Genomic DNA, 144,179 nt, shown 5'->3' with positions numbered 1-144,179 from the left:
ACTCCAGCTGGAATTGGGGGACACCGGGATTTCCTTGAAATCTCAAGCTGGTCCCGTTGAGTCCGGGACGATTGGGAGGTATGTCTGTCTGTTCAGCCATGGATAGCCCTGATCATACACTGCCAGGGATTGGCCCAATTTTGAACAGTTTGTAACCATCCTTGCTCAACAGAAGTTGACTGTTTGATCAACTTCTGTCAACAGGCCGTTTTGGAATGTTTTTCTCAATCAGCGTCTGCAGCCAATCAGCTACAACCACTGATCAGTGTATTCTGAAAGCTGCAGGTGCCACTGTCAGAATACAATGTTTCGGTGGAAAATGAATTCCTCCATCCATCTTGATTGTGTGGATGGAGAAATCTGTTAGATTTTTTTTGTTCAGACCTCTGGCTGATTGGAAAAAACAACAATATATGGCCAGCTTTAAACATTGAGGTTGTTTTTTTAAGGCTCTTTTTTAAAATGTCAAAAAGGGAGAGGTATACTGTAGTTTACTTGGATGAACTGAGCAGGCTTAAGATTGCACTGCACTTCCAATATCAGTGCAGCCAGCCACAGGGTGCCTGATTGCTAGCCACCATAGCACAGTGTCACTATACCAGTGCAGTCAGCCAGGCCCATAATTGCCTTCACACCAGTACAGTGTTGCTAGACCAGTGCAGCCAACAACAGTGTCCTTGATTGCCACCACACCAGCACATTGTCATCAGACTAGAGCAGCCATCCACAGTGTTCCTTATCACCACCACACCAGTACAGTGTTACCATACCAGTGCAGCCAGCAACAGTCCTCCTGATCGCTGCCACACCAGACCAGTTCAGCCAGCAACAATGTTTCTAATCATCACTGCACTATGGTCAGTGTCACCAGACCCATGTAAACTGGCAACAGTGTACTTGATGACTAGCCACACCAGTCCCAGTGCCACCAGACCAATGTAAGCCAACAACAGTGTTCCTGATCACTGCAACCTCAGTGCCAGTGTCACCAGACCTGTGTAAACCAGCAACAGTGTTCTTCATGACTAGGTACCAGACCAAAGTAAGCGAGCAATAGTATTCCTGATCACTGCCACACTAGTGTCGCCTCTGTCTTCCACCTATACTGATCTTGGTCTGTTTATTGAGCCCGTTTCTGCCTGCTGTAGGGACCAATCCTTTGCCTGTTTGTTGACCACATCTCTGCCTGCTACCTGAACTGACCCATCTGCACATCCCGCTGATTAGGTTCCTGCAAGACTGCAGTTTCAGCCATCCACAACTGCACTCCTGGAACCACAGGGACACTTTTATTTACCCTTTGTTCATCATCTTCATCTTCATCATCAGCTACACTAAGCTATATTTCTGATTACTTATACAGTGGTGAGCATTACAGCACACAAGATACAGTGCCCGGTACATAATCAGTCCAATCATTGCAAAAGTCTCACAAATGTGGTATCCCCATACTCAAGAGAAGTAGCAGAATGTGTTTTGGGGTGAAATTCTAAGTATGTCCAGTGTGTTAGATATATCTTATTACTTTACAGTTTCATGTAAAGAAAAAAAAATGTAATTTTATTTCCACATTTTCCAGAAAACTGTGGCAAAAATGACACCTTCAAAAACACATTGTACCTCCTACAAATGCCTTGGGAAGTCTACTTTTCAAAATGTAGTTATTTTGTGGGTGTTTCTACTGTCCTGGCATCCCAGGCCCTACCGCAAGGTAGTCTTGAAATTAGATGCCTAATTCAAACCCTTAAAAGCCTAAAGGTGCTCCTTGGATTTTGAACCCCTCTATGCAGATAGGCTGCAAAAAAGTCTCACATATGTGGTGTCCCCATATTTGGGAGGAGTACCAGAATGTGTTTTGGTGTTTATTCGTAAGTATGCCCATGATGTGTGCTAGAAATATCCTAATAATTTACAACTTTGTGTAAAAAAAAAAAGTGAATTTTTTTTAAGAATCAGATGCCTAATTTTATATCCATTGAAAGCCTGAAGATGCTCCTTGGATTTTGGGCCCCTCTATGCCACTAGGCTGCAAAAAAAAAGTCTCATATAAGTGGTATCCCTATGCTCAGGATAAATAGAAGAGTGTTTTGGGGTGTAATTCTAAGTATGCCCATGCTGTGTGGGAAAAATATCTTATTAATTGACAGATATGTGTAAAAAAATACATTTTCATTTACTTTCTTCCTTTTCTGAAAAACTGTGGCAAAACAAAATGTAATGTTCAAAAGATTCACTATGCCTATAATTAAATACATTGGAAAGTCTACTTTGAACAATGTGTTAATTTTTCTCCTGTTCTGGTACTTCAGGGCCTTAGGAAATGTGATAGGAAATCAAATGCCTTCTTTATGTCCCTTGGAAGCCTGAAGGTGCCCCTTGGAATTTAGGCCCCTCTATGTATCTATGCAGCAAAAAAGTCTCATATGGTATCTCCATACTCGGAACGAATAGATTAATTTGTTTTGGAGTGTAAATATAGCTATGCTGTTAGTGAGGAATTGAAAAAATAAACATCTTTCTTTACTTTCTTCATTTTCTAAAAAATGTTGCATGCTTCTTACTAAACATCTTGGAGTGTTTTCTTTCCAAGAATGGGTCATTTTGGGATTGTTTGTACTGTCCTTGCATTTTCGGGCCAGTCAGAACGTTTCAAATATACATACCATAGTTTGAAGACTCTATAACTTACATTTAACCTACATTTATGAAGGGAGCTTATTTATTTGCAAAGTTTTTAAAAAATAAAAAAACAGTGACAATTAAATAACACCAAATGAGAGCTATATCTGTCTCAAAAGAATGATATAAAACTAATTTAAGTACAGTGTTGTACGGTCGAGTAATTGACAGTCAATGTGATAGACCCAACTGGGACAGGGGCTTTTGGAAGGGACTAGGGGCTAGCCTTCAACCCACTGAGATTATGGATGAAGAAGGACAGGAAATGGCAGCTGAATTTCAGTGGAGACTGCAGGAAGCTCTGGCCTAGTTTAATGGCTCTTTCTCGGGAGAAGGTGAGCTGGACTGGAAGGGTGCGATTAAAAAAAGACTGTGGAATGAGACCCTCAAGGAGGTTTAGGTTGTCCAGGGAGAATTACTTTCAACCACAGAGCAGCATTTTTGTGATCAGCTTGCATTGCGAATACCAGTCCTAGGTGAACATCCTTGGGAGGAATGGCTGATGGAGCAGGAGAGGCTGGTCCAGATGGAAATGGTGCTGGACAATGGGTATGGGCGCTGCATTGGTATGCTATCAAAGTTTGTCCTTGACTGAAGAACAGCGATCCCATAGGAGGCTAGCCCCTAGTCCCCTCTAAAAGCCCCTGTCTTGGTTTGGTTGGTCACAGTGCTGAAAACTAAAAATGGCTTGGACAGAAAGCAGGTATAACATGCTGGTTAATATATTATACACTAAAGAAAAAATAAAAAAGTGAGCGCTCTCCAGTCAGCAGCCAATGCACTCAAGACAATCTCAGCAAAACCTTCCAAAATATACAAAAATAAAAAGTGAGGCGCTATTAAATTGTGTATCTAGAAAGTCACATATATTTCTCAAATGATCTAAGAGACACACTGTGATATGTAGCACAAAGAGAGGTTATGGCTGATACATCAGGTGATATTATATGTCCAGACAAGTTGTCGCAGGATCCTGCGTAGGGATCAAATGATAAGAATGCGCACTCACCAGACACGTTATAGGTATGCGCATTTGATTTATATCCACTGGAAATCCCTCATCTGTTGGGGAAGGTAAGCATTCGTCTGGGAGCAGATGGTCCTGATGTTCCCTCTTAGTGGTGTATAATAAGCAGCTTCCAGGTCCAGAGATCCCCTTAAGGCTGGATAGACTTTTCCTCTGGATATAGAACTCCCTCCGGTGGTAATGGTGGGTAATAGGATACCCTGGAAGTTATTAGCTCCAATAGGAGCCAAAAAAGTGCCTCATAGTGTAGTATGGTAAAACCAAAAATTATAAAAATGATGCAAGTAAAACAGGGTAGAAACACTAAAAGCAATAAAATGAAATGCAAGGTGTTACTGACCCTAAAATATGGTGGCCGCCGGGCCTCCTCGTAGCTCCAGGCGGCTAAGACGTCACGCTCTGTTGGCTCCTCCTAAGGCCTTTCGTGCCAATGCACATCATCAGAGGGGAGGCCAACAGCAGCATGACAGACCTCTATCCCCTATATAGCCTTATGTGGCGGTCGCACGTGTGCATACCGGCGCGGCCATTTTTATAAATTATACACTGTACAGTGTATCCAGCAGTTATTCAAAGCAGCTTACAATTCCATTGTGCATAATTTTTCTCTTTCTAATGTTAGTACTGTTTTAGTAGCTGAAGTTAAAAACTTAAGTTTACCGTAGGAGAAACATAAAATGTTCAGTCTGTTTTGTTTCATCTCACTATCAGTACAATACATTCCTTTTATATATACCGTGTTTTATATACAGATAACATCAAGCACCCCAGCTTTATTTACAGTGTGGAAAGTTCAAACTTCAGATGAATCTGCTATGCTTATTTTCTGGCACTTTTTGTTTACAAGTTGAAATCAGTATTGTTTGTTAGAAAATTATTTGTAATCCCCAAACTTTATATATATTTTTTTTAGCAAACACCCTAGAGAATGAATTGACAATTTTTGCAATTTTTTATGTCACAAGTTGTTTGCACAGAGGTTTTTCAAATTCAATTTCTAAAAATAAATACATTTTAATACATTAAAACAAAACAAAACACAATATATACCCAATTTTTTGTAAACTATGAAAGATGATGTTATGGAAAGTAAATAGAAACCTACCAGTTTAACGCACCCCCATCCCAAGGAGGGATAGGGGTGCTTTAAACTTTTTTAAAACATTTTTTATTTTTACTGTCCCTTTATTATTTTTTACATCACTTTTATTCATATTACAAGTAATGTAATTATCCCTTGTAATAGAAATCAGGATGACAGGTCAAAAAGACCCCAAATCTTTCCTTTACCTTTAAAAGCAAAAGAGAAAAAAATGTTTAAAAAAAAAAAAAATTGTTTACATCCGCCACATCTGTCATGACGTTGCTTCAGTCCTCCAAGGCCATAGAGGTGAACAAAAACAATAAATTCTCCCATCACTTCTGTGACCAGCCGGCCTCACCATCTGATCGTTTCAGCGCCAGTTAAAACCGTAAGACCGAAAAACATCGGCGGGAGGCAGGGGGCGCTAATGAAAGCTATCCAGTGGCTAATGCTTTCATGAGCAAGCCAGCCGCTAGCTGAAAAAAATACAGGGGTTATGGCTGAAGATATCAGCCATACATTTACATATTGTGGTCGAAAAGTGCTTAAGCACACATCAATGAAGTCAATAGGCTTGACAGCAAGTTGCCATATTTTCCATACATACTGGGTCTCAGAAGGAGTGTCTTTTGCATAAAGCAACATTTGTGACAGAAATCTATTGCTGACCTTCTGAAAATGCTAATTCCCTAGCTAAAGAGTTCTCATTTCATCCTGAGGTTCCTGATCTGTATGTTTGTTCCCATTAAGTAACTCAGAGTACTGAAGGTAGAGACTGCCAGGAAGCTGGAATTTTTAAAGAAAGGCAAGTAATGTCATCTTACACAATTTTTCCAGTACAGGTTTCCTTGAATGACCCATTTGGAGTCATTCTCTTACAATCTCCATGTGTGCAGCAGAAAGTTGCACCCACAGCTCCATTCCTAGACACAGCAGATACCTATTTAAAATAACTGCAACCAGAGTGAATGTATACTTATATTGTAACCGTAATGTGGATTAACTGCCAGTTTGATCATTCATATACAGTACACATACAACAGGGAAACACATAGCAATACATATTTACTAGAACCTGGAAAGTGGCAACAAATAGCCCAGGGCCAGTGGATCACAACATCTTTAGTTTAAGCCAGTGAGACTGCGATAGCTGCTGGCCACCTTGTGTCATCATAAAGACAAAATCCTGCATAAATTAAGAAACAGCTGAGGACTGCCAGAGATGCCCAGTCAGGCACATAGAATTGATCTTATTATTACTTAAAGCTTCAACTACAACTGAAATGTACTTTTTACATTTCTGGGCAGCACAGTGGATAAATGGTTAGCACCAGGGGCGGACTGACAACTCATGGGGCCCCCGGGCAATAGGGGATCATGGGGCCCCTGTGTCCTTGCCCAAACTCAAAAAAGCCTATGAAAAAGGTACCAGGGGCATCTCATGGGGCCCCCTACTGACCCGGGCCCTCGGGCAGTGACCGAGTTTCAAAATGGTCAGCCCGCCCCTGGTTAGCACTTCCGCCTGGCAGTACTAGGGTCATTGGTTCGAATCCCAACCACGGCACCACCTGCCTGGAGTTTGCATGTTCTCCCTGTGCCTGCGTGGGTTTCCTCCGGGTACGCCGGTTTCCTCCTATACTTCAAAGACTTGCTGGTAGGTTAATTGGATCCTGTCTAAATTGGCCCTAATATGTGTATGTATGAATGTGAGTTAGGGACCTTAGATTGTACGCCCTTTGAGGGTTAGGGACTGATGTGAATGTACAATATATATGTAAAGCACTGCGTAAATTGACGGCACTATATAAGTACCTGAAATAAATAAATAAATATTTGATGTTATGCATTCTGCCACATTACATTCTGCAAGTACAATCCTCAATGAGCTGTGGAGTGCTGAATTTAGAGCTACCAAAATAATCACATAAACCTCAGAAACACAACAATGTAAGTTCAGTCTAATTAATTATTGAATCAGCAATTTAGACATTTTCTTATTTTCCTGAATATTTCCATGGTGACCAACCTAATATGGAGAGAAATAAACATTTCAGGAATTGTATAATTTGCCACAGATTTGACAAATGGTGTAGCACATATATTCAGGAAATTCATATTTTGTAATTTGCCATTTTGCCTGATCTGCAAATGTAAGAGTAGTTAGCAGAGATACTGTATATGGTGACTGTATCGAATGGTTAAAGGGGCACAATTCATCACCACAGTAGACTTTTAGTGGGTTGCTGTAATTGGTGTCTGTGGCAGCTCATTGAAGGAGGCTAAGGTTGTCACCAAAGACCATGAATTATCACTAAGATGATTGAACTGCTCTGGAGACTTCATGGCTGTAAGCTGGAGTTTGCTTCAGTACCTCAATGAGACAAGTGGGCATAAAAAGGCCCACACACCTCTTCATTCCACTCCCTGCACATCTCCTGCACCTCTGCAAGATTCTCTTGCTGCATCAGTGGCCTTTAGTGACAGAGAGCGGAGGTTCTTTTCACCCCATCAGTTGTTCATCTTTCAGGATGGGTGTAGCATTTTGGCACGATTTTAAAGGCAAATTTGTCTTTATTCCATTTTCAACAGTTTAACAGTACATGGCATGGAGGAAAAATGAAAACAGGTACAAGTGCACATACATAAGAAAAGCCATCGCACAAATGTGACAATGATTCATGTGAATAGGTGAACATAGTTCCATATAAAAAAAAAAAGAAAAATGTAAGGATCAATAACATAATGGCATGTATTAAGAAGATATGAATAAATATTGTGTCGAGGAGGGCATCCACGACGAGATGTAGGAGACAAAATGAGCTATTTCCGCATAAACTAGAATATGAATCAGAATCCAAACGAAAACAAAACAAAACAAGAACCAAACAAAACAAAACAAAAAAAAGGGGAGGAAGAAAATAGAAGGAGAAGAGAAAAAAGGAGAAGTCAGTTGGAGAGATAATGAAAGGTAAGAAGAGAGGGTGATTGGGAGACGGGGACGGCAAAAAGCAGGACTGAGGCTGTCCTCTTCCAGGACCCCTCGGGGCGACCCCACCAGCCACATCCGATGTGAGCCACAGGGCCAAACCGGTGGACCCCCCGGAAAAAATGGAATCGGGGGAGCAAGCACAAATCAGTCAGGGCCCTCACGAAGAGGAGGAGAAATGGAGCCAGACCGACCACAGTAACTTGTGTTTATCATAGGTATCATTGGAATACGCCAGCATTTTCTCCATACGCATGATATCATTGTGTACAGACACCCACAGTGGAAGAGATGGGGGGGGTGGTTGTTTTCCAGAAAAGGGGTATCAATTGATGAGCCGCAGAAAGAAGAAAGCGCAATAGGCTTTTCTTTTGCTTTGTCAATGAGCCCGGTAATATAGAGAGTAGAGAAATCTCTGGCGCAGGGGCCAAGGACTCACCATAGACCCTGTGAAACACCGCAAAAACCTGTCGCCAGAATGGTTGTATTTGGTCACAATCCCACCAAATATGGAGCTTCGTACCAACAGCTTTAGTAAAAAGCCAGCAGAGATTGGATGTAGAGGTAAAATTGTGTGCAGGGAAAGGGGGTTCCTATACCAGCGAGAAAAAAGCTTAAAGTTTTTTTCCTGGGTGAAGTGTAACGACGTGGACAGGGGCGGACTGACCATTTGGAAACTCAGGCGCTGCCCGAGGGCCCGGGGTCAGTAGGGGGCCCCATGAGATGCCCCTGGTACTTTTTTCATAGGCTTTTTTGAGTTTGGGCAAGGACACAGGGGCCCCATGATCCCCTATTGCCCGGGGGCCCCATGAGTTGTCACTCCGCCCCTGGACATGGACCAGTCCACCGCCAAAATGTCTTTACCTAGGTCTCGATTCCATGCCTTGGTATAGGGAGGGAGCTCAGAATGAAGTGCATTGTGTAACACTTTATAGAGGGAAGCTCAGCGGGTCAGGAGGGAACACAACCGCTCAAACTCAGAGAGTGGGCATTGAGTGAAGGAGGAAGAATATAAATATTTGCAAAATGAAGAAAGATGTAAAGTGGTTAACCAATCCTTAGATCTACCCTGAAGAAGTGGGAGACCCGACTGGGGGCAAATAAATTCTCGAGCCAGGAGGCACGTGTAAAGGGACGGATAGCAGAAGAGCCAAACCCTGGAGAGAGAGCAGGGTTGTCAAATAGGGGTGATAAAGGAGAGGGGTCAGAGGATAAGAGAGCAATGACACCCCATTTATACCACAGCTGGAGTACAACCACAGTCAATAGGGACAGACTGTAAAAACGCTGATTGTCTTGGCTGTAACCCCATGGTAAAGCCCGGAGGTCGATCTAGGATAGATCTTGTTCTATCATACAAGAGGCTTTACGGAAGGGTCTGGGAAACCAATCAAGCATCCGAGCTAGTAGAGTGGCTCTATAATACAACTCAAAGTCTGGCAAACCCACTCCGCCTCCGAGCTTCGGGTAAGTGAGTAACATATATTTTAATCTGGAAAATCCTCAGTGCCAAATAAATCAAATCAAAAGGGAGCGTAGAGAGAGAAAGAAGTTCTTAGGCACGGTAATCGGTATAGTTTGAAAAACGTACAGAAACTTAGGTAAAGTATTCTTCTTGAGGGTGTTGATGTGGCCGTACCAGGGCAGGGCCGAGGCGCCCCATAAAGCCAGGTCTGTGCGAATACGGGAAAGCAGGGGTAAATAATTAAGGGAGTATAGAGCATTAAGGTCAGCAGAAATCATGACCCCTAAATACGTAATAGCCTTTGGTCGCCATTGAAAAGAGAAGTTAGAATGGAGATTCGCCAATATGTGGTCAGGTAAGGAAATATTCAGGGTCTCTGTTTTAGAGATATTAAGCTTGAAGTTACTGTAGAGACCAAATCTGTAGAATTCATGGAAAAGACTAGGAGTGAGGTAAGTGGCTGTTGGACGTAAACCAAAAGGTCATCTGCGTACAGGGATAGTTTATGGTGTGGGGAGGGAGTGCGGACGCCAAAATGTTTGAGTCGTTAGCTCGAATAGCTCTCACAAGATATTCCATTACTAAAACAAAAAGAAGGGGCAAGAGGGGACAACCCTGTCTAGTTCCATTCGATATGGGAAAGGGTGGAGAAACTGTACCATTCACCAGGACAGACGCCGAAGGACGAGAATAAAGGGACATAATCCGAGCTAGGAAACGCGGACCCACACCTATCTGTTCTAGGGTGAGATGAAGAAAACGCCAATCTACGTGATCGAATGCCTTCTCAGCATCAAATGAAAGGAGGCAAGCCCTTAAATCGTGCTGCTTAATATAAGAAATAAGGTGCATTGTTTTAGAAGTGTTAGCCCTTGCTTCACGACCGGGAACAAAAACAACCTGATCATGGTGGATCAAGGTTGGTAAAAAAGAAGAGAGGCAGTTTGCTAGAAGTTTAACAAAAAGCTTAACGTCCAGATTAAGAAGAGGCATCAGGCGATAGCTACTGCAGAGAGAAGGGTCTTTACCCGGCTTAGGGATAACCAAAATATTGGCTGATAAAAAAGCCGAAGAAGGTACATTCAGGTCGTCAATAAGATTAAAACCCAGGTCTAAAAGTGGGGCTAGTTGGGCAGCAAATGTTTTATAAAATCGTGGGGTAAACCCGTGCGGGCCCAAGCATTTACCAGATTTCAGGACCTTAATTGCCCCTAGAACTTCTGTGATCGAGAAGGGCTCCTCCAAATCTAGAACATCTTGGACCTCCAAAACAGGCAACTCTGTCTCCACAATATAGTGGGATATAGTTCTTAAGAGAGGAAACGAGAGGGGCAGCGGGGTTAGTCGCAAATAAATTATAACATTGAGAATAATAACGCTCAAACGCAGAAGAGATTCCTTTGTTGTGGTGGAGTTTAGTGTTGTCAGGCACCTTGATATGTTGGATCGGTCGACGGGACGGTCGAGGGTGGAGTGCACGCGCCAGATGTTGGCCACATTTATTAGCTAAGGAGTAATGAGTGGTGCGCGCTTTGTCTCAGGCAACAAGGGAGGAGGAATCTAAAAGTTGGAGCAAGTCTCTACGAGTGTTAGATAAGGTCACTGCGAGAACCGGATCTAGTGTGCGTTTATGGGAGAATTCTAAGCGCGCAATGAGTGAAAAAAGGTCGACGCATCTCTGTTGTACGAGCCTTTTTGAGGCGAGAGCCGTGTTTGATAAGAACACCTCGAAGGACACATTTAAGGGTCTCCCACTGAGTTAAAGGGCTGGTAGTGTCCAATGCGTGATCAGAAACAAAGTCTTGGATGGTCTTCTTAACCTCCGCGACACATAAGAGAATTTTGAGCCACGAGAAGTGACATAAAGGCGAAGGTCTGTCTTGAAGTGTAAGATGGATTGGGGCGTAGTCCAACCATAAGAAATGACCGAGAGAGGATGAAATCGGATAATCTAGAAAAGACTATGAAACAAAGAAATAGTCTATACGACTATAGGATGCATGAGCTGCGGAGTAAATACTATAGTCTCGCTCCGAAGGGTGTTGGATACGCCAGACGTCCACTAAGTGTAAGTCGTGCAAACATGATTTGACTTGCGATAAGAACGAGGAGGAGGAAGAAGATTTACCTGGAGAGGTGTCTAGATCCGGAGAAAGAGCTATGTTGAAATCTCCTCCGACAATAAAACAGGGACCCCCAAAAGCGGACAATTTGGAAAGGACCGCTGTGAGAAATGTAGCCTGATCTTGATTGGGAGCATAAACGTTCGCCACTGTAAAGACGAAATTATGATATTTCAATTTAAGGAAAAGATAGCGACCAGCTGGATCAACTAGTGAGTCCAAGACCTCCGGGCCAAACGTATGATGAAAAGCCACCGATACACCTCTAGATCGCTCCTGCGGATTATTACTATGATACCATTGCATATAATAGTGGTTGTGTAGGGCTGGGATACCATCGGAGCGACAATGAGTCTCCTGGAGGAGCAAGATCTGCGATTTAAGTATAGCATCTGGCTCTGCTTCTCTGGGGTGTTAAAGCCCCTGCAATTAATAGAGGAAAATTTGATCAGGGTCATAATTATCTGAGGTAGAGGAAAGAGGGGGAGAGTGTATCACCAATGGAGCTCCGCCAAACCAACCCTGACCCCCGAGGAGAGAGAGAGAGAAAAAAAAAGGTAAGAAAGGCAGAATTAGCGAAAAGGGGGAAAAAGCTGAGGAGGAAAGAGCAGAAAAAAGGAAAATGAGCAGAAAAAACTAATAGACAGATGAACTGTCTAGATAACATACAGTGTGGTACTACGTATTACACTGAAGGCCTAGCGGGGGAACGTCAGAGGTGCATGTGTCTGATCCCGAACCAGGTCCCCTGCAGGCAAATAACAACCTAGAAGAAGGCCACCCTCGGTGAGGATGACCTCCTCCCATGAAACATGTTGAGTAAACCTTCGAACAGGCATGAGAACACAAAAAAAAGGGAAGAACCCCTAGCCCCCTCCCCCTGACAATAAACATAAGCATAACACAGTAACAACTGGGTATGAATAAATAAAAAAAAAAAATAATAATAAGGGGGCCCAGGACCTCCGAGACTATGGCCGAAGGCGTCTCCGTCCACCGCAGCAAACGTCGGTGGCAGAACCCAAGGGCCAGCCCCAAGTCACAGCCCCGGAGCCCAACAAACAACTGGCTTAAGTGTAAGGCACAGGTCCAAAAAGAGCAACCAACAGGTTATATCAAAAACTTGAGGAGAAAGGAGGGGAGAAACCTCCCAGTTGACTCGGAGATCTGGGATCTGCTGGAAGGAGGATCTGGAACGTTTCTTCTTCCTGCGATCAGACCACTGCCAGGACAAGGAAAATGGGAGGCCAGGGTCGGGATCCGGAAGGGCCAATCCGGGAGGGACACTTAAGGCAACTCGAACACACTGAGAAATGTGGACAGGTCCCCAGGAGTACGAAATTGTGCTGATTTTCTATTCTGAGAGGCGTGTAGTTGAAACGGGAACCGCCACTGGTAGCGAATATGTCTCTCCTGTAACATCTGAGTGAGAGGGCGTAGGGCCCTGCGCATGGCTAGTGTCTGGCGGGACAGGTCAGGGAGGAGCATCACCGGCACTTCATTGAAGAGGATGGTATCCTGCATGCTAGCCGCACGCATAATGGCGTCCTTGACCTTGAAGTAGTGGACCCTACAAAGGGTATCACAGACGAAAGATGGATTAGGGTTTCTAGGGCCCATTGTGCGATGTACACGGTCCAGCTCAATAGGGGCGTCTTTGGCCTGTTGTAGTAATTGGTTAAATATGGCGGTAACCGCTGCAGCCAAATCTTTAGATTCGATGGTTTCAGGTATGCCCCAAATCCGTATGTTATTACGGCGGTTCCTGTTCTCAATGTCATCCTGCTGGTACATGAGCTGTTGTATTAAGACTGTGTGGGAGTTAAGGGTCTCTTCATGGGATTGTAAGGCGTTACACAGGCCGTCAGTGGTATTTTCAATCTTTTCCATACGTACGCAAATGTCTTGTTTAAGATCAGAAATTTCCTGCTTGTATGTGCTTTCAATACGCTTCACACACTGTTTAAAATCCGCCTTTGTAGGAAGGGATTTGAGATAGGAGTGCAGGGACCACATGTGGGACTGTAGATCCCAGCCATCCTCAGAGCAGAGAGATGCTGGGGAAGGGCTGCAAGGTGTCTGTGTAGCCTGTGGGAATCTCGTTCATCCATTCATGCGCGTCACTAATTAGATGACGAGGCATTTGGCTACCTTAAGAGAGTCATAGTTACTCCCGCCGTTTACCCGCGCTTCATTGAATTTCTTCACTTTGACATTCAGAGCACTGGGCAGAAATCACATCGCGTCAACACCCGCCGCGGGCCTTCGCGATGCTTTGTTTTAATTAAACAGTCGGATTCCCCTGGTCCGCACCAATTCTAAGTCAGCTGCTAGGCGCCGGCCGAGGCGAGGCGCCGTCCCCCGGCACCCCGGCCTCGCCCGCCGGCGCCCCCGCCCCCTGGGCCGCCCGCGCCCCCCGGCGCCGCGGCTGCCCTCGAGGATATACCCTAATTTGTATTGCAAAATAAAAACTGCATTATCTTTTTCTAATTGATGCTTATTCAAGACCTAGTGTATAGTCCTGATGCTAGTCAATTTCCAAACACATACCTGCAGTCTATATTTTTACTTTTTTGGGAATAATTGGGGATGGGGGATAAGAGGGTTTTTTGTACTATTCTGGCAGTTTTACTTAACCAGAAAGTATGGAAAACAGTTTTTCACTGTAAAAAAAACCAGCAGTATTTAAATACCACCAAAAGAATTATCTATCTGTCTAAAAAATCTAAAATCTATTTTGGTGGGTACAGCCACCACATACTTTGTGAAATGATCTGTCATGACAAGGCAGTACGAGTGTCCTGAGGTAGAGTACCCAATGTGTACATAATCGATCATCAGATTCTCTGCTCACACGGCTCCTGCATTCACCATCCACAAAACATGGCTGCTGTCTCTCTTCTTCAAACAGTGTTCAAACAATGAGAGCTGTTTCCCCATCTCACATGCCACCCCACTAGAGGTTGTCATCCTCGGCAACCCTCCCCATACAAACTCATTCTGGGCATAGTGCTGTAGGGGCACACCAGCATTGGGCCTTGTTGACCTTCGTAGAGTGACAGGCTCAGAAGCACTGGGGACGTCAGGCACATTTAATGGGAGAGGAGTTGCTGACCTCTCAACACTTTCCCTTGGTAGCAAACTTGCTATGGTTGTAGCCTCTGTGGGTACCGAGGCAGGGACAACCCACCATTCCTCCCCCTCCTCTAAGGGGATTTCCTCTGTACTCTGAGCAGGAGGAACCATCCCGTCCACGCACACTGGTTCATCAAAATTACAATGCCTCAACATATTACGGTGCAAGTTTCGTGAGGGCCCCCCAGTCCCTATTGGCTCTACCTCATAGACCGGGATGGCAGGGTCTAGCCTCCTCTTCACCGTGTATGGGACCGCCTCCCACCGCCCATCCAACTTTCCAGACGGCCGCTTGCCTTTACTATCACTCGATCACCCGGGGCATACCCCTCCTTCTGCACCGGTCTTGGATTGGGGTATACCACTTGTATAAGGCGCTCCCCCACAACCTTGTGGGTCGCTCTCAGCCAGCGGCAGTGCTCTTGCACCCATGTGGTAGTATTTCTCGGTGGTGGTTCCATCGGATCGGGCATGTGGAGATCTTCAATCTCCCGTTCGCCTCTCCCAAACATGAGCCCCTTGTTGCCGGGGTCCCCACTCGATGGGACGATTCTTTGGGTCCCCTGCAGTGCCCCTTAATAACTCATTTAACGGGCCCACCAAATGAGCAAACTTGGGTATAAACCTCCTGTAGTAGCCTGCCCTTTAATGGACCTCTACAGCATAGGTCCAGGATGATCTCCTATCTGGCCGTAGCGTGAAGTTCCTCCGTCGAGGAATATCCCCTTCGGACACATAAACTTCGGCCAGCAAGGTATTCCCAGGGACGGTTAACTCACAACGTCTTCAACGTTGAGGCAGCGTACAGGCACACATCCATCCTTCACAATAGCGAGGGCCTGGGCTACCAGTGGATGAGTCTGTGTTTCTTCTTGGTAAGCGGGCTCAATCAGGACCTCCAGTCCATTCAGTTGTCGTCCAGCATCAATATTCGCTCTTGTCGAGGCGGGATCTTCACCGGGGTCCTCCGCAGCACCCTCACATGTCCAATGGGTCAACCGGACATGTCGCCCTTTCGCAGACTACAGCTCCTCACCATGTGCTGTAGAACCTTCTGGGTTGGCCGGTGTTGCCAATACCTCGGCCTTTTTTTGGCATAAAGTTGATGGTCTAGGTCTCTCAGCACGTTCATATCTAGTGTCACGTCCATCCCTCTCCGGGACGAATGATCCATTAGCACGACCCCCTTCTTGCCGACGTCTTGCCCACACAGCCGGACCCGCATCCAGACTATTCCTCGGATGTCCATCTCTCTGTTATTGGCAGCCGTCAGCTTGATGACGCTCCCGTCTTCCGGCTCCATCATATGTCCAAAGTGTCTTTCGAAGAACTCCAGAGGCATAAGGGTGCACTCCGACCCTGTATCAACTAGGCAGCATACCTTCTGGCCTTCCAACTCGGCTTCCATAACGGGGCTGCTGGCATACAGGTCGTGTTCCTCATGCTTAGGGCTTAGCTTCTGGTGTACCGCCGCAGGATGCCCAGCTACTGCGGTGGTCGGATGTTTAACGTCGGCTCGGACTTCATCTGTTCTGGGTACTCTCTGGCCATATGGCCGTACTGTCGACAAGCCCCTTTTGACGTGCCCCCGCAGCTGAGTTATCCTGGGTGGAGTGGTGCGGGGTGCTGGGGTCATTTCCGGAGGCCGGGGAGATTCTGCCTTCATCTGGGACACTTCCAGCCGAAGTTCTCTTAATTCTGTCCGCAAGGCTTGGACCATATCCTTTAAGGATTCCGAGTCTTCAAATGCAGACTGACCTCTTGTAGCATGAGTACTACTCACTATTCTCGCCACCACAGGTATGCACTCTTCCTCTCTCTCCACGGCGGCTAAGTAGATGCTGTAGAATGTAATGTTGGGCGCCGTCTGGGTCATCTCTTGTAATTTGTCCTGTAAGAACTTGTTGGAGAGCCCCACAATGAACTGGTCTCGTAGTAGCCGGTCCACCTCCCGGAAAGCTCCCATGGCCTCATTTAGCGTCTCCTGTAGGGCATTGGAGTACTGCATCAGGGTCTCGCCCTCTTGCTGTGGTCGGTTGAAGAAATGGCTCCACAGCTGCACTACTTTAGCACGCCCCCCTTGGGCTCTCTCCAGCAGGGAGAATATTTTCTCTAGGGTGTCTCTTTCAGATTCAGGCCTTACCATCAATGTCCATCTGACGTCACCCTCTAGAGCCCCCAATGCAACCTCTGCTGCAACTCGGAAGTCAGGTTACACATTCTAACCGCACTTTTCACTCTTTCAGTCCAGTCCTGCAACGTCATATTTTTCCTGTCAAATTTTGGCAGGTGACTCAACAACGCCCCCACGGGAATGTACCCTACTGGTATGGGCAGGGCGGGGGCAAGCTGTATCAGCGGTGTTGGGGCAACTTGGTCTTGCACTGGCGCACCCTAAACTGGGTCCTGGACCGATGCCATTGGAGCCGGGGGAAGATCTCCCGCCGCATTCCCATCCATAACAGTCACTATATCCTGCCGACTACGCCAAGTTGTAAGCTGTGTACCGGGGTGGGCTCCCCAGGATACAGTGAAGTCACGAACAAGGAAAGCAACTCCAACACCAGCTTTTGCCACAACAGAATTTTACTCAGATGTGGCAAATAAACACAACCACAAATTCTGAAAACATACAATAAATTTACATACACCCAGCCTAAAGGCTGAGACCCTTGTGCTGCACAGCACGGCACCTCCTGATGGATGAAGGTAGAAGGTGTAGTCATTTACCTACTGGCGGGCACAAATAAGCTGCCACACCTTACCCGTTATTACCCTAAAAGAGCAGGAATCAGTGAATGGGTTGTATGGTATGGGCTAGCCTGCGGTGAAGCACAATAGCTTACAATTTTACACAAATCTACAGTATTCCCCCTCCCATAACTGGTCCTGTATCACGTGCCTGAGTATTCCTTCTGAGCAAAACGCCAGACTGGCTTGAGTTTGTGGAATTTTATCAGCTCTCCAATGTGAAATGTCACTTTAAGTTATGAAGTCCTTCCAATGATCAGTAATAACACTTGTGGCCTGACACAAACAGAGACCCTAACAAAATAACTATAGGCCTGGTCTCAGTCTCTAGGCGCCAACACTGAAATGAGGTGCGTGCACGATCTTACCGATCCGGGTCTGCTTTTCATCCGCTGGTGACTCTGAACAGAGCAAATGTCTCTCCAACAAGCATGTGGTATCACAATGTATGTTGCTTTGTTCCTCTGCTCTCATCAGCATTCCTGGCAGCAATCTTCCTTTCTCTGAACAGGATCAGGGTCTTGGACACGATCAGCTTCACTTAGCTGCAGCTCTGGTTACTGAGGGATGCTCTCACACCTGGATGCCATCAGATTCTCTGCTCACACGGCTCCTGCATTCACCATCCACAAAACATGGCTGCTGTCTCTCTTCTTCCTGTTCCCTCAACTCAATGTGAAAACCCCACCTCTTCATAAATATAGAAATATCTATGCAGTCTGAGGCTGTGTTAGGAAAACAGTGGCATCCTGTGGCCAAACCACAGAATGTCAGTCCCGAACATTTAATTTACTCCACACAATAATTTACTGCACACAAACAGTGTTCAAACAATGAGAGCTGTTTCCCCATCTCACAATTTCCTGAATTTTTTTTTTTTTAAATTCTGTGTCTCAGAGTGGGAATGCACCTACAATGTGAATTACAGACCCCTCCATGATTTCTAAGTGGGAGAACTTGCAAAATCGCAGGGTGTTCAAATACTTCTGTTCCTCACTGTGTGTGTGTATGTATGTATATATATATATATATATATATATATATATATATATATATACACACACATATATATATATATATATATATAGTTGTGTTCAAAATAATAGCTTTTATTTTCATACACACAAATGCATTGGGACCACTACACATTCTATTCCAAATCAAAACATGAAGAAAAATATATCAAATTTGTGTTGTTCCTCTAAAAAAATTGAAGAAAAGAGAATATTAGACTGTTCAAAAAAAATAGCAGTGTTTGTATTCTTCTTTACAAACTCAAACATTCACTATATAAACTGAAAAATGTTTGAAGATTTTGCTTTCCTTTGAATCACTTAATGAATATTTAGTTGTATAAGCACTGTTTCTGAGAACTGCTGTACATCTGTGTTGCATGGAGTCAACCAACTTCTGGCACCTGTGAACAGGTATTCCAGCCCAGGATGATTGGACTACATTCCACAGTTCTTCTCTATTTCTTGGTTTTGCCTCAGAAACTGCATTTTTGATGTCACCCCACAAGTTTTCTGTTGGATTAAGATCCGGGGATTGGGCTGGCCACTCCATAACGTCAATCTTGTTGGTCTGGAACCAAGATGTTGCACGTTTACTGGTGTGTTTGGGGTCGTTGTGTTGTTGGAACACCCATTTCAAGGGCATTTCCTCTTCAGCATAAGGCAGCATGACCTCTTCAAGTATTCTGATGTATTCAAACTGATCCATGATCCCTGGTATGCGATAAATAGGCCCAACACTGTAGTATGAGAAATATCCCCATATCATGATGCTTACACAACCATGCTTCACTGTCTTCACAGTGTACTGTGGCTTGAATTCAGTGTTTGGGGGTCGTCTGACAAACTGCCTCCGGCCACTAGACCCAAAAAGAACAATCTTACTTTCATCAGTCCACAAAATGTTGCGCCATTTCTCTTTAGGCCAGTCAATGTGCTCTTTGGCAAATTGTAACCTCTTGCTGTTGTAACCTCTTGTAACTGTTGCTGTCAACTCTCAAGATGAGATCCAAAGAGCTGTCACTATCAGTGAAGCAAGCCATTATTAGGCTGAAAAAACAAAACAAACCCATCATAGCAAAAACATTAGGCGTGGCCAAAACAACTGTTTGGAACATTCTTAAAAAGAAGGAACGCACCGGTGAGCTCAGCAACACCAAAAGACCCCGAAGACCACGGAAAACAACTGTGGTGGATGACCGAAGAATTCTTTCCCTGGTGAAGAAAACACCCTTCACAACAGTTGGCCAGATCAAGAACACTCTCCAGGAGTTAGGTGTATGTGTGTCAAAGTCAACAATCAAGAGAAGACTTCACCAGAGTGAATACAGAGGGTTCACCACAAGATGGAAACCATTGGTGAGCCTCAAAAACAGGAAGGCCAGATTAGAATTTGCCAAACGACATCTAAAAAAGCCTTCACAGTTCTGGAACAACATCCTATGGACAGATGAGACAAAGATCAACTTGTACCAGAGAGATGGGAAAAGAAGAGTATGGAGAAGGAAAGGAACTGCTCATGATCCTAAGCATACCACCTCATCAGTGAAGCATGGTGGTGGTAGTGTCATGGCGTGGGCATGTATGGCTGCCAATGGAACTGGTTCTCTTGTATTTATTGATGATGTGACTGCTGACAAAAGCAGCAGGATGAATTCTGAAGTGTTTCGGGCAATATTATCTGCTCATATTCAGCCAAATGCTTCAGAACTCATTGGACGCCGCTTCACAGTGCAGATGGACAATGACCCAAAGCATACTGCAAAAGCAACCAAAGAGTTTTTTAAGGGAAAGAAGTGGAATGTTATGCAATGGCCAAGTCAATCACCTGACCTGAATCCGATTGAGCATGCATTTCACTTGCTGAAGACAAAACTGAAGGGAAAATACCCCAAGAACAAGCAGGAACTGAAGACAATTGCAGTAGAGGCCTGGCAGAGCATCACCAGGGATGAAACCCAGCGTCTGGTGATGTCTATGCGTTCCAGACTTCAGGCTGTAATTGACTGCAAAGGATTTGCAACCAAGTATTAAAAAGTGAAAGTTTGATTTATGATTATTATTCTGTCCCATTACTTTTGGTCACTTAACAAGTGGGAGGCACATATGCAAACTGTTGTAATTCCTACACCGTTCACCTGATTTGGATGTAAATAACCTCAAATTAAAGCTGACAGTCTGCAGTTAAAGCACATATTGTTGGTTTCATTTCAAATCCATTGTGGTGTATAGAGCCAAAAATGTTAGAATTGTGTCCATGTCCCAATATTTATGGACCTGACTGTATACCCCTTCGTTACCAGGCCAATTTTCAGCTTTCAGTGCTGTCGCATTTTGATTGACAATTGCGCGGTCATGCAAGATTGTACCCATATGAAATTTTTATCATTTTTTTCCCCACAAATAGAGCTTTCTTTTGGTGGTATTTAATAGCCGCTGGGCGCTTTACTTTTAGCGCTATAAACAAAAAATTGCAAAAAATTTGAAAAAAAAAAAGTTTCTTTCTTTCTATTATAAAATTTTTCAAACAGGTAATTTTTCTCCTTCACTGATGTGCGTTGATGAGGCAGCACGGAAGGGCACTAATAGGCAGCACTAATGAGGCGGCACTGATAGACAGCACTAATGAGGCGGCGGGGATAGGCAGCACTAATGAGGTGTCACGGATAGGCGGCACTGATAGGTGGCACTGATAGACAGCACTGATAGGCGGCACTGCTAGGCATTGACTGGTGCAACTGCTGGGCACTGACTGGCACAACCACTGGACACTGACTGGTGGCACTGAATGGCAGCACTGCTGGGCACTGGTGGGCACATGTGGGTGGCACTGCTGGGCACAGGTGTGTGGCACTGCTGGGTGGCACAGGTGGGTGGAACTGGTGGGTGGCACTGCTGGGCACCGATCATCAGGGAACTGATCATTAGTGCCCTGATGATCGGTACCGATCCCTGCTCTGACAACTGCAGGTTCTTGGCAGTACTTTTCTCGCTCTCTGACAGTGTGAGGAAAGTGCAGCCGAGAACCGGCACTTGCATTTCCCGGTGATCAGCGTTTCATTGGACACGGCTGATCACGTGGTAAAAGGCCGCTGTGATTGGCCTTTTACCACATCACGTGATCAGCTGTGTCCGTAGGACACAGCAATCATGGAGATTGCCGAATGCGCGCCCCCGGGGGCGCGCAGGAGAGCGCGTTCTGGGGGGACGTCATATGACGCCCTTCCAGAACTGGCCGGCCGCAGTGTAGCCGTCATTCGGCTATCTGTGGTCGGCAAGTGGTTAAGAACACTTTCTTCTTCTTTGGGTTTTTATGTGTGCTTCACGGCGTTGCCACTTAAGGCTAGGTTCAAACCTATGCAGTTTGCGTTTGCTGTGTTTTCAATGCATTTTTTTCAAATTGTTGCTTGGCAGAATGAAATGCAAAACGCATAAAAGATGCACTACATCCTTTTCTGCAGTGTCTCCATTGAAGTCTATAGAGCCAAAAACACAATGTTTTGCATTTTAAAAAGTCCCTGACCCGGGTTCACACTGATACGGTGCAGAATTCACACCGGTTTCTGTGCAATTTGCACACCGCATCATATTCACACCCTGTTCATTCGAACCACTGCGGATGTGTATTTTAAGTTAGCGACACCCCAAAATCAGTTTGCAAAACGCGGTGCGATGTGCAGAATCGGATCGCAAGTGTGTGAACACCCACGTGATCCAATTCTGGTGCATACAAAAAAAGGGTCCTGCACTATTTGGTGCGGGTGTGGTGCGATTAGAGCCATACCAAAATACATGTCTCAAATTGCACCGCACAGAAATGCGGTGCGGTTCCTGTGCGAATCACATGCGATGTACCGCACCGCATGAGTGTGAACCCAAGCTTACCCTTTCCAAAAAACGCACCGGGTCAGAACGCGGCGATGTGAACCTGTCCCATAGGAAATCATGTCACATGGACTGCTGTGCGTTTCTGCAAAACGCAGCGGAAAGTGCATAGGTGTGAACCTAGACTAAGGGCCCGTTCACACCAGATGCAGTGAGATGCGTTTTTTTTTAAGGCATTCCCACTGCATACAGTCCAGACTCCGGGTTATTCAATATATATAATTCACACCGTTACTGTGTACTGAAAAAAAGTACAGCAAGCTGCATTTTCTCACAACGCAAATGTGAAAAAAAGGTAATGTAAATGCAGCACACATATAAGCCCAAAAAGACAGAAGTGATTTAATAAAAAATGCATGCAAACACTTAGGAATAAGGCAGCACAGTGGCTAAATGGTTAGAACTTCCACCTGGCAGTACTAGGATCATTGGGTTGAATCCCAACCACGGCACCACCTGCCTGGAGTTTGCATGTTCTCCCTGTGCCTGTGTGGGTTTCCTCCGGGTACTCCGGTTTCCTCCCAAACTCCAAAGACATGCTGATATGTGAATTGTCTCCTGTCTGAATTGTCCCTAGTATGTGTATGTATGAATGTGAGTTAGGGACCTTATATTGTACGCCCCTTGAGGGTTAGGGACTGATGTGAATGTACAATATATATGTATAGCACTGCGTAAATTGACAGCGCTATATAAGTACCTGAAATAAATAATGTACTGTAATTGCATGTAAATATGCACATTATTGTGCATGCAAAAATAGGCAGTTTCTGGTGTGAATGGCCCCTAAGCGCACACAAAGGCATTGCATTGGTGTAAACTAGGTTCATCGAAATCCATTCATTTGTCTCGCCTATGCGTTTAAGTCTAGATTCGCACCTATGCAGGTTGCGTTTGAGGCATTTCTGCATTGCGTTTTTGACATTTTTTTTTTGTCTTGTTGCTAGGCGGATTTAAAACATAATTATGCTTTTCTTGTTGCTAGGCAGATTTAAAACGCAATATATGCTTTTCTGCATTTCCATTGAAGTCTATAGGACCAAAACACAACTTTTTGCAGTCAAAAAACACACCGGGTGAAAATGCGGATATGTGAATGTGTCCCATACAAAAACATGTTAAATGGACTGCTGTTTCTGCAAAACGTGGTGGAAAACACTTCCGAGCAGGAGCGGACTGACAACTCATGGGGCCCCCGGGCAATAGGGGATCATGGGGCCCTTGCCCAAACTCAAAAAAGCCTATGAAAAAAGTACCAGGGGCATCTCATGGGGCCCCCTACTGACCCCTAGGGCAGTGTCCGAGTTTCCAAATGGTCAGTCCGCCTTTCTTCGGAGCGAACCTAGGAAAAGACACGTCGGACTATATCTGGTACACGGAGAACTCTCCAGTGGAGTCATTGGCCCTGCAGCAGGGATGTGTGAAGGGCGGAGCCAGCGATGAGGAGGCGGGGCAGTCGGGGTTGAGACCCGCCCAGCAGAGGGCGTGTGACAGGAAGTGATTGTCCTCCTCGGTGTGGATGTGTTGAATGGTGACATGTGAGCTGCAGACGGAGGAAGGATCGCTCCACACTGAGGACAGACATGACTGAGAGCTGCTGAGCTCCTAGGTAAGAGATGACGTATGCCGGGCCGGATCTCCTCGGTGATGTGATCGGTGTGTGTAGGCGTCATCTCCGGGGATGTGGTGGAGGAGCGGGCTGGTCACGGGGAGAGGGGGGCGCCCGGAGGTCCGCACAGCTGTGCCGAGCTGTGACCTGATGAGGAGGGTGAAGGTGGGGGGATGGTAGAAGAGGGAGGGGTGCGGGATCCTCCTGTGTCCATTGATGATAAGGCCATGTGCTCCGCACAATAGATCTCATCTCCAGGACAGACACATGTAGCTAACTCCACTGTCCTCACTTGAAGGAGCCATGTGCGCAGGGCACAGCAATGCAGGATGTGTACACTGCTGCTGTGCCCCCTGTGCTCCTTCATCCAGAGTGGGGGCACTCTCATACAGGAGGCGTTACTACTCAGTTCACCAGGGGAAAAATCCTTAGAAAACTAAATCTAATGAATGGTACGCAGCAATAGATGTCATTTTTGGTTTGGGGTGTGATGTCACGTTACCCTGACTTCAAGGCTTCCGGTTTGCAGAAACCGTCCAATTGCCATGGTTTCCTGGATCTAGTTCACATCTGTGTGTTTTGAACCTGTGCATTTTTGGAAAGACTAGACTTTCTTTTTTCTTGCAGCAGATTGCATTTTGCGTGTAATAGACTTCAATGGACCTGCACCAAAAACGCAAGTGTTGCGGTTTTCTGTGTTTTTGCATTTTTTTTTTTTTTTGCTAATCGGAAAGTATGCCTTCAGCTAATAACCAAAACTTCTCTCTCTCCTATCAGCTCTTCCCCCACAGTTACTACCTTTTGTACCACCAGCCCCTCCCTCTTAGATTGTAAGCTCCAAGGAGCAGGGCCCTCCTATCTCTCTTGTATTGAACTGTATTGTTGCTGAATTGTCTCCTGTTATATTGTAAAGCGCTGAGTAAACTGTTGGCGCTAAATAAATCTTGTATAATAAGTATGACCGTTCTGTTCATGTGGTGCGACTTTATACTCTGGTGCTCAAGTAGCATCACAGTAGTGCAGAAACCTTTGTGTCCAAAGTCGCATGTTAGTTCCGCTTTGAAATCACCCCCGGGGTATGGTTACAGCTGGTCTCCACCTTTTTGATATCCTTGACATATCCAGCTTGGCCTAAACCAGGGTTCTCCAAACTGCAGCCTGAGTGCCAGATGTGGCCCCTTGCTAGCCTTTATCCGGCCCTTGTGGCACTATTGCTCCCAATGATATTAGACACTATTCCTTCCACTGACACCAACAATGAGCCACGATTTCTTCTGCTGATACCAGTGATGGGACCCTATGCCACCGACGCCAGTGATGGGACCCTATGCCACCGACGCCAGTGATGGGACCCTATGCCACCGACGCCAGTGGCGGGACCCTCTCCCTCCCGCCGGCGCCAGTGGCGGGACCCTCTCCCTCCCACAATCCAGCCCTCCTAAAGTCTGAAGGACAATAAACTGGCCTATTGTTTGAAAAGTTTGGAGACCCCTGGCCTAAACGAACGATGCCCCTCACTAACCTGTGAGGCCACTGGATGTGTGTTATAAACTATATATATGTGTTCTGGGTTTGAACCAAGACTTCCAGTCTCGTACCCAGAACACAGTAGAGTCTATCACAGCGGTGCTCAGCCATTCAGAGTAAGCAATGTGTTCTATCAGTGAATACAAAGCTTTCTCTGATTGGCTTTCTCTGAGTCAGAGAGGCAGGCTGATGATGTCACAACCTGTGACTTGGCCAATCAGATGAAGCTTTGTATTCATAGCTAGAATACATCACTTACTCTGAATGGCTGAGTGTCACTGATAGACTGTGTTTCGGGTATGAGACTGTAAGTCTGAGCTGGAACCCGGAACACAGTGCGGTGTGCTGTATGTAGCCTCAGCTACAGTTTATACCATACATCCAGCGGCCTCGCAGGTTAGTGAGGCTGGTGCAAGCGAACGATGTCTACTATATCAAGAGGTGGAGATCCGCTTTAACCATAACCCGGGGGTGCTTGCAAAGTGGCCCTAACATGCGACTTTGGACACATAAAGGTTCCTGCATACTATAGTGAGGGATATAGTTCATTTGGGCCAAGTATATCAAAAGGTGGAGATCAACTTTAAGCGCTGGGGTTAGGGTAGAGGGCTACCCTATCCCATAATCCTAACTAACGTGACTTGGGACACACAGTTTTTTGGCACAACTTTGAGGCTATTTGAGTGCCAGAAAGTGTAAAGCCGTATCAAAGTCACACTACATGAACAGAACGGCCATACATTCCTATTGGCAAAAAAAAAAAACACAATAAAAAAACATCTAAACCGCGTCAGAAATTGCCTGAACTGCAGCCTGCATAGATGTTCCAATTAAGGCTAGGTTCACAATGCTCAGGATGAAGGATCCCATCATTCTCACCTGGACATTGGAATGTTTGTCACTTGTTGCTCAAAAAAGTACACAAGTTTTCTTGTGGGCAAATAGACTATAGTGGGAGCACCTGAAAAACCTGTACATGTGCGTTTATCAGACACTCCCATTTAAAAGTCTACGGGGCCACCAACGAACAGTTCTGAACTTGTACTACTAGGCAAATAAAAATTGCTTTCCTATGTTCACATTATGTATTTATTTCAGGTACTTCTATAGCGCCATCAATTTATGCCGCGCTTTACATATATATTGTACATTCACATCAGTCCCTAACCCTCAAGGGGTGTACAATCTAAGGTCCCTAACTCACATTCATACATACACATACTAGGGACAATTTAAACAGGAACCAATTCACCTACCAGCATGTCTTTGGAGTGTGGGAGGAAACTGGAGTACCCGGAGGAAACCCACACAGGCACAGGGAGAACATGCAAACTCCAGGCAGTAGGTGCCGTGGTTGGGATTTGAACCAACGACCCTAGCACTGCCAGTCGGAAATGCTAACCATTTAGCCACTGTGCTGCCCACTTGGGCTACCTTTGCACTGATTTGCTGAAAAAAGCTGTGCTGTATTTTGTTCTAGATGCGTTTGTGCTGCGTTTTTCCCCACTGGTCAAAGCACTTCCCACAGGTGCGTTACGTTTTTGATGTGGTTTCCATTCATTTCAATGAAGGGATGCGTTTTTGGTGCATTTTTTTTTCTGAACAAAGGTGCACCAAAAATGCAGTAAGCAGGATTCTATTCACTGCAATTGAAGCGTGATGGATCAGTGAAGGGCGCCATAGGATTTAAAGGAATGCAGTTTTCTTCCGCTTTTTGGAATCGAAGAATGCAACAAAAGCAGATCGGTCTGAAAGCAGCCTAAGGGCCATTCACACCAGTTGCTGCAGTACAACACAGCGTCTGGTGTGCAGTGCAGTCCAGCAGGATCACCACAGTGCCATTGAACCAATCTCGGCACCTCACACTGTTCACATTTTTTTTTTAACAAACTTTATTGAAATGTCACAAAGAAATCTCATACAATTCAATTCTGGCTCTGTACTGCAAAGCGGTGGATTGCGTCGTCGCTTTTTCTGATAAAACGTACAGCATGCAGTACCTTATCAGCGCACTGTGCCAAAACACCAAGTGTTTCTTTTTGCACATTAATGTAGAGCAGCCTATGGGAACATAGGCAGCCGGCAGTAAATTAGTGTGAACCAAAAGCAAGTGGATACACATTGCATGATGATAATATGCAGCAGTTGGTGCTCTGCAGTTCTATTGATTCTGAATGGCAAGTGCACCTTCTACATGCAGCAGAGCTGTAGTGCAGCACACAATAATGCAGCTGCATGTGTTGTGGTGTGCTGCATTGTTAAAAAAAAAAAAAAAAATGCACGCTCATTGTTTTGTGTGTTCTGGTGAGCTAGGCAGTCCATTCAAGTGAAAAGGCTGCATTACTGAACCCAGAGCAAATATATCTAGACCCTACAGGAGCATGACTGTGACATTGGGTGAAGCCAGTCTACGAGGTGATAGTATTGACAGTGGTACACAGCTGATTAGTTTCTGTTATCTAGCTGATAGTTTTTCTTAGCTTTTCTGTTTCCCAGCACTGTGAGGAAGTTCAGTAATAGGGTCTGTGTAGGCAGGCTTTAGATCTCCCACCAGACTGAGGTCGGCATGTTGCTATTTACTCCAATGATGAATGGCAATTTGATAGCTGCATTTGGCCTCCTTTTCATTGCATTTCTTGGACCCGGGTCCCATGGAGATGTTTGCATTGCAGGCAAGGCAGGTCAGGCATGGTCTTTTGCCCTGTGCTGAGTGCTCCATTCAAATGTAAAGGGCAGAGTCTGACAATGGTGCCTATCTACATGAGATCTTAAAGTGGACCCCCTCCCCAATCACTAAAAATCACATCAGCATGCAGCTTTGAAGACTAATATAAAACTGTTACATTAATTTTGCTAGGACAAAATAATTTTTATTTTTTACTTTTTAAAGCCGAGTTTAGACTGGGCAGTAAAAATAGATGGCTGAGCTGCTGTTTTACTGCCCTCCCAACAGCTGTGGATCCTTTGCGGTGATGTCACCCAAAGGCTTACTATAGCGCATCCATTTTTGGTTTTCCCTCCTCTGTACTGAAGCTGGGATCTGATCATGTGACTAAACTGGATTGCCCACAGAATAGGCAAGTATAGACTTCTTTCCTTTTCCAGGGTAGTTGGGATAGAATGGGGCAGCGAGCAGGCTTAAATATAGTTAGGAACTGACTGACATTAAGATGCAAATGCAACCGAACAGGGATGTGTACATGGTGCAATACTTTGCTTCAGTTATATACCCTGTTCTGTTCAGCATGCAGTACTGCTGCCAATTATGGCTCATTCAAATGGCTGCAGGGCAATGGTGTGGGCTTTATGGTGTTAAAAAAAAAAAGTAGGAGTTAGGGAACATGGTGAAAACCCTCTGAAAAGTAATCCACCACAGAGGAGGTTGTTTCAAGTGTAAACAAGCCCTTAATGTATTGCCAATTCTTGGTTCATTGAGACAACCGTGACATAGTCAGGGGCTCACAGCTGCCCCCTGGAAAGGCTACAACACCATTTCCTCTTTGAATAATCTCACCTCCAAGCTGTGAGACTTGGCAAGATCACGAGGTGTGGCCATGGCTTCAGCAAGTTGAGTGTCAGTTATCCTAATGCCATGCTTAGTGGGTAATTCATAAATGATGATCATGTCAGATCTCATACTGCACATGCATGCAACCTGGCGCTAATGTCACCAGTGAGATGGCAGCAAAGACACGGAAGAAGCTGGCTGCTGATGACGACATTTTTTCGAAGTGTCCTGGAGACACAACAAGGAGTAAAAGGAATTCTCCCAGTGGAACTGGTTTTCCCTCACCTGCGATCCTGTGACAGTGTTGAATAACCCATGACTGCCTGTATTTTATTTATTTTTTTATTTATTTCAGGTACTTCTATAGCGCCGTCAGTTTACCCAGCTTTTTACATATATATATATATATAGTGTACATCAGTCCCCGCCCCCGAGGAGCGTACAATCTAAGGTCCCTCCCTCCCATTCATACATACTAGGGCCACTTTAGACATGAGCCAATTCACCTATAAGCATGTCTTTGGAGTGTGGGAGCAAACCGGAGTACTCGGAAGAAACCCACGCAGGCACAGGGAGAACATACAAACTCCATGCAGGTGGTGCTGTGGTTGGGATTCAAACCGACAACCCCAGGCGGAAGTGCTAACCACTTAGCCACTGTGCTGCCACCACTGTACCACAGGCAACAGTCATTAGGACACATAGAGAGTGTGAATCTCACCAGCGGGGGGAGCACACAGCAATAAAAACCTGACAAGGGTTATAACACTTCCTTGCTCTATCTGAAGCTAAGAACATTTTAGCTTTGCATTCCCCTATGTCTGTGGTCAAATCTGGCTATACTGTATAGGAATAGCCTGCTAAGTTCTTTCCACAGAGTACATTTCTGAGTTTTTACAGTGGAGCATCCCGGAGAAGTGTTAGACCAAATTCTCTTTAGCCCTGTTGAGTTTGAGAGAGGTTGATTTGTTAGGAACCCTGCTAGCTGTCAGTTGAGCGAGAGCTGTCAGCAGACATTTGTTGTACTTTTCTTCTGTAACCTTCAGTTTTTTTGTAGGGGGGGGTTTAGTGCTCCTAATCCTCATACCTACGCAGAGTCAGAGACTTGGCGGTACCGCAGCCATAAGGTCAGCATGATAGCCAGGCAATTGGCATTTTCAGGAGAAGAGGTCAGCAGTGGCACCCTCCATACATCCTACTATGGGTATTCTATAAAGTAGAGAAGTTTATAATATTGGTGAAAATTGAGCAGATCAACTCAACCTGCTATCATCTCTGCCATTTGGCAAGACAATTTAAAAAACGAAGAAACCACGTCGTATACCAGAACTGTCATTTGCATTTCTTCCTGTTATGGGACTTATTTCACAATGTTATGTGTTCTCCCAGGCTGGGAGACTGTGAGGCAAGGCAGTTGGGCACTAAAGCAGGTTTCACAGCAGTGCATTGTGGGTTGGCTACAAAAATGGGTATGCGTTTTAGCTGTGGTCTCTTAGACTTTCTGTTAAGTTGCTCGTTCTTGGCGTGTTTTTTTTTTGAATGTACACCAAAAGCCCTACAGCCTGCATTTTGGTGCATTTTCAGCGATTGCGGCAAAAATGCACATTCCAGTACAAAGCCTATGAGACTGTGGCTAAAACCACAAGTGAAGAGCACAAAAATCGCAGATACACTCATGCTGTGGCCAAACCACAGCATACCCATGTCTGTATGCCGGTCAGATTTTAGTTAACCTCTTAAAAGTGGTTCTAAAGGTTGAAGTTCTTTTTACCTTCATACATCCTATGTAGGTAGGTAAAAACCTTAATTTTCCCCCTATATTCACCTGAGTCTGATCCTGAGCCAGTGATTTGTATGAGAGCAGAAGCTCTCCCGGTTCTCTTGCCTCCTCATTGGCTTAGATACAGCGGAGGGGGCCATCAACTCCTGCTGCTGGCAATCACAGCCAGTGAGGAAGGGGGCGAGGCTAAGGCTTATAGAGACACAGAAGCGGCTTGGGAGCGAGTACACACAAGTGCCCCTAGAGTGCTGGGCCATCAAATATCTGGTGTCTTAGCTGATCATATGCAGCATCATGGGACCTGCAGATCAAACAGGCTAAGATGGCAGCTTTCTTGGCTGTAAAGGAAAGGGGGTTAGGCTCTAATAAAAATGCCGAATTAAGCTAAGTCACGAATAGATGTCTATCATCTTAACTGTAGTGTGAAATTTCTGCGGCAGGATGGGTTGAGGCTCGTAGAAAGAATGTATGACTCTTACTACAGCTTGCATTCTACACCTTGCAACTTTCATGTGGGCTCAAGCATTACTTATGTGCTGACTCAACCAAGTTTTGAAGGACTGATGTGAATGTACAATATATATGTAAAGTGCTGTGTAAATTGATGGTGTTATAAGTACCTGAAATAAATAAATAACATATGCTTGGGTTAGAGCAGTATTGTCACTTTGGCCATTCAGGAGCTCATGAAGGACACTGCAGGAGTCTACACTGGGTAACAAACATGAGACTATTCAGTACAGTACATTCCTTATGAGGACACAGATTGGCATATTGAAATCTCAAAGGATTTCTTGTTACCCCAAGATCAGCAGATTGCATTGCCGTAAATCAAAGCCTATTAAGGCCACATTCTCACCATACGTGCAGAAAAACTGATGGAAACTGATGTGCACATTTCACTTGAAACACGAGTTTACATCAGTTTTCATGTGCGCTTCAATGAGTTTTATACACATTTCAGATTCCTGCGCAGAAAAAATCTGCACGTGATGATAGTGTTGTGGTGTGAACAGGGCACACAGAGAACAATTGATTTTTGTTGTGCCCTTGCAGAAAAACGACCGTCTGCACCCTGGTGTGAACAAGCCTCAGAGCTTGTGTAATTAGTAAAGGCTGTATATGAATATTCTTAAAACCACTGCTTCCCCTTTCCTCCTACTCTGGATAGTGCTGGTAAAATAGATCTGTGTAAACACCTTAATTCAATCTTCTCCCTTTTGGTCATATGATGCCAATGCACTGGCTCCCCTGTCTTGTGGAGCAGCTGCTGCAGGGAAGAGGAGGAAGCACTGGCAATGGATGGGCAGTGGAAGCTGGTGGATGATGTCATGGCTCCCACAATCCGAGCACTCCATAGCAAAGATTCAGAGCTTCTGCATCACATGATTGGGCCAGAGTGGATTGCAGTAAGGGATATAATGTGTTTTTTGCCAGCCCTATAAAGCATAAGTGGGTAAGCAGTGGTTTTAAAGCGGAGTTCCACTCAACCTATCAAAAAATAAATCAGCAGCTACAAAAACTGTAGCTCTTGACTTTTAAAAACAGCCACTCACCTGTCCCTTGGTCCTGCGGTGTGTCCCCCGCAGCTCTTTTCACCAGCCATCCTGTATACTAGGAGGCCTGCATCTTCAGTGCGGGCACCCGGCTGTGACAGCTTGTGGCTTCACAGCCGGGGCCCCACTGTGCAAGCGCAAGTAGCGCTGCGCTTCGTGAATGATCCTGTATTAGGTACACCTTGCTAGTTCCAAGAAAACATCCCCCACACCATTACACCACCAGCCTGAACTGTTGATGCTAGGCAGGATGGATCCATTCTTTCACGTTTCTACCATATTCTGACCCTACCTACTGAATGTCACAGCAACCAGTGTGCTCATTCTTCTCTGACATCACCAAGGCACTTTTGTCCACACAACTGCCGCTCGCTGGATATTTTCTTTTTCTTCCCCATTCTGTTGCTCGATTTGGACTTCAGCAAGTCGTCTTCACTGCGTCTAGATGACTAAATGCATTGAGTTGCTCCCATTTGATTGGCTGATTAGCAATTTGTGTTACCAAGCACTTGAGATGTACCTAATAAAGTGTCCGGTGAGTGTATGTAGCCTTTACTTCACTTTGAGGCTTCTGTTGTATACCAATAGTTACTTTGATTTTAGTCATCCCTTATAGTTTGGGTGATTATAGCATTTGATCGTTCTAGTGGTTGGTTGCAGAGCAGCTGCCATCTTGGTACTAGAGAAGCTGATTCAACATGCTGGATTCATAATGACGCTAATCCTTGCAAATTGGTGCAATGCAAAATAGAACTGTTCTCCATAGCAGGCAGCAAAGGTTGAGCTTTGCCTCAAAGATGGAACTGGGTATCTGGTGGCAAAAAAGGCAGTTGCTACTGTTATCTTAGCTGTAGTTTTATTAAGTCTTAAAGTGTTACTGAATCGGCAAGAGTAAAATCAGGCTGTATATGCAGTAAGGCATGCTTGTTCTACTCGCTGTGGAACCTAAGGGGTTAATCCTCTGCATTGTGTAAAAAGGATGTTTGATCCTATCTTCTCTGATTCTCCCCCAGTCCCAAATCCTTATGCTGATAATAGAGAGCCCTAGGAGAAACTCTGCACATGCTCAGTTTGGTGTGTATTGCTAGAGAGGCTTTTTTTTTTTTTTTTTACACTCATAATTGGCACAGGGCTAATCGGCACTGTCCAGACAGAGGGTCAGGGGGCATGCAGCCTCATAGGGCAGTCAGAGAAGAATGAAAACTTCTACAAGCTTAGCCAGTGCTCATCTGGACCCTGAGAGAAGTCACAAGACTGCTCTATACTGCTGATGAGAAAAGGTATTTAGCAGTTTATATTTACTAAAAGAGTAGCATTTTTGTGTACTGTGGGAGACGAGATATAGTGAATGCAGGGGCCTGAGTTTAGAAACGCTTTAAGTGAATCTGTATGTTGTGTTAACAGTCTTCGTAAAGGGTGGTGATAATGGGTGTTAAGAACTTTCAGGCTGCCTGATGCTGGCTGATGTTTAAATACATTTTTTTATTTTTTATTTTTTTTTTAGCCCTGCAGCTTTAGTCTTACCAGTAGTGAAGTACATTCCATGATCAGGCAGTTCAATTATGTAGAAATCTTCACTCTGGAGATGGTGGTCCTCTTTCCGGCTCTGAACATCCAGTATGCAGGGGGTTAATAGTTTCAGGCATCTGCCACCTCCACCCTCCTCCATTGAGAAATTTTCTTTCCTTGCTTTTACTGTCTTTCTTTGCTTCTGTTGCCTGTAGGGTGGTCTGTGAATAGGGAGAGATCATGTGACTCATCACACACTCCCCTCATTTACACATGGTAGTGAAAGAATGTTTCTCAATGGAGGGAAAGGGGCAAGTCCTTGTCAGGAACATTTTCTATCAAATCCAGCCAGAAGCTATTAACATCCTGCACACCAGATGTTCTGAGCCAGGAAGAGGACTGGCATCTCTGCAGCAAAGATTTCTCCAGGATACAGCTGCCTGCACGATGCTGGACATCCTTCATTAGTGGTAAGTTATAGCGGCAGAGCTAAAAATATTATTTCGCCAAACTGACAGCGGGCTTCAGCCCGCTGTCAGCTGAAAACTGGTCAAAGGTGTGCAGAACAAACTACACTCCTGTGATCCACAGAAGTACAGCCAAAAGAGCTTAGGGGGTACTGCACTTATAGGAGAAGTACAGACAAACAACTGTTCATATCTGTCTCCTGTGACTGTAGTATTCTTATCTTTTCTTGCTGTTGCTTACTACTGCACATCAGCATTGCTTCTTTACTGCCTTATTAACCACTTGGCAACTGCGCTATAGCCGAATGATGGCTACAGCACGGTTGTCAAGTTCTGGGAGGGCATCATATGATGTCCTCCAAGAACGCGCCCTCCTGCGTGCCCCCCAGCGCACCTGATGATCTCCGTGATCAGTAAAAGGCCAATCACAGCGGCCTTTTTACCATGTGATCAGCCGTGTCCAATGACACAGCAGATCACAGTGTAAATACAGTTGCTGGTTATCGGCAGCACTTTCCTCACTCTGTCACAGGAAGGTACTGCCGATAACCAGCATTTGTCAGACAACAGATCAGCATTGATGATCAGTGACACCCATCAGGGCTACCTATCAGTGCCCATCATTGCTGGCTATCAGTGCAGCCTCATCAACACTCATCAGTGAAGGAGAAAAATTACCTGTTTGCAAAGTTTTATAATAGAAACAAAGAAACATTTTTTTTTTTTTTCAAATGTTTTGCTCTTTTTTTGTTTATAGTGCAAAAAATAAAACACCCAGTGGCGATTAAATACCACCAAGAGAAAGCTTTCTTTGTGTGAAAAAAAAAATGGGTACAGTGTTGCATGACCACGCAATTGTCGTTCAAAGTGCGACCTCGTTGAAAGCCGAAAATTGGCCTGAGCACATGGGGTAGAAGTGCCTGTTGGTAAATATACCGTTTTGCTTCTTGAAAAGCCTATTTTACAGTCCTATTCCATGCATTATATCTGGAAGATTGTTGGGGATGCTTCAAGATACTATTTGTTTTGTTTGTTTTAGCATGATTGTAGTGGTGGGTAACTGCAATTCACCTTCTATTTACAGGGAGAAAACGTCTGAGTCAGTCGGGTGGCCAGGAATATGGCTAAGGAGATACGAGGACAGTATGAACCTGTAGCTGAAATTGGTGTTGGTGCCTACGGTACGGTGTACAAAGCAAGAGATCTGCAGAGCGGAAAGTTTGTGGCCTTAAAAAATGTACGAGTGCAGACAAACGAGAATGGACTTCCACTCTCTACTGTCAGAGAGGTAGCGCTGCTGAAACGCCTTGAGCACTTTGACCATCCAAACATTGTAAAGTGAGTAAATGCAGTAGATCCGTTTTTCTATGGAGTATAGACTGTTTTCTGCATCTCTAGGAGTAACATTGTTTGCGCAAGGGTGTGCGTCTCCATCGGCATTTCATGTTGGCTGTAATGATTAAGCTTCGTAAGTAACAAATACAGCATGACATCTATAACATATTAAAGGTCGGCTTCATGCGAGACTGATTTATCACCTTTGAATCATCTTCTTATATTGCACAACCTCAATGGCAAGATGTTTCTGTTAGTATTCCTAGTTCCATAAAAATGCTGTAACTGCAGCCGCCAGTATTGACAATGGTTACTCTGCTCGCCAGTCCCCTTCTGTCCTCTCCATCGTGATGCATTGTGGGATCATAGTAATACGAGTTCTGTGACTGGTGGGGAGGGCAGAAAGGGGCAGGCAAGCAGAGCAGCTTTTCTCAGGAGCTGTGGTTGCAGGGAACTCTCACCGCTGTGGAAGACAGCTGCTCAAGGCAGTATCTGGTGGCTAGGAAGGAGACACTGCAGGGATGATTTTTATCAGAAGCCCAAACCTGCAGGTAATGGAATGCACCACATTACATTTCTGTGTATGGTGCTGTATCCCAAAAATAAACTTAACATTATTCAGGACTGTAATTGAAGACCTGTTCGTTTTTGTAAGTCCCTTCAAATGCTAATGTTATGGATGTGCAAATGCCTCTCCCATCCTTGTGTATTTGATTAAGCCCATGTTTGAGTAAAACAGGTCAGAGGAGGAAGTCAGACTGTGCTCCATGTTTGTCTGAAACAATTAAGTTCTACTTACAAAAGGATTCTTTCCTTTCTTTCTCTTGGATTCACGCATAATTTGAGGTGAGAATAAATACCTGTTGGGCTTCAGCACCAGTTAACCACTTCCCGACCGCCCTATAGCAGATATACTGCTACAGTTTGGCACTGGTGCGCAAAATCACGTGTGTGTATATATACATGATTTTGCATTTCTGGGTAGGGGGCAGGCCACTATTCGTGGCTGTCAGTCACCAGGTCCCGGCCGGTGATTACTCGCTGGCACGCAGCGATTGCCGAGCATCTCCGACAGGGAGGAGAACTGTATGTAAACAATACAGTTCTCCTCCCTGTCAGCTCGTGCTCACTGCTTTGGATGGCTGTGCACAGCACAGCCATCCAAAGCAGTGTGATTACAGTGAAGAAGAGACACAAGTAAAACAGCACATAGTTAACCCTTTGACCGCCCCTGTTAACCCGTTTTTGCCCAGTGCCATTAGTACAGTGTCAGTGCTTTTTGTTTAGCACTGATCACTGTATTGGTGTCACTGGGGATTTCAGTGACACCCAAGTCCGTTCCCCCCCCAGTGTTAGAATTCCTTCCGCAGTCCCGTTATAAGTCGCCAATCGCTGCTATTACTAGTAAAAGAAGAAAAAAAGAAATTCCAGTATCTATACCAACGTTAAAACTTTCACGTAAGCCAATTAATTTACACATATTGGGATTTTTTTTTTAGCAGACATGCAGCAGAATACATTTTGGCCTAAAACATGTCCAGTAAAAAAATTTTTAAAAATAAAATTTCATCATTAATTAAAAGCAAAAAGTCAAAAATATTGTTTTTATCTCAAAACTATTGGTTTTTTTCTTTTCTTTTTTTTTTTTATGGCGCAAAAAATAAACATACAGGTGATCATATACCTTAGAAAGCTCAATTTGTGGGGAAAAAAGGTTGTAAATTTCATTTGGGTGCAATGTTGCATGACCGTGCAATTGTCAGTTAAAGTAACAGCGCCGTAACGCAAAAAATGGCCTGGTCTGGAAGGGGGGTAAATCCTCAGGAGGGCAATTGGCCCAACCAAATAGGACTTCGGAGTGGTGGATAACTTTCTTCAGGGGCATGGTATACCATTGGTTGTCAGTAATGGTATCTGTAGTGTCTTGTAGAACTGGAAATTCACATCACTGGAGTTCAAAAACGAATATAAGAATCCAGTATGCAAATCGGCCTATCTGGATCCACATACATCTGCTTTTATTTTGGGTTTATTCATGCTATTTTTTTTGGGGGGGGGGGGGGAGGCAAAAGAGAGATTGAACTGTAGGAGTAATGTGATGTTTGCAATTTTTTTTACTTTTTATACCTGGTAAAACTTGTTGACCTGGCTTTGACAGAAATGATCACCTCCAACTATACAGGTGAAATATAGCAGAGGCAGTCAGCCTCGATCACGTTACAAGGATGTAACCCGTGTTCTGGGCTGTTCCAGACTACTCTGAAAACACAATAATTTCTCCTATTTTCTTTGGAGTCTCTTAAGTGAATAGATAATTGCACAAACTGAGTTCACATTTTGCATCGCATGTGATATAATGTAATTGTATATTTAAACTGATCACTACCATACATTCAGTAATTCTGTTGAACCCATTTTTTTTTTTTTTTTTTTAAAGTTAAGCCTTTTTTATGAATGTATTTTTAATCCAGAGCATAGTGTACAAAAATATGTGTGCTTTGAAGGGAAAGCTTAATGGTTTTTAGGTGTCCTAGATTTTATGAAATATTACCAAGTTGCTCAAATCACCCCTCCTATAGCCCTATACACTGCTAGCAAGGCTCCTCTATTGGTACAATTGGAAGAGACTTCCTGTGCCCCTGTAAACCTCAAACCTTTACTATGGACAACTCACAATCTATGACCATCTACAGGGAGTCCTTTTTGATATATTTTAAAAGTCTGGGATAGTGTTAAATATTCCAGTAACCTACTTTTTGACCCCCTTCCTTTAATGGTAACTGCACATGGCCTCAGTTATGGCCTCAATACATCTTCTCTCTCCTGGCGATAGTCTATATCCTCTCGTGGTCAACCATCAAGGAGTGATTTAAAGTACAACTAATGGCAAAACTTTTTTTTTTTTTTCTTTTTAAACTTTTAGGGCTCATGTACACTGCAGCTGATAAACTCATGTTTAGGAGCTGTTCTGTGTTTTTGTTTTGTATTTTCTTTTCAGCAGCCCCTGAACTCACCCTAATGGTTTCCTATGTGTCCATGTACACATCTTCGCTTACAGTCAGTTTTTTTTTAATGCAGAAAATTTGCGTTCAGCAGTCGATTTTATTAACGTTTCAAACGTGGCAAATCGCGGTTATAAGCTTTTGCGTTTGAAATTTTTTTTGACGCCTCCAGTTCCCGATGCTGTCCAGGGCCTTTTTTCATTATGAAAAATGCATGCAAAGCGTTTTCAAGGTACTAAAAAAGGACATAACACTGAACACACAGGATATTCCTACCAAGCTTGTCACACATTGTAATGACCAATTCACACCTCAGACCTCTCCCACCCTTGGAAACAAAAGATATGTTAATGACCATTCCCACCTCAAATTCCTTATGAAGACCCCCTGCCAGGTGGCCTTAATGACTCACTCCACCAGACACCTTTCCCACCCTTGGAAATAAAAGAAATGTTAATGAGCAACTCACACCTGAGCTACTGTCAACACATACTGCTGTCTCTGCTTTACTCTCTGTATTTCTCTGAAACAGTCTGAAATAGTTAATAATTTACCACTTTTCAGTGCATTCTGGGCATTTGGGTGGTTCTCCTGTGCTTATCTTTTAAAAAAAGCTTCTAAACGCAAATGCACATAAAAGCGTTATGCAAACGTGGCTAAACAGCTGTTTTTTAACCTACCTTTTCCAGCAGTCAGTTTCCATTCTTCAGAAGTGTCCCGTGTACATGGGGCCTTAGACCGAGTGGAGATGGTTTAGAACCCTGTCAGTTGTTATTGCAGTCTGTGCCCCTGTTAGGGAGATTAACCCTATCTGTCCTATTTACCATTGTCATTGGAAGTGGAAGTGAAGTATAGGAAAATCACAAATGTTGGGTTATCCCCAGAAAAATAATAGCGGGCAAATCTTCCAATGGGTACACTAGTTCTTGTGACTTTTTACGGTCCCCTAGGGATTCCTTTAATTTGCAGGGACTCCTTCTGCACCATCAATGTCAGCACCCTTGAATTGGCAAATAAGATTTTGACCAGATGGTATCTAGTTCCTTCCAGGCTGGCCCACATGTTCCCTGAACACACAGGTTTATGTTTTAGGGAATGCCAAACCTCTGGTGATTTTTACACATGGTGTCCTCCCAAGACCTTCTGCTCTCTAGTTCCCGTGTCACCTCCTCACATGCTCGCCTCCAGAACTTCTCCCAAGCTTCTCCCATCCTATGGAATTCTCTACCCCAATCTGTACGGCTGGCTCCTAATCTATCCACCTTTAGACGATCCCTGAAAACCTTTCTCTTTAAAAAAGTCTATCCTGCTTGTACCTAGTAAACTGCCATTTATTTCCTCCATCAGCTCACCCCCCCCCCCCCCCCCCCATCTATTGTATCACTCAACCCTTCCTCCCAGATTGTACGCTCTAACGAGCAAGGCCCTCTGTTTCCTCTTGTACCAAATTGTATTGTAACTGTTATGTCTACCTTCATTTTGTAAAGCGCTGCGCAAACTGTTGGCACTATATAAATCATGTATAATAATAATAATAATGGTGGACCTGCCCAATGGTTGGCCGTTTTTGGACTAGAGTTTTCACACTTCTGCATACATTATTCGGAGTGGAGTCCAAATATCTAAAGACCCCTGGCTGGCCCTTGTACATTTCAAACCTCCAAACATCACTAAAAATCAGTTTTGTCCTATTTCCTTCTAAGCTGACAATCGTCAAAGTGTGGAAAAAGCAGTTTGCCCTTTTTCTTTGAATCTTTGAAATCCATATTGATGGTTTCTTTGTCAACAATTAACTAGCATCCTTTACCATCAGCTATGATAAGTTCCTCAAAATTTTGAACTCATATCACCATCCAAATTTTTCCATGCAGAGCTGACTGAACTCCCACGCATGTGGGAGAGTAAGTCATCTCCGCCTGGCCAATAACTGTTGCTGGGGAATGATATTCGGAAGCAAGTCACCAGAAGATGTCAGCGGCCGAATATAGTTCCTCTCTAACCGCCTTGTGATGAGCCTATGTGACAGTTGGACACTTCTGGTGTCATTTCCCTTCTCTTTCTCCTTCCTTCTTCTTTCCTTTCTTTTCTCCCACTTACGTCTTTCAGCCGATCACTCAAAATGTGTGCAGATGCCACATTTGGCGGTAATATTGGCTTTTTACATAAACTGTACTGTTACTGTCTCACAAATTACACAACACCATGTATATTGACTTCTGGCCAGTTTATTATCTGTTATTTTTTCATAGGTTTAATTTGAACATAATGAAAGGAAAGTATGAGTTCAACTTTAACCTCCGGAAGATTCACCCTCCTTCCTGACCAGGCCATTTTTTGCTATACGGTGCTGCGTTACTTTAACTGACAATTGCGCAGTCATGCAGCGCTGTACATAAGTAAACTTTTGAGCCTTTTAGTGGCATTTGAGCACCTCTGCGATTTTTGTTTTTTTGTTTTTTTTTTTACATTTTGTGTTTAAAAAAAAAAAAAAAAAGACTGACCATTTTGAAAAAAAATGTTGTTTTCTACTACAGATATCCAGTAAAAAAATAATCAAATTTCTTCATAAATGTAGGCCAAAATGTATTCTGCTGCATATTCCGGCTGAAAGACGGAAGTGGGAGAAAAAGAAAGAAAGAGGGAAGGAGAAAAAGAAGGGAAGGGGCATATATTGGCCCACAGCTGTCGCATACATGGGGGGGCAATCGCAGCACCCTTTCCATGTGATCAGCTCCAGCCAATCACAGATCACTATCCTGAGCTATCAAAACTTAACTCATTCTTGATAGTTTATGAACGAGTTAGGTTCATGACAGCAAGCTTTGCATTGCAGGAGAAATTATCTTTATTTCTCCTGCAAAGCAAAGTGTAGAAAAGAAAAAAAAAAATCCCTGATCACCCCCCTTCCCCAGTAGTACAATGTTACTACGGTAACATTGTACTATTTTAAACAATAATAAATATGTTAAAAGAAAAAAAAATGCCATATTGAGAATTTTTTTTAAGAGGTGTGTGTGTGTGTGTGTGTGTTATTTATTTTTTTTATAACTAGCTGCCAACTGCTTACCCGCATTTTGCAGGCGAGAAGCAGCTCTTGGCAAAGCGACGTAGTCTTGCGTTTACCAAACACATGCAGCAGAATATATTTTAGCCTAAATTTATGACTAACTTTGAGTTTATTGGATATTTTTATAACCAAAAGTGAAAAATATTGTGTGGTTTTTTCCCCAAAGTTTTCAATCTTTTTTTTGTTTATAGTGCAAAAAATAAAAACCGCAGAGGTGATCAAATAGCACCAAAAGAAAGCTCCATTTGTGTGAAAAAAAAAAAAAGGACATTTCGTTTGGATACAGCATTGCATGACCGTGCAATTACCAGTTGAAATATCGCAGTTCCGAACAGCAAAAAATGGCCTGGTTGGGAAGGGGGGTAAATCCTCTGGAGGGCAAGTGGTTAAAAAGCTTGAGGCACCCCATATTAGTCATATTTATTAACAAAATTCTGATGCGTTCACCTTGCACAAATATCAGTGTGCTGTTTAATGCAAAGCAGATGACATTTACACACTTGTATGCTCTTGTGCTCACCGCTGGATGAAGGCTCCTGACTCTGCAGAATGGTCACAGATAAGCCGCAGAGTTTTGCATACTGACTCATACAGCTGTGTAAAGGGCAATTCTACGTATGAGCTAACAAGAGTTTCCATGAAGGCTTCTAATGGGTTATTAAATATAAGAGGGTCACAGGGGAACTGCACAGTTATAACTGACTGACCAAAAGTATGTGTTTTTTCTTTTTTTTTTCTCCCCACATTCACAATTGTGGTTTTGAATGCCAGAGATTCATGTCTTTACAGTCTGATGATTAACTGTCACTTGACTATGCAGTATACAAAAGCCTTGGGAACTGGCTTTATAATGTTCCTGTAATTCATGTATTCTTGAAACATATTTTCTGCACAACACTGGCTTTTTGTGTTGAAGGTTAGGATGATTTCTTATGTGCTACTGTTTACAGCATGGCTTTGTTATAACAATTTGTTATACTGCCATCAATTTTATGTTACACATATTTAGTACATATGAGCACATTCTCCAAACTGGTGTATTTTAGTGCCCACGAGCTCCTGGCACTGCATACAGCAACAGACAAACTGCAAGTAGCAATGCGCCGCTGCTTTGTGCCAGTTAATTGCATATAGCCGCCGGCAACTTTTCATGTCTATGGCTGGTTGCATTGTGCACCAGGAGCATCCTGGGTACCAGACTATACTAGTTTGTTTAGGCTACACTGGAGATTGAACCTGTGTGCATGAGCACTTGATGCTCGACACTGGGATAAATATTGTCTTAGCCACTACCCGCATGGCCATTTGCTGCTGCGGCTGTCAATCACCGGGTCCCGGCCGGTGATTACTCGATGGCACACGGTGATCACATAGTATCACCGATGGTGAAGAGAACTGTGTATAAACAATGCAGATCTTTCCCCTGTCAGCTCCTACAAACTGTTTTGTATGGCTCTGCATAGCAGAGCCATACAAAGCTGCGTTCTTACAGTGGAAAGCACACACGGCCTCATAGTAAAACGCACACAGTTAACCCTTTGATCGCCCCAGATGTTAACCCCTTCCTGCCCAGTGGCATTAGTATAGTGTTAGTGCTTTTGTATTAGCACTGATCACTGCATTCGTGTCAGTCAGACCCCCCCCCCCCCCCCAGTGTCAGAATGCCTGCCGTAGTCCCACTGTAAGTGTCTGATCAACGCCATTCTAGTATTTTAATAAAAAACAAAAAGTTCTAGTGTGTGTGCGTGTGTGTGTGTGTGTGTATATATACCGCTGTTTGTACAGGCTATAACTTTCATGTAAACCAATTATTTGCATGTATGGGGATTTTTTTTTTTTTTCAAAGACATAGCAGAATGCATTTTGCCCTAAATTTATGACGAAATTTGATTTAAAAAATATTTTATTGCACATTTTTAATATAAAAAAGTCAAAAATATTGTTTTTTTTTCCCTCAAAATTGTTTGTCTTTTTTTTTTTGTTTATAGCACAAAAAATAAAAACTGCAGAGGCGATCAAATACCACTGAAAGAGAGCTCTATTTGTGGGGGGGAAAAGGACATAAATTTAATTTGGGTGCAGAGTTGCATGACTGCATAATTGTCAGTTAAAGTAATGCAGCGCCGTAACATAAAAAATGGCCTGGTCTGGAAGGGGGGTAAATTCTCTGGATGGCAAGTGGTTAAAAACCGACAATCATTTTTACTGTTTTTTGTACATGGCATTCAAAAATGACACTGAAGGAAAGAAACTGATTGTGTAGAAACAAGTGATCTGGTCCCTACTGATGTATTCTGTTTGTATTCTCCTCATAGACTGCAGTGTCTTCTACAGCCTGCCATTCTCCTCTACAGGAATATACAACAGCGTGTCGTTGCCCTTGGCATAAATAAGAGTTTGTGAATCTGACAATTTAATAGATGTGAAAGAAGTGATTTAAAAATAATAAAAAGGCACAAATCTGACTAGATTTTTTTTTTTTCCTACACAGCACTTCATGACATTGATGATGGTCGAAATGACTATAGAACAGAATATTATAGAAATATTTTACTTTTTAAATTTGTTGCAAAGCATCAATAGCTTTGAAACTATGGTGCACGTGGTACAGTTTGCCATGCAGGTTATGTACAGTTGTGTTAAAAATAATAGCATGGTGTTTTAAAATAAAATGAGTAAAGCTTCAAATCCTTACAATAGCTTTTATTACCATACACGCAAATGTATTGGGAGCATTGTACAGCCTATTCCAAATCAAAACCTGAAGAAAAATGTTTCAAATTTATCACTTTACAGAAAGAGAAGAAAAAGGATTATTAGGCTGTTCAAAAAAAAATAGCAGTGTGCATTTTTCTTTACAAACTCAAGCATTTACTGTGCAAACAGAAAAATGCTTGAAGAGTTAGCTTTCCTGTGAATCACTGAACTAATATTTAGTTGTAAAAGCACTGTTTTTGAGTACTGCTTCACATTTGTGTTGCATGGAGTTTACCAACTTCTGGCACCTGTGAACAGGTATTCCGGCCCAGAACAATTGCATTACATTCCACCACTCCTCTGCATTTCTTGGTTTTACCTCAGAAACTGCATTTTTGATGTCACCCTACAACTTTTCTATTGGATTAAGATCCGGCCTGTAGGAAAAATGTCCTCTCAGAATACTCATATTTGTTCTCAGATGTGCTTGTACAGAATTGCACATTACTTTAGTTAGCCTTTTTTCCTTTTTTGTTTTGTATTTGCCAAAATGTTGTTGCACCTAACGGCCATCACATGTTTTACATTTTTCTACATGACTTGTATTATTATACCTGACTGAGGTGTGGCACCGGGATTTCCTGTCCTAGGATAACAGTCATGGTGGAATTTGCTGAACTCTGATAATTTTGTTTGTTCCTCACCCAGTCACATACTTTTAAGGCCTTGTAATCCGGTGGTATCAGGAAACCTGAGAACTGGGCTCAATGGTCACCTGTATGCGTTCTAATGGCAGAACTACCTCTACATGATTGGAAAGACCACTGCTGTCCCTCAGGATTGGCATGTTCCTTTCACACATTTCTCTCACCTTCTAAGGCTGGCCATAGAAGATTAGTTTTTTTTTTTTTTTTTTGTATTAGTAAAACATTGTACAGAAAGCGGATGTACGTTACAAGCCGAACAAGCGATCAATCAGTTTGGAAGAATATGGTCAACAGAACAAACATATAGAAGGTGAATCTGTAGTCATGACTTACTTTGTAAAGCCAGCAGATAGAAAAGTAGGAACATAAATGAAACTGCAACCTACACGATATCCAGTGGCATAATTTCTGAGATAAGATAAAGGGAGTTTGGAGTGGAAGGATTGGGAAAGAGGGAGAAGGAAAAGGAGGGGAGGGTGGGTACAAAGGTAATCTCAGATTTTAGGGTAAATATAATCGGGTGGGGGGGGGGGGGGGAGTACAACCATCAGTTAGGCCTTGTAAATGTATCCAGTGGTTTGAAATTTTGCCAAATGTGCGGGACTATTCCTACTTGCATAGGTAAACTTATTGAAGGGAAGAGGCCCATTGACAGCCGCCTTCCGTCCAGACACTGTAGGAGGGATTGACGTGTTCTATCATTTTACATCTAACATAACATGTAGAGAAGACAAATAACTTAGTATGTTTTAGTGGTTTCCACCAGGTCGGTTAGCCTCAATAACAAGATCAAGGGGTCCATTGGTATAGACAGATCACCGACCTTATTAATAGTGTTCAACACCCCTGTCCAAAAGGGCTGCAGCATGACCAAACATATGTTCATAAGTACCATAGTTAAAATCTCAGCATGGACAGGCGGCAGATCACCTTGCCGAATTTTTTTTTTTTTTTTTTTTCTCTTTTTAGCATAGCTAGCAATTATCACTGTGTTCTCCCTGCAGGGATGGCTCCCCATACCCCCGCCACCGGAAGAATACAATGGCTCAGTGGGAGGGAATTCCCCAACAACACTGTTGATGGGGGAATTAAGCAATTTTCTATCCTGCAGTCCATGGTCATACCACAATGATATACCCAACTTGGTAGGATCATAGACATGACACCACAAGCTTCTCTTCCACAATGGGAGCAGATCTGTTTAGACTGGATGTCTTGAGGTAAAGTGGAAAATGTATTTAAACTTTTGCATCTACACCCCTGATTGAAACCAATAGAGGGGTAAGGAGTAAAGTGTTAGCAATAAATAATTGACAGTCAAGATCCTTTCCTGCACAGTTACCAATAGGTGATATGAAGAGGTTCATGGCCGAATTTGATGCCGTATAAATCCAAATCAAATCAATATCTAGTGCTCTTTAAACACTATATATTAGAAACAGAGGTGTTGATGTGGGAAGATTCAATCAGCCAATGTGTCACTCAGGTTGGCATTGGTTTTGACAGGCTGGCTGTATGGCACACGTGATTCCGAGGGGACAGGATATTTAGCCTTACTTTCTGTTCTTATGTTAGTGATCACTAAGACAGTGGGTGGAAATCTCCCCAGCAGGGACCTTGACAGCAACAAAGCAGAAAATAGATGCAGACTTAGTGTAGGACATATTTTGATTACTGCATGTGTCTCTGTGGTATTATATGTCTCTACATATCTTTGTCGGGGTTCTTCTTTTTTTAATTTTTTTTTTTATCTCAAAATACCTGTCCTGGTGGGCATGCTATATGTTTACACTTGCAGTGACTCTTGGGTGCAGGCTGACACTCAAGCCAGGACAGTGAAGCAGCACAAGAGGGGTAACCCTAGGAGAGCAGTCATTGTATTATGTCATTGGTAGAGGGGAGGGGTGCCGCTAACAAGATGTCAATGGAAGCTCATAAATGGTATTTGCATAATGTTTTCACAGGCTCTATTCCTAGCCTTTTGTTTTTAGATGCTGGTTGGAGAGCGAATAATTTTTTTTCTTTCACTGTTTCACCAGTCATTAGCAGATTAGTCTTTGGGCTTTAAGTTGATTCTGTCACTATCCTTCTTGGGCTCCATGCACACTGGGCTTAAAAAAAAAAAACGCCAGTTCCCTTGGCAGAAAAAAATCTGATATAGTGTTTTTGTACACAGTTTAGGAGAATTTTAGCTTTTTTTTTTTTTCTGCCAGAATGCTCCAATCAAAAACGCAAACCAGAAGGGATTTTTTTTTTCCTGCCTCGAAATGTCCTAATAGGCATGGATACCTAGGATAACTTTGAGTTGCTTCTACAGGCAAAGCTCACAACTTCTATAGAAGCAGTGATTCTTTAAGCCAGTGTGCATGGAGCCTTTTAGAGAAAATGGTTAATACTTGCCTCTCCAGCAGACAGTTAAACTGCCTGAAAAAGTTTCAGCATCTGAGCCTAGATTAATAGTTGAGCACCAGCTTCTTCATTTATTGTCTACATGGTTTTGTACATGCATTTTTCAAGTTTTTGTGGTTTAATAATTTTGTTTAAGGCCAATTAAAAGCAAGCTACTAGGCGGAAGAGATGGTTGTTAGATGCGAAAACACAAATAATGCATGTTGACCCAATTATAGTCTATGGGGTCAAAAATGCACTTTCAATCAGGAGTGAATTAGCCCCATTGACTAAAATGGAAAGCTGGTGTGGAGCATTGAAGGTGAAAGGGGCCTGATTCTTCTTGGTGGGCCCCTTCTGCTGCGTTCTGTGCTTCCACCCACCACCGTCTAGACCAGCCTTTCTCAACCAGGGTGCTTTAAGGTTCCTTAAGGTATGCCTTGGCAAAATGTCTAAAAATTGTCCAAAACCTGTATACAAGCCAGTGGGTGGAACAAGCCTGCCTTTTAGTTACACAAAGCCAAAAGTTTTTATTGTGCACCACTACGATGACCTAGCCGCTGGCGTCCTGACAACCAATGACATCAGTTGATAAGGAGGATGTCCGTTGCCTGCACAGCATCCTAGTTTGACCCTCCACTGCCCCTCTCCATCAGTGCTGGGGTCACATTAGCTCAGTGATGGAGAAAAACTGAGGGGGAAGAGAAACATTGGAATACTAGTCAGTACCAATGTGCAGAAGTGTGTTTGCTTTAGAAGCATAAATCACATCTAATGTTGGGTGCCCTACATGTGTGGATGTTGCTGTTAGAATAGCTTTTTTACATTTTAGAATGGGGTTCCCTTTTAAAATTATGGACAGTCTTGAGGCACCTCATTTTAGAATGGGGTGCCTCAAGACTGTCTAAAATTTTGAACAGTCCTGAGGCACCTTTAAAATTATGAAGGGTGCCTTGACTGAAAAAAAGTTGAGTAAACACTGGTCTAGACCTCCCATGTCCAGTATTGATGTAGGGATCTGCAGATGGAACCACAGAGCAGAAGGCAAGTATACAAACACATGATGGTATTGAATGGTGATTATTATTGTGGAAGAAGAGTGTGTTTGTAGCATTTTCCAAAATAATGCATTGTTGTCCCGTGACTGCAATGCCTCTGTTCCAAAAGCTAGGGCAACCAGTGGGCATGTCTTCTTTCTCCTGTTCCTCCTGTCAAAGCACTCTCATGAACGAGGACAATTGTGCATCTTTATTCTTGAGAAAACATTTGAAATCATAGATGGGGCTGGGGTGTGACTGGGCTGGTGGGGCTTGGTTTGGTAGGGCTGTGCTAATGACACCAACAACAGTACCAGGACGTGCCTGTGAGCAGCCACATTTGGCTGCACAGACACATTTGTTGGTGACGTAGAGGAGACCATTTCTATATTAGACTTTTTCTAATCAGACATTTTGGCAATTCCAAAACTGTATAATATAAAAGTGTTATATATTATACGTAGAAATAAAGGGTAGTTTCCTTTTTAATGCAATTCCACTTTAGGCTACGTTCACACTAGCCTTGTGTGCAGGCGGCAGAGAGGCGTTTGGGAAGCGTTTTTACCGCTTCCCAAACGCCTCTGCCAATTCTGCACATTACAGCACATGGTGCTGTTCTAACGGGAGCGTTTGCGTCGCGTCGCGGCAAAACGGACGCCTCTGGACGAGTCAGGAGGCTTTGAAGCCTCCTATTCTCGTCTATGGTGCCGCTCCGCAAACGCCCGGCCGGCGTTTGCGGTGCGGTTGCGACGCGGTTGCGGGGCGTTTGCGGAGCGGTAACACCACTCAAACTGCATTATAGGCGTTTGTGGGGCGTTATTAACGCTCGGCAAACGCCTAGCAACCTCCGCTAAACCGCGCAGCATGCGGCGTTTGCCGAGCGTTTGCCGAGCGTTAATAACGCTCCGCAAACGCCGGACCAACGCTTGCCAAAAGCTATAGGGGCGTTTGGCAAGCGTTGGCAAAACAGCCTAGTGTGAACGAGCCCTAAAAGCCGAACTTTGGGCTAAGCGATTATTGTCTAATACAAGAGACATTTGTATTCTCCTTGAATCCTGGTGTGCTTTGTGTATTTCTTACAGATCTCTGCAGTAATCCAGTGTGAAACTTTGCCTCTGTGCAGGAGCTTCCTGTAATAAAGACCGGTCACTTCCGCTCTCTCTACTTGTGCAGTGTGACAGGTCTTGTTTCCACCCCCTCCTGTAGTTTTCTGCCTGTATCCTGTAGTGGGTGGAGCCTGCTAGGGCCCTCCCACATCTCTGCTCTCTGCACAGGCTATTTGCAGCACAGTGGTATCACTCTGCATAGCTCTTGATTGCATTGCTTTAGCACAATAGACATGTTGAAACTGAAAATCTAACCGGTTGCAACTTTCATGCACCCAAAAAAAAGATTTGGGTCTAGTTCCACTTTAAGTGTTCTTTTCACAAAAAATAGATTTGCTCTTCTAGAATGAAATTGGTGGCACACGGGCCATAGTGAAAAGTGACCTGGCAAGCCAAGTCATGGGGTGGATTTTTATAGGCCACGCTAAAACAAACTGCACATTTTGCCAATAGAAATGGAAGATGCGCCAGTTCTCTTACCCCAGCCTGGGATGCCGTGCACAGCTTCTCTCTAATTCACTTGAGATTCAAATGGTAATGATTGGGTTCACTACAGTGTGTAAATGCAGTCTGTTACTAACCATACCTCTGTAAGGACACGATTGGCACCCAAGCATGAAAGCAGCCTCTTCTGAATGCAATGACTCGACCTTTCTGGAAAGGGAGAATAGAATTGGGAAACTGCCAGCATTTGCAGGCCACAGGAAATTATAGGCTTTGTTCTACTTTTTCCTACAATCCTCATTAAGGGGCACTAGCTGGTTATAGCAGTAAACTGCTACCATATGTGACGTGAAAAGTCAAGATTGGTGCCAGCCTGGTAAGTATTAGCCGTATACTGTTTTTCAAGGCATTTGATCATAGGCTGTGTTACTGCAGTATAGATATAAGAAAAATCTTACAATTTAAATTTTATAAATTGTAGTATGTATATCTGGTTTTGCTGTCTGTATAAAGTTTACCTAGAACTTTGAGCTTGCACCTTTTGGAAAAGAGACGCCAATGTGCAGCTCCCATATTTTGTCAATGTGGCTTTTTATTTTAACCTGTACATTTTCAATATGCCCTGGGGAGTCCAGTGAATACAGGGGCAGTCATTTTCACCGGTTCATCTTCAGAATTGGTGAGGATACTGTCGGCTATAGGGATTACCTACAAAGACATCAGGATGGCCTTACATGAGTGTTAGTTGAGGAATTGGAGTCATTTAGCAAGTTGGTTTTATATACTGAGCAAGTTGACCTGCTCAGTTTGCTTATTTGCTTAAGGTTTATATTTAAATTTTGTTTAAATAAAAAATCTCTCTACTACAAGCAGAGACTGTCCCCTTTCTTTTCTTTCTTTTTTTTTTTTTTTTTTTTTTATCAAGCTGAATTCCAGGCAAACCGATACAATACATCTTTGAATTACATATATTGGAACTGTTTTTCCAAGCAAAGAACTTGGATTTCTCTCCCAGCTTGCTTTAAATGGGAATGCCAGTAAAGCTGGCCATAGATGGAGTTGTTTTGTTTGTTTTTTTTTAGTTTTTTCTTTTGTTTTTCTTTCCTGCAACCAAGATTACACTGCATGTAAAATCCGACAGGCTGGTTTGTACCATAGTTGATCGATCGGTCAGTCAACTTGGCTACATTCAACCTGCCATGGCTTGAATCTCAGCTAGTCCCTGCTGAACCGGCTGAGATTCGAACTGTCTGTGGCCAGCTTTAGACTTTATTGGCAAAGGTTGAAATCAAGAATAATTTCCTTACTTTTAAGCTGCCATTTCCAAAGTGAGCCTGTTTGACATTTTAAACATTTAAGAGTCAAGGTCCTTCCTAAGTCATAGCCTGAGTTACCTGTATTAGCCCTCTAATTCTGGGTTCTGTTTGTTACCGTTCTATAGCCCCAAGTTAAAAATTACAAGGTCAAAGGAAGCACTTAGAGAATATGAAGACCGCTGTTACATACAGTGAAGGAAATAAGTACTTGATCCCCTACTGATTTTGAATGTTTGACCACTCACAAAGAAATGATCTGTTTAAAAATAGAGTGGTAGGTGTATTGTAACACTGAGAGACAGAATAGCAACTAAAAATTCAAAAGAAATGCATGTCTAACAAATTATGCACTGATTTGCATGTTCATGAGGGAAATAAGTATTTGATCCCCTTCAAAAAACATGACTTAGTACTTGGTGGCAAATCCCTTGTTGGCAATCAGAGGTCAGACGTTTCCTGTAGTTGGCCACCAGGTTTGTACACATGTCAGGAGGGATTTTGGCCCACTCCTCTAGGCAGATCCTCTCCAAGTCATTAAGGTTTGGTGGCTGATGTTTCGCAACTCGAACGTTCAGCTCCCTCCATAGAATCGGATTAAGGTCTGGAGACTGGCTAGGCTACTCCAAGACCTTTAATGTGCTTCTTCTTGAGCCACTCCTTTGTTGCCTTGGCCATGTGTTTTGGGTCATTGGGTCGTGGATTGGTGTTCCGGCATGACATTGTCAATGCCCTGGCTGAGGGAAGAAGGTTCTCACCCAAGATTTGATGGTACATTACCCTGTCCATCATCCCTTTGATGTGGTGCAGTTGCCCTGTCCCCTTAGCAGAAAAACACCCCCAAAGAAGAATGTTTCCACCACCATGTTTGACAGTTGGGATGGTGTTCTTGGAGTCATAGCAACATTCCTCCTCCAAACACGGCGAGTTGAGTTGATGCTAAAGAGCTCAATTTTGGTCTCATCTGACCACACTTTCAACCAGTCTTTCAACCTTTCAACCAGTGCTTTCCTGAGCAGAGGGACCTTGCGGGCACTGCAGGATTTCAATCTTTGTTGGCGTAGTGTGTTACCAATTGTTTTCTTGGTGACTGTGGTCCCAGCTACCTGGAGATCATTGACAAGATCCTCATGTGTAGTTCTGGGATGATTCCTCATTGTTCTCATGATCATTGACACTTGCATGGTGCACCAGACCTAGGGAGACTGACAGTTGTTTTGTGTTTCTTCCATTTGCGAATGATTGTACCAATTGTTACCTTCTCACCAAGCTGCTTTGGCGATAGTTTGGTAGCCCAGTCCAGCCTTGTGTAGGTCTACAATCTTGTCCCTAACATCCTTGGACAGCTCTTTGGTTTTTGCCATGGTGGAGAGTTTGGAATCTGATTGTTTGATTGCTCCTGTGGACAGGTGTCTTTTATACAGGTAACAAAATGAGATTAGCAGCACTCCCTTTAAGAAACTTCTAATCTCAGCTTGTTACCTGTATGAAAGACACCTGGTAGCCAGAAATCCTTCTGAATGATAGGGGATCAAATACTTATTTCCCTCATGAACATGCAAATCAGTGCATACTTTTAGACATGCATTTCTTTTCAATTTTGTGTTGCTATTCTGTCTCAGTGTTACAATACACCTACCATTCGATTTTTAGACTGATCATTTCTTTTTGAGTGGGCAAACATTCAAAATCAGCAAGGGATAAAATACTTATTTCCTTCACTGTAGTTACCAGCACTCAAAGTATGTGTATCCACGATTTATTGTGAGAGCATAATCTCATAAAGGTGAGACTGCTAACATTTCAAGGCCTTAGAAGATTCCTTTCCTCAGGGTTACTTGGTGACTGCTGGTGACCTCTTAGGCCTCATGCACACTGCTGCTGCTAAATGTGAGTTTAGGAGCTTTTGGCGTTTTTTTTTTTTTTTTGGCCGTAGCCCCTGAGCTCAACTTAACAAAAGCCTGTGTGTCCATGTACACAGTCTATTACCAGAGTCTAGGGGCAGCTAAACTTCCATCTCCTGATTGCAGAAGGATCGTGTTCAGGAGAGGAACGTTTTGACCAAAAATGCTAAATGTGAAAAAACGTGTGTAAATGAATCTAAACGCTAGCCACGTTTTAATGCTTGGGCGTTTATTCATGTCAATAAAAAATACTCTGGCCAATTAAATGAATAAACGTCCAAGCGGTAAACTTGGTATTGCGCTTACATGCATTTTTTCTCACATTTTTAGCGTTTTTTCTGCTGCCAGGAGAGCTTATTGTCTAGGGGAGCTCAGGTGTACATGAGGCCTTACTTTGGTTATGCATAGTGCCATCTTTTGTGGTCATTACAAGCAACCCCGAATTCAAAAGGTCTACGCATTAGACAGAAAGTGCCGTCCTAATTGATACTTTCAGTTAGGAAGACTGCTGTTCTCCAGGCCCTATAGTGTGCTGCAGGGGTACTGACAATGTAGTGGTTTTTGCCTTTTAGAATTTAAAGCCTACTCTCTATTTTATATTTCAAGCATAGCCTTGAAATTAGATTATTGGTGCTTTGTATTTATTTTGTATAGCAGATTTGTGACCAGTGACATTTAAAAGCGTGATTAATTCTGGCCCTGACACAATCATAGTGTGGCCTTTTATCTTGCTGCCCATCGATGAATGCATGTTGAGAACAGAATCGCCCACAGAATGTTTTGCTAGCAGAGACCTTTCCAAACCCCTAGAATGCATAAACTTTTATTTTCCTTTACTGACTGGTTCAGTATAAAACCTTCACTGCATTGAAACCATCAATATGATGTTCACAGGCTTGCCATATAGGGTAATATTTGGAAAGGTAGTAAGTACAGTACATTAAGGGTTAACGGGGAAAGTGCTGAATTAGGCCTCTGTGTTCCTTTTTGACAGTCTATTATCTTCTGCCATTTGTAGATACTGAGCTGGGGCTGGTGACCTACTGTATATATCATATCTCTTGTATTTGCAAAGCCTGATCTGTCAAAGTATGCGGCAGATTCATAAGAAGAAGCCATATTATGCTCACAGAGGATTTATCTCTGAAAGCAGCCTGTGGTTTCCCTTTATCTAAAGCAAGGAGAATACACTGACAATAATTGAACAATAGTCTAGTGGCCAAATGCTTAAAACCGAGTAGTCCTTGGGGGGAAAAAAAACGCATTCGTTATGTGTCAAAATAAACTGTTCTAAGGGTGGCCATAGATGGATCATTTTATTTTTTCCGATCAGCCAGTGGGCTAATTAAAAAAAAAAAATAAATAAAGATCATTAGGTCAACATCTGTCGAGTGGGAACGATCATAGATGGATTGAAATTTGGCCAGTTTCTGCAGAACCAGTGAAATTTTGATCCATCTCTGGGTAGCTTAAGGTAGGACATTACGTGAATTTTGAAGAAAATACTTGGTTCTCTCATCGACACTGACTAAATCCCTCCCGCAGAGCTATTGTCTTTTCCAGGCAGAAGGACGCAGGTAGCTGTCCCTCCCGGGAGAATACAATGATTACTGCTAGCACCTATAGTCACTGGCAATAATCGCATGCTAAAAATTCAGCATGCGCTGGTTGTACCCAAGTTGATCCAATCAGCTTGCCCGTACATGGATCTAATCGCAGCTGGTCCCTGCCGAACCGTCCGAGAATTTGGTCCATCTATGGTTGGATTAAGACTTCACTTTCTTGATGAAGCGGTCATTTATTTGCATTTAGTGAAACAATTGTATGTCTGTCCTGTAGACACACCCTGCCTGATCCTTCTTTGGGAACAATCAATGGTCCAAAATGTTTATTCAATGATCCCCTTTTAGGAACAATGCTGACAGTTGTTTTTAAAATGAATGTGCAAATTGATATAATGATCCATATTTATGGAACAGTTATTGCAGTTGGATCTTCTGACTTTTATTTGATGTCTATGAGCCCTAAACTTGCTATAGACAGGCAGACAACTGGTGGGGAGAAGTATGCCTAATGTGAAGTAGTCTAGTGGATTCCAATGTACAGTATATCATGGGACTCCCACAACAGGAGGAAGTAGTAGTAGTGCTCTCGGTTATGTCTGTTTTTCTTGGAGCAATGATGGAAGGATTGGTACCAATGTGGAATGAGTTGGAAAATCTGTGAGAAATGACAAATGCGTCTGACATGGAAAGAGCTCATTATCACCATATGAACAGCCTGAGCTCCCCTAAACATCTCACTGGGCTGTCAGATTTTGGGTGAAGTGGGATTTAATGTCACTCTGAGATTGGCTGCCACCACTTCATATGTGCGAGAAGCTGAAATTGTCTGAAATGTGCTTAATCTTGACCTTTAGTACATGTAAAGGAGAAAAAAAACCCTTTAAAACCTTGTATTCTGCACAGTGGTGTCATAAGTCTGGAGGAACTGTGCAGCAAAAACAGATCATTTCCTTAGTGTGTGTTGGCTGCTCCAGGCAATCCCATACCTCTTCCCGAATTTTGTTTGCTACTGAATAAAAACATTTGGCCCTGAGTGCATAGACAATCTTCAGCCACACTCTGCCAGAAACTAAGGAGGAATGCTAACAATAACATTCACAAATATGTAGATATTTCTCACTTGCATTTAATAAATGTGAGATTCTTGACATTGTATTCATATTTTATTCTGTGCATCTAAATTTAGCTGATCATTTAATCATTGCTATCAGCCATTTATGTAAAAGCAGCTGCCAGTAGTGTTGGTTGCTAACAGGATGTCGGCTACAGGCAAGGAAAGTGTTATCCCCTTGGATAAGAACTTTATCGACGGTGAATTCCAGTTTCATGAGGGTGGAAAAACGTGAAAAAATAAGACATGTTTATTTTGAAAAGCCAGATTGTAATTGCTGTAAGAAGGCCTTATGGCATTTGGCAAGTTGGCAGTAAGTAGCAAATGAATGCATTTAAGATGGGGGGAAAATTGTCCAATATTGCTTTTTTTTTTTTTTTTGTACAAAATAAGAGATCTCTAGCCTGTTTTATGCGGCCACAAGATCCTGTTACTTGATGTTGCCCTCTGGTGTCCAAAGCTGGGAAAAATATTTTGTGGATATCATTTTTTTTTTTTTTTGCACAGTACACACCATTTGGTTTCAGTGAGCAATAGTAGTTGAAGTACTAAAGCAGAAATAAGTCTGCAGGTTTAGCATGCTTAATGCTTTTAATGCTCACCAACAGTTTGGTGGGCTTACCCTCTATCTCTCCTCTCTCCCCTCCTCTCCCCTCTCTCCCCTCCTCTCCCCTCTCTCCCCTCCTCCCCCCTCTCTCCCCTCCTCCCCCCTCTCTCCCCTCCTCCCCCCTCCTCTCCCCTCCTCCCCCCCTCCTCTCCCCTCCTCCCCCCTCCTCTCCCCTCTCTCCTCTCCTCTCTCCCCTCCTCTCTCCCCTCTCCTCTCTCCTCTCCTCTCTCCTCTCCTCTCTCCCCTCTTCTCTCTCCTCTCCTCTCTCTCCCCTCTTCTCTCTCCTCTCCTCTCTCTCCCCTCTTCTCTCTCCTCTCCTCTCTCCCCTCTTCTCTCTCCTCTCCTCTCCCCTCTTCTCTCTCTCTCCTCTCCCCTCTTCTCTCTCCTCTCCTCTCCCCTCTTCTCTCTCTCTCCTCTCCCCTCTTCTCTCTCTCTCCTCTCCCCTCTTCTCTCTCTCTCCTCTCCCCTCTTCTCTCTCTCTCCTCTCCCCTCTTCTCTCTCTCTCCTCTCCCCTCTTCTCTCTCTCTCCTCTCCCCTCTTCTCTCTCTCTCCTCTCGAAGTGCGTCCCCTTTTTTTGGGGGAATGGAAATATTGGTGCATTTTCAATGCAACAAACAAAAATGTATTCCAAGTTCTATATGTGTTGTTGCTCTAGCCACCTAAAATCACTTTAGAAGGTATATGTGACCATTTCTATTAATGCCTAATGGCATGCAACAGTGTAATTGGTGAAAAACAATGGGGAGCAGCACTGTAGGAGGAGAGGAAAGGTGGATGTGTATGGACAAATGGTGTTTGTCATTTACATGCAGCAAACTAAATGAATCATTTGTGTAACCCTTTTTTTTTTTTTTTTTTTTTTTTTTTTAAGATTGGCACATAAAATTCTAAATCGTTGTATATTTTCCCATTACACCAATGTTTGTTAATCCCCCCCCCCCGAAAGTGTGTATATATGTAAAAATTGCAGCTGGGTGAGCCAGCATTACCAGGAAAGCTCTGTGTGCGCTCGCAAGCAAGCATATTCCAGTCATTGCTTGTAAACCAACTAATCCAGAAACCAAGATGCAGCAAAACTTTGATTCTTGGAAAATCCCGTAATATTTAGTGACGTATAAAGTAACAAGGTACAATGAAATATATCTGTGAGTGACAGTTTATAGTGTCCCTACACTTTCTCAAGCCCTTTGCTCCAAAGGACGAATGTCTTTGCTCAGATATGCTTCATTGTACATTAGTACTTTTTATATTAATAAATATGTGCTCAGTTTGCAAGAATGTGGTGCTGCATTCCTATTGCTGAAATACATTGTTTTTTATTTTATTAACAAATATTTCCCAGCGATATCTCTTTTGCCTTGATGTATACACTGAACTACATTAAACTTGGTTGTAAATGGGCATTTTTAACAGCAAACTGTTGACATTGCCACCCTCAATGGAATGGCTGACAATTCTATAAACATCTAAAAACTGCCATAGAGTATTTAGTTTTGTGAAATCCTCCATGCACATCAGACTAATAAATGGCAGGAATGCTGAACCCATAGTGGTCCATAAAGAAAGCATAATTTTTTTTTTTTTCTTAATATGGGCTAGTAGCATAAAAAAAGTTTCAACTGTAGAATATTACAGAGAAACTGTAGGTGGGTAATAGAATGAATAGACATAATGCTGGAAACATAAGGTTCTTGGAAACCAGTGTATAAAACACCTACGTTGTGATCAGTTCTTATAATTGTAATATTTCTCTCTCATCATGTCCACAGGCTTATGGATGTTTGTGCCTCCGCCCGGACAGATCGTGAGACTAAGGTGACCCTAGTTTTTGAGCATGTTGATCAGGACCTGAAAACTTACTTAAATAAAGTTCCTCCGCCTGGTTTACCTTTGGAGACTGTTAAGGTAACTGTTTTTTTTTTACTTTTTAACCTTGTTTTAATATAAGGAAATGTTCTAAAAAAATAGAGATTTTAACATTGTTCACATAAAAAGGAATACTAAAGTCTTTGTTATGTATTAAAAAAAAAAAAGTCATACTTGCCTGCTCTGTACAATGATTTTTCACAGAGCAGCCCGGATCCTCCTCTTCTTGGGTCGGAGCTCCTGACCCCTCCCTACTTTCGGGTGCCCCCATAGCAAGCAGCTCTGCGTGTTCATTCTCACACACAGTCGCTGCTTGGCCCTGCCCCTCCCTCTCTTGATTGGTTCATTGGCTGTGATTGAAAGTTGCTGCTGCCTCAGCCAGTTAGGAGTGAGAGTCCCTGGAGGACCGAGTCTCTCATGGACTTTGCCGGATAATAATGAGCTCAGGTAAGTGTTGGGGGGGGGGGGGCTGCTACACAGAGGTTGTTTTTTACCTTCATGCATACAATGCATGAAGGGAAATAACCTTGAGCCTTTACAACCAGAGAGGATTACAGTCATATAGTTTTAACAAAATAACATTTATAAAAAAAAAACCTTGGGGTAATTAGGGAGGATTCAAATTTAGGGGTGTTCAGCTTAGGGTTTTTTTCAGTTGCAGACTTGCACCATTTTAAAATGAATGAAAACATAACTGAGAATATTGTAGTAGTAGTACTTGGCTGGAAATATTGGCTTAGTAAAGTATAAGTAACTACAAGATACGGTACTTTCTAGCTTCTCTTGCAACAACGTAGTTCATTTATGATGGAAAGAGTTGCGCTAAATAAGACCTCCAGGCAAAGCTATCATTTTCTTACTTTTGTGTGTGGTAATGCATGTCAACACTGCACAAAATTACATTTCCTCTTAGAGAGGAATAATTGAAGCACTTGAAGCTACAAAGTTCCATGCTGTTTTGTAATTACTTTTAGGGTCCCTTCACACAGGTAGCATCCATTATGATCAGCAGAGAATCCATGAACAGATCCCCTGTTGGATATGAGTAGAACAGAATAGATGTCACTTTTGTGGAATTCGTATCCGTGAAATTTTCTTGAAAATGGAGCTTAATTGACCTATGTTAGTTCTATGGCAAAGGAATGCAAACATTTTTTTTTTTGTTTTTTTTTAATCCAGACCTAGATGTATTCGGATGTAGACGAATGCACGTCTGTTTACATCTGCCTGCTATAGACAGATATTGTGTTTCTGTGCAGATCTTCCTGAAAAAGTGTGTGTGTGTAACCATGTAGCTGACATTGTTCCTACTCCTTTCCTTCTACACTAGGAGGTCTAGTTATGAAGCTGTGGGTGGCCAAAGTAAAGCAGTATACTTTACAAATATGTTTACTGCTTCAGAATCTTGGAGTGGGTGAAGCCCAATTTGTACAGGGTGGGTGTAACTTGTGTAGGGAGAACCAAGGCCAGCTGAGGTATTTTCAATACTGTTTCTATGCGTATGACACACAAATCCATCTCTCTATCCCTCAGCTCAACCCATTCGTTTCCTTACGTATCACTGATTTACTAACCTACATATCGGACTGGATGTCACCACTTTCTCAAACTCCGTCTATCCAAAACTCCTAGTATTCCCTCCCCCACGTGCCTCTTTCCCTGATTTCTCTGTCAAGATCAATGACACAAACATCAACCGGTCCCCGCATGCTAGGGGTAAACCTGGATTATGAGCTTTCCTTTCAGGCCCTCATGCAATCCCTGTCCAAATCATGCTGCCACAACCACAGCAACATCTCCAGAATACGCCCCTTTTTAACCAATGATACCACAAAGCTCCAAATTCATTCCCAGGTTATCTCTCGCCTCAACTACTGCAACTCCCGTCTCATTGGATTACATAGGCTATCCCCCCTTCAGTTCATCACGAATGCTGATGCCAGACTCATCCACCTTACCAACCATTTAATGTCTGCTTCCCCCCTCTCTGACAATCCCTCCGCTTGTATAAAATTCAAAGTATTAACAACAATCTACAAAGCCATCCACACCTCTTCCCCCAGCTACATCACTAACCTGCTCTCAAAATATCAACCAAACAGGTCTCTTTGGTCCTCCCAAGACCTCCTGCTCTCTAGTTCCCATGTCACCTCCTCCTATGCTCGCCTCCAGGACTTCTCCCAAGATTCTCCTAATCTATCCACCTTTAGACTATCCCTGAAAACCCTTCTCTTTTAAAGAAGCCTATCCTGCTTCTGACTAATACTGTGTTTTCTACTTTTTCCATCAGCTCATCCCCTTCAGCTACTACCTTTTTCTATCACTTGACCCTCCCTCTTAGATTGTAAGCGCTAATGAGCAGGACCCTCTGTTTCCTTTTGTACCAAATTGTATTCTAACTGTAACACCTGCCTTCATTTTGTAAAGCGCTGCACAAACTGATGGCACTATATAAAGGCTGTATAATAATGTGGCCTTCTAGTCATGTGATTGGCCTCTGCACCAAAAGTGTTGTGTGCTCTGAAGTGTTATTCAGAGACCACTCATTGGGACACGGCAGGTTCCACCCCTCCTGCATTTTAATCCCCTAGATTGGGTCCCCCCACCAGCCCTTGGGCCGTGGACTGGTGGTGGCCTGTTGGGGTCGGGCCACGTGGTGGGGGGTTGGTGACAAGCGAGCGAGGCTCAATCTGTATTGGTGGCCGCTCGCATTTCCACCTGGGTTCCCTCTCTTGTCTGGTTGGTGGCAGGGGCCCTGCTGTGGACCTACAATGCAGGGCTATTAGAAACCTATTGAACTCTATTGTCTTCAACTGCCGCACAGCAGGAGGAGAGCGGTGGGTGAATGAGTAAAGCTCTGCCTCTTGTCAATCAACCTCGTCTACTCTCCTCTCCTCCTTGTTTTGACGCCCTGGACGTGATTTAGACTCAGATGGTGGAGTTATGGGGGTATATTGGGAAATGAGTTGGGAGGGTCTGTAAGAATTAAAGGTTAAGAATCCCTGTTTTAGGATTATGAAAATTGGCCTATTATGATTAAAAATGCATCCTATTCCCTTAAATGTCCTGCAAAACACAAGCCTTTTCTGTTTATAGAATACAGTATAGAAAGGCCTTTTCATTGAACTTGAGTTTCCCTATTAAAAAAAGAAGAAAAATTTCTTCTTCAAAAATCATTATAGTAGCTCATGTAAAAAAGGAAATCTGGAATAAGGAATCTGGCAGCATGTTCAATGACTCTTTGTATGTATGTATATGTAGGCCTTGTGTGTATATAGAATGCTACTGTGTGTGTATTTATTGATGTATACATTCCTGCTTGTATTAGGAGTCCTTAGATCTGCTTTGCTTTTATTTAAATGACGATGAAACATTCGATAGATTTGGTGACCTGGAAGTTGCAGAATGTGTTCATTAAACCTATATCTGTCTCTTTCCCCTTGATTGAATTTTCATTAGAACAATGACTGGGACTCATTAGCAGATGAATCCGAGCAGCTGCACATCAGCTGTATGGTGTTTGCTCAGCAGCTGAATTAATATTCTCAAACATTTATTACATTTGGGTCTTTGAAGAAGTAGGAATGGGGTAATTGGAATGTTATATAAATGATAGTATAGCTATGCTAATCATGTTTATCACAGTTCTACAGCACTTGATTTACATAGTCGTGTTGTTAAATTTTTCTTTGTGATGAAAGCAAGGACCTATAAAAAGCTCGATGTGCTTTGAGAGCAATGGATATTTTGTTACATGCTGGGCCTCATTTGGAAGTGTGGCCATAGTGGATGATAATGAGCGCCTCTGGCTGCCGGAGGTACTTGGAAAATCCCTGTGAGATGACCGCTACAAAAATCTTCTTGCAAACTGCCACAATCATTCCTTTGCTATGCAGAGAGGTTGCCATGGCCAAAACATATTTATTTTCTCTAGGTTTTATAATAATCCCTTTTTGGTTTGTTGCTTTTAATAAAAAAAACAAAAATAAGGTGCTGTATAAACCCAGGTGTAATTATTCCTATGCAGTGAAGGAAATGTAAGTAAATATTTATTCCTTGACATGTCATAGCAAATTTTAAAAAAATACATATTTCGAACATCTCTGGAATACTTGCAGCGAGATTAAGTAATAAAACATGGGGAAATGTGCAAGTGCAGAAAAATAACTTTTGATCTGCCTTAAGTGGGGGAAAACATTCATACTCACCTAGGTGGATGCAGGACTAATCCGCTGCTGGCTCTTCAAAAAGAACTGAGCGATCAAAGACCGCTGATCACTTAGTTCTCGCATCCATTCTAAATGGTGACTGCCAGTAACTGGCTCTGTGCTCTGCCCCTATAGCGCTCACTGGAGCACCAGACTGTGGTAGCGATGGGATTGGCTGAATCAATCTCCCAGTGACACACTGAGAGGCTGAGTTAGCTGCCAGTCAGGTATCTGGACAGATCCCCGATGTTATTGTTGGGATTCCTTTAGCCTGCTGTTGGCTGCGTTTGGGTCACAGGAGCGCAAAACAAAGGGCACTCCTGTGACCCACTGAAGAAGTGTGGCCAAAACAGCTTTGTCCATACTGCTCCTTTTAAATATAGTGTGTGCCTATCTTCCTGTTTGGAATAACACACTGGGGATAATTAGAAAAGAGTGGCACAGGCTTTGCCTGCATTACTCTCTAAGCTAAGGAAACTCCACAGATCTTGCGTCTGATTAAGGGCTTGTTCACACTTGACTGTTTTTCCAACTCTTGCCAAGCGCCCCTATAGCGTTTGACAAACGTTGGTCCAGTGTTTGCGGAGCATTTTTAACGCTCCGCAAACGCTGCATGCTCGGTTTAGCGGAGGTTGCTAGGCATTTGCCAAGCGTTAAAAACACCCCACAAAAGCCTATAATGAAGTTTGAATGGTGTTACCGCTCCGCAAACGCCTCGCAACCGCACCACAAACGCCGGCCAGGCGTTTGCGGGGCGGCACCATAGACTTGAATAGGAGGCTTCAACTCCTCCTGACTCGACCAGAGGCGTCCGTTTTACCGCGATGCTAACGCTCCTGTTTGAACAACACTATGTGCTGCAATGTGCAGAATTTTCCCAGGCATTTGGGAAACGGTAAAAACGCTTCCCAAACACCTGTCTGCCGCTTGCTAACAAGGCTAGTGTGTATGTAGCCTAACAGAAGAAGCACAAGCCCCTTTATTATTTAGGAGTGATTTGCTTCACGGTTTTTGCGGTGTCTGTACCAGACATGGCACAGAAAGCACTTTAGCTGGAGCTGCATGCTTCAGGTCAATCTGCCCACAACAACCTCACCCAACTGCATGTGATCTACAGAAAGCTGAAATTCTGTAGGCAGACCCTACCTGGTGTAGATCTTTGGCAGTTTTCTTCACTGAAAGGTGTGGAAACCGCACCAGTTTTTATTCTACGCTAAAATAGACCTGTTTCAAGTTTATCTGTGCCATGCATGCCAGTTTACGTCTGCTTTGTTCATTAGTGCCAGTTTTCTGTGCCATTATTATGGTCTAGGAAGCTTGGGTAATTCCCCCTAGTGTAATTTTCAGCTTTGAACTTTTAAACACTCGGTGTTAGCCCTTCCCACTTTTGCTGATGGATCCCCTAATCCTCCTTGTGCTCGGGCAGACAGCACAGAAGGTTTACTAGACCAAATGGGGGCAAATAAGGGGTTTGTTAGGATTTTTCGTACACTTTAAGCAAGATATAGAAGTTAAAGCCTACGTTGAGTCAAAAAAGGTTTTAAAAAGTCAGCACAAGGGACATTAGTTACAGGCAATGCAATGAGTCCCTTGTGCTGATGACTGCATAATTAGTTGAAATCTTCCATCCTCCAATTTTCCAGTGCCACTGGGGTTATTAAAGCTCAGGGACCTGTCATATGCACTCTTCAAGAGTGTTAACTAGGCTGCCCATTCTTCTTCCTCTTCCATTAATAGAAAGCACACTTTGCTTGGACTTTAAAGCAGAGCGCCACCCAAAAAGGGAAGTTCTGCTTTAAGGACTGCTCCCCATTAAGAATTGGCACCTTTGGGGGGGGAGCGGGTACCTGAATTTGACAGGTACCCGCTCCCACTTTTGGTCCGATCGCCTATTCGACTGGCAGCGGAAGGTGTCCTCCCTCCCTCCCTGTAGTCTCCTGGGACATGTGACCGGTCCCAGAAGACTACAGGACCATTCATGAAGCTCAGGGCTACTTGCGCATGCACAGTGGGTCCCCGGCTGTGAAGCCTCAAGCTATCACAGCCCGGTGCCCACACTGAAGATGCCAGCCTCCTGGTATACAGGACGGTTGGTGAAACGGGCTGCGGGGGACATGCCGAGGGACAGGTAAGTGACTGTTTTTTAAAAGTCAGCAGCTACAGTTTTTGTAGCTGCTTACTTTTATTTTTTGAGACGGTGAGTGGAACTCCGCTTTTAAGTAGTTTTACGCGTGCTGATATTTTTCAAGTCCCGTTTTTTGATTAGACTTAGGCTTTCAATGGGTGTTTGAAACTGAGTATTTCCAATTTTAGCTAGAACAGGGAAGGGTTTGAACTCCTGTGAGGTTTTTATTTTCTTTGTCAGTATTTGAAAGGTTTTACCTTCCTGTTTGTTGACAGTGGTCTTACTGATGAGAACTGAAGGCAGATCTGTCTCTTAGGTTACTTTTCAGTGCTGCAAAATGCATTTTGCCGGGCTTTCTGAGCATTTTTAAAGGACACGTGACTTAAAGACTGCTCCAAAAACGCTTACCAGAGGCATTTTTGAGGCACTTTTCAGGCGTTTTCCATTGATTTCAAAGGTGTGTGTTTTCCAAAGATGCTGCAAGCAGGAGTTTACACCACAAGCACAATGCATAGATATACATTCACATACATAGGGAAGCATTTTTCTTGAGCTTTTCAGGCACTTTTTTTTTTTAATGCAAAAATGCTTCAAAAACTCCTCAGTGTGAAAGCAGCCTAATGTGGACCAGACCGTAAAAACACTTTGGTATGGAGAGTTTAGATCCTCGGTAAAGTTTTACTGTTTCTTGTATCTCTGCTGTGGGGATGGTTGTAACTGGGGAAGGAAGTGAAGGTATTTCTTCCTAAGAAAAGGGACCCAGACAGTGATAAATGTCTGACAGAAGTGTTAACCATTCCAACTCTGTCTAAAGCAAGAAAAAAAAGGAAGTAACAGTAATCATGTGGTCTTTGCTGGAAGTCGGATGCAGTTTTGCCTTCATTATCTTGGTTTTCAGTTTGCTCAGCAATATTGGCATAAGTGTCTGTAGACAAGTGTCCTATACAGACATGGGTATTGGTCTCTGTTTGGCAGTGTACTGTACATGGCAGATGTGCTCTTCCAAAGGGTTTAATAAAATCTTCAGGCGGCATCAGGAACTTTTACTACTTGGGCTGAAGGAGCTCTGCTGGGCTGTAAATACTTAAAGCGGGATGATTTTATGTGATTGGGGAAAAAACAATGACAACTAAACAACAATATAAGTGAAAAACAAAACTGTTGAATCTTGCCAATGGAAAGAGCTGTGCAGAAAAAAAACAAAAAAAACATTTTTCAGTTTTATTGAAAGTGACAATAAAATCACACCTCATTCATCTTTATGCATCGCAGTGCATTTCTCTGTGTACAAATGTAGTATTTTTATAAATCGCAAACCAGTGTACATGTAGGCCACCTAGAAAACAATTCTTGTGCCCTTGCGTTGAAACTATGTTGATCGATGTAGGTTATTCAACTCAACGCACCTGGTGTGAACAAGAAAAAAATATTTAAACTGTGGGCTGGCCGTGGCAGCGTTGATATTCACTGCCTCCTTCGGATTAGTTTAGCAGCTCTGAAAAGTATAAACTTCTATCCTGTTGAAAATGGTAAGAGATGACCTTTGCTGTGTTCAAATGTTCAGCCAACTCCCACAAGCTTGCCTGAAGTACGAGACATTTCTGAAAATTGATATTAGAATAGAGAAGTCCTTATTTAGGGTGCATTAACACTTGAATACATTCGCTTGGCGAGTACATGCGAGAACCCCAGCGAGGGTTCTTGTGATTAGCTTCAACAGGCTTCCCCATTGAAAGCAATGGGAGGCTGCAAGCTTGGTCACAGCCACTCACTTGTAATCGCTCACGCAACAATTGCATGTGGGAACCCCAGTGGGGGTACCTGGGGTTAGCTGTGAGAGGCAGCCCAATTGAAAGCAATGGGAGGCTGCTTGCTCCCATTCTCATGTAAATACTCGTGCAGTGATTACATGCCAGTGATCGGCCCTGGATGCAGGCAGCCTGTATCTATCAATGTGACTGCCTCTCACAGCCAATCACTGGAACCCCCGCTGGAGTTCTCACGGGTAATCATGGAGCGGGTGCATTCACATATGTGAATTCATCCTAATACTCTTCAGTTTGTTTTAGTGTGTGTTATACTGAAGATGCATTTTACTAATGGTACTCTTTTGTTTTGGCAGGATCTAATGAGACAGTTCCTCTCCGGCCTTGAATTCCTTCATTTGAACTGTATTGTGCATCGTGATCTTAAACCAGAAAACATTTTAGTGACCAGCTGTGGACAGGTCAAACTAGCAGATTTTGGCCTTGCACGAATCTACAGCTGTCAGATGGCCCTCACCCCTGTGGTAAGCGTTTATTGTAAATGTTCTGTAACATAGCACTTTGTTTAGCAGGTGAGAACATCCTTGAGAATGCAGCTGCACAGGAAACCTATGCAGCCATAGTTGTCAGCATTGCGGTGCCATATTTCGAGATAATTTAAGGTTGTTATAAATTATATAGAACTTGGAGGACAACCAATTACAATAGATCCATTTCTGACAGCTTTAAAATACCACAGTTTTTATATTCAAATTCCATAAAGGATAAGTGCATCTTTTGTGATATAAAACACATGCCTTTTAATGCCTAAAACCATAAAGTGAACATTTCTATATAGAACAGCATCTGAAAGCATTTGTACATGAGATAAAAGCACAGAGGCAGAGAAGAGGAATCATTAAAAGGTATCTCCAGAGATGCTTTACCTGAGAACATCTCACGTGGATTCTCCAAGCCATTTATGTGCTGCGTTTTAAGCATGCATATCTTAAAATGGTATCAAAGTCAATATTTGAAAAACCGCTGACAGGCAGGGATTTTATAACAGAAGAGACCCTAGTGTTCTTGCAGCCTGGCTGTTCAAGTGGCCAAAGAGACCCCAAAAGGAAGACCGGGTGAAGATGGGAGTGCGGGAACCAATGGGAGCAGTGACAGCGCAGCGCTGGAGGGCCTTGTTTGACAGGTAAGTCTGTCATAATGTGCTAGTATTTATGCAGAGAACAAACCTGTAGGGGGGCTTCTTTTTTTTTGGGGGGGGGGCACTTTAATACCGGCTTAAAGGCTCCTGAGTTGCTTTCTTAGGAGCAAACTTCACCCCAGCAGCCAGGGCTCCTGGAAATTTCCTTACAGACATAAAGTGAGCCTGCCAGATTAAAGTGGTAGTTAAGTCCACTTTTTCTCTTGTCTATAACAAGTCTTACCTGTAGGTAGAGTGAATATCTCCCAATTGTGCACCATTTAGAAGATATTAGCATTTGTAGCGACCGGTGACACCACAAGCGCATGTGCACTGCTTTCTGAATGGACGGCACACTCGTGTGTCTGCATTCCATTCAGAGTGCTGTGCTATGACTGTAACTCCCGTGTGCATGCACAAGAGTGATGTCATCGCAGCCAGACCATTCAAAAAGCAGGAGCATGTGAGCCCGCAAGGAAGAATGGGTGATGATGGAAGTCTGTCGCTGCTGGAGGGATCTGCTTTACAGGTTAATTTGTCATAACGTGCTAGCATGCAGTGTGTACTAGCACATTAAGACAATAACCTGCAAGGGGACTTTATTTTTTTTTTATTATTTTATTTAGCTCTTCAGCTTGCTTCTGGTTTCACTACCTAGTGAATCCATTGACCTGGAACAAGTAGGCAGTCAGTGAAGTATGAAAAATCTGAACATAATACAAAGTGAAACCAGGTTCAGGATCTATCTGTTTACAATCAACTCAGCAGTGGCAGGTGCCATGTTGCTATTTTCTCAAGTTCACATTAACCATTTCCCGTCCGGCCCATGTATATAAATGGCCGGACGGTGGCAGTGCAGGGACGGGTGGCCGTTTATAAACGGCCTCCCCACCCCCTGCTTGTGCGCGCTCACTGGGAGCGCGCAGCACCGCGATCCAGTGCCCGCTGTGTCCTCCGGACACACTGGAACACTGATCGTTGTACGGGACCTCTGTGCGAGGTCCCGATCATGTGATCGCTGATTGGCCAATAAGTGATCACATGAGTAGTGAGCAAGATGTCACTTCTGACATCATTGCTGACTACGTATGAAATCTGTGAATGATCACAGAGGTCACATGGTGCAAGGCTATTCACAACAACCTTGTACCATGTGACAAGCTGTGACCAATCACAGTTCACACAGTATTTCTCAATGGCTGCAAGAATGCAGCCAGAGAGAATGAGAAATTCTTGCCTTTACAGCCTTTATGGGCAAAAAAAAAGCAATCGGTGTTAAAAATAAAAAAAAAAAATCTTCATAACCCCCCACAAGTAGTACAGTGTCACCATGGTGACAATGTACTGCTAGGGTGACGGTATGTAAAAAAAAAACCAAATAATAAATAATTATATAAAAAAAGATAAAAATGTAAAAAAGAAATGTAAAAATTATAATTTTGGTTATAAACTAATTTTTCGTTTTTTTTTTTTATTTTACTAAAAAGATAACTGAATAAATTTTGGCCAAGATTTATAAAGAAAGATTATTTAATGGCAAAATTTTATAAGAAAAACACTTTTTTTAAAAATTTTTTTGGACTTTTTCATTTATATAGGGAAAAAAATAAAAATCCCAGTGGTGAATAAATACCACCAAATAAAGCTTTATCTGTCTCACAAAATGCTAAAAAATGCATATGGGTACAGTGTTGCATGACCGCGCAATTGTCATTCAAAGTGTGATAGCGCTGAAAGTGGAAAATTGGCCTGGACAGGAAGGGGGTAAAAGTGTCCAGACTTGAAGTGGTTAAAGCACACAATTTTTGATTTGGCTGGGCTTGATTTCATTTCTTAAAAACTGCAAAGAATGTTAAAGGGAACTCAAGGCAAGCAAGTATATACAGAGTGAAAATGCATACATCCACAAACGTGAAGGAAAATGCCTGTGCTGCAATATCTGATAATAACCTGCACTGGGGAGGAGGTGATCTCACCAGAGGAAAGGGCCTGAGCTGAATACAGAGTTGGCAGAGCTAGGTTTCTTGCATGTAAATCCTGTCCAACTTGGCCCCTCCCAACATGTTTCACCACCAATCAGCATTGTCAGCGGTATGGAGCATGATAGCTGGAGTTCCATACCCCTGACTATGCTGATTGGTTATGAAACACATAGGGAGGGCCTAGCCAGTGACATCACATGTATGTTGGGATTCCCATTCTGGCCATTTGCTCTGATTTATGTCTACGTTCCTTTTTGATCTTGTAAGCATTTGTCTATTTTAATAAAGCGATTATTTTATGGTATAACACTATCATGGCTACCTTGGTTTTCTTTGGAGGGACATTTCAAGGTGCTGTTGGAGAGAACTTTGCTTCATCTTTTGACATCGTGGTCACAGAAACCGCATGGTGGATTACAGCGTATCCTGTGTTTGGATGTACACACACAAGCGTATATTGATCTATTTCATGTTGAGATCAGAGGATTCAGTAAAAGGCTGCATATTTGTGGTGGAGGAATTTACAGCTTACACACTTGTATGTGGACTGGCTCTTGTCAAAGTTTCCACTTGGACACATTTACATCAAGTATTTTACTGAATGGACTGTTTTTCAGGCGCTTTATTTGTGTTGCATAATGCAGGTTATTTTGGTTTAGTTTGGACTATTTTTAATTAGGGGTGCACCGAAATTTCGGTGGCCGAAACGTTTCAGCTGAAAACACACCTATCGGCCGATATGGAAAAAAGCATCGATATAGGTGCTGAAAAAAACTCTCTGCTGCCGCCACCGGCCGTCGCTCGTTAGTTCTCAGCCTTACCTGAGAAACCATCGAATGATCCTGGCACTGGGCATAGAGATTAGTGAAGGAAAGAGGGCCTCCACTCATCTCTATGCCGTTGGAGTACAGGAGCAATGTCACCTCCGCTTGCGGCGCCTTGTAAACAAGACCCTTTTTTTTTTTTTTTTTTTTTTTTTTTAAGCACTAGATCAATGCTTTTTTTGATTTAATGCTTTACATTGTAGAAGAGAGATGTGGGGTCTTATTGACCAAAAATAGGGTGATTTGTTGCTTTTTTTTTTTTTGTGCTGTAAAACTGACATTTTACAGTAATATCATGCAACATAAAATAAACTACCACTATTTTATTCTCTAGGGCCTCTTTTTTCAGAAAATATATCATGATTTGGTTTTTATGTAATCTTCAGGTCTAAAATGATTTTTTAAAGTCATCATAAAGCCCCTTTTTTTGTTTTTAAAAGCCCCCGAAATTCCTAAAATCACCTCCGATTTAAATACGGTTGTGGTTAGAATTGATTTTTTTTTATTGGGACAAGTAGATTGGGACCCCAATTTGTTCCCTGAACAAGTTGTTTTTTCAAAAATTTCCACTCTATTTTCCTTTTGTAATCATATTTTACAAGTAAACCATTAAATACAGGGCATTTCCATAGCATTCATGTTGCAGGGAATACTGTGCTCTCTACGCCCTTGTTCACGCTAGAACGCAGTGTGGGAAACCCACGATTTGCACCGTGCTCAAATTGCACTGCACTTGCAATCTGCAGCAGGTGTCAGTGCAATGTTAACGACTTCACAAATGCAGTGCGTTTGCCTGAACTAGACCGCGTGTTACCAAACTACAAAAGATCCGGTTGTAGTGCAGTTCAAAAAGTAGTTCATGCACTACGTTTGTGCGATTTGAGGCCATTCCAAATGAATGGGCTCAAATCACACTTCACTGATTCATATTTGAAATGCACTATATTTTCACTGGTTGATTTGCCTCTTTAAATAGCCAAGGAAAGCGTGACAAGGGGTATGTGTCTGACTAACTAAGCTTTCAGCTAAAACTTCATTTTTGCCCAAATAAAGAAATGGCACATTTTTAATTGAAAATGATTCACCCCCCCCCCCCCCCAACAAACACACACTCACACACTCACACTCTCACACACACACACACTCTCACACACACACTCTCACACACACACACACACACACACTCTCACACTCTCACACACACACTCACACACTCTCACACACACACACACACACTCTCACACACACACACACTCTCACACACACACACTCTCACACACTCACACACACACACACACACACACTCTCACACACACACACACACACACTCTCACACACACACACACACACTCACACAAGAAAGTGGTGTTACTTTTTAAAAATGGCGACAAACGGCAGGACTTGCGACGGATTCATATCAGTAAAGTGTATTTGAACCTGTCCTAACTGAGAGAAGTGTTGTAAACCTATAGCATGCAAAGTTGTGGAGTTTTACACGCTGAGAAATTTGCAGAGTTAGGCCCCGTTTCCAAATGGCATTTTGAGATCTCTGGCAGAATCACTGTGATTTGGCCCACAATTTCAAATCGCACTACAGTCATGGCAAAACACCACGCATGTTCGGTTGCCATTGATTTGCAACACAGTGCGGTTCTGCCACAATTGTCACCCAGTAAATTGCGGCAAACCACAGCGCACAAAGTTTGTCACTTCTGCTTCTTTTTGGGTGACAATCTTTACATGATGTATTTTGCCGCGACAATCGCAGCAGAACCGCATCGTGTTTAGTTGCAATTGAAAAATGAATGGGTTTGCCACAGTTGCAGTGCTATATAGGATTGCAGGCTGAATCGCAGCAATTCTGCCCGAGATCTCAAAACTCCAGATGTGAACAGATTCTAATGGAAACATATCAAATGTTAGTTGTAAAATTGTCTCAACAATGCAAAACAACTATACGTGTGGCGCAATCGCCGATTTTCTCCCAACATGGAAGAGCTGTTGTACATCTCCTCTTTCCCCGTCGCTGATAAGGCAGTAATCGCACCACACCGTTAAAGCAAACTAGAATTTGTCACGCATGTTGGTACCCACAATGAAAATGCCACAGGGTTTTCTTGGATCTGGCTTCCAACTACATACTGTACATACCACCAGAAATGAGTTGCAAATTCCTGTTGAATAACCCCCATTGTGCATACTAATGTTCTGTCAAGTTACGTATCGCTCCATTGCAAAAAGTTTCTGGGGATTTTTACACTGAAAAAAAATATTTAGATTCTGATCGGAAGCTTTCAAAATGAATTTGGCTGGTTTTCACCCACCCACATTATTTTCTCAAGCATAGTTTTTGTTGAGGTTTTTGGGGTTTTTTTCTGTTTGCTGATTTTTGTGACAGTTTTAAAGCCCTATGACTGGTAACATTTGTTATAAAGTTGTAGTTCAGCATTCCATGTAGGAGTACATTTACATTGCATTTTATAAATGATATTTTCAGTGTTACCAGTCGAAAATCCCCAAATTTCTTCTCAAAGGTAAGGGTGTTGGTGCTTTATTTATTAGTTTATTATCTTTTATATTTATTATGCACCATAGCTGCATATTACACAATGCTTATAGAAACATTCTAAGGGTCCATGTTAGCCTGCTTTGGGTCAGTGTCGATGGTAGTTTGTGATTAACAGGTATATTCCAATTTTCATTTGGTTAGTTTGAGACACTGAGATCTTTCATAGTTTCATGACAGGTGCTTTTTGATGTGCAGCTGACAGCCCTTTTGGCTGCATCATTCTTCTTCAAGCTGCTTTTGCATTCCTATTAAAAGTATAACTATAGGCAAAACCTTCTCTGTTCCAGTGGTCGGAAACCTGTGAAATCCTGTGCTGGCGTCAGCATCTTTTCCCAGAATTCTTCTCCTGGGTGTTGTTCTTTGGCTGCGCAGTAGTGCAGTCATCCAGGCATACTGCCTGTATGTGCATGTGCAGCTCAGTGCACATTCTACAGGGGATTGCAAAAAGGCAGGTAAGTGTGTTTTGCTGCAGAAGAGACATTGCATGTGTCTTCTGCAATAAAGACCCTGCCTGTTCTCAATTTATTTGTTTTTAACCAATTTTCATATTTCAATAGTCCGGGCAGGATTTTCTGTGTTCCGGGTGGACATCCTATGGCAAATTATGAAAAAAAAATTACAACTTCGAAAAACTCAGATACCTCTTACTAAATACATTTGGAGATATTTGTACTGTCCTGATGTTTTTGGGCCTCAAGAAATGAGCCATCAGTTCATCAGGACTGATCAATTTTCAGATATATACCATAGTTTGTCGACTCTATAACTTTCCTAAAGACTAGATATTAAACACCGATTTGGGTTATTTTCACCAAAGAAATGTAGCAGTATATATTTTGGCTTAAATTTATTAAAAACAATGATCTATTTCTAAAATTTTGTAACTGAACGTAAGAAAACCACTTTTTTTTTTTTTTTTTTGCCCACAATTTTCTTGTGGACTTTTGTGGACTGTCTTTTTTTTGTTTGGCAAAAAATGAAAAACACAGTGGTGATTACATGCCACCAAAATAGAGTTCTATTTGTGTGAAAAAATTTAGTTAACAAATTCTTTGGGTACAGTGTTGCATGACTGTGCAATTATTATTCAAAGTGCGAGAGCGCTGAAAGCTGACAATTGGCCTGGGCAGGAACTGGGTGAAGCTGACAGGCATTACAAATGGTGTTTTGAGATCTCTGGCAGAATCGCTGTGATTTGGCCCACGATTCCAAATCGCACTACAATTGCGGCAAAACACAACACGTGTGTTCGGTTGCTATCCATTTGCAATGGCACCTAAACACGGTGCAGTTCTGCCACAATTGTCACCCAGTAAATTGCGGCAAACCATATCGCACGAAACTTATCATTTCTGCTTCTTTTTGGGTGACAATCTTTCTATGATGTATGTTGTCGCGACAATCCCAGCTGAACCAACTCGTGTTCATTTGTAATTAAATAATGAATGGGTGTGCCACAGTTGCAGTGTTTTATATAGGATTGCAGGCTGAATCGCAGCAATTCTGCCCGAGATCTCAAAACTCCAGATGTGAATGGATTCTAATGGAAACATATCAAACATCAGTTGCAAAATTGTCTCAACAATGCAAAACAACTATACGTGTGGCACAATCGCCGATTTTCTCCCAACATGGAAGAGCTGTTGTACATCTCCTCTTTCCCCGTCGCTGATAAAGCAGTAATCGCACCAAACCGTTAAAGCAAACTAGAATTTGTCACGCATGTTGGTACCCACAATGAAAATGCCGCAGGGTTTTCTTGGATCTGGCTTCCAACTACATACTGTACTGGAGTTCTTGTATATCTCCTCTTTCCCTATCGCTGGTCAGGTACAGTGTTGCATGACTGTGCAATTATTATTCAAAGTGCGAGAGCGCTGAAAGCTGAAAATTGTCCTGGGCAGGAACTGGGTGAAAATGGCAGGTATTAAAGCGGTTAACATTTAGCTTTGCTTTAAATTCATTTGCATTCATCTCCTTCCCTGGCTGCAGATTAGCAGTATAATTTATGTGAATCTAAAGGGCAGATACTGATGAATGTTTAGTATACTGCACAGTAGTACAGCTCTCAATGTAAAGCAAGAAATCTAACGAGTCCTACATCCACAGTAACGGCGTGGATGGACAGATCTCCTGCTGCAAGCGATTGTATTCCGGCTGTTATAAACATCTTCAGTGCCACGTCACACATCAGGAGATAGACGAGCAAGGACAGTTCATAAATGAGTTTGAGTATGTTCATGTATATTCACTTGATTTTAGAATCGTATGTCAGAGTATTGTTCTGTGATCTCACCTTTACACATATGTACACACTCAGATAATTGCTGAGAATGGTCAGTCATGAGGCACATTAAGGACTGAGCCATATTAAACAGTCATGACTGTGCTTTGGGTTCTTTTCACTTGTGAAAGGCCTAGTAATGAGGAAGCTGTATTCCTGGTCTGTGTGCGTTTCTTCTGGAACAGTTGCTGTAGCTGAAATCTCCCTTCTACACTGACTACTGCTCTCCCAGCTGGTGCCTCTGTCTGCTGTTACCGCTCCCCGCTTGTGCCTCAGTGTATAAATACCAGACACGCTATTCTCTTTTAAAGGTCGTTTGATGACACATTAAAGGACATCTAGGCTCATTTTCATGTGTTTATCAATGTACATGCAGATGTGATCAGAGCAGTATGTCCTCTTGTAAATGTGTGGAATTCTGAATCTTTTATGTGTGTATTTTTTATTGTGCTTGTATATAGCACAGCCATATCTGTTCAGGTCACACTTCTGCTTGATACTGTAAAGTTCTATAGAAAGGCAGTGATATCCAATATGGAAACATGCTAGGCTAATCACACCAGAAAAAACAATAGAATCTTCTGGGTGACTAACTGATTTATTCTAGCTATGCAAACAGTGTGATATTCTACAGATGTAAACATGAACTACACTCAACACAAATCGGAATAATAAGAATGTAAAAGGCAACTCCATTGAAAACCCTTTGATTTTTGACAGTGTGGGAACAGTTTAGAACTTTCATTGAATACTTTTTGCAGTTTGTGTCCCCGTTGGGGAAATTTCCTTGCACGTCATATCCTGTTTGCACTATACAAACCACGCACCAGCATCATGTGACACCTTCTTAAAGCAGAACTACAATGCACCTAAGTAAAACCAGCCATAAACACTCATTCATTTTTAATATTCAAAGCAAACATACCCATCAATCCAAGTCTCCATACTTTATTTTCTTTGAGAAACACCTCCTAGCATTTATGGCCGTGGCCATCTTGAGTAAGGGCAGATAAATTATGTAGCATTTACTTCCTAGAATTCATCTGCCCTTAGCTCAGGCATGAGAGTATGCTTCGCTGACAAAACCCCTCCTGAAGACTCCTGGGTTGGATGATGTAGTTTGCCTAGGCCTGGAAACCAGGAAGTAACTTAACCACTTCAAGTCCAGACACTTTTACCCCCTTCCTGTCCAGGCCAATTTTCAGCTTTCAGCGCTGTCACACTTTGAATGACAATTGCGGGGTCATATGACACTGTACCCATATGAATTTTTTAGCATTTTTTTTAGACCGATAAAACTTTATTTTGGTGGTATTTATTCACCACTGGGATTTTTTTTTTTTTTTTTTTTTGCTATATAAATGAAAAAGTCCAAAAATTTTGAAAAAAGTATTTTTCTTACAAAATTTTGCAAATAAATAATTTAATCATAAATCTTGGGCAAAATGTATTCAGATTTCTTTTTAGTAAAAAAAAAACAAAAAACAAAAAAAAACCAAATTAGTTTATAACCAAAAATTATAATTTTTTAAAATTATAAAAAAATTTTACATTTTTTTTATATTTGTTTTTTTCTACATACTGTCACCCTAGCCGTACAGTGTCACCATGGTGACACTGTACTACTTGTGGGGGGTAATGTTTTTTTTTTGTGTACACTGATTGCTTTTACACCCGTAAGGGCTGTAAAAGCAATCATTTCTCCTTCTCTCTGGCTGCATTCTTGTAGCCATTGAGAAATGCTGTGTGAGCTGTGATTGGTCACAGCTTGAAACATGGTACAAGGCTGTTGTGAATAGCCTTGTACCATGTGACCTCTGTGATCATTCACAGATTTCACACATAGTAAGCAATGATGTCAGAAGTGACATCTTGCTTACTACTCTGCATGTGATCACTGATTGGCCAATCAGTGATCACATAATCAGGACCTCGTATAGAGATCCCATCCTACGATCGGTGTTCCACTGTGTCCGGAGGACACAGCGGGCACCGGATCATGGTGCTGTGCGGTCCCAGGGAGCACGCACAATCCAGAATGGTGGGTGCCGTTTATGAACAGCAACCCGCCCCTGGACTGCCACCGTCCTGCCGTTTTTATATACAGCGGCTGGACAGCAAGTGGTTAAGGAATTTTGTAAAATAAAAATGAAAACAAGTAAATATGATATACTTTCCTTTCTATTTAGTAATGCTGGCAGCATAAGGATTAAAAATAGTCAATGTTGATTGAGAAAGTAGAATTCTAGGAAAAAACTGTTTGTTTTTTTGGATAGCATAGGGGAGTGTTAATACTCATGTCTGTTTTTTGCCATCTGTGTCACATTGGGGAGATTTACCTTCACCTCCTGTCCCAGAGCTAAAACAGGAAGTGAGAAGAAATTCCGGCAAATAAGGGAGTCTCTTGCCCCCACCCCCAGGTCACCAGAATTAGTGACCCCATTAGAAGATTTCCCCTCCCTTACCTTTCTGGGGACAACTCAAAATTTGGGGAGAACAGGATACTTTTTCTTACAAGTACATGGTACAGCAGGCACATATCAGGAATATGAAATGTTGGCTTTACATACTCTTTAACCCTAGGTTCACATCTAAGCGTTTTCTGCGGAGTTTTGCAGAAACGCAGTCCGGTCCATTTAACATTATTTCCTATGGGACAAGTGCACATCTCCTCGTTTTTCACCCGGTTCATTTTTTGGAAAGTATCCGGGACTTGTTTGAACACAAAAGTTGCGGTTTTGGTTCTATAGACTTCAATGGAAACGCTACAGAAAGGCATGTATTGTGTTTTTGCGGTGTTTTGCATTTTACATCTGCCTAGAAACAAGAAAAAAAAATTAAAAACGAAAGTGCAAAACACAAGGCAAAAACCGCTCAAACACAACCTACATAGGTGTGAACCTAGACTTAAGGATAAGTAGTGGATACCCCCCTCCCCCTCCCAATTACTTACCAAAGTGAATGCAGCATCAGTCCCACTCCAGCTCTAAGTGTGAGAACTCAGTGATCACATGACCACTGAGTTCTCATACACGCTCTGAGCAGGGAGCAGCGACTTCTCCATCTTGCTAAGAAAAAATGGATAGCACAGTGGCTAAATGGTTAGCACTTCCGCCTGGCAGTACTAGGGTCGTTGGTTTGAATCCCAACCACGGCACCACCTGCCTGGGGTTTGCATGTTCTCCCTGTGCCTGCGTGGGTTTCCTCCAGGTACTCTGGTTTCCTCCAACACTCCAAAGATATGCTGGTAGGTTTATTGGATCCTGTCTATATTGGCCCGTGTGTGTGTGTGTGTGTGTGTGTGTGTGTGTGTGTGTGTGTGTGTGTGTGTGTGTGTGTCGCTGCGTAAATTGACAGCGCTATAGAAGTACCTGAAATATATGAATAAAAAAATACTTTGATTGCTATCTTGGTCCCCATTATATCTTGGTCCCCATTAGAAACATTTGTTATGTTGTAGCCTGACACTACAGTTGTTCATTTTTCTGCTCATTAATCTGTGCTCAGTATCACATAATGACAAAGTGAAAAGAGAATTTTAAAATTGTTTGCAAATGTATGAAAAAGGAAAAACTGAAATCTGACATTGGCATGAGTATTCAGACCCTTTGTAACAACACTTGATATTTAGCCCGGGTACCTCCTTCTTTATCATCACTGGGATGTTTCTACACCTTGATTGACGTCCACCAGTGGTAAATGAAATGGATTGGACATGACTTGGAAAGGGCTTTTTTCTTTTATGTGTTTTCTGATAATCGTATCAACTACTTTATTCATTTTGTACAGGTGGTGACCTTGTGGTATCGTGCCCCGGAAGTATTACTTCAGTCTACATATGCCACACCGGTGGACATTTGGAGTGTAGGATGTATATTTGCAGAGATGTTCAGGAGGAAGTGAGTATATGTTCCTGTTACTTTATCAGCTGTGTTTATTTGTGTGTTTTCCAGTAAACTCTGTCATAAAAAAGCACTCTTCATCTGTAAACCTCTGACACATCAGCATCTGATCCTTCACAGTAACAGGTTCTGGAATGTTCGCTTTGCATATAATATTTTCAGTTCGGTGGGTCTGAGATCACAGGAACATCAGGTAGAATTGTCACACACTTCTGTTTACTTCTCGTGTATACCTCACAGCCTTTCAGAATTAAAGATCAGGACTTGGCAGACCCTTATGTCCAGCCTGTGCACACTCTGCCCCTGATTTGTGTGTTTTTTTTTTTTTTTTAATAGCTGGTCACACACATTGATGGATATTTATGTAGGTCTTTGCCCATTGGGTAGATTACCTTTTCTAACTATAGATTCGTTGGGACAGAAGACCTCTCAATCTCCTTTTTTTTTTTTTCTTAATATTTTACATCGTAGGGGTCGGTTAGAACCTGTTAAATTTTCACTTTGTATCTTTCAAATTTTCCTGTCCCTTGGAGAACACAGCAAATTGAGGAACACCCATTCTTACATTTTTATTTTATTTTTGTTTAGTGTATTTATTTTGGCTTGAATTTAGCCTCTTGTGATTTCCTGCACAGTAGAACTGGCAGAGGAAAGGGCATGTCTAGGAATCAGTTTGAGAAACCACATACAAATATGCTGAAGAGGAGCATGATCTTGAGGATAGAGCAGAGTGGGTGAAAGTTGAGCTGCTCCTTCACTGTTATATCACTGTTTAGAGGCAGGGAGGTGCTTAACTGCAAAAATAAAAACTTACTGTCACTGCTCTATGGCAGGGCAGTGTAAAACTCAAGACTGGATTGACAAACAAGTGCAAAGTTTGCATTTGGTTTAAAAAAAAAAAAAGTGTGTTCAGCAGTAAGTGAACTTCTGTTTTAGCTGTGGTCTAAACTACATCAGGGTGTTTGGGTTTGAAATATCCATTAAAGGGGGAAGGAGAGGGGGTTGGGATTGTCCATTCCCTCCACTCAGATCTCAGATTACACTGTGCCATACTGTGCAATGTGATGTCCTATCCCCAGCACCTGCCTTCTGAAGCTCAGAAATGTGTAAACCGTGTGCTTTAGGATTCTGTAGAAAAGACAGGTTGCAGATAAATAGTTACAACTTGTACAATGTTTTGCTTCATCTCTGTGTATCACCTGAGGCTAGTCAATGTAGTGGAAAGGTTTACACCACTTTAAAGAATGCCTGTAGTGAAGAAATATGGAGGCTGTCAATGCTAACTATTCTTACAGGTGGTTACAGTACCTTCTAAGTCATTGACTTGGAGCAAGAATGCAGATGAGGAGTTCTGGCTTTGTTGATCTGATGCAATTATTTGGAGTCAGTGTCTCAAACTATTGAAGCCAGAGACTGCCAGGCACCTAGCATATTCTAAATGCAGTCAGCAATGTACAATCACTCAGTACATTTTTTTTTACTCCCACACTTTGCAGAAAGCCCAGACATGGAGAAACTAGGAAGTGCTCTGGTGAGATTTTCCCTGCACACCTTGGCTGCTGCCTGTAGCCAGAACATCCTGGGATGATCCCCACCCAATTGAGAGGAGATTACAGCAGTTCCCCATAGCAGTTGTATCTGGGTGTTTTTGCCCGTTATTCCATATGTCTATCTTAAAATGAATACATTGGGTCTGCGACTGCTAATATTTCAGTTGTAGATGATTTATGACTAGGTCACCCCTTTGCCTTTGCTGAGAATGGATCATCTTCAAGATTCCTACTCTTTGTGGCGTTATCCATATTATGAAATAAACATGGAAAGATTGTGGCTCTGTGCTTGTCATGGCACCACAGGAGATGTCCAGATTTAGGAGCCAATTGCACAGGTGCCCTCCACTGAAGTCTCTGAGAAATAAAATGAAACCTTTAGCTTCTTCCACAAAGTGAAACATCAATTTTGGGTGCATTTGCCCTTCCTTTTAAAGTTTCTTTTGTTTTCATGCTGAATAAGCAAGTTGTTGTTTTTTTTTTTTCCTGTTATTTTTTAGACCTCTGTTCTGTGGAAGCTCGGAGGCTGACCAGCTTTGCAAGATTTTTGAGTAAGTTGTGTTTTGTAACATCTGGAAAGCAGCAGAAATTTGGTTTGTGCTAGATCATCACAAATTAACAGGGCTTGTGAAAAGTTCAGCCAGTGATTTATTTCAGTACTTGAATACCTTTTTATAAAATGAACCTCTAAAGACTTTATGTATCAATGTGTACTGTAAGAACTGGCATGTTTTCCCAAGTCTCCAGACTTTAATGGCAGGTCTGATGTTGACCAGTGGCTGAGGAGAAACAACAGCAAATCTTAGTAAGAATCTGTTGATACATAAGGACTTTAAGCTGACCATAATTCCTCCATCCATGCTGTACAGCTCAGATGGACGTATCTCTCACATGCCTATTTGTCAGTTGAGGGATGCCAAGTAGGAGGCAGCTGACAGGGCCACCCACTGAGTGAATTTATAAGGGATTAACCATTTACTGTCAGATCAGGGGATGTTAAAGCCCAATTAAGCCTTCTATTTAGGTGCTTGTCGCCCATCCACATTACATGTACTGCGGGCAGCACAGCTTGGCTAGGCAACTTAACCATATGTCGTAACCCGGCTTCCGAGCTTCAGGCTCGCATGTGCGCAGCCCCTGCTGACCCATACTTGTAAGCAGGTTTCAGCCAATAATTTTGTTCATTCAAAGCACAGAGTTCTGTGTTTACGAACACACAGAACTCCTATGTACTCAGAACAGTGATCTGGCTGTTTTCTGTGAAAAGCAGGGAGAAAAACCAACCAGATCTGTGAGTAAAAGTGGCACACATTACACACAGTTAACCCCTTGATTGCCCCTTGATATGAACCCCTCCTCAGCCAGTGTCATTAGTACTGTATTATATCTGATCACTGAATTAATGTCACTAGTGACGTCTGTGTCAGTTAATGTCCCTCCCAGCCAGTGTTTGTTAGCACCAACTTTCCTGCCACACTATCACAGTCCCACTAGAAGTCACTGATCACCGCCGTTACAAGTATAGCTTCTATAGCTGTGTAAATTCCAATGTATGTGTGTAATATAAATGTGTGTGTGTGTGTGTGTATACCCCCCCATTTCTTTCTAATAAAATAAAAATATGTGCATCCAAATCTGCTACTAAATAAAGAAACCATATGTTGGAGTACACTACAAAAGCTGAAACGTACGAGGTGCAGGAATCGGGCATCAGTAAAGTAGTCATTTAAAGACCTTCTCTGAGTAAAAGAAAAACGCTGTCCTGCAGTGCGACTGTCCCTACACTGCAAGTATTAAATGCTCATTTATGTCTGGGGGACGGCAAAAGGTTTTAGTTACCTGATCAACAACTGGCAGCTGATGCTCTTCTCTACTCCTCTATGCTCCAGCAGTGGCCTGTCCCTCAGTGTCTGTGTATTGCAGCGCTATAGGCCCATCACTGGATTTGATGATGCCATAAGACATCCGTGCACCAGAGCATAAGGGGGGCTGCATTTATTGGTTTGACAGTCAGCCGAAGGCCTGCGGTAGCTGATGATTGGCCAAGTAAAATGGCTTTTTAAAGCCCCCTAGACCTAAATGGGAGCAATTTGGCTATGCCCAGAGTTCAGCTTTGAAGACACTATACTTTGGCCTTTTACACATATTTCGTTAAGAAATGTGGTCACTCCATATAAGAGCCGTAGGGACAGGGCTATCTTAGGGCTATCTTTCTAACTGTTACTCTCTATCCAAATCCATTCTCTTATTGAAAAAAAGAGCTGGAAAATATTTTTGGCACTTTGGATTTCCTCATCTTACCCAAACCCACACCTGCAGCTATGAGAGCTGTATGCACTGATCCTGCCTTCAGTTAGCAGCTGCCATTGCGCTGTGGGTTCACCATTAATACATTGTGCTAGGAGCAGGCAGTGAGGCTTTGTCACTTAGCCTGGTATACTTATATTTCTGAAGCAATTTCACACAAAAAAATTCTTTCTAAGAATATTTCTGCAAATAAAGTATACATCGATGGTAAACTTGTTAAGTCAGGTAACAGTGCAGTCATCTGTAGCAAGGATGGGATCCCACTTGGTTGCTCTGGGTTTGTACACTTTACCTTTCTTGCTAATGAATAGGCCTACGTGTGTCACCTACCATATGTCTTCTCTCTACAGTATGATTGGTCTACCTTCAGAGGAGGAGTGGCCAGAGGATGTCACATTACCACGTTCTGCTTTTTCACCCCGGAGTCAGCAGCCAGTAGAGAAGTTTGTCTCTGAAATTGATGCAGCTGGTGCTCAGCTTCTGCTGGTATGTATCATAAAACTTCATAGTGGGGTTCTCTCAAGCCATTTTAAAAAATGGAACCAGTGCAAAGTATTGGCTCTGTAGTGGCTTATTCCATGCAAAATTGATATTTCATTTATATGTGGTGCTGATGTGCTAACACCTGCTGGCTTTTTATTTCTTGGAAAATTTATTATTGATTTCTAGCACAGGTCCCATCATAGTTCCAACCATCTCTTAAGTCTTCCCCTCTTCTACATTAGTGTAGTTCCCAGTTTTCTAGTTTGTCTCCATTATGAAAAATAACTCTCCAGCAGGATTTCCCCTTGGGATTGCTGCAGCAAAACCTAAAGTGGAACTACACTGCATCTGAGCACAACAATCCAAAAATGCTATTTAATTAATTTTTAATATTCAAAGCAAACTCACAAATTCACGTCTTCATGCTTCATTTTGCTGAGAAATCACTTTGAAAAACACATCCCAGCATTTCTGCCTGTGGCCATCTTGAGTAAGGGCAGATGTTTTATGTAGCATTTACTTCCTGGAATCCACTGTGTGCAAACCAACACACACAGCATGCATTACTACAATGTGTGTAATGCTGAAGAAGCCTCATGGCTTCTGGTTTCTGACATCGCAGAGTAGGGAAAAGAACGGAAGTTCCTCCAGCCATCACAGTGCAGATTTCAACAGTACTAGAGAGTCTGGGAAGGGAGGCAATAAAAGGGGGAGACCCCTTTCTGCCACCTGTGAAAGTGGTCTGGTGGCTGTAGAACCGCTTGATTGCTTTTACCAGAAATGCCATTATCCAAGGGTGTATATATATGTACGGGGGATGTGAAGTAGTTACGTCAGCTGCTGAAAGTGCTTGAAAAACCCTAGGTTTTAATATCAGTATAGGTTAGAAAAAGCGGCTACCTTGTTTATCTATACAGGATAAGCTTCATGTAAAAACCATTTTTTTTTCCTGGGTACCAGGTGGAAAATCACATCTTTACAATGTCTTTCTTTCTAGGAAATGCTGACATTTAACCCTCAGAGGCGCATCTCTGCATCACAAGCTCTGCTTCACCCCTTCTTCTCTGAAGACAATGAAGCCTGCCCCAAACCAGATGCCTTCTCACGTGTACATTCCACCGATAAATGAAACCAACACTTATGTCATGAATATTAGATTACATCTATTTTTTCTTACCTGGAACTTGCATTTTACATACAAAACATCTGTAAGAGAATTTGTGGATACCACCTTCATTTTTCTTTTTCACTGAAACTCAACGATATCCTTGGGTTTTGAAAAATCGTCTCTTCTGACTTTCACAGATGAAAACACCCTGCCGTTTACTTCTACCACTGCCAAAACTGACGAGAAACATTTCTGCCTTTGTCACAAATATACCTGGCCTGACACTACACAACCTAATGCTCAGTACATGGTCTTTGGGCATAAGCTAAAGTCTTTTTATTTTTAAACAAAAAAAAAAAAAACTTTTTTTTTTTTTTTAAGGGTTCTAGTTTCAAAATACAACTGCCTATGAAATAATTTTGCACAGATTGAAATTTCATTTTGGTCCTGACAATTGTATTTGTAATCGCTTTTTTTTTTTTTTTGTTTGTTTTTTTTGACAACAGCACATTTTGTTGGATCTCAAGTTTTATGGAGCTTTGAAGCCTCAAAATCTGTTAGGTTTCTGGATGCTGGATTGGAAGAGGAGGAATTACTTAGTTTTGATCTGAACTGTTCTGCCATATGCCTTATACATGACACGGAGTCCTATAGCAATCCTGTCATCTTGTTCCAGGTCTTAATCCTGGCTGGAAGCAAAACATGTCAGCATAGACTCTGCTATGCTGTAGGCTTAAACTCTCCTTGGGAGATTACAAGTTGTTTTCTAGGAAGATAGGCTTTCAACAAGATCTGAATTTTCCACAAGGCCTCTTCCTAGTAATATGGGCCTAGAGAGCCTCCAGTGGGGAACCCATTTAGGATTCCAAACTACCAGAAATGTTTTTTTGTTTTTATTTTTGCTTATGTTTGTCTACTAATCATAGATTGTGACTATTTTTCATTTTATCTATATTTAATGTACTGTTTTATATACTATGTGTTGAATCGGTCATTGAATTTGCCCTATCACCATAATGAATTTGTTATATGCACGTCATATGGAGTATGTTCTTTTTAAGAGTTACTATTTACAAGCGAATGTTACTATACCTTCACCTTCCTTTAGAAATATGTATTAGTATTTATTCCAAGATCCTGTTTAGCTTTATGAAAATGAACTTTTAAGGTTTTATACAAGTGTCCTCTAAGAATGTGCCAATACATGCCTTTTATGAATTTTGACTGTTTTGTTTAATTGTGCTTTATTTGTAATCACAGTATGGACATCAGAAAACTATGGCGTTATTGTGAGAATAGTTTATAGAGTGTATTCAGATTGAAGGAGTTCATGGAAAATTGATGCCGTTCTGTTTTAAATGGGACAGATTCATCCAAATGCATTCAGATATATTTGATGTGGAACAAATACAGTGAATATAAAAAGTCTACACACCCCTGTTAAAATGTCAGGTTTCTGTGATGTAAAAAAATGAGACCAAGATAATTATTTTCATACTTTTTTCCACCTTCATTGTAACCTATAAACTGTACAACTCAGTTGAACAACAAACAAATATTTTAGGTGCAGGGAAGTAAAAATGAAAAACTTATTATGGTTGCATAAGTGTACATACCCTTAACCACTAGCCTACAGGGCACTTATACCCCCTTCCTGCCCAGGCCAATTTCCAGCTTTCAGCTCTGTCCCACTTTGAATGACAATTGTGCGGTCATGCAACACTGTACACATGAAATGTTTATCATTTTTTTGTGACAGAGCTTTATTTTGGTGGTATTTAATCACCTCTGGATTTTTTTTTTTTCTTAAACAAACCAAAAACCACTGAAAATTGTGGAGAAAAAAAAACTTTTTTTTTTTCTTAGTTTTTGTTATACAATTTTGTAAATAAGTGATTTTTCTCCTTCACTGATGTGCGCTAATGAGGCTGCACTGATAGGTGGCACTGATGGGCATTGACAGGCATTACTGATGGGCACTGAAAGGCAGCACTGATATGTGGCACTGTTAGGTGGCACTGATAGGCATCACTGATATATGGCACTGACTGGCAGCACTGATAGGTGGCACTGATGGGTGACACTGAAAGGCAGCTCAGATGGGCCCTGATATGTGGCATTGATGTGCACTGGTATGCACTGATATGTGGCATTGATGTGGCACTGGCACATGGCAATTATGAACACTGACGTGGCACTGCTGGGGCTACACTGATCATCAGGGCACACTGATCATCAGTGCCCTGATGATCAGTGTACATGCCCCCTCCGCGGAAAGCCAATAACCAGCATTTCCCTGTTTACATGTGATCAGCTGTGATTGGACACAGCTGATCACATGACCGAGCCCTTTCCGTGAATTGGTGATCCGCTGTGTCCGAGGGGCACAGCGCACCACCGATCGCCGCGCTACGTGCTCCCTGAGCCTCACATGCGCGGTGAGAATGGGAGGACGTCATATGACATCCTCCCAGAACGAGAGAACCGCCTTGCGCCCATCATATTACTATATGGCGGGCTGAACGTGATTAAACTAATTTGTTGAAGCACCTTTTGATTTTATTCCAGCACTCAGTCTTTTTGGGTATGAGTCTATCAGCATGGCACATCTTGACTTGACAATATCTGCCCACTCTCCCTTGCAAAAACACTCCAAATCTGTCAGATTGCGAGGGCATCTCCTGTGCACAGCCCTCTTCAGATCACTCCACAGATTTTTGATCGGATTCAGGTCTGGGCCATTCCAAAACTTTAATCTTCTTCTAGTGAAGCCATTCCTTTGTTAATTTGGATGTATGCTTTGGGTCGTTGGCATGCTGAAAGATGAAGTTCCTCTTCATGTTCCGCTTTCTAGCAGAAGCCTGAAGGTTTTGTGCCAATATTGACTGGTATTTGGAACTGTTCATAATTCCCTCTACCTTCTGCCACCACCATCATGCTTCAATGTGGGTATGGTGTTCTTTTGGTGATGTGCAATGTTGTTTTTGCGCCAAACAGTTCAACCTTGGTTTTATCAGACCAGAACACATTTTCCCACATGCTTTTGGGAGACTTCAGATGTGTTTTTGCAAAATTGGCAGCCTCCCAAACCAGTTTTCTTCTCTTCTTTTCATACATTTTGGAGGAACGCCCAGTTCTTGGTAATGTCACTGTTGCGCCATATTTTCTCCACTTGATGATGACTGTGTTCCATGGTATATCTAATGCCTTGGAAATTCTTTTGTACCCTTCTCCTGACTGATACCTTTTAACAATGAGATCCCTCTGATGCTTTGGAAGCTCTCTGCAGACTATGGCTTTTGCTGTAGGATGCGACTAAGAAAATGTCAGGAAAGACCTACTAGAACAGCTGAACTTTATTTGGGTTAATCAGAGGCACTTTAAATGATGGCAGGTATGTACTGACTCCTATTTAACATGATTTTGAATGTGATTGCTTAATTCTGAACACAGCTACATCCCCAGTTATAAGAGGGTGTGCACACTTATGCAACCAAGGTTTTTTTTTTTTTTTTCAATGTTTACTCTCCCCCCCCCCAAAACATTTCAGTCTGTTTTTCAATTGAGTTGTACAGTTTTTAGGTCACATTAACAGGTGGAAAAAGTTTTGAAATTCTTTATATATTTTTTTTTTTTTTTTACATCACAGAAACCTGACATTTCAACAGGGGTGTGTAGACTTTTTATATCCACTGTATATTTAAAGCCCATGTCCTGCCAAAACATATGCAAATATACTGTACTTATGTGTAACAGTGATGCATACCTTTCCAAAACCATAACTGGATTTACTGGTAATTTTCCATTTCTACGTGGAGGTCTGCTTTAGGGCTCATGCACACAGCCATATCTGGCCATATAGCATACATTCTTGCTTATTTACCTGGCAGGGAGCCCACAGATGCTGCCTATAGACCACCTAGACAGTGGCTGTACGCATACATTGTTTATGCACTTGAAGACACAATTTTCTGCATCATTCAAACCAAAAAATTAATTAAATGGCACTGGGTGGTACATTTTGCAAAGGGGAGCACCTGAGATAGGGTGAGTTTTGCAATGACATCCCAATTTATTTTACTGGCTTGGCTCATTAATTTTTAATCTGGATTTTGAATTTAAAACTGAACTTCAGGCAAACAATTGAATACACAATTGTAATACCTTCATGTGGCCTTGCCAAAGGATGATTCTGTCTAGACACTTTTATGGTAGAGTTCATAGAGACCCCAACTAGGAATGATGCTCTGCTGGACCTGGTAATCTCAAACCATGCAGAGCTTATTACGAGTGTCCATATAAAAGAACATCTGGATAGCAGTGACCATAACTTGATTTCATTTGTTAGCTGTAAACAACAAGCACATATGGGAACAATAAAAAAACAATTTTAAGAGAGCTAATTTTCCAAGGCTGAGAGCTGCTCTCCAAGACTTGGACTGGGAGGAAATATTGGCATCGATGAACACAACACAGAAATGGGAGTTATTCAAAAAGACTGTATGTGAACACACTGCAAAATATATGTCCATGGGCAACAAGTTTAAAAGGCTAAAAATCAAACCTATGTGGCTTACAGCCAAAGTTAAAAAAGCTATAAATAATAAGAAAATAACTTTTATTAAATATAACAAAGAAGAAATGCTATTGTCATTTAAGCATTACAAAGAATATAGCAGAATATGCAAAAAGGAAATAGAGGCCGCAAAAACTGAAAATGAATGACAGATTGCAAAAGGATAGCAGGACCAGCCCCCAAAAATTCGTCAAATATATTAATAGTAAAAAGATCCAGTCCGAGCATGTAGGTCCTTTACAAAATAATCTAGAGTGGGTGACTGGGGACAAAGAGAAGGCAAATTTATTAAATACCTTCTTTAGCTCTGTGTATACAAAGGAGCCTGGGGGAGCTCTTGTCCATAATGGGCATGGTATTGACACAGCTCCACATGATCCACATTGGCTCACAACTGATATGATCCAGAAATATTTAGACAGTATAAAAGGTGAATAAAGCACCTGGACCGGATGGCATACACCCACGGGTCCTTAAAGAATTGAGCTCTGTCATTTCAAAGCCATTTTTAGGGACTCTTTAATGACTGGCATAGTACCACTGGATTGGCGTAAGGCTAATGTGGTGCCAATATTTAAAAAGGGGTCAAAATCTTTACCAAGTAATTATAGACCTGTTAGTTTAACTTCTATAGTTGGGAAGATACTGGAGAGTTTAAAAAAAAGACCACATCGATGAGTTCTTGCTGGAAAAAGATTTTAAGCGATTCATTAAAGACAGAAGTTTCCAAACAAATCTGATTTCTTTTTATAAGGGGGTGAGCAAAACCTTGGACAGAGTGGTGGCAGTGGAGGTGGTATACTTGGATTTTGCAAAAGCGTTTGACAGAGTTCCCCACACACGGCTAATGTCTAAGGTAAAGTCTACGGGCTTGGAAAAATCTGTATGTAAATGGATAGAAAACTGGCTAAAATTACATTACATTACATTGAGTTTATATAGCGCCAAAGGGTTTGCTCAGCGCTGTACAATAGAGGGGGGGACAATACATGAAACATTACAGCAGCTACGAACAGCACACGAGGGGTAAGAGGGCCCTACTCTTTCGAGCTTACAATCTGGGAGGGAGGGGGTAGTGGTACAGGAGGAAGTGGCTGTGGGGGATGGAGTGGTAGGAGGAATGAAGGAGAGCAGCAGTTAGGTGAGGGTGGGGTAGGCTTCCCTGAAGAGGTGGGTTTTCAGGGAGCGCCTGAAGGTGAGGAGGGAAGGTGACAGTCTGATGGATTGGGGTAGTGAGTTCCAGAGGATGGGGGAGGACCTGGAGAAGTCTTGCAGACGTGCGTGTGAGGAGGAGACCAGGGAGCAAGATAGAAGGAGGTCCTGTGAAGAGCGAAGGGTACGGGTAGGGTGGTACTTGGGAATCAGGTCGGTGAGGTAGTTAGGGGCAGTGTTGTGAATGGCTTTGTAGGTCAGAGTGAGTAGTTTGAATTTGATGCGTTGGGCGATAGGGAGCCAGTGGAGGGAGAGGCAGAGGGGGGTGGCAGAGGTGGAGCGGCTGGTGAGGTGGATGAGTCTGGCAGCTGAGTTCAGGATGGTCTGAAGCGGGGAGAGTTTGCACTGGGGTAGGCCGGTGAGGAGGGAGTTGCAGTAGTCGAGGCGTGAGATAATCAGGGAGTGCACAAGTAGTTTAGCGGTGTCTGGGGTAAGGAAGGTGCGTATTTTGGCGATATTGCGGAGGTGGAGCCTGCATGTGTTTGTCAGTGATTTGACATGAGGTTGGAAGGAGAGGTTAGAGTCCAGAATGACCCCAAGGACTTTGGCTTGCGGGGCGGGATTGATGGTGGTGATGTTAGTAGTGATGGATAGGATGGGGGGGGGGGGCGTGGGCAGGAGGGAAGACGAGAAGCTCGGTTTTGGAGAGGTTGAGTTTGAGGAAATGGAGCGACATCCAGTCAGAGATGTCGTTTAGGAGGTGAGTGATGCGGGCGGAGAAAGTGGAGGTGAGGTGAGGGGTGGAGAGGTAAATTTGAGTGTCATCAGCATAGAGATGGTAGTTGAAGCCGTGGGAGTGTATGAGTTTGCCAAGGGAGGAGGTGTAGATGGAGAAGAGAAGGGGTCCAAGGACAGAGCCCTGGGGGACCCCAACAGAGAGGGGGAGGGAAGGGGAGGTGGCACCATTGTAGGAAACGCTGAAGGAGCGTCGGGATAGGTAAGAGGAGAACCAGGAGAGAGCGGTGTCTCTGATGCCAAGGGAGAATAGTTTATTAAGGAGGAGGGGGTGGTCAACTGTGTCGAAGGCCGCGGAGAGGTCCAGGAGGAGGAGGACAGAGTAGTCGCCTTTGGCTTTGGCGGTAAGTAGGTCGTTGGTGATTTTGAGGAGGGCGGTTTCGGTGGAGTGTAGGGGACGGAAGCCGGACTGTAGTGGATCAAGGAGGTTGTTGTCAGTTAGGTGGGCGCTTAGGCGGTTGTAGACTAAGCGCTCCAGGAGTTTGGAAGTGAGTGGCAGCAGGGAGATGGGTCTGAGGTTGTTTGGGTCAGAGGGGTCCAGGGAGGGCTTTTTGAGTATGGGGGTGATGTGCGCATGCTTTAGGGGGGAGGGGAATACGCCGGTAGAGAGGGAGAGATTGAAGATGTGGGTGAGGGAGCAGATGAGGGAAGAGGGGGGTGACTGGAGGAGTCGAGAGGGGATAGGGTCTAGGGGGCAGGTAGTGAGGCGGGCTTCAGAGAAGACCCTGGTGACTTCCTCAGTGGTAGCGGGGCTGAAGGAGTGCAGAGCTGGTGGGGTTACGGTAAGCGGGGTCTTGGGTGTGGAGGGGGGCAGTGCGGTTGTGAGGTCAGAGGAGGGAAGAGATGAGGGGGAGATAGGGGGGGGGAGGCTAGGTGGGGAGGTAGATTGCGAGTTGACTATGTCCTGACGGATAGCATCAATTTTATTGTGGAAATGAGTGGCAATCTCGTGGGCGGTGAGTGAGGTACTGAGTGGAGGAGGGGGGGGAGAGAGCAGGGAGTTGAAGGTGGAGAAGAGTCAGCGAGGGCAGGAGGAGAGGGTGTTAATCAGGTTTACGAAGTAAGCCTGCTTGGCGGCGTGGAGGGAGGAGGTGTAAGTGAGGAAGGCAGATTTGTAGAGGGAGAATGAACGGGGGGACCTGGTTTTGCGCCATAGTCTCTCCAGCGCACGACTGCGACGTTTGAGGCATTTAGTGTGGTCGTTCTGCCATGGTTGGAGCGGTCTGGGTTTGATGTAGCGTGTGGTTAGGGGTGCCAGAGAGTCTAGGGTAGCTGATAGTGAGTCGTTGTACGTGTTAGTGGCTAGGTCAGGACAAGACAGTGGAAGGATGCTGTCGTGTAGGCGGTCGGCAGCTGAGTGGAGGGGGGCCGGGTTCAGGTTGCGAAGGTTGCGGCTGGTGATGGTTTGGCGCTCTGGGGGGGGAGAGTTAGGGGAAGGGGAGATGGAGAACGTGAGGAGGTGGTGGTCGGAGAGAGGGAAGGGGGTGTTAGAGAACTGGTTGAGGGTACAGAGGTGGGAGAAGACGAGGTCCAGGGTGTTCCCAATGATGTGGGTGGAGGATTGAGTGTGCTGTGTGAGCGCGAAGGAGGTTAGGTGGGGGAATTGGGAAGTAGCCGGGCTGTTGTCATTGATGGGGATATTGAAGTCCCCGAGGATGATGGTTGGTAGCTCAGAGGAGAGGAAGAAGGGAAGCCAGGCAGCGAAGTCATCCAGGAAGCGGGGTATGGATCCGGGAGGCCTGTAGATCACTGCGATCCTTAGGGGGGTGGGTGAGAAGAGCCGGATGCAGTGAGCCTCGAAGGAGGAGAAAGTTAGGGAGGGAGGATTAGGGAGGACCTGGAAGGTGCTCAGCGGTGATAGGAGCAGGCCGACCCCACCACCTTTGTGACCGCTCAGTCTTGGTGAATGGGACCAGACGAGACCTCCATAGGAGAGTGCCGCAGGGGAGGTGGAGTCAGTGGCCTGTACCCAGGTTTCGGTGATGGCTAGGAGGTTAAGGGAGCGGGAGATAAAGAGGTCATGGATGGCAGTAAGTTTGTTGCAGACCGAGCGGGCGTTCAGGAGTGCAACCGAGAGAGGGGGGATGGATGCGGGGAGAAGGGGCACAGATATGAGGTTGAGGGGGTTACGGCAGCTGGCGGGAGCAGGGGGGTCCCTAGAGGAGGGGTGAGGTGGCGAGGGGCCAGGGTTCGGGGAGATGTCCCCAGCAGATAGGAGAAGGAGAAGGGTGAGGAAGGTGGCATGGGAATGGGAAGTGTAGGAGCGTGTGGGTCTGATAGTGGTGGCACGTGGGTCGGCGGGGGAGTGGAGTAGCAGGAGGAGGTGGTGAGTGCCGTAATGGGGAGAGGGGAGTAGTGAAGGGGCAATGTAGAGCTGTTTTGGGGGGGTAGGCGGGTAGAGGGAGGCGATTTTTGGGATGGTGGAGAGGAAAATGAGGAGGAGGAGTGCAGGAGGCATGTTGGGGTGGGTGCGGTGACAGTTGGGTCAGGGGAGGTGAAGGGATACAGGTCAGGGCAAGGTGTGTGGGGAATCTGTGTTACCATGGGAGAGTCATTTGAGTCCTTCTGTAGGGGTAGAGTGAGGGTGGAGGGCGGCAGCTGGTTGGCAGCAGTCTGTGGGTGCAGTAAGCTGGCGACCATGGGTGCTGTGGCATGTCTTCAGTGGGTACGGTGGTTCGGCTAGTGGAGGGGTCGTAGGGTGCGATGGCTGGGGGTGATGGTAGGCACGGCGACTGGTGATGCTGGCGGCTCGGTGACTGGGGTTGTTGAGGCCAGGCGTCGGGTGCTGAGGGCTCGGCGTCGTGAGGCGCTGAAGGTGTTGAAGGATCGTCATCAGAGTCGAGCGGGGCGTTGCGGTAGCGATCGTCGGCCCTGCGTGGTTTGTGCTCAACCGTGATCTGTTGCGGCCGGTAGGAGAGACTGCGGCTTCAAGGGTCGTGGTGGGCCATTAGTCGCCGGGGCGTCGCCAGAGGGAATAGCGTGCCGGAAATCAGGGTGCTGGGCGAGCGTTCCCTGGTGTGGTGGCTGGCTGGTAATCCCAGGTGGGGTGGTGGGCAGGGGATCCCCGGTGGGATGGTGGCCGTGCTATCCCTGGTGGGGTAGTAGCGATCCCTGGAGGGATAGTGGCTTAGGGTCCCTGGTGGTTTGGGGTTTCAGGTGGATGGTGGGATCCCTGAGTGAGTGAGTCCCTGGAGGCTGGCGGTGTGATGGTGGTTGGGCTCCCTGGTGGGTAGTGGGCGCCCCTGGTGAAGTACCTGGTGTCCTGGAGCGTCGGGGTGGAGGTGGATCCCTCCTGGGTTAGCAGGACCGTTGGTGGTGGTAGCTTCCCGGAGCAGCGGAGGTGTCCCGCCGCGGCCGCAATTCCCGCCGCGATTCCAGCCACGGCTGGCAGGAAACACCGCGGCTTCGGGTGCCGCGGTAGGCCTCAGGCTGCTGCGAACCGTCGGAGCTCCGCTGGAGGGACGGAGTGACTGTGGGTGTTGGTGGGGACCTCGGCAGCAGACACAGGGGCCCGGATGGGCCCTGATGGCAGCGGTAGGGGCGTAGGGGTGATCCCCTGATCGGCGGGGACCGAGGAGCGGAGTGGCAGTAGTCCGGGCTGATGTCCGGCGATCCTGGTCGGCCGCGCCAGAAATCGAGGCCGCGGCTTCAGGTGCCGGGTAGGCCGCAAGTCCCGGAGCTCCGGGAGAAAGGTCCAGTGGCCTTCCCTGGCTGGCGAACAGGGACCGGAGGGTCGTGGGGCCCCCGTCAGGGTCCGCTGCCGCCCAGATGGCAGCGGATTGGGGCCGGGGGAGCAGGAGCTCGCCGAGACACGTCCGTCTCGCCGGACGCCGGGGTAGGCCGCAAGTCCCGGAGCTCTGGGATATTTAAAGAGTAGTGGTTAATGATTCATACTCTGCATGGTCTAGGGGTGTCAGTGGTGTACCCCAGGCTTCAGTATTGGGACCCTTACTTTTTAATATATTTATAAACAATATAGGGTCTGGGATTAAAAATCCCATTTCAGTCTTTGCAGATGACACTAAGCTGTGCATTGGAATAACGTCCTTACAGGATGTCTTCAACTTACAAGCCAACCTCAATGCACTGTTTAATTGGGCAACTGTGACAACAGCGGTTTAATGTTGATAAATGTAAGGTTATGCACTTGGGGGCTAAGAATATGCATGCATCATACATACTAGGGGGAGTACAACTGGGGGAATCAATGGTGGAAAAGGATCTGGGAGTTCTGGTAGATCACACGCTTAATAATGGCATGCAATGCCAAGCTGCAATTTCTAAAGCGAGCAAACTCCTCGCGTAATAAGAGGAATAGACTCCAGTGAGAGAGATATATCATATTACCCCTGTAAATATCATTAAGACCTCATCCTGAATATGCTGTCCAATTTTGGGCACCAATTCACAAAAAGAACATTGGGGAACTGGAGAAAGTACAGAATAGGGCAACCAAACTGATAAGAGGCATGGAGGAGCTTTGCTATGAGGAAAGATTAGAGGAACTGAATTTATTCTCTCTTGAGAAGAGGAGATTAAGGGGGGATATGATCAACATGTATAAATACATCAGTGGTTCATATAGTGAACTCGGTGTAGAGTTATTCACCTCTCAGTCATCACAGAGGTTGTGTCCGACCCAGGTACCTCAATCTGTGAAATTAGTCCAGTGATGTTTTGTGGGATGCTGTCTGAAAAAGACAGGGAGGACTGGGCCTTCAACAGGAGATCATTCATGTATCCCACAACATGAATCCCCTAGGAACCATGCAGGGCCAAAACCAGGCCAAGGATTGTTGGCCATGGACAGGCAACAATTGATAATGTGGATTGCCCACCACAAAATGCAGATGGTGTTGATGAGGTGGAAAATTTTAGATAGGCATCCCAAAAGTCTATTGAAGCCAGAAAGGCAATGACTAGCCTAGCATTTTCCATCCAAAACTTTGAACCCGTGGGAACAAGTTGAGTCTGCAGAGCTAGAATGAGCTGAGCTCCTCTATTTGGTCTGGGAATCGCAGAGTTTTGAGTAGAAACTGAAAACATTCTCCTGTTGGGACAGGGAAGACGATCCCGTGCTCAAAAAACTATTTGACAGCAGCAAGCAAATCTGCCTGCTGTGACCAGGAAGGATAGTGTGAAACTCCAGTTTAGAAGGAACAAAAGTAAAAACAAAGTGCCTCTAAGTGTAGACTGTATAACAGTTTACTATTAAAAAAAGGAAAGTTTAACAACTCCCATCTTGTAAGAGTAATACAGGCTCATAGGGGTAAATGTGCAATACATTTATCGTCAGATGTAGAGAGCCGCCTGGGAAGGGATTCTAGCCGATCAGCAGGAGGCACTGTAAAGAGGGGATGCGTGGATGGTGGAGCCTGGCTGCAGCCCTGGTATGTCCGGAGCTTGTGGTGTTGGCATCTGACGTCATTGGGACTGATGTGTTTCTGAGCATGTGCAGAAGCCGATGTGAACCAGCGCGCTCTTTCATCAGGCATAGAGGGAGCAGAAGGAGGCGGGGGAAGGAAGGGAGCCTTATATGGGACGAGGAGGAGTGACGGACAGGACCGGGCGTGGGGAAAGGACAAGAGGGAAACGCAGAGAGACAGTGAAACGATGTCTGCGTGTTATAGATGATAACATGGTAAGAAAAATGGTCCTGTTGTATGAAAATACAAAGATCGTACAAAATTCATAAAGAACATGGGAAGCAATACAAAGAGTAAGCAATAAGAAATGATCGGTAATAAATAAAAATGTTTTTTCATATGTGTGTGTGTGTGTGTATGTGTGTATATATATGTATGTCATAAAAGAATAGGACGGATATATGTGTATGAATTGGTATAGTAAACACAAATGAGTGGATAAATAAATGAGTATAAATCAATGAATGATCAGTTATGTATGAATGGAGATATATATATATATATATATATATATATATATATATATACATACATACAGTGGGGATCGAAAGTTTGGGCACCCCAGCTAAACATTTGTATTAATGTGCATAAAGAAGCCAAGGAAAGATAGAAAAATCTCCAAAGGGCATCAAATTACAGATTAGACATTCTTATAATATGTCAACAAAAATTAGATTTTATTTCCATCATTTACACTTTCAAAATAACAGTAAACAAAAAAATGGCGTCTGCAAAAGTTTGGCCACCCTGCAAAGTTAATATCTTGTACTGCCCCCTTTGGCAAGTATCACAGCTTTCAATTCTTGTTTGAGGTATCTTTGCCCATTCTTCCTTACAAAAGTCTTCCAGTTCTTTTGAGATTTCTGGGCTGTCTGTCACACACTGCTCTTTTAAGGTCTATCCATAGATTTTCAATCATGTTGAGGTCAGGAGATTGTGAAGGCCATGGCAAAACCTTCAGTTTACGCCTCTTGATGTAATCCCCCGTGGATTTCGAGGTGTGTTTAGGATCATTATCCATTTGTAGAAGCCATCCTCTCTTTAACTTCAGCTTTTTCACAGATGGCATCAAGTTACCATCCAAAATTTGCTGAAATTTTATTGAATCTATTTTTCCTTCTACTCGTGAGATGTTCCCTGTGCCACTGGCTGCAACACAACCCCAAAGCATGATTGATCCAACTCCATGCTTAACAGTTGGACAGAGGTTCTTTTCATTAAATTCTGTGCCTCTTCTTCTCCAAACGTACCTTTGCTCATTCCGGCCAAAAAGTTCAATTTTAACCTCATCTGTCCACAGAACTTGTTTCCAAAATGCATCAGGCTTGTCTATATGTTCATTTGCAAAGTTCAAACGATGATTTTTGTGGTGAGGACGTAGAAGAGGTTTTCTTCTGATGACTCTTCCATGAAGACCATATTTGTACAAGTATCTCTTTATAGTGGAATAGTGTACCACAACTCCAGTGTCTGCCAGATCTTTCTGGAGGGATCGTGCAGTCAAACGTGGGTTTTGAATTGTTTTTCTCACAATCCTGCAAGCTGTTCTGTCTGATATTTTTCTTGGTCTTCCAGATCTTGCTTTAACTTCCACTGTTCCTGATGACTGCCATTTCTTAATTACATTCTGAACAGAGGATATTGACATCTGAAAACACTTTGCTATCTTCTTATAGCCTTCTCCAGCTTTGTGAGCGTCAACTATTTTCAGTTTCAGTTTTCTAGACAACTGCTTAGAAGAACCCATGGTGCTGATTGTTGGGGCAAGGTCAGATGAGTCTGGGCATTTAAAACCTTTGAGATTGACATAACCTGGTCTTCCCAGACGATGATTGAGAACAATCCATGACACTGGCAGGTCTCAGCTTTGCAAAAGTTTGGGCACCCTGCAGAATTTATAGCATGCACTGCCCCCTTTGCCGACGCCATTTTTTTTGTTTTCTGTTATTTTGAAAGTGTAAATGATGGAAATAAAATCTAACTTTTGTTGACATATTATAAGAATGTCTAATCTGTAATTTGATGCCTTTTGGAGATTTTTCCATCTTTCCTTGGCTTCTTTATGCACATTAATACAAATTTTTACCTGGGATGCCCAAACTGTCGATCCCCACTGTGTGTGTGTGTGTATGTATGTATGTGTGTGTGTGTGTGTGTGTGTGTGTGTGGAGATATATATATATATATATATATATATATATATATATATATATATATATATATATATATATATATATATATATATAATGTGTGGACCATATTAGATAAAAGAATAAAAACTACTAGGGCTGACTGTACAAATGATAGGCTGATGTAGGTTTTGTTATGGACAGATGTAAAGATTAGATTTAGATAATATTTATATGCACACACAATTGTCAGGTGATGCGTGTGCATGGACGTGGAAGCCGGAAAGAAATGTCACAAGCACACGCCACCACCAAACTGGGAAATAATACAGCGGGCATTCAGCCAAAAAAAATCATTGAATATTATATCTATCTATTGTAGTATATAATATCTACAGTTGTGTTCAAAATAATAGCAGTATGTTGAAAAAAGTGAATAAAGCTCAAAATCCTTCTAATAGCTTTTATTTCCATACACACAAATGCATTGGGAACACTACACATTCTATTCCAAATCAAAACCTGAAGAAAAAGATATCAAATTTGTGTTGTTCCTCTAAAAAAAAATTGAAGAAAAGTGAATATTAGACTGTTCAAAAAAATAGCGGTGTTTGTATTCTTCTTTACAAACTCAAACATTCACTATATAAACTGAAAATGTTTGAAGACTTTGCTTTCCTTTGAATCGCTTAATTAATATTTAGTTGTATAAGCACTGTTTCTGAGAACTGCTGTACATCTGTGTTGCATGGAGTCAACCAACTTCTGGCACCTGTGAACAGGTATTCCAGCCCAGGATGATTGGACTACATTCCACAGTTCTTCTCTATTTCTTGGTTTTGCCTCAGAAACTGCATTTTTTATGTCACCCCACAAGTTTTCTATTGGATTAAGATCCGGGGCTTGGGCTGGCCACTCCATAACGTCAATCTTGTTGGTCTGGAACCAAGATGTTGCATGTTTACTGGTGTGTTTAGGGTTGTTGTCTTGTTGGAACACCCATTTCAAGGGCATTTCCTCTTCAGCATAAGGCAGCATGACCTCTTCAAGTATTCTGATGTATTCAAACTGATCCATGATCCCTGCTATGCGATAAATAGGCCCAACACCGTAGTATGAGAAACATCCCCATATCATGATGCTTACACAACCATGCTTCACTGTCTTCCCAGTATACTGTGGCTTGAATTCAGTGTTTGGGGGTCGTCTGACAAACTGTCTCCGGCCACTAGACCCAAAAAGAAAAATCTTAATGTCATCAGTCCACAAAATATTGCGCCATTCCTTTTTAGGCCAAGTCAATGTGCTCTTTGGCAAATTGTAACGTCTTCAGCACATGTCTTTTTTTCAACAGTGGGACTTTGCGGGGGCTTCTTGCAGATAGCTTGGCTTCACATAGGCGTCTTCTAATTGTAACAGTACTCACAGGGAACTTTAGACCTTCTTTGATCTTCCTGGAGCCGATTGTTGGCCATTTTGGCTATTCTATCCATTCGAATTGTAGTTTTTCGCTTTCTTTCATGTCTTTCAGGTTTTGGTTGCCATTTTAAAGCATTTGCGATCATTTTAGCTGAGCAGCCTATCATTTTCTGCACTTCTTTATATGTTTTCCCCTCTCCAATCAACTTTTTAATCCAGGTACGCTGTTCTTCTGGACAATGTCTGGAACAACCCATTTTCCTCAGAATTTCAGAGAGAAATGCACTGTAACCACCATGTACAACATTTGCTGCCTTCCTTCCTTAAATAAGGGCAATAATTGCCACCTGTTTTTCAAAGAATGAATGACCTCACTAATAGAGCTCCACACTGCTATTATTTTGAACATGCCCCTTTCAATTAGTGATTCAATTACACAGAATCAGCAGCATGCATGTCATGACTGTTGGGTCTGTTGGATTTTTATTACCCTACTACACCTGCTAGTAAATTATTTGCCATGTAGAAATATAATTTCTACCAAAAACAGTGATTGATCAGGTTAGTGATGTCTGACTGCTATTATTTTGAACACAACTGTATATAAGTAAATAAATAATGTGTGGACCATATTAGATAAAAGAATAAAAACTACTAGGGCTGACTGTACAAATGATAGGCTGATGTAGATTTTGCTATGGACAGATGTAAAGATTAGATAATATTTATATGCACACACAATTGTCAGGTGATCTGTGTGCATGCGCATGCATGAAGCCGGAACAAAATTTCACATGAGCACACGCCACCACCAGACTGGGGAATAATACAGCGGGCATTCAGATAGCCAAAAACAAAATCATCGAATATTATATCTATCTATAGTAGTATATAGTATCTATATGATACTACTATCATGTAGTGGGTTACAAAAATGATAATCTGCGTTATATTATAGTGGCAATCTCCAACTTCTCATTGAGGCCAGCTGGAGATAGGGTATTAAGGGAATGCATCCAAAAAGTTTCCCTGTGGCAGAGCCTGTGAAATGCTCTGCCTCAGGGAGGTCAGTGGTCATAGCCTTGATAACCCAAACGTGGAGTCCAATGTTGGATTTTTTGTGAATCTCTAGAAAGTGTCTAGGGATGTTATATTCATCTTTTCCTCCTTTGATTAGGCAACGATGTTCAACAAATCTAGTATGGAGGGTATGGGTGGTACGACCCATATAAAGGAGGTCACATGGACATGTGAGGCAGTAAATCACAAAACTGGATGAACAGTTGTAGAAATCATTAACCCCTTGATGCCGATTGCAAGCAAATATGCGGCCTCTCGGTGCCTGGGCCTTGAGGCCGAGTGGCCACCTATTTGTGTGCAATTAAAAATACATATGTGCTGAGAGTGCATGCTCCCAGCACATATATCCGCTACTCCCGGAAAGTTCCAGATCTCCCCTTTTGATTGGGACTTTTTCCAATCATGTGACCCCCATTACATAACCCTAAATCCCCGCCCTGCCTCCCGGATTCTGAAAATATTAAAGGGCCAGGAGGCGCCAGTGCCAAGAGGTTAAACTTATAATGCTTGCCTTTGTTATTGAAACCCTCTTGGCCATGTTGAACAAAGCAACAAGTTTTGCAAAAAACCTTATGGCACCGATACATGCCCACAATGGGAGTAGAAAATAAAGAAGGTGCTGGAGTGGACTGGACAGGTTTTAGTTTGCTGGGGGCTATTTTATTCTTTAAGTTCGGCGCTTTCCTGTAGGTGATAGTGGGTTTATAAGGAATAAAATCTATCAGGTGGGGATCTTCCAAAAGGATATTCCAATGTTTGTTTAGGATGTTTTTCATTTTCCAGTGTTTACCATGGAATCTGGTGGTGAATCTGACTGTGTAGTCAGTCATCAATGGGTCTGGTGGTTTTGGGTTTGCCTAGTATATATAAGTTGTAGACTTCTTCTATAAGTGTGTCGGCGTACTCTTTTTCTCTAAATTTTTTCTTAAGAGTGAGACTTTGTTTAATATAACCTGTTTGGTGCACTTTTGCCAAAGGCGACAGAATTGACTTTTTGGGATACTGTATATCCAGGTGGGGTAGTGGCAGCTCTGATAATGTAAAAAAGAATTACCTGATGTTTGTTTGGTGTAATTTTTAGCTATGATTTTGCCATTCTCATGACTCATTTCTAGATCTAAGAAGGTGAGATGATCTAGGTTTTTTTCATGTGTGAAGTGTAGACCAAACGGATTATTGTTGCAGTGAGCGACAAAATCATCTATAAGGGACAGGGACCCATCCGAAATGATAATAATGTCATCTATATATCAACCAAAAGTAAGATGTGCTGCAAATGGGTTGTGCCAAATGTAAAGATGTTCCCAGTAGCCCATGGCTAGTTTGGTAAACGATGGTGCAAAATTGGCGCCTATAGCAGTCCCTTGAAGTTGAAGAACGAATTCTCCATCAAAGTTAAAATAGCTGTGCGTCAGGCAAAATTTTTTTTTCTTATTTGTGTTCTTTTTAAGGGTATTGAGCCAGGACGTGGGAATAGAATGATTAATTTCTGTGATTTCCGTGCCTAGGACTTGATGAGTCAATTGTTCAAATCTGGAATATCTGTGTGAAACAAGTATATCTATCCCTTTGGCTGTGCAAAATTCTGAGATGGATGTCCATTCTTTTTGAACGTCAGAAGTAAGAAAGGGTCAAGTTTTGAGAATCCTAAGGCCTCTAGAAGTCATCTTGAAATGTCTATATTTTTGTAGAAAATAAAATTGTCCCAACATAGAGTATTGGCGGAATGGATGATTCTAATTTTTTGAATTTCCCTTTGAGTGTGCAGAGAGGAGAAAAAGTGGCGTTGGATAAAACAGAGTAGAGATCCTCTAATATGCCATATTTATGGGACTCCGAATAAAGATGCATCATTGTACATCAATAAAAAAAAAATACCAATATAACAATGGAAGCAATAAATGATTACTAAAGAATAGAGAAAAAAAATAATAAAGAAAAACAAAGGCAAAATTAAATGAATAATAAATGGATAACGATATCCGTAAAAAGTTAAATATAAAAACAATTACATGGTGCATAGTAAACATGAAGAGCATTATATTCTTGCTACACTGAAAAGCTTCAGAGAAATCTAGTGCAACGAGAATAAACAAGCGCTTGAATTATGCAGTCCATGTGGTCTTGTGATTAGTATAATATGTTGCAGGTCAGGCAAAAGGTAATCCAGTCTGGGACACTAGGGCAGGCTGTAGTAGAGTAAAGCAGAACTCTGGAGTAGAAGGAACAAAAGAAAAAACACAGCACCTACTAGGGCTGACTGTACAAATGATAGGCTGATGTAGATATTGGTATGGACAGATGTAAAGATTAGATAATATTTATATGCACACACAATTGTCAGGTGATGCGTGTACACGCACATGCATGAAACCAGAACAAAATGTCACATAAGCACACGCCACCACTCGACTGGGGAATAGGACAGTGGGCATTCAGATAGCCAAAAACAAAATCATCCAATATTATATCTATCTATAGTAGTACTTACTAAAAGACATAACCAAACACGAGTAGTAGGACATGGACCACCCCCAGGGACAACAAAAAGAGAGATAGAAACCTGTGAACAAAAAAGTGGGCGATCATTATGTAGTGTGGTACAAAAATGATAATCTATGTTATATTATAGTGGCAATCTCCAACTCCTCGAGGCCAGCTGTAGATAGGGTATCAAGGGCATGTATCCAAAAGGTTTCCCTGTGGCAGAGCCTGTGAAAGTACTCTGCCTCAGGGAGGTCAGTGGGCATAGCCTCAATGACCCAAACCTGGAGTCCAATGGTGGATTTACCCTTTTTAATAATAAACTGTTCTACAGTTTACATTGAGAGACGCTGTGTTTTTGCTTTTGTTCCTTCTACTCCAGAGTTCTGCTTCACTCTACCACAGCCTGCCCTAGTGTCCCAGACTGGATTACCTTTTGCCTGACCTGCAACATATTCTACTAATCACAAGACCACATGGACTGCATAATTCATGTGCCTGTTTATTCTCTTTGTACTTGAAACTCCAGTTTCTCTTACATTCATTGATGGACACAGTGGCTTCTTTAACATTAACAAAGCAGGGTTTTATAGCCCCACCTACAGGAGTAGGACACCAAACAGAAAAAAAAGACTTGGCACCTCCTATGCAGGGGTGTATTTGCCACAAGGCAAACAAGGCATTTGCCTAGGGCTGCATTTTTCCAGGGGGCAGCACCACCCCCAGAAGAAGGGACACATGTGGCATGGGGACCAGGTGGGATCCAAGAGAGGTTGCAGGCTGCTGTATGGTGTATGGAGAGCCAGACTCTTGTTCCCAGGGATGTCTGGAGCTGTGAAGGTGTTTTTCTCTCACCGGGGGGAGGGGGGGGTAGGTGTTAGTGAAAGGTGGGGGGAGGACAGGGGTGTTGTTGGTCAGGCTCTGTCCGTGGGGGGGCGCTCGATTTTTGTGTTGTCTAGGGCAGCACAAAACCTAAATACACCACTGCTCCTATGGTCAGTCCTCTCTGAGTATAAAACTCCCTCTCTGCTAGAAGTCTTGTCTGCCTAGTGTCTCAAGAGTATGGATGTGAAGTTTTGCTGGGACTTGTGCTCCCACAACTTTTCCTTTTATTTTTTTCTTGGACTTTTGTGTTCCTGCAGAGATCTATCAACAGTCGGGCTGGGCGACAGTCTGAATAGATCCAGTGGTCACCTCAGTCTGACCAGCGAGCGCGCACAGACCTCCAGCTCCAACTATGCCCCACGGACCAGGCTGGCCAGTGAGTTAAATGCCTTGTGGGGACACATGGGACCGGGCACTTTTAATTTATGTCACAGTGTACTCCTGGCCGACAGCTTTGGAGGAGAGGAGGATCTATCACAGGAGCTCCACCCACACGCTGTGCTGGATTGGTAAGTAGTGCCCCCCTCCTGTCCAGGATGCGGTGTGGGGCGCGGGTGCTCCCTGGGTGGTCGGTCTTGCAGGGTCCCCTCACCCAATGAATCCAACCTCCCTCCCTCTTTCATACGTAGCCCGGGTACTTCATTCCTGGCTGGACGCTGGTAGTGCAGGCTTCCTCTTCTTCCCTCTGCAGTCTGGGACTCATCTGGGGCTGGAGAAGGCCTTGTCCTGCTGTGGGGGGAGGTGTCCATTATGGTTTGCAGGCCTGCCTGGATCGGGGGGCATGGGGCACGTTGCAGGTGGCTGGAGGGCATGTTATTGTAGCCACGGTGGCCATTTTCTTGGAGGTTTTTGGACTCTAGTGCCAGACATGGTGGCCATTTTTCTGGAGATTTTCAGCCATTTTTGGAGGGTCTGAGTGGCTATCAAGCAGTAGAGGCCAGCTGGGGGAGATCCCTGGAGGCCATTTTCCCATAACCCGCGATGGGTATTCCTTCAGGCACCTTGGGCTTATGGAGGCAGGGCTCAACACACACACACTGCGGGACATGTGGGCACCTTGACAGCTCCCGGCAGTGATGGTGAATCCTCCCTGGGGGTCTCTCTCTCTCTCCCTACTGGGGTAGTCTTCTGTACTGGAAGTGTCCAGGTCCCCTTCTTGCAGCGGTGTCTCCAGATGAAGCCCTGGGTCCCTTGGTTCCCCTTGACGCATTGTCGGCTGTCCTGGAGATGTTCGTGTCCCGTGTGGAGGCAGAAGTTGGCCACAAGGTGAGCAAGAAGCACCCCCTGCCATCGCCCTCATCCTCAGACGATTCTGATACTGAACCAGATCCCGGCAGCATGAGTTCTGCATTTACCACAGATCCTGAGGATACATCCCCTGCTTCTTCGAATGAGGACGGGTTCTCTGCCTCTGTTGCCACACATAAGGCATTGGTAGCGGCACTTAATGATTCAGTGTGTGAAACACTAAATATTGAGTATCCTGCAGGGTCAGCAGATGTGGTACCTGTTCCTTTTAGTATGCACATGCCGGTTCAGGCTGCTAAGGTTTTTCCTTACCCTGAATATTTTGACAGATTTGTTTAGAAGGATTGGAGTAGGCTGAAGTTTCCGTTTGTGCTTCTCAAATGCTTTGCAGTGCGTTATCCCTTTCTGAAGAAGTGGACATCTCTGCCAGTGGTTGATCCTCTCATCTCCAGGCTTAACAAGACCACGTTGATTTTTGTGGAGGAATCCCCCTCCTTTAAGGACCCTGCGGATTGGCACTTAGGCTGGTGTTGGCTAGGGCCTGGTCTCTTAGACACAGACCGAATGGGCCAATGCTCTATGACAAGGCTTGACTTCTAGTCAATTGATCCAAATGTATGTGGAGCTGGCAGATCAGTTGTTCCAGGGCTTAAAGTACATTTATGCCGCCGCCCTTCATGTAGCTCCTTTTCTTTCCAAACTGTACTTCTCGGCCATTGTGCTCCGACGGGTTTTTTGCAGGACCTGACCTGCAAGAAGGCCCTGGCGGGACCTGCCCTTCCTGGGCGACCAACGTTTTGGTGCTACCCTGAATGACATCAAGAACCTTACTGGGGGCAAGAGCACCTTCCTCCCTCAGGCCACGAAGGGGAAGTTACCTTGTCAGAAGTCTGGGCCAACATTTACGGCACATAAACACATTTTTCATCCACAGCCAAGTGACACCAAGCGTCCCTGGCCACAGAAGTCCTCCAAGCTTGCAGATAAGTCTCCCTCAGCATGAAGGTTTGCCTCCACCTGCTTCCAGTGTGGGGTGGGTGTCTTTGCAGGTTTCCGTGCCTGTGGACCCCCTTCATTCACGGGATTATTATACAGGATTTATATAGCGCCAACAGTTTGCTCAGCTCTTTACAATATAAAAGGGAGGCAATACAGCAATGATACAGTTCAATACAAGAGGGTTAGAGGGCCCTGCTCCTTGGAGCTTACAATCTAAGAGGGAGGGGCTGATGGTAAAAAAGGTAATAACTGTGGGGGATGAATTGATATGAGGAATAGAAGATTTTATTATTCGCTGAAGGTGGGATAGGCTTCCCTGAAGAGATAGTTGTCAGAAATCACCTAAAAGTGGGCAGCGTAGGCAAAAGTCGTATAGATTGGGGTAGAGTAGTCCAGAGGATTGGGGAGGTTCTGCAGACGAGCATGGGAGGAGACAAGGGAGATAGAGAGAAGGAGGTCATGCGAGGAGCAGAGAGGACGGTTTGGGTGACATTTGGAGATAAGATTGGTGATGTAATTTGGGGCAGTTATAAATGGTTTTATATGTTAATGTTTTGAATTGTATTCATTGGGCAATGAGAAACCAGTGAAGGGATTGGCAGAGAGGGGTGGCAGATATAGAACGGTTAGTAAGGTGGATGAAAATCTGTATACATTAGTGTAGCGCTCTAAGAAATGTCATAAAAACCATAAAAAATAAAAAAATAAAAAATATTAAATCAAATGTGACCAGTGCTGTAATCTCCACAGTGCTCTTATGCCACTAATAGCACTAGAAACGGACAAACCCAACAATATCAGAATATGCAGTATACAGTATATATTAAATGTGACAAGTGCTGAAATCTTCTCAGTGCTCTAGTAATACTGAGTAAAAAATAAAAAGATAAAAAATAAGATAAAAGTGATAGTGTCACTCCAAACGATAAATAAATCAAATAGGTAACAGGTGACAGTGCCACTTCAACTTCATTCAATGTCCAATTTTCCTTATTCGCATTCTTCTATTTAAAGTGTTCTTGATAACCATGCATAGTGTGTATAGGTAGTGCCACACGTGAACCAACACACTCTTATCCACTTTGGCTGAAATGCCTGCTCACCTCCTTCCTGCGACCCCAAGGGGCCCACAAGCCTTTAGGATCACCCTGGATCCTCAGGATTCCTGGTAATGGCACCTTCCTGATATTCCTCCTATCAGGTCTCCTCCACTCCTTCACTGCTATGCCTCCCAGATTCCTCACCACCGGTTGTCTGTAAGCTCTCTCTCACAAAGACAGTGAGTAGAAAAACAGATCCTCCATTGTGTAGTATTTTCCAATCAAATAGGTGTTAGTGGAGTGTAGTGTAGTGAGGAGATCGGAGAGGTTGCTGGACATGGCAGTAGAGGAGTCTGGCTTTCACTCACTACACTCCACTAACACCTATTTGATTGGAAAATACTACACAATGGAGGATCTGTTTTTCTACTCACTGTCTTTGTGAGAGAGAGCTTACAGACAACCGGTGGTGAGGAATCTGGGAGGCATAGCAGTGAAGGAGTGGAGGAGACCTGATAGGAGGAATATCAGGAAGGTGCCATTACCAGGAATCCTGAGGATCCAGGGTGATCCTAAAGGCTTGTGGGCCCCTTGGGGTCGCAGGAAGGAGGTGAGCAGGCATTTCAGCCAAAGTGGATAAGAGTGTGTTGGTTCACGTGTGGCACTACCTATACACACTATGCATGGTTATCAAGAACACTTTAAATAGAAGAATGCGAATAAGGAAAATTGGACATTGAATGAAGTTGAAGTGGCACTGTCACCTGTTACCTATTTGATTTATTTATCGTTTGGAGTGACACTATCACTTTTATCTTATTTTTTATCTTTTTATTTTTTACTCAGTATTACTAGAGCACTGAGAAGATTTCAGCACTTGTCACATTTAATATATACTGTATACTGCATATTCTGATATTGTTGGGTTTGTCCGTTTCTAGTGCTATTAGTGGCATAAGAGCACTGTGGAGATTACAGCACTGGTCACATTTGATTTAATATTTTTTATTTTTTTATTTTTTATGGTTTTTATGACATTTCTTAGAGCGCTACACTAATGTATACAGATTTTTACACTGATTAGGTTATTGGTTGGAGTGTCAGCAGCTTACTTATTAGGAGGGGGAACTATCCATAGAAGCGCAGGAGGATCTATAATCAGTAAGGTGGATGAGTCTGGCAGCAGCATACATGATAGATGGAAGAGGGGATAGCCTGCGATGAGGTAGACCAATGAGGAGGTAGTTACAATAGTCAAGGTGAGAGATAACAAGGGAGTGAATAAGTTGTTTAGTGGTTTCAGAGGTTAAGAAAGGGCGTAGCTTGGAGATGTTGGTGAAGTCTATATGATTTGAACAGTGAAATAAATAACACCCTCCCCCCCTTTAATGCAGCATTAAACAAATTACATGTTAGTTTAATCAAAAGTTTTAATAACACAAAATGGAAAAAAATTTATACTTTATGGAAGTGATCAGAACATAAGATTTAAAATAACTTTCATGGTTGAGATATTTTCCATTGTGCACTTGACTTTGACAGCCAGTAGTTTTCCCTCCCAGGCATTACCAATCAGGTGCCTCTCAGGACAGCTAGTCTAAAGCAATGGGCTGCACACAGTGGAGCAGCAGCACATCCCAAGTGTCAATTTTTTTTAGATGCATTTGTGCATGAACATAAATAGCTGGGGTTAGAAGGTTCTTGGTTTTCTTGTAAGCAGAATGGCCCCTTCCCTTCAGACCCATTTGTTGGAATTCTATCCAAAAACTGACCGTGATCGGGAAATGGGGGGGGGAACAAAAAAACAAAAAACTAACTATAGCATGAGTACCTACAAGCCTTTTATTTTCATCATCATCCTTCCAGATCTCTTAAGCCAGTTTTTCAGGAAAGGTCTTACCCCCACCTATTAGAGCTGCTCAATGAATAGCATAAAGGTCATATATACATATGTACTAACAAGGTTGTAGCATTCTTATAAATAAATATACATCAGTTGTCAAGTTCAATAAGTTGTACTGGAGACGTGTATAATCCACACGACTGATGTCTGGCAGCTCTTCCGTTGCATCAGTGAGACTCCAGTGAAAACACTATTCAATTTCCTGTGTGCGCAATAACAAGGGTATACAGACTAGAGCAGGTTCATCAATAGTATATACAGCATCTAAAATGTAATAGACTACCTATCAAAGTCCAGTGGTTCTATAAAAACACATGAAATCAGTCTTTTCTTTCACCCGTTGCCATGAGCCTAAGAAACATCATCTCAAGAATGACCGATATGTATTTTTTAACATACATCAATTGACCTATCATTCAATCCGCTCTCTAAAAACCATGGCAAAAAGTGTCCCTTTTCCCACCATGCACTGTTTGGGACAATAAATGACACTACTGAAAAATATGAAGTGGACATGCAAGTGGCCATATTGCTAGCATACAAGCGCTCTGCCTTGGAATCTGTAGATCCTAAGGCACACTGAATGCTCAGCACCACAAGGCATCCTATTATTGGTTCATGATACCCTGCCCCCAAAAACTGTGGTCGGATTGTTTTTTTGGTTTTTTTTTCATAACAAGTCCCTATATCCAGGTTTCACGCTGTTCCCTGTCCCTTTCTTCCAGCCAATCTGAACATGGAATCAGTGTCAGAAATTAGCAGCTAAAAAGATGGGACCAAAACTGTAAAATAAAATTATTTGATTGAAAGATTGTGGGCAGATGTTCAGTAACACTATAGAAAAGCACTTGGATTTGCACGAGGGTCTTTCTGGTTTCTGTACCGAAATGCAAGCCAAACGCCAAGGATCTGAAAAAAGAATGCACAGGACATCAGATAAAGTACACAACTACTGTATTCTACAATCAGCTACCTATGTCATTTGCATCCAAGCAGTTAACCACATCCCGACCACCCTTTAGCAGATATACTGCTACAGGGTGGCAGGGGCGCGCAAAATTAAATACACACACATGAAACTTGAAAAATGTCCGTAATGCAACTTAAAAAAAAAAAAAAAAAAAAAAAAAAAAAAAAAGGTGAAACTAATGTATGAGATAGACTCATTACATAGTTCAAGCCGTGATTTATCATAATTGTGATGAACTATCTTGCTTTGCAAGTAATGAGTCTATCTCATATATTAGTTTCACCTTTTAAGTTGCATTACTGAAATAAATGAATTTTTGCACGATATTCTAATTTTTCGAGTTTCACCTGTATATACATACATACATGCACATGATTTTGTGTTTCCGGGTAGGGCATGGCTTACAGTGAAGCACCAACACACCACCCCCCAGTAAAAACACTCCCAGCACACAGTTAACCCTTTGATTGCCACTCATGTTAACCCCTTCCTGCCCAGTTCCACTAGTACATTGTCAGTGCTTTTTTTTTTTTTTAGCACTGATCACTGTATTAATTTCACTGGGGATGTCAGTGACACCAAGTTAATTCCCCCCAGTGTCAGAATGCCCGACGCAGTCCCGCTATAAGTCGCTGATCGCCGCAGTTACTAGTGAAAAAAAAAACAAAAAACGGACGCACAGGAGATCAAATACCACCGAAAGTAAGCTCATTTTGTGGAGAAAGAAATGTATTAAAAAAAAAAAAAAAGGAGTAAATTTAATTTGGGTGCAGCATTGCACGACCGTGCAATTGTCAGTTAAAGTCACACAGCGCCGTAACACAAAAAATGACCTGGTCAGGAAAGGGGGAAAATCCTTAGGAGGGCAAGTGGTTAATACATACACAAATTGACACAGCTAGTCTGCAATTGCCTGTTTAGGTTTGAGTGGTGACTACCATGTGAAAAGCAGCAAGGCTTAAGAAAAACATAGATGATGCAATCTGCCAAGCGAAAAATGGAAGAGAAAAAAACCCAAAAAAAACAACGACAACAACTGTACAGATGGGGGATCCCTACCGCAAAAAGGGGCTACATTTGAGGGCATGGTAACAACTACAAACATCAAAAAGGAAAGAGCAGTGGCATCACACTCCCAATTTTAAATAGCAGACTTTGTTTTCTGCATCTAGACTAAAAAAAGTTACATAGACACATCTGTTTGTAAAATGTTTAGATGAACCATCCTTAGATACCAGTCACTGCTGCTATTCTCTGGGTGCTCCTTTCCTAGAGAACTTGCTGGGTACCAGTACTTCACTTGCATGCCCTTCTGGTACAAGTACTGGTCTTGTATAATGTTGTGACTGAATGCATCCCTTTGTGTGAAGTCATCACATAGTGCCCTGCCTCTGAAAAGAAGGCCTAACCAAAAGAGGCACATGGGTCTCCCATTGCTGACCATCACAATTCCCCTAGGCCACCCCTATATGCCTTGGTTAAGGACTTTAACCATTTGCAGATGTAGTATGACCACTCCTTTATAATAGAACAATGCTCTGGGTGCAAAGTAAAAACTCTTAATGCTGCATTTCAATGGGATGATTACAAAACTGCAAGTACAGTATAAAAGAGGAAAGGAGTAAGCCTCAGTCTATAAATGTGCTCATTTGACCAATGAAGAATGCTGATAGCTGTCTCTGGAGAGTACAGGAGAAGCTTATGTAACAGTCATGAGCTTTCAGTTTGTTCTCATTATAGAGAACTACACAATATTTCTCAAAAGGAAGCCTGAAAATAGCAGTCACATGTGAAATGGTTATAAATCCAGGAAGAAACAAAACACACTGTTCTGTATTGTTTGTTAGAATGCTCATTATATACTAAAAGTGATTCTAAAGTTGTTTGGGGTTTTTTCTTTACCTAAAAATAATGTACGTTATACTTACCTGCTCTATGCAATGATACTGCACAGTATGGCCCCTTACCTCCTCTTCTGCTCTATGCAATGATACTGCACAGTATGGCCCCTTACCTCCTCTTCTGGAGCCCCCACCAAGCACTATCCTCTCCTCCTTCCCTGCATGTACCCCGTAGCAAGCTGTGCAGGCACACTCCCATTCCTGACTGTGTATCCATAGACTGACAATGCACAGGTCAGACCCCCCCCCCCCCCCCCCACTCTCTGCACACAGGATTTGTCCAACAGCAGCAGGAGCCAATAGCTATCCATGTGTCTTGTGAGAGCAGGCAGAGGGGAGAGAACTGCTGCAGATGGGAACAGCACTGAATCGAGTGAGGAAAGTATTTAAGGTGGTTGGGGGAGGGGGCGGCGCAATACAACTACTGAGGCATTTTTAACTATGCAGTGCAAGGAATGCATGAAAAAAAAAAAAAAAAAAAAAAAAGGAAGCCTTTAGAACCACTTTAGCATTAGGTCAGTGCCACTAGTAAGGAAACCATCTTGACAAAACGGATATCCATGCTTGTCTACAGAAACTTTTAGTTTTTGTCACCCTTCATATTGGTTTCAGAATCAAATGATGCATTTACCTCTGTGAAGCTGAAGAAGAGTCCTACACCTCCCAGGATTTTCAGGGCTTCACCAGCATGGTTCAGCATTTTTTCTCCACAGGTTTCACACGAACGTTGGTGTTTACACTCCTGAATGTGAAATAAAGAGAAAAAGGCCTTTGGTTGGCTTATGGGCACCTATTGCGTCTATCAAAGAGCAGCAGATGTGTGGGTGACCACTGAATCAGAAAAACATTGGATGACCCATCTGCTCTCATGACAATATAGTAAATAAAATAATTATTATTATACAGGATTTATATAGCGCCAACAGTTTGCACAGCGCTTTACAATATAAAATAGTCTATAGTAAACATAAAATGTGGTAATATACCAAAAAGTAAAAAACACACACACACCTCTCCAGCCAGTTTTGCGACTCCGCTCTCAGTCGCACTGCATAGCTAGAAGCATGACCCCACGTTTTCCAACTCCGCTTAGTAGATTCCCATGTTACCTGCTTGCTCAATTAGACAAGGACTTAAGCTTGCCCTACATAGATCGAAATGCAGCTGGCTCAGCAGGAACCAGCAAGATTTGATTCATGTAGGGGCAGGCTGATTGTACCCAAATCGATCCATCAATCAACGTGGGTACAACCAGCATGTTCAATTTTTTACATTCAATTACTGCCCAGTGGCTATAACCACTAGCACTAGTCATTGTGTTCCACCGGCCAGAAAGGTTCCCCCCACAATCTACACTGTCTGTGTTCCACCTGTGCTGGAAGGAAAGAGTCGAGTAGTCTATGGGCCGTTTTAGCATGATGATACTCATTTTTTGTCCAATATTCCTGACGTTGTAGAGTAGAAGGAGGAACTCAAGGTGTCATCTGTTTGACTGTGCAGCATTGCAGGTGTGGATAAAAAGGCTAACTGAAAAGAAATAAACAGTTCACAAATATGCATTTCAACTCCCTGCTTAGTCATTTGTCATCTTGCCGCCTTCTCCCTCTTTTCACCATGTAGCACTGTGGACCTGACCTGCATGCATCTTAATCTTGTAACTAAATATATGTGGATAAAATGGGTAGGTAACAGTATTTAAGCCTAGTACACACGGGCCAAAATGTCGGGCAGCATTTCCAGCCGACATTTGGCCCTTGTGTATAGCAGCCATTCTGACAGAAGCAGGCTGTTTGGGGAGAATTTCTACTCACTTCATGTTCCAGGCAAGAAAGTGAAAGTCTACATATATTCCTTCAAATTATATTAGAAACAAAGTTAGGCGATACAGTGATATTGCTACATTCAGCAACGTAACCACTTGAAGACCGCATACATAGATTTACAATGCGGGTTTCAAGTGGTATACCGAGATGATGCCTGCAGCTATAGACATCTCTGTATTGCTTTTTTTCCTGTTGGCGATGGGCTTTGTAAAAGCAATGCTACAGGCTAATAAGCTTCCCCGTGCTCTCTCGGCCGGCGGGGAACCTAGCAGTGAAGGCTGCATTTCTGCCGGCTTATCATAGTGGCCATCTTCCCTGATGATCTTTATGGTATTAGAAACCAGGAGTGAGAAGTATTTTGTCACTTTCAGTTTCCCTAGTATGTGACTTGGAAAAAGCATTGGTTCACACCGATCTTGGTGTAATCAATTTTAAGGGATCTGATAGACCCAATACTCTCCATAAAGACGACCTGTCACCACTCATAGTTAACACAGTGAGGTTTACATTCCTTGTGATAATTAAAATTTTTTTTTTTTTTTTTTAAATAAAGCACCCCATCCTACCCTGCTCATGCACAGATGTGAACACATGTGTCGGACCAGAACACAAACAGCAGTTGCACCACACATGTGAGGTATTGCGGCAAACGTCAGAACAAGAGCAATAACTAGCACCAGACCTCCTGTGTAAGGGCTCGTTCACACTTGACTTATTTCTAACTCTTGCCAAACGCTCCTATAGCGTTTGACAGGCGTTAGACAGGCATTTTTAATGCTCCTCAGACGCCCTATGTGTGTTTTTGAGGAGTTTGTGGTGCAGTTTTAACGCTTGGCAAATGCCTATCAAACGCCTATAATGAAGTTAACTGGTATTAAAGCTCCGTAAATGCCTGCCAGGCATTTGAGGAGCGTCACCATAGACTTGAATGAGAGGCTTCAACTCCTCCTGACTGGACAAGAAGTGTCAGTTTTGACACGACGCTGACGCTTCGGTGTGAACAACACTGTATGCTGCCATGTGCAGAATTTTCATAGGCGTTTGAGTGTGAACATAGCTTAACTCTAAACTGGTAACCTGAAAAGGCTTTGAAATACTCCCCATATGGAGATTTTTAAATACCGTAGTTTGACACTATTTCACATGGGCAGCTTTAAAGCATGACATGTTAGGTATTCATATACTCGGCGTACCATCATCTTTTATGTTCTACCAAAAAAACAGGTTATTTTATTGTGTTTATGTGCATTAAATTCATTAATGTATTTTTTTTAATGGAGTTTGAAAAACCGCTGCACAAATACCGTGCAACAAAAATATATAAAATAAATACGGATAAGGATGGTATAAAGTGAGTGCTCCTAACCAAGCAGCTAGCACTAAAGGTAATCACAGTGTACCCATAAAAAGCAGAATAATAATAACAGAGTGCAGCGCTACGAAATAAGTGCAAAAAGCAATAAATGAATAACCACGGACTATTTGCTTTTTGCACTTATTTCGTAGCGCTGCACTCTGTTATTAATATAAAATAAATAATTTGCAAAACCCACCATTTTACTCCCCGCACTCCCTGCATGGTCCCAGGACAGCATCTAAGGGAAGGCTCCCGATGCATACTGTGATTGGGAGCTTTCTGATCATGTGACTGCTGTGACAGCCAGAGTGGTCACATAATCAGAACGCTAACTCCCAGCATTTAAATCCAGTTAAAGGGCCAGGAGGTGGGGCTGGGAAGGAGTTAATTATCATTAAAATAATTTGTTTTTTTACAGTATACCTGCAATTGATCCGGTTTCAAACTTTTCAATCCCTGCACAGCTCAGATTCAGGGAGTGAGAAGCAGCACAAGGAGCCAGTTGAGTTGCAGTGCTCATGCGCTAATAAGGAACATACTTACAAGAGTAAAGCCCAGAGTGACAGAAAGAGGAGCTCATCACACTATGACTTCTGCTTTCACTATCCAGTCACAGGATGGGAGAGGAAGAACTGTAAAAGTTTAGAGACTGCAGAGAAAAATCAGGTGTCCTATCCTACCAGACACGGGTGTGCTGTGTAGTAGAGTAGTGTAAACCTCAGGACTGTATGGACAGAAATACAAATCTTTAGGTAGGCAAACAGCTTCCTTGTAATTCATCTGTCAATGTAGCCATTTGGTATTTTACCTATTAATCTAGGGTGCTGCAATCTACTCCGCCAATTCAACCAACTCTGAGGAAACACTTGCCAGCATATATTCTGTGACAAAAGGCAAAATATTCACTAAAGCGTCTGAGATTAATTATGCATCACAGAACATACCGCATCACAATAAAGATATTCCTCCGTAAATTCTTTGTTATTTGTAGTGTTTAACAGACCACAGCAATTCAAGTTTTTCTCCATCTCTCTCCGTGTGACATTACCAAGGTGGGTCCATGTGTTGTTCAGGAAATGTTCCTGCAAAAATCAGAATGCCTATAAATACAGTTCTGAATCCTGCAAAACATGTACATATTACAACAAATAAAACAAAAAACACACACAGCAATTAGCTTGCCAATCAGTGATCACATGATCGGGACCTCGTACAGAGGTCCCGTCCGACGAACGGTGTTTCACTGTGTCCGGAGGATACAGTGGGCACCGGATCGCGGTGCTGCGCGGTCCCGGGGAACACGCACAAGCAGGGTGTGGGGAGGCCGTTTACAAACGGCCACCCGACCCTGCAGTGCCACCGTCCGGCCGTTTATATACAACGGCCAGTTGGGAAGTGGTTCCAGCATGCGTTTATCTATGGGAACAGGTTACATGTTCCATCCATTTTAAGTGTAGAACATGCAACATGTTCCAGCATCTGCAGCCTCTCCACCCACCGATCCCTCCTCCCTGTGATGGTGGGCGAGGGATCTTCTCCCTTCCGCCCACTGTTCCAATCTGAAAATAACAGCTGTGCAGGGCTCCCCCCACACAGCCGCATCAGAGTTTCCTGTTAATGAATAGTCTACTTGTGCCCAACGACTTGTACTTGTTAATGACAAGTGAGGGTGCTGGTAAGCAGTTCATGGACCCCTCTTCCTGCTCTCAAGTAACTACCTACCTGTATGAGGTATGGGCAGACAGCTATGCTGAGAATCTGCAGGAGCCCGACATTGCAGCTGCGATCTGCTGATCGTGGGTGCAATGCTCTGCAGGCTCCTTACCTGCAAATATACAGTATCTGACAGAAGTGAGTACACACCTCACGTTTGTAAATATTTTATTCTATCTTTTCATGTGACAACACTGAAGAAATGACACTTTGCTACAATGTAAAGTAGTGAGTGTACAGCTTGTATAACAGTGTAAATTTGCTGTCCCCTCAAAATAACTCAACACACAGCCAATAATATCTATACCTCTGGGAACAAACGTGAGTACACCCCTAAGTGAAAATGTCCAAATTGGGCCCAAAGTGTCAATATCTTGTGTGGCTGCAATTATTTTCCAGCACTGCCTTAACCCTCTTGGGCATGGAGTTCACCAGAGCTTCACAGGTTGTCACTTCCACTCCTCCATGACGACATCACGGAGCTTGTGAATGTTAGAGACCTTGCGCTCCTCCACCTTCCATTTGAGGATGCCCCACAGGTGCTCAATAGGGTTTAGGTCTGGAGACATGCTTGGCCAGTCCATCACCTTTACCCCTCAGCATTTTTAGCAAGGCTGTGGTCATGTTGGAGGTGTGTTTGGGATCGTCATGTTGGAATACTGCCTTGCGGCCCAGTCTCTGAAGGGGGAGATCATGTTCTGCTTCAGTAAGTCACAGTACATGTTGGCATTCATGGTTTCCTCAATGAACTGTAGCTCCCCAGTGCTGGCAGAACTCATGACACTCCCACCACCATGCTTGACTGTAAACAAGACACACTTGTCTTTGTACTCCTCACCTGGTTGCCGCCACACATGGTTGACACCATCTGAACCAAATAAGTTTATCTTGGTCTCATCAGACCACAGGATATGGTTCCAGTAATCCATGTCCTTAGTCTGCTTGTCTTCAGCAAACTGTTTGCAGGCGCTCTTGTGCATCATCTTTAGAAGAGGCTTCCTTCTGGGACGATAGCCATGCAGACCAACTTGATGCAGTGTGCGGAGTATGGTCTGAGAACTGACAGGCTGACCCCCCACCCCTTCAACCTCTGCAACAATGCTGGCAGCACTCATATGTTGATTTCCCAAAGACAACCTCTGGATAGGACGCTGAGCACGTGCACTCAACTTCTTTGGTCAACCATGGCAAGGCCTGTTCTGAGTGGAACCTGTCCTGTTAAACCGCTGTATGGTCTTGGCCACCATGCTGCAGCTGTTTCACGGTCTTGGCAATCTTCTTATAGCCTAGAACATCTTTATGTAGAGCAACAATTCTTTTTTTCAGATCCTCAGAGTTCTTTGCCTCGAGGTGCCATGTTGAACTTCCAGTGACCAGTATGAGAGAGTGAGAACACCAAATTTAATACACCTGCTCCCCATTTACACCTGAGACCTTGTAACACTAAAAAGTCACATGACACCGGGGAGGGAAAATGGCTAATTGGGCCCAATTTGGACATTTTCATTTAGGGGTGTACTCACTCAGCAAATTTACACTGTACAAGCTGTACACTCACTACTTTACATTGCATCAAAGCGTCATTTTTTTCAGTGCTGTCACATGAAAAGATAAAAAAAAAATAAAAAATTACAAAAATGTGAGGGGTCTACTCACTTTTGGGAGATCCTGTATGTGCATTTTATTTTTTGAAAAGGTGAACGTATCCTTTAAGCCCCACAAAGTGCTACACTGAAAACTCCTATGTCCTGAGCTCAAGAAAAGGGTCACATGAAGACTAGCAGAACATACAGAACTTACCAGCTTACAATAGAAATATACCATTTTAAGCTACTTAAAATGCATATATAGAACATATGCCCGATTGTATTTTGGGTAGTTTTAACTGCCAAGGATTTTAAATATAGGTACATTTCTGTTTAAACAAACTTCTTTCCCTTTGGCTGTGTTACACAGCCGATAATCTGCTGGAATCACAGCATATTCTAGTGGCAAGAATCAGCTGATTCTTGCAGCTGGAATCATACGTGTAGTCGAACAGCTGCGGCTGTTAAGCCAGTACAAAGAAAAATGACAGGCTGAAAGAGGCCAACACTGTTTGCATGTACACCCAGCAGTTACCTGCATCTGTCCACATCCCAGTGTAAATGGTAATGTGAAAAAGTGTGACTTTGTGTATACCTCCAAAAAAAGTGTAATGCAGACAAACAATAGAGATATAAAAAAAATTAACACTATTTAGTATAACAAACATGTCAGTTAAAAAGACTTAAAACCATGTATGCATGTTAGCCATCCAAAGTAGCTGTTCATATGGCCTTGAGATCAACTTGTGAAGATCAAACTGCCCCTGGCATCACAGAATAGAGAAAATGTGATTTCATTCCATATCTTGCAGTACAAAAACAGAACTAAGGCAACTCATTCACACACCATGGATTATAGTCTCATAGCTTCAGGTGATTGGACACGTTTGAGGACAGACACCCCCCATAACTCTACCCCATTCAGAGTCCTCCGTTTTGCAGCAAACAATGCAGAGTAACAAGGAGAATTTTGGGAGATGGCACGTGTTCTGTAAGAGCAAAAGATCCACTCCAGGTGAGTGCCGAATCTGCATAACCCCTCCGCAGACATGCAGGTGCTGGCCCGATCTGTGATCACAGATACAAAGGAAAAACAGAATGGTTGGCAGCACAAAGAACAATGTAGTGGATGAAATCCTTTAAATGCAATATAAGAAAATGACAGCTCCAAGACAGGACAGAGGAGCAGTAGACGCGTTTCACATGAACATGTGCTTAGTCATTACAGTACATATCAAAAGATTCTGAGAATCTTGAGATCTCTGTGCGCAAGGGACAATGCCAAAATGCAATATTGGATGCCTATGATCTTTGGGCCATCAGACAGCATTACATTAAAAACAGGCATGATTCCGTGATGGACATCACTGCATGGGCTCAGGAATATTTCCAAAAACCACTGTCTGAACATGCCATCCAAAAATGCAAAGTAAAACGTTCCCATCTTCTCTGGGTCAGAGCACATTTAAAAGTGTTTCAAAGTGGAAAACGGTTCTGTGGTTAGCCAAATCAAAGTTTGACATTTGTGCAACCATGGACGCTACATCCTCTGGTCTAAAGAAGAGGACCTTCCGGATAGTTAGCATTGCCAAGTTTAAAAGCCTGTGTCTCTGATGGTATGGGGTTGCATTAGTGCAAATGGAATGGGCAGCTTGCATATCTTGAAAGCCACTATCAATGTTGAAAGATTTATCCAGGTTTTAGAGCAACATATGCTCCCATCCAGACAATGTCTTTTTTTCACAGAAGGCCTTGTATATGTCAGCAGGACAATGCTAAATATGCACCTATGACAAGATCATGACATCATAGTAGAGTCCAGGTGCTTAACTGGCCTTCCTTCAGTCCAGACCTTTCAACTGAAAACATTTGGCACGTTTTGAAAAGAAAAATACAACAAAGAAGATCCAGGACTGTTGAACTGTCAGAATCATATCAGGCAAGAATGGGATAACATTCCTCTCCCAAACTCTAGTAACTTGTCTTATTTTCAAGATGTGTACAAAGCTTTGCTAAAAGAAGAGGGGATGTTACACCATAGTAAACTTGGCCCTGTCCCAAGTATTTTGAGACAAGTTACTGTCATTCATTTAAAAAAATTGCCTTCATTTTTTCTTAAAAATGGTACATTTTCTCAGTTTAAACATTTGATATATTTTCTATTGTGAATAAAATAAGGGTTTATGTGATTTGTAAGTCATTGCATTCTGGTTTTATGTATATTTTATGAAGCGTCCCTACTCTAAGAATTGGGGTTGTAAGAACCTTCCAAACGTAGGGAAGGAAGGATTTTCCCCACTGTTCTTGTTGAAGTGGAGATCTACTAGGGCAAGAAATTTTGGTAGAAATAAACATGAAATATCCAGGGAAGGAGCCTGTTTTTTCTGCTGACAGGCTAGTTAACTGAAGAGTTCTTGAATGAAATTGGGCAAAAAAGTACTGCCTCAAACAGGGCTACAATTAGACCCAGAATACTTATAGCAATTCTCACCGGATCTCAGCAGTTGAGCATAAGCTCAAAAACATGCAAGGGTCCACAGTCGATTGAAAGTATGTGCCTCTAATGCATGGTGTAGAAATAAGTTGCCTGTTCTTTGTACTGTACGCAAGTAAATTGAATGCACCTAAATCACAAGTAAAAACACACACAGTGAATTATACCATTTAAAGTCAATACATGCATTTAGACACGTGTCTATTCGACAGGGTGAATTAAGCCATAGAACAAAATATAGTGTGCAGGAAAAAGGACTTCTACATTTTCCTGGAATCCACCTATTCTTACAAAATAAAAATTTAAAAACATAGCAGGAGCACAAGAACTTACTTGTTGCGATCTGTTCATAGCCAAACAAGAACAAGAGACCACCAGTTGGAAAATAAAGATGAGTATTAACACCACCATGTACTATATTACAGTTAAGGATACATAAAGCTATTGCCAGGATTAAAAAAAAACACAACAGGCAATAAAAACCTGTTCAATGGTATATAAAGCAGATTAGTGTGTTCTCCTGCCTGCTGGCGCTGCGGGAGGGAATCCGGCTTCCTTTATCATATTTTTTTGGGAATGTAGGTTATCACTCCCTTCTGGGAAGAGGTTCTGTCCTTGCTACGATTGTTACTGCGCACCTCCCTCCCTTTTGAGCCCCTTTATTTTCTATTGGACTTGCCCTTCCCGGGTCTCCCCAAACCGTTAAGGGAACACTCCCTGCACATTCTGACAGCAGCCAGGAGAAGCATTCCAATGAGCTGGCTCTCCCCCACACCCACTTCAATGCCAACAATATTTAAGTTCATTGCAGACATCAGAAAAATGGAATATCTAATCGCTTTACATGCCGACTCTATAATCGTATTTGAAGCAGCATGGAACCCATGGGACATTTATATCTCTGCTCAACCTACTCAAAATGTACGGCTTGATTATCCTTTCACTGTTGCTTTATTGACATTGTATGTTTTTTTTGGTTTTCTGTTATGATCGATGAACCTCTTTTTTTCTCCTTTCCTTAAATTTCATGTATGTACACACGTATGTACGTACATGTGAAAACTTAATAAAAATGTTAAATTACAAAAAAAAAAAAAAAAAAAAAAAAAAGCAGAATAGTGTGTCATTAGTAATACACATGAAAATGTACCAATTAGGACTTACCTTACTGCTGTTGTTCTTATGTCATAAAACACTTGCAGCTGCAAACAAAAAGGCGAACAGACATGTATTCCTGGCCATTTTCTTTGTGCAAAGGAAACATTGGAGCAAAGACATTTTATTCAATTTCTAGTCAAAACCAAATATTTTGTTTTGGATAAAGTGAGGGAGGATTAAAACCTATAGCAACGTTTTTTTGCTGTCTCTGACCTATTTAGGGAGACTCCCCTCACTTCCTGTCAGAGGAGGACGTGATGGGTAACCTCTTATCACAAAGTTCTCATTGTCCATGACTTCCAGTAATTCACATACGCTGCATAGTCAAACAGATGAGAAGAGTGTTCATGTGAAGCTTACAGGGTCATGTGTCCCCTTCACTTAGCCAGCAATGTGATAAGCTGCATTACTGTCATAGTGAGCTGTATAGCGAGGCAAAAGCATATGAAATCACGATACCAACTGAACAGTCTGTTTGCCGCATGAGTTCACTTTAAACTTTCACAAGAACACTTAAAAAAAAAAAAAAGGAGAAGAGAGAGAACTCCCTAAACAACACTTAAGGATACAATGAAGAGCATCACTTGATGGTGACTAACTGCTCCAACTAAGCCAACAATAGCAATAAGGAGTAAGAAAACACCAACTGCGATGACGCCCCCAATAATTTCGATGCTGGAGACTATTCCAAAGCCTTTTCCCCATGCCGCCACGCCAATCAGTAGCAGGCCAACCAGCTGAAAGGATAAAGAAAAAAAATTAATCTTTCAGAAAGAGACACAAAGTAGATTATTGGTTCGATTCAACTGGTGCTTTAGGCAGAATGCTGCATTTGGTAAACACCAGTCAGATTACTTTTGTTTCGCCTGCAGCCTAAAAAGCGCAAATAGAAGAATTTCCCATTGTGGCTATTGTAGATGTGGTGATATGTACAATTAACTAGTACATTGCAAAGCTCACACACATACATGCGATTTACCAGCTTTCCTTTTTCATGTGTTTCATTGCTGAAAGATGGTGTTGCCAATTTAGGGAAGTGAAACTTTAATCACAGAACGTCTGAATGCCTTTTGCGATGTATTAGTAAATTGTACATATCACCACATCTACAAACAGCCACAATGGGAAGATTCTTCTATTTGCGCTTTATAGGCTGTAGGCTGAACAAAAGTATGCCTGTATACCAGTGGTTCTCAACCTTTCTAATGCCGCGACCCCTTAATACAGTTCCTCATGTTGTGGTGACCCCCAACCATAAAATTATTTTCGTTGCTACTTCATAACTGTAATTTTGCAGTGGGAGGACTAGCGCCCCATCACTGATGTCAGTGGGATGAATAGTGTCCCATCGTTGGTATCAGTGGGAGGAATAGTGCCCCATCATTGGTATCAGTGGGAGGAATAGTGCCCCATCATTGGTATCAGTGGGAGGAATAGTGCCCCATCATTGATGTCAGTGTGGTGGAGGGGGGAATAGTGCCCCATCATTGGGGTCAGGGGGGGGAATAGTGACCCATCATTGGTGTCAGTGGGGGGGGGGGGGAAATAGTGTCCCATCGTTGGTGTCGGTGGGGGGAGGAATAGTGCCCCATTCTTGGTGTCAGTGGGGGGAGGAATAGTGCCCCATCGTTGGTATTAGTGACACAAATGATGGGGCACTATCCCTCCCACTGACACCAATGATACTTACCTTGCTGACTCCTGCTCCAGCCTGGGCTCGCTCTCTCCCTCTCCCATCTACAGCCTGCATACCTGGCTGCAGCAGCAAAATTTGCACTAACCTGTCAGCTGTCTTCCTTCTCTGGCCTCTCTCTTCACTTGCTCCTGCAGCTCCCTGGATCTTCTTTGATCTCCGCGCGCTGCCGCTCGGCTCCTCCTCTCCAAGCTCCACCTCCTCGCCGGTGATTGGCCGCCTGTGTGCCTCTCCTGAGCTACAGTTCCGGTGGCCAATCAGCGGCGAGGAGGCGGAGCTGTTGAGTGATCCCGGAGGTGTGGCCAGGTGACAGGAGCAGCATATCATCCCGCCCACACATCGCCTGAGACAGGAGCGGTGTCTCGGTTCCTAAGACCATCGGAAATATGTGTTTTCCGATGGTCTTAGGCGACCCCTGTGAAATGGTCGTTCGACCCCCAAAGGGGTCACGACCCCCAGGTTGAGAACCGCTGCTGTATACTTAATTTAAAGCAATATTAAAACAGGTGAAAAGGGAAAAAAATATTTACAAAAAAAGGTAAAATTTCTTATATTTGCAATATGCAAATTTTGTTTGTGTGTTTATTACTGCAAGTGCAATGCACATATACAGAGCACCCCGGAAGAAGGCCCACTGCCCTGACTCAGTATGTACTGTATGTATTACACCAGCATCAGCGTGTTAATGAGGTGCCTGAAGCTTCTGTTTGAATTGCTTTTATCACCCTGTTTTTGCGGTTTCAGGATAGGATTTAATTCTGTCAGTGTTTTTTTTTTTTTAGCCTTAGGTTGTCATTTTACATACCAGATCTGTGGCATATGTTTTGCTATAGCTGCCTGTACATCAGTTTACATGTCTTTTAGAAAGTCTTGGAACGGGGAGGGCTTTAATATGCAAATGCAGATCAGCTCCTATGGTGGGCAAGATCACTAACCAATAGCAATGTTCATAAAGGGGCTGGCTCTGGTTTGTATTTAGGACTACTCTGGTGTTCAGTGATACCAGGATCTCTGCACCGATCCTATTCAATGGAAGCGTGAATCTCTTAGGACTGCTTTGCACCTGTTGCAGTGTGTTAGCACACGTTAACATGTTTCAGACACTAATATGAGTGGTGTTAACAGTGTAGACCCACTTTTGCTATCAAACTTGAGAAGACCCCACTATATGTGCCTATTCCCATTCACACAACATACTATTTATTATATGTCTTACCTTTTGAGAGTGTTTGGAGCAGGTCACTGAGCAGACTAGACTGCAAGCTACTCTGAGCAGTTTCACAATGAGTTTGCCCCACCCGGACTGGACACAGTTTCCCTGCATTAACATACGGTTTCTAGATCTTTAAACACTTTGTTAGGACACAATTTTGTTTACTGCTGATAATGAGATCTGCCATTACAGTACAGACAGGATTCATTATGCTAAAGTAAAACAATAGGCAACATTCTCCCCCCATATTGGATAGAGATAAGGAGGGATATAACTCATGTCAGATGTTTTTTTCACCATATGTATCCCATTTTAGAGATTTTCCTTCACTTACTGTCCCAGAGCCAAACAGGAAGTGAGAGGAAATCTCTGCAAGTTAAGGGAATCTCTTGAGGCCCCCCAGGTCACCAGAACTAGTGTCCCCTTTGGAAGATGTACCCTCTATTACTTTATTGGAGGCTTCTTTGGCTTCAGTGATTATTGCAAACAAGACAAATAGAGAGGGTGAATCTCCGTAACGGGGGCACTGACTGACAAGAATACTATTCCCTCTCCAATCTACACAAAACAAACAGAGTTTTAGTTATACTTTTACCACTTGCCTGCTGGCTATAGTAGAATTACTGCTACAGGGTGGCAGGGCTGCGCAAAATCCTAATACACACACACACACACACACACACACACACCTCCAGGTAGGGGGTGCGTGCCGCTATACCCATGCGGCCATTGACAGCTAGGGATATCAATCTCCAGGTGCCAGATGGAGATTTCCTGGCGATCACCATGTAAAGCTGACAGGGGAAAGACCTGTGTGTAAACACCACAGATCTCTCTCCTGCCACCAAGGACATGCTCCTTTGTATGTCTCCGCAGTAAAACAGTACACAGCTCATATAGTAAAATACACAGTTAACCCTTTGATCAGCCAAACATTAACCCCTTCCTGCCCAGTGTCATTCGTTACAGTGTCAGTGCTTTTTATTAGAACTGATTACTGTATTAGTGTCACTGGGGATGTCAGTGGCAGTTAGTCTGTTCCCAACCAGTGTCAGAATGCCCGCCGCAGTGCCGTTATAAGTTACTGATCACCACCAATACTGGTATGAAAAAAAAATATAAATAAAAAATTCCAACACACACACCATTTGTAGACACTATATCTTTCACGTAAACCAGTTAATTTACTGGGATTTTTTTTTTTTCAGCGAAGACATGTAGCAGAATACATTTTGGCCTACAGTTAAGATGAAATTTGATTTTTAAATTTTTTTTGGGGATAGGTTTTATAGCAAAATGTCAAAAACATAGTTGTTTTTTTCAAAATTGTCGGTCTTGGATTATAGCGCAAAAAATAAAACACACAGGTGATCAAATACCACCGAAGGAAAGCTCTATTTGTGGGGGAAAAAAAAAAAAGGATATAAAAATTTAATGTACAGAGTTACATGACTGCACAATTTTCAGTTAAAATAATGCAGCCAGTACCACAAAAATGGCCTGGTCAGGAAGGGGGGTAAATTCTCTGGAGGGCAAGTGGTTAAACATGAACTTCCCAGCCCCCATATAAACATTACTGAAAAAGAAATCTAAGCAGGATTTTTCAGTCCTGGAGCACTCAGAAAAGAGCATGTGAAATAGTAAGCAGCCATTTTAGCAAAATGAGGGCCAAGCAGGACTCTCATAGATCTGGGTGGGCGTGATATGATGTCCTCCAGGATCGCGTCATGCTGTGGTGAGATCTGTCACCAGCTGTGTAACTCACACAGCTGATTACAGATCTGTGTACCAGCCCATTGCCAGTACCATATGACTGCTGTGACCAATCACAGCAGGTCACATGACAATTGTAAACAATGGATGGCTTCTTTTCATACCATTCATTGTATACAATTGTGTCACTAGCTGTGGTTCGTGACCACATGCACAGCCTGGGTCAATCACAGCCAATCTGTGTCATGTGATTAGCTGTGGCCAATCACAGTTATTCACAACAAAAAACCTATAAGCAGGACAGCAAGGAAGAAGCCTAGTGTTCCTATACTTTAAATCATTTAAACGCTATTCAGTGGTGCAAAAACCAAAACTACCAATATTTTATAGCAGACTGGTGTTCACCTATAATGCCGGTCACCGATACAGGGCAAGAACCATTATGTGGGCTAAAACAATAGTCTTATTCCTGAAAACCATGGGATATATGGTCATCAGATCATATTCAAAGGGAATGTAAAGGCAGATTTTTTTTATTTTTCAAAAAACAAAACATGTCATACTTACCTGCTCTGTGCAGTGGTTTTACACAGAGCAGTCTTCATCCTGCTCTTCAGGTCCCCCACCAGCGCTCCTGGCTCCTACTCCTCTTGGTGTGCCACCATAGGAGGCCATTATCTTTTGTGGAACACCTGCATTCTTGCTCCAGAGTCGGCACTGTGGGGGTTATTTACTAAAACTGGAGCTGAAAAAATCTGGTGCAGCTCTGCATAGAAACCAATCAGCTTCCAGGTTTTATTGCCAATTTCAAAATGAATAAACTGAAGTTAGAAGTGGATTGGCTACCATGCATAGTTGCACCAGATTCTGAGTGCACCAGTTTTAGTAAATCTACCCCGCTGTGTTTAGACGACACAAATAGCGTGGCGCGGCCCCGGTTTCTCCCCACTGGCTGTGACTGACAGCAGCAGGAGCCATTGCCTTTAAATTTTTGGAATGCATGAAAGAAAAAAATCTTATACCTTTGCAACCACTGTTAGATATGGGTTTCATTACCAAAATGAAAAAACCCTGGAGGACACATACCCAAAGCAGCTCTCTCTGCATTCTGATACAAACAAATGCAGAGCCATACTGAGCTTGGAAGCCACCTCTCACTCCTCCGTGAGCTCCTGAACCTCTCCCCCCCCCCACACTTCCATTTGGAATAAGCAGTGTTAGATACGGTCATATGCACTGCTCTATACAGACTACAAATCCCATAGTCCAGGGCTTGAAAAAGCCACTCGCCCACTCGCCAAATGCGAGGAGAAATTCCTCTGTGGTGAGCACAGATAAAGCAAGGAGTGACTGCACCTGCGCTCCAAGCCTCATTGTGAAGCCGAGTTCCGGTTTACAACTTCCGGTTTCTTCAGCTCCGCTGAGAGGAGACACCCTCTCCACCGCTGCGGGGGACTTGGAGGGACTAGGAGTAAGTACTGTGTACAACATGTCATATCACTATAATGGAGTACAGGGGGGCTGGGATATACATACTGTATACATGTCATATCACTGTAATGGAGTACAGGGGAGGAGGATATACATACTGTATACATGTCATATCACTATAATGGAGTACAGGGGAGCTGGGATATACATTACTGTATACATGTCATATCACTATAATGGAGTACAGGGGAGCTGGGATATACATTACTGTATACATGTCATATCACTATAATGGAGTACAGGGGAGCTGGGATATACATTACTGTATACATGTCATATCACTATAATGGAGTACAGGGGAGCTGGGATATACATTACTGTATACATGTCATATCACTATAATGGAGTACAGGGGAGCTGGGATATACATTACTGTATACATGTCATATCACTATAATGGAGTACAGGGGAGCTGGGATATACATTACTGTATACATGTCATATCACTATAATGGAGCACAGGGGAGGGGGGATATACATTACTGTGTACAGGTCATATCACTATAATGGAGTACAGGGGAGGGGGGGATATACATCACTGTGTACATGTCATATCACTATAATGGAGCACAGGGGAGCCGGGATATACATTACTGTATACATGTCATATCACTATAATGGAGCACAGGGGAGCCGGGATATACATTACTGTATACATGTCATATCACTATAATGGAGCACAGGGGAGCCGGGATATACATTACTGTATACATGTCATATCACTATAATGGAGCACAGGGGAGGGGGGATATACATTACTGTATACATGTCATATCACTATAATGGAGTACAGGGGAGGGGGGATATACATTACTGTATACATGTCATATCACTATAATGGAGTACAGGGGAGGGGGGATATACATTACTGTATACATGTCATATCACTATAATGGAGTACAGGGGAGCTGGGATATACATTACTGTATACATGTCATATCACTATAATGGAGTACAGGGGAGGGGGGATATACATTACTGTGTACAGGTCATATCACTATAATGGAGTACAGGGGAGGGGGGATATACATCACTGTGTACATGTTATCACTATAGTGGAGTACAGGGGAGCTGGGATATACATACTGTATACATGTCATATCACTATAATGGAGTACAGGGGAGCTGGGATATACATTACTGTATACAGGTCATATCACTATAATGGAGAACAGGGGAGCTGGGATATACATTACTGTATACATGTCATATCACTATAATGGAGAACAGGGGAGCTGGGATATACATTACTGTATACATGTCATATCACTATAGTGGAGTACAGGGGAGGGGGGATATACATTACTGTATACATGTTATCACTATAGTGGAGTACAGGGGAGCTGGGATATACATACTGTATACATGTCATATCACTATAATGGAGTACAGGGGAGGGGGGGATATACATTACTGTATACATGTCATATCACTGTAATGGAGTACAGGGGAGCTGGGATATACATACTGTATACATGTCATATCACTATAATGGAGTACAGGGGAGGGGGGATATACATTACTGTATACATGTCAGATCACTATAATGGAGTACATGGGAGCTGGGATATACATTACTGTATACATGTCATATCACTATAATGGAGTACAGGGGAGCTGGGATATACATTACTGTATACATGTCATATCACTATAATGGAGTACAGGGGAGCTGGGATATACATTACTGTATACATGTCATATCACTATAATGGAGTACAGGGGAGCTGGGATATACATTGCTGTATACATGTCATCACTATAATGGAGTACAGGGGAGCTGGGATATACATTACTGTATACATGTCATCACTATAATGGAGTACAGGGGAGCTGGGATATACATTACTGTATACATGTCATATCACTATAATGGAGTAGTACAGGGGAGCTGGGATATACATTACTGTGTACAGTTTTATATTTTGGACTCTATATTCTAAAGAAAATTGTAATTTCATAAGCTTTAAGGGGGCGTGGTTGGGGGTGGGGTTTGGGGCAGACCTGGGCAAGGTTGGGTGGGGCAAGTGGTGGAGAGTAAGACTGGCCATACATTACACAATTTTCTTGAGAATTTTGCTTTAGATTTACCAAAAACCATATAATAGCACGTCAAATCTAAACAACACTTTCAGCTGTATCCAGTTAGACAGACCCTTGCACTACATAGTTGAAGGTAAATCTAAAGGAAATTGGGCAGGAAATTGTATAGTGTATGGCCAGCCTAAGTTTTGTGACCAGCTAGTAGGTCTGGACTCGAAATTTTAACCCCTGCCCAGGGGCGGACTGACAACTCATGGGGCCCACGGGCAATAGGGGATCATGGGGCCCCCGTGTCCTCACCCACACCCAAAAAAGCCTATGAAAAAGCCAATGAAAGGTACCAGAGGCATCTCATGGGACCCCCTACTGACCCCGGGCCCTCGGGCAGTGCCCGAGTGCTCGAATGGTCAGTCCACCCCTGCCCCTGCCATAGTCCATAGTCTGCAGTTCATCTCAGAAGTATGTGAGAAGGTGGCTAGGTTTTTTTGAGTTAGGAATACATACGTAAAGATTTATTTATTTTTTGTAATTATAGTTTAGTATCATTTTAACGCAACAATATGAATATGATACAACCAGCAAGTGATATACATGACCTGAAGAACTGAAAAGCTGCACTCACTGGAAATACCCTAACTTTACAGGCTGGCTGCAGTGCTTTCATCTGTCTGCAAAAGTCGAAAAACAAACCCCAAGGTCATATTATTCTATTACTTGCAGGGTCACTCATTACAAAGACCAGTAAATGAACCTTTGACACAAGCAGAGCAAACACTCAGGACAAAAGCTAAACACTGATAGCAAGAAAAGGGCACACACTTAGAAAAAGGGGAGATTATTAGCACATGACTATGGGCCCTGTCACACTGTGCTTTGGTCACTGTTTTCCTGTGGGTTACCTGCACTTTCACATAGACTTCTATTATGTCCTGGGGTTTTGGTACACTCTGAAAACATGCAGGACTTTTACGGCACTTTCAGAAAATGCACCAAAAGAACAGGACACAATAGGAGTCTATTGGAAAGTGCAGGTAATCTGCATAAAAACTGGTTACACGGTGATGTAGTGAATGGACAGCGGATCAGTGTGAAGCCGACCTAAAATGTACATAAAGTCAATTGCTGTAAACACCTTGCCATTTGCTTTCCTTCTAGGTATATCCACCCTTTTAAGAGTTGTCACCAGAACAGGAAGTAAGGGGAAATCTGCCAATGAGGTTTCATTCACGGCTGTCTAAAGAAATGTCCACTTCCTGTGCATTTTGTCTTGGGACCAAGAAAAGCAGGGAAATCTCCTAAAAAGGAATTCTAAAGCTTCCTACCTGCATTATGTAGCTTCATGGGGTGATTTGTTGGCCTGTAATCACAGCATATAGTAGAGTAAATCATCACACTCCTTTTCCAGCAATTTGTTTGTCTGAACATGATGCATGAAGCATGCCACTGCAAAGATTAACCTCTTGGCACAGAGCGCACACAAATATGCAGTCTCTTGGCAGCAGGGAATAGGCACCGAGGGGCTGCATCTTTGCGTACCTATTGTAAACAGACGATGTGCCAAGAGCACATGTCCTGCGCACTCCCAGCGCTTCACAGAAAGGTCCCGATCACTACTTGCAGTCAGGAGCTTTCCGATCATGTGACTGCCGCGAAAGCCAATCACAGCGGCCACATGACCCTAAAACCCGCCCCACCTCCTGACGTCACAAACCCCTTAAAAGAGCTGGGATGCGACGACAACAAGGGGTTAATGCATGACTGCTGTCTGCAGTCTAAGAACTGACACTTCCCTTGAAGAAACTACAAATTTCACAGTCTGAGTCTAGCACTGGTGCAGTAATTAGATCTGATACAGCCACAAACAGGCAGAGCATCACTATACTGGAAGAAATGCGTTTTCATCAGATCCAACCACCCAAAGAGCCATAAGGAGTCCACTGTGCAAATGTGGACACACCCTGAATGGCACAAACGTCAAAACATTGCCATCCATCTTGTTCAGCTTTGAGTCAGCAAATCACTGGCTGGGCTGAGCGAACCGGCTTGGTTTGAAAGGAGCCTTTAGGACTTTGGTCTTGAAAAAGCCTGCATCTAAACAAGTGGGTGTGCCGCGTTGACAGTAGCTTCCACAATCATGGGGTCCTTGGTACTGTGACTTGATGTCTGGTGAGTACTGTCCTGAATGGCGGTGAAGCTGGGCTGAGTATTGGAAAGCCCTTTCTACGCATGTGCGGCTCTCATGCTGCAACGGAGGAAACGATGTCATACTGGGAAGGAGAGCGGTGCTCTTTTGGCCACGGAAAGATGATGCATCCACCTGGCCGTATCTGAACCCAGGGTCACTGAGGCTACCGGCACGCAAGTTGGAGACATGGACCCTGTAATGCCAGAAGGCTACATCTGACAGGTGACAAGTACTGTTTGAACTGTCTAGGAGTTGCTCCATGCTCACAGGGGGGCAGTATTAAGCCTCGGTTACTTTTAGTGTGGGGCTCTGCATGAACTTGTAATCAGTATGCCATTGTGTGGACATTATCTTATTAAGTCTCTCCTTACTCTTCTACATCTGGGTCCATATTGTTGAGAGTATGACACCTCCAAATCATCAGCAGGACCGTTTTTACCTTATATTGGATTTAAGGGCCATCCTATGCATGTGCTCTATATCATAAAAGTCATTTACTGCACTGCGTATGAGCTAAGGTAACTGCCATAATATAAGTGTTGGCTTGATACTTCTATCAGGAAACAGCTGCTTGTCAAGTTCATCTATCCAACCTTTAATCCTGCTTGGATACATTATATCAGCTGTTTTGCATCTACCTAGGATAGGTTTACAGTGTTGCAAAGGAGCTGCTACCCTCAGCATTAGGTTTTATCATTTTCCTCATTTTAATTTGATACATTGTTTAAACTTTTTATGCTCAGTTTTGAGCAGAGGTTGATGATATAAGGCATGATATTGCTGATGGTCAGACATCGCTCTTAAATCACTTTCAGTTTGGGCTCTTTGGTTTTAATTGACAACGTTGTCAAACTTAATGGTGTTAATAGCAGTTCTAAAGTGTCTGTGAGTATAGTCAAACCAATTCCTGTGAAGACCCTTAGAATTATAGGCCCAAGCTGTAGATGAGGTCTCAACTGGGCCTCACACGGTGACCAAGCCCTGAGCCTTACTGATGCATGAACAGCTTGGGCCCAGGGGCTCGAAATAACTCTGAAGCTTCTTCAGAGCTCCTTCACAGGTATCTGACCTCCTACGGACCCGTATTTGAGCTTGCCTCATTCTGCTTTTGCAATCTCATTGATATTAATAGCACAAGATTAAAAGTTAAGTCTTAGAATCAGATTAAGTTTCAGTGTTGGGTAAGAGTTAGGTATTACGGAGATGCTAAAGTGACCCTGCCACCACAGGGTCATGTTTACCCATGAGCTCACTGATAAAAGAAACAAGGCCATATTTACCTTTCTGGCAGCCCATGTATTCAAAAACCTGCTTCTCAACATTTAAATTGAACATATTCAATTGGTCAGATTGGCTGAATATTTCCACCACCCCAAGTCACTGTAGTTCCTGGTGCGGTCTTATTGGTCCTATAGTGACATAAGAGCAGACAAGAGGAACATCAGCCCAAAAATGTAAAATGTTTTCAGTGGCTGGAGAAGCTGTGGTTTTGATTACATGTGCTGCTGGAAAGGTAAACGTATCCATGCTTCTTTTGGGTGAACTAGAGTGTAATATTGACCCTGTGGTGACTGGGTCACTTTAACACCCCGATCAAATCGAATGCCAAGTCGCACCCCATTGTCCGCAATTACAGCAGGCAAATCGGTGCAGTTCCGACTACTTTTGGTGTAATTTACATAGACATCTGTGTCAGATATCTTGCAAATCACACCTGAAATCGGCACCTGACCCGACTTTGAAATCGTACGACTTCACTGTAAGTTGCACAATTTCAAGATCGGGCTTGATGTAACTGGGGGGATGGGGGTAAAAGTTAAAGCAGAACTGAAAAACTTGCAAGTAGGCAGGTAGGCCATTTATCATGAGCATGAACAGGAGTTATGTCATCCTGCACTGGCCAATGAACACGCCTGAAGACCTTCGCTCGGGGAGAAGATGCCAATGTAAGACACCTCGCAGACTTTGAAGTTAGAGAGGAGATAAGTACATTATCACTACACTTGTTCCACTTTAAAGTGTAGCTAAAGCCATTTTATACAGTTGTCATCTGAAAAGGATAAGAGAGGAAACTAAGAAGGTATCAAATGTATATCCTAAGGATGATTGTGACTAGGCTAATAAGCTTGGTTTATTGCAAAAGAAATATTACATAAGCCTGCCTGCATGCCATTTTTAGTCTCACTTTAGTGAGACATGGTCTGCTTGGCCATGACCCCCCTTATATCTACCTAGTCTGAATTCCTGGTGACACTACTTGGTGATTTTAGGGCATGTATGGGGGAGCGGCTCTCTGACCTAGCACCTAATCTCTATGCCATTTGGCCACCAGGAGCAAAGGAAAACTCCTGGTTCCTCCACGTACAGAGGAGAATACGACTCCCTTCCCTTTGCCTGCAATTAAAGGGACTTTCCTTTAAAGGGTACTTTCAATACTTACCTTTTAAAAAGTCCCCCATCCACAAAACCTTCATCACAGCTGCTCTTCTACCTCCCGCCCCATGCATGCATGGTAAAATCTCTAGTCATATGAGGCAGAAGAGCTAGCCCTGGCCCTGACCTCTACAGTGGACACCACTCATCTCTTTCAGAACACTGGACAGCAAAGAAGAATTTCAGATGCGTGAGAACAGGAGAGTACAACTTCGGGTTCTGGAAAAGGGAAAACTGTACTAAATGAGAGGCCCTAAATAAACAACCCCTTCAACTAGTATCTCTGCAAGTTAACTCTGCATGTCAGCTTCCATCAGTTTTCATGCATGTATGATGTGAACGAGGCCTTAAAGTGGAACATACACTCTTAAAGTGAAGGTTCTACTTATCCTTGTCCTGCCCACCTTTATTTTAAAGGGAGACTAAAGCTTCTTTTTTAAAAAAAAAAAAAAAAAAAAACAACAAACATGTTATACTTACCTGCTCTCTGTAGTAGCTTTGCACAGAGCAGCCTGATCCTCTTCTTTTCAGGTCCTCTTTGGCACTCCTGGCTCCTCCCCTTCAAGCAGTTCCCTCAGGGAAAGTCGCTCACCCTAGGGGCAATGCTGCATGCTCGTCCCTGAGCCACTGCTCTATGTGTCCATAAGCCCCCCCCCCTCCTCACTGGTTCACTACCTGTGATTGAAAGCAGGGGAAGCCAATTGCTGTCTCAGCCAATGAGGGGGAAGAGTCCACAGACAGCAGAGGCTGCCGAGAACATCACTGGATCAGAGGGGCTCAGGTAAGGATAGAGTACATGAAGGTAAAAGCCCTTAGAACCACTTTAAGGCTTTTTTCTGGGAGTGGGTACCTTTCTCTGACCAGCACCCACAATTCTCACCTAGGTGAGAATAGCAGATGTTTGGCCCCACCTGCAACCTCTTGGAATACATCACAGTCCCAGAAGACTGCAGAACTAGAATGGAAATAAAACGCTTCTTGCGCACGCGCAGTGGGGAGCCGGCTGTGAATCAGCAGGAAGTTACAGCCATCTTCCCATAGCCAGGATGGTGGTACCCAGGACCCAAAGACTGGCGAAGAAGCAGCCTGGGAGTTCTGCAGTTCCTCTTGAACCACCTCCTGCCCACCATATAAGGAAATGATGGATGGGTGGCGTTTCTCTCATTCTGGGGGGACATCATATTACGTCCTCCCACTCTAACTGTGCATGCGCACCCTCGGAGGCATGCAGCAATCAGTGGTGCGCTGTGTCCCTGGGATACAGCAGATCACAAATCACTATAAAGAGCCGATGACATCGGCTCTGTCATGTGATCAGCTGTGTCCAATCACATGTAAATAGGAAATTCCAGTTATTGGCAGTCCTTTCCTCCTGCTGGCAACTTGAGAGGAGAGCTGGTAATCGGCATTAGTCAGAGGGGACATCCACACTGATCATCAGGGCACTGGTGATCAGTGCCCTGATAATCAGTGTAACCCCATTAGTGCCACCTGTCAGTGCCCATCAAAGCTACATATCAGTGCCCATGAGAAGTGCCAGTCAGTGCCACATATGAATGCTATCTTTCAGAGCTCATCAGTGATGCCTGTCAATGCCCATCAGTGCCTCCTCATCAGTGCCCATCACTGCAGCTTCACTAGCGCACATCATTGAAGGAGAAAAATTACTTTACAACATTTTATAACAGAAACTAAGAAAAAAAAATTTTTTCAAAGTGTTCAGTCTTTTTTAGGTTGTTTATCAAAAAATAAAAACCCCAATTGTGATGAACTACCACCAAAAGAAAGCTCTGTGTCAAAAAAATTATAAAAAAAAATTTAGTTTGGGTACAGTGTTGCATGACCGCGTAATTGTCATTCAAAGTGCGACAGCACTGAACGCTGAAAATTGGCCTGGGCAGGAAGGGGATACAAGTGCCCAGTAGGCAAGCGGCTAAGATCTACCAACAACTATGTAATACAGGGGCCTGTGACCTGGCCAGAAATTGGTGGGATGGGATGGTCTGTCCTCATATTACATAGTTTTGGTAACTCTAAATGAGATTGCATACCTTCTAGCCATCACTGACAGGAGTACACACAGGCAGGCTGTGATGAGGAGGAGGCAGAGAAGACAATAATGAGCCTCCCCCAGACCAGTGACAACACAGAGTCAGGCCTTGGAAGGGACAGCAGGGAGGCTCCTATGATGAAGCCATGACACCGGACCTCACACACGCACACATTGCCGTTCCGCTATCCTTACCATGTAGACCACGTTGAGCGCACACAGCGCATTCTTGGAGCAGGTAAAGCCGCCGCACACCATCCTCCTGACTCGGGCTCTAGCCAGAATAACTAGAGGGGGTCTCTTTAAATGAGAAGCTCCTCTCCCTCTGTCTCCCCCGGTCCTCTGTCCGGTGACGTCACCGCCCTCGCTCTCTAGAGACAAAGGAGATCCCTGATTGGCTGAGGGTGGATCTTCTCCGTCCTTCCATCGCTCGGGCTTTCACAGCAGACGCCGCTACGCTGGCGCAGATGTGACGTTGTACGAAATCAAAGCGAGCCGCCATCTTGGTACTCCTGCCACTCCCTTATATAAGCGCTGTAAGCTGTTCCGTACGTTGGGAGGCAGTGAGGCTGTAGAGGAGGTGTGGGCGGGGTTTCGGTGGCTGCTTAGGTTGAGAAAGTTATGCATATTTTCGTCGTTGTGTGGCTGCTGTGAATGACGTCAGCAGTTTACGTCCTTTCTGGGTAGTTGGTGTTGATTCATAGCTGTGCATAGTACTCAGGGTGTCAGAAAATAGTTCTGCTGTGAGAAATCTTTAAAAGCCCCTACAAGTCCTCAGTTTAGAGTTCGGTAGCAGCTCTGGTTTTAGCTATTTCTCTGACTCCAGTGTGCACAGGGTTGCAACCTCATCCCTTTAAAACTGAACACATATTAACCAATTGTCCTGCGGAAGATTCCCCCCCCCCCCCCCCCTTCCTGACCAGGCCATTTTTTGCGTTACGGCGCTGCATTACTTTAACTGACAATTGCGCAGTCATGCAACACTGCATCCAAATGAAATGTACATCCTTTGTTTTTTTTTACCACAAATAGAGATTTCTGTCGGTGGTATTTGATTACATGTGCTTTTTTTATTTTTTGTGCTATAAACAAAAAAAGACTGATAATTTTGAGAAAAAACATTTTTTAACTTTTTTCTATTAAACATGTCCTGTAAAAAAATTAAAAAAATCAAATTTTGTCATAAATTTAGGCCAAAATGTATTCTACATGTCTGTGCTAAAAAAAATCCCAATACGTGTAAATTAATTGGTTTACATGACAGTTATAGCGTTTACAAATGGCGGTATAGATACTGGAATTTTTTTTTTTAATACTACTAATGGTGGCGATCAGTGACTTATAGCAGGACTGCGGCGGGCATTCTGACACTGGGGGGGAACTGACTGTCACAGACATCCCCAGTGACACCAATATAGTAGTGCTAATAAAAGCTCTGACACTGCACTGTGGCACTGGGCAGAAAGGGGTTAACACCTGGGGTGATCAAGGGGTAAATTCATTGTTTTACGTGAAAGGTTTAGCGTTTACAAATGGCAGTATATATACTGGATTTTTTTGAAAATTATTATTACTAGTAATGGCGGTGATCAGCGACTTATAGCGGGATTGCGGCGGGCATTCTGACACTGGGGGGAACTAATTTGGTGTCACTGGGGATAAAAAGTACTGACACTGTACTAATGGCATTAGGCAGGAAGGGGTTAAAGCAGAGCTCCACCCAAAAGGGGAAGTTCCACTTTAATGACTGGTCCCACGCCCCCCATTAAGGATTGGCACCTTTGGGGAGCAGATACCCGAAATCGACAGGTACTCGCTCCCACTTCCACTGCGATCGCCTAGGCGATCAGAAGCAGAAGTTGTCCTCCCTTCTCCCTCCCTGTAGTCTACTGGGACTTGTGACAGGTCCCAGAAGACTACGGGGCCATTCAGGAAGCGCAGTGCACAGTGGGCACCCAGCTGTGAAGCCGCAAGCTGTCACAGCTGGGTGCCCACACTAAAGATGCATTTGGAACACCAGATGGCTGGTGAAACGGGCTGCGGGGAGGACACTGTGGGATCGTGGGACAGGTAAGTGGCTGTTTTTTAAAAGTCAGCAGATACAGTTTTTGCAGCTGCTGACTTTTATTTTTTTACAGTGCGAGTGGAACTCCGCTTTAACGTGGGGTGATCAAAGGGTTAACTGTGTCCTGTTTTAATGTGGGCTGGGTGTGTGTTTCCCACTGTAAGCACACAGCTTTGTATGGCTTTGCTATACAGAGCCATACAAAGCAGTGTGTTGGAGCTGACAGGGGAGAGATCTGTATTGTTTACATACAGTTCTCTCCCTCCGTCGGTAATGCTCCGCGATCACTGGGTGCCGGCAAGTAGAGATGAGCAAAGTATTCAAAAATTTGATTCGACTGATTCGGCGAATTCGTGGAAAAATTTCGATTCGAGTCGAATATATTCGCTGCGAATTTAACTTATAAAAGGGTGTTTCTAGGCTTCAGAGAGCCTTTATATTAGTGCAGAACACTGTACCTTTAATTTAAATGCCCTTGGAGTCTGCTGGGGAAGAGAAATAATACTGACAGTCAGTATGACATGCAGATGAGTGCCGTCGATCTTAGAATCACCGCACACTTCACTCATTTGGGCAGTCACGGGGCCACAGTGTGGCGGTGGAGGCAGCAGCAATGGGAGGCCATACAGCACCCTATGACAAAAATGGAAACCACCAGCAGTGTGAGGAGACCTGAAAGTGGCACATGGCAGAGTGTGGCGATGGAGACAGCAGCAATGGGAGGCCGTACAGGGACCCATGACACACTCTGGACCTGGCAGCAGCATGAGGAGGCGGTACAGGGGCCCATGACAGATTACGGGCCTGGCAGCAGCATGAGGAGTTGGTACGGGGGCCCATGGCAGATTACGGGCCTGGCAGCAGCAATGGGAGGCCGTACAGGGACCCATGACACACTCTGGACCTGGCAGCAGCATGAGGAGGCGGTACAGGGGCCCATGACAGATTACGGGCCTGGCAGCAGCATGAGGAGTCGGTACGGGGGCCCATGACACACTCTGGACCTGGCAGCAGCATGAGGAGGCGGTACAGGGGCGCATGACAGATTACGAGCCTGGCAGCAGCAACTTGGACAGGAGGACGTTTAGCTTCTGCACCGTCGGGTGCGTGCTCGCAAACTGTTGTCTCTTGGAAACGGATTCCAAGAAAGACTGCTGACGGAATCCGTGAAGAGGAGTAGCAGGAGAAGGAGCATCTGAACGAGCGGAATATGCCAACAAGCGACAACAGGGGCCCATGACAGATTACGGGCCTGGCAGCAGCATGAGGAGTCGGTACGGGGGCCCATGGCAGATTACGGGCCTGGCAGCAGCAATGGGAGGCCCGTAATCTGCCAGCACCCTATGACAAAAAATGGAACACACCAGCAGTGTGTGAGGAGACCTGAAAGTGGCACATGGCAGAGTGTGGCGATAGAGACAGCAGCAATGGGAGGCCGTACAGGGACCCATGGGAGACTCTGGACCTGGCAGCAGCATGAGGAGGCGGTACAGGGGCCCATGGCAGATTAGGGGCCTGGCAGCAGCTATGGGAGGCCCGTAATCTGCCAGCACCCTATGTCAAAAAATTGAACACACCAGCAGTGTGAGGAGACCTGAAAGTGGCACATGGCATGAGACACTGTGGACCTGGCAGCAGCATGAGGAGGCGGTACAAAGGCCCATGGCAGATTAGGGGCCTGGCAGCAGCTATGGGAGGCCCGTAATCTGCCAGCACCCTATGACAAAAAATTGAAAACACCAGCAGTGGGAGGAGACCTGAAAGTGGCACATGGCATGAGACACTGTGGACCTGGCAGCAGCATGAGGAGGCGGTACAGGGGCCCATGGCAGATTAGGGGCCTGGCAACAGCTATGGGAGGCCCGTAATCTGCCAGCACCCTATGTCAAAAAATTGAACACACCAGCAGTGTGTGAGGAGACTTGAAAGTGGCACATGGCAGAGTGTGGCGATGGAGACAGCAGCAATGGGACGCCGTACAGGGACCCATGAGAGACTCTGGACTTGGCAGCAGCATGAGGAGGCGGTATAGGGGCCCATGGCAGATTAGGGGCCTGGCAGCAGCTATGGGAGGCCCGTAATCTGCCAGCACCCTATGTCAAAAAATTGAACACACCAGCAGTGTGAGGAGACCTGAAAGTGGCACATGGCATGAGACACTGTGGACCTGGCAGCAGCATGAGGAGGCAGTACAGGGGCCCATGGCAGATTAGGGGCCTGGCAGCAGCTATGGGAGGCCCGTAATCTGCCAGCACCCTATGACAAAAAATGGAACACACCAGCAGTGTGAGGAGACCTGAAAGTGGCACATGGCAGAGTGTGGCGATGGAGACAGCAGCAATGGGATGCTGTACAGGGACCCATGAGAGACTCTGGACTTGGCAGCAGCATGAGGAGGCGGTATAGGGGCCCATGGCAGATTAGGGGCCTGGCAGCAGCTATGGGAGGCCCGTAATCTGCCAGCACCCTATGACAAAAAATTGAACACACCAGCAGTGTGAGGAGACCTGAAAGTGGCACATGGCATAAGACACTGTGGACTTGGCAGCAGCATGAGGTGGCGGTACAGGGGCCCATGGCAGATTAGGGGCCTGGCAGCAGCTATGGGAGGCTCGTAATCTGCCAGCACCCTATGACAAAAAATTGAACACACCAGCAGTGTGAGGAGACCTGAAAGTGGCACATGGCATGAGACACTGTGGACCTGGCAGCAGCATGAGGAGGCGGTACAGGGGCCCATGGCAGATTAGGGGCCTGGCAGCAGCTATGGGAGGCCCGTAATCTGCCAGCACCCTATGTCAAAAAATTGAACACACCAGCAGTGTGTGAGGAGACCTGAAAGTGGCACATGGCATGAGACACTGTGGACCTGGCAGCAGCATGAGGAGGCGGTACAGGGGCCCATGGCAGATTAGGGGCCTGGCAGCAGCTATGGGAGGCCCGTAATCTGCCAGCACCCTATGTCAAAATATTGAACACACCAGCAGTGTGTGAGGAGACCTGAAAGTGGCACATGGCAGAGTGTGGCGATGGAGACAGCAGCAATGGGACGCCGTACAGGGACCCATGAGAGACTCTGGACTTGGCAGCAGCATGAGGAGGCGGTATAGGGGCCCATGCCAGATTAGGGGCCTGGCAGCAGCTATGGGAGGCCCGTAATCTGCCAGCACCCTATGTCAAAAAATTGAACACACCAGCAGTGTGAGGAGACCTGAAAGTGGCACATGGCAGAGTGTGGTGATGGAGACAGCAGCAATGGGAGGCCGTACAGGGACCCATGAGAGACTCTGGACTTGGCAGCAGCATGAGGAGGCGGTATAGGGGCCCATGGCAGATTAGGGGCCTGGCAGCAGCTATGGGAGGCCCGTAATCTGCCAGCACCCTATGTCAAAAAATTGAACACACCAGCAGTGTGAGGAGACCTGAAAGTGGCACATGGCATGAGACACTGTGGACCTGGCAGCAGCATGAGGAGGCGGTACAGGGGCCCATGGCAGATTAGGGGCCTGGCAGCAGCTATGGGAGGCCCGTAATCTGCCAGCACCCTATGTCAAAAAATTGAACACACCAGCAGTGTGAGGAGACCTGAAAGTGGCACATGGCATGAGACACTGTGGACCTGGCAGCAGCATGAGGGGCGGTACAGGGGCCCATGGCAGATTAGGGGCCTGGCAGCAGCTATGGGAGGCCCGTAATCTGCCAGCACCCTATGTCAAAAAATTGAACACACCAGCAGCGTGTGAGGAGACCTGAAAGTGGCACATGGCAGAGTGTGGCGATGGAGACAGCAGCAATGGGACGCCGTACAGGGACCCATGAGAGACTCTGGACTTGGCAGCAGCATGAGGAGGCGGTATAGGGGCCCATGGCAGATTAGGGGCCTGGCAGCAGCTATGGGAGGCCCGTAATCTGCCAGCACCCTATGACAAAAAATTGAACACACCAGCAGTGTGAGGAGACCTGAAAGTGGCACATGGCAGAGTGTGGCGATAGAGACAGCAGCAATGGGACGCCGTACAGGGACCCATGAGAGACTCTGGACTTGGCAGCAGCATGAGGAGGCGGTATAGGGACCCATGGCAGATTAGGGGCCTGGCAGCAGCTATGGGAGGCCCGTAATCTGCCAGCACCCTATGACAAAAAATTTAACACACCAGCAGTGTGAGGAGACGTGAAAGTGGCACATGGCAGGGGCATGATTCATGGCGGATTTAGTCAGTTGTGTCAGGAACTGGTGGTTTGAAATCCAGACTAATCCACGCCTGATTCATTTTCACAAACGTGAGTATCTCCACACTTTGGGTGGACAGTCGTGTCCTCCGCGGAGTTACAATACCTCCTGCCGCACTAAACACGCGCTCCGATGCCACGCTACTGGCCGTGCATGACAGCCTTTCAAGGGCAAATTCAGCTAGTTGGGGCCAAAGGTCAAGTTTCGTTGCCCAGTAGTCAAGGGGATTGTCTACCTCGGTTGGCAGGGTGCTGTCCAAGTAGGCCCAAGCCTGTTGTTTGAGGTCCTGCTCCAGGTCCACCTGATGCTGCTGCTGCTGCGGCTGGGTAGTAGTTTCCTCACTGCGCTGGTGAAGAAAGCTACTCATCATCGACTGCAGACTGAGG

At 43.7% G+C, this 144,179-nt stretch overlaps 2 protein-coding genes across 2 annotated transcripts; one reads left to right on the top strand and one right to left on the bottom strand.

Moving 5' to 3' along the window:
- The first annotated feature begins 23,640 nt into the window (after positions 1 to 23,640).
- Positions 23,641 to 85,762, top strand: CDK4 (cyclin dependent kinase 4). The gene is made up of 8 exons (XM_089692729.1): positions 23,641 to 23,757; positions 35,189 to 35,442; positions 58,157 to 58,292; positions 66,709 to 66,876; positions 78,978 to 79,087; positions 81,141 to 81,191; positions 83,298 to 83,433; positions 84,428 to 85,762. Exons 2-8 carry the CDS (start codon positions 35,225 to 35,227, stop codon positions 84,557 to 84,559), a joined length of 951 nt encoding a protein of 316 aa, XP_089548855.1. The 5' UTR covers positions 23,641 to 23,757; positions 35,189 to 35,224; the 3' UTR covers positions 84,560 to 85,762.
- Positions 85,763 to 109,183: 23,421 nt separating this feature from the next.
- Positions 109,184 to 137,885, bottom strand: TSPAN31 (tetraspanin 31). Its single transcript, XM_089692718.1, has 6 exons — positions 137,693 to 137,885; positions 123,246 to 123,413; positions 121,852 to 121,932; positions 116,670 to 116,807; positions 113,177 to 113,287; positions 109,184 to 110,583 (listed from the first exon to the last, which is right to left on the bottom strand). Exons 1-6 carry the CDS (start codon positions 137,753 to 137,755, stop codon positions 110,509 to 110,511), a joined length of 636 nt encoding a protein of 211 aa, XP_089548844.1. The 5' UTR covers positions 137,756 to 137,885; the 3' UTR covers positions 109,184 to 110,508.
- Between the last annotated feature and the right edge of the window lie 6,294 nt (positions 137,886 to 144,179).

Source organism: Staurois parvus, unplaced genomic scaffold (genome assembly GCF_062004578.1).
Source record: "Staurois parvus isolate SC_StPar_1 unplaced genomic scaffold, SC_StPar_1.0 ptg000023l, whole genome shotgun sequence".
Taxonomy (NCBI): domain Eukaryota; kingdom Metazoa; phylum Chordata; class Amphibia; order Anura; family Ranidae; genus Staurois; species Staurois parvus.
The sequence above is the reverse complement of the archived record's forward strand: the minus strand, read 5'-3'. Positions and strand labels throughout refer to the sequence as shown.

Coding starts and splice junctions, on each gene's coding strand:
- CDK4 (XM_089692729.1), top strand. CDS start 35,225: ATGGCTAAGGAGATACGAGGACAGTATGAACCTGTAGCTGAAATTGGT. Junction 79,088..81,140: donor GCAGAGATGTTCAGGAGGAA/GTGAGTATATGT, acceptor GTTATTTTTTAG/ACCTCTGTTCTGTGGAAGCT. Junction 83,434..84,427: donor CTGGTGCTCAGCTTCTGCTG/GTATGTATCATA, acceptor CTTTCTTTCTAG/GAAATGCTGACATTTAACCC.
- TSPAN31 (XM_089692718.1), bottom strand. CDS start 137,755: ATGGTGTGCGGCGGCTTTACCTGCTCCAAGAATGCGCTGTGTGCGCTC. Junction 123,414..137,692: donor CGCTCAACGTGGTCTACATG/GTAAGGATAGCG, acceptor TTATCCTTTCAG/CTGGTTGGCCTGCTACTGAT. Junction 121,933..123,245: donor ATCAAGTGATGCTCTTCATT/GTATCCTTAAGT, acceptor ACTGTAATATAG/TACATGGTGGTGTTAATACT.